The sequence below is a fragment of the Panthera tigris genome, chromosome B4 (genome assembly GCF_018350195.1).
Source record: "Panthera tigris isolate Pti1 chromosome B4, P.tigris_Pti1_mat1.1, whole genome shotgun sequence".
NCBI lineage: Eukaryota > Metazoa > Chordata > Mammalia > Carnivora > Felidae > Panthera > Panthera tigris.
In genome coordinates this window covers 2,835,961-2,976,658 of record NC_056666.1, presented here as the reverse complement: position 1 = coordinate 2,976,658, position 140,698 = coordinate 2,835,961, and the positions used below count along the sequence as shown (strand labels likewise).

Genomic DNA, 140,698 nt, shown 5'->3' with positions numbered 1-140,698 from the left:
TGACTTTTTCACACTTTACTGTGAACCAGTTGACAGATTAAGCTGGAATGTGACGTCCACTCATCTCCACTCCCGGTTTCTTGCCAGCTGTTTGCTTGGCTTCGATCTTTAAGCGTTGATCTGAGTGCATCAGGACAGTCAATCTCCCCCGTGACCTCTGTGTTCCCGCTTGTCACCTCTCCGTCCCTCTCAGTCCTGTGGATGCTGAGACACTCGCTCTGACCCGAAATCATGTTGCAAACATCCAACAACTTAGCTCCTGCTGGACTCTTGACCGCTGACCTGACCTTCACAGCAGAAAGAATCAACAGTCCTTTGCACGGTCAAGGGCGCTCTGCATACTCACCTGCTGCCCACGGCGACCATGCGAGATGAGCAGCTCTGTCTTCAGCCCCTGAAGGTGCAGTCTGCCCTCCCCTCCACTGCCCCCCTCTCTCTCTGCCCCCCCAGCCCATCAGAGAGCCCCAGACAACATGGGGAGCGGGTAGAACGAAGATTCCTCAGCTGCAGCTTCTCAGCTTGAACACGTCTCTTGGGGTGAGCCCACACGTGCCCCGGGGTGAGACCACATGTACCCTGCAGACCCGGGCAGGAGGCTAGGTGCTCCTCTTTCTGGATTCCATGGCCAGAAATTCCATGGAATTTCCTGAGGGCAGCTCCTTTACCGGACGTGAGGAGGTCATCCGTGATGGGCCAGGCGCCGTAAGACGTGAACAAGATGGGGCACCGGGGTGGGGGGTGGGGGGGCTCAGTCAGTTAGGCATCTGGCTTCGGCTCAGGTCATGATCTCACAATCCGGGGTTCAAGCCTCGACTTGCTGTGCTGTGCTGACAGCACTGAGCCTGCTTGGGATTCTCTCTCTCCCTTTCTCCCTGCCCCTCCCCTGATTATGCTTTCTCCCTCTCTCTCAAAAATAAATAAATAAACAAACAAACAAAAAAGAAGTGAACAAGAGGGACCTTGTCCCAACTTCAGGGACATTTCAAGCAGGGCAGGAAACACAGACGAGGCAGCTGGCAGATTTGCAGGCTGTGGTCAGTGTTGATGTGCCAAGGCCAGCACGGGAATCCACTGGAGGCTGGGGCCCGCGGTGGGGGCACCGTGGCGTTTCCCCCCCCGTCCCTGTCTCACGGCAGAGCCCGTGGGAGGCCAGTCGAGGAGCGTTAGTGTCTGCTTGCCTGGGCTCCCGTGTCCTTCCATTATTTAGGACACGAGCCGGGATTCCCTCCTGGGGAGCCACTACCTTCTCGGTGGGGGTCCGTAAGTCCACAGGGGGCCCATGCCACCTGCCAGGACCGCCAGCCATGGAGAAAACAGAAGGTGGGGAGAACCACACAGGGGCAGAGTGGCCGAGATGTGACAAACGGGATAGAGGTGAGCATATTATGAGATTCCCACTGGCTCCTCTTGTCCTGCTATCTCCCTCCACGTCCCCTCCTGTGCAGTCCCCGGGCCCGTCCCCACTCGCACCGACCCCGCTGGCACCCGGGCCCATGGTGGGAGATCCAGGAGAGCAGGAGGACACCCCAGGCACCCGTGTAGCCACCAGAGCTTGTTTCGCTGAGTCACCTCCTTGTGCATAGACATCAGACGGCAGGCTTCTGGAAGGTGGGTGGAGGGGGCTGAAGAAACACTGCTGGAGGCTCGTTATGCCTTTCACGGAGTTTTAGGAACTAAGATAGAAAGTTCGGGTTATTTTCAAATTACTTTGGCTGGACAGAATCCCTTCCGCTGGGCAGAACCCCACTCTAGAACCCAACAGTGGGTCTTACTGACTGTGCCTTGAGCAGGGGCTAACGGAGCCCCTCCCGGATCTCCTGGCCCCTCTGGCCTCATCTCAGCAGCTGCTGTCGGGGTGTGAGTGCCATCCCGCCTGGACAGAGCCCCCCCCTCCCACCGTCACCGCCAACTCCCTTGATTCTGGCCATCACCCCAGTTCAAGCATCTCAGCCGTGGTCTTGTTCTAGAAAACATTTCCCTAAACTTCCGATGAAAATTTGTTTTGAAATGAGTTTACATAAGCTTCCTATTTTTTGCTACCTGTTCTCTCAAGGTGGTTTTATTTCCCGTCACTCAACTTTTCCCAAGTCAAGGCAACATTTCTTTCGGGAAAGCACGAAATATATAGGAAGGGTGCAATATTGATGCCCCCAGATACTATTTTGATAGGCAAATATAGACTAATCAGCAAATGTCTAAGTATGCATAGAACTAGATATAGCACATCGGACAGGACCCTGCAGAGAGTAGAACTCTCCATATGATGGTCAGATTAATATGACCAGGCATCTGACAGATGCCCCTCATTTTGCCCAGGAAATAGGTGGGTACTTCAAACAAAAACAAATACGCTTTTTGAAGCATAGTTGATTCCTGCTTTGAAAAGCGTAAAATCTGCCACCATAGGCACGTTCTGTCTGCGTGTGGAATAGAATTCAGTTTATTCTTTTTTAACGTCTATTTATTTTTTGAGAGAGAGAGAGAGAGAGACAGACAGAGCATGAGCAGGGGAGGGGCAGAGAGAGAGGGAGACACAGAATCCGAAGCAGACTCCAGGCTCCGAGCTGTCAGCACAGAGCCCGACGTGGGGCTCAAACCCACGAACCGCGAGAGCCTGACCTGAGCCGAAGTCGGACACTTAACCGACTGAGCTACCCAGGCGCCCCAAGAATTCAGTTTAGAAATGGGGGTGCACGTAAGTACGTATCCATGCGGATTTGAGCAGAAGGCTGGTATTGTACTACGGGGATGGATTTTTATTTTTAAATATAAAGAAATGCAGCTGAGGGAAAGAGAGACAATAGTCATAACGGGCGGACAAAAATTGAAAAGTGTTGTTAGAGATTCCATTTTCTATTGTAACAGGGATAAAAACTTGGAGATGGAAATTGCCGCAGCGTTTTCATTAATAGGGAATCCTTAAGTACCAAAACGTTAACTCTGTTGAATTGTAATCACCTAATATTCAGTTCTCATTATCATCCTCTAGACCCGACTCCCAGGAGATGCTTTTGCAAGTTTGATTTTGGAAAACAGTTTGCAGTGCACCAAAATATTCAACACAAAGTCCAATCGTATTAATAGAAGTGCCCGGAATGACTCACTGCGACAATGGGGGACATGAACGGAGAAGAGAATTCTGTCCTCCTGACCCAGAAAGCGCGGGCACCAGAGCAGGCCTCCCGCCAGCCCAAGGAGGAGTCGCCACGGGATGCAGGCGGGCATCGCTTCTGTCCGCAGTCACGCAGTTCGACTCACTGCGAACGTTCGATCCCCTTACGATTTCCTGTTGGAATATTTTCTCCCCAAAATAATTGCGATTTGAGGAGCTCTTTATGAAAAGGAAATGTATCTTATGTTAGAAAAGCCAGAAAAAAAAAGAAAAAAAAAAAAGAAAAGCCAGGAGCTTCCTAGGGGAATTTAGGGTTATTTTTAATATTGAGAGAGGGGCTGTGAATCTCCAGATGAAAATGTTCTTTTGTTTTTTAATGTGTATTTATTTTTGAGAGAGAGAGCACAAGTGGGGAAGGGGCAGAAAGAGAGGGAGAGAGAGAAGCCCAAGCAGGCTCCGCACTGTCAGCACAGAGCCCGACTCGGGCTCGAGCTCACAAACCATGAGATCAGGACCTGAGACCGAAACCCAGGGTCAGACAACTAACCGACTGAGCTGCCCGGACACCCGCAGAAGAAGATGTTCGAAGAGATCAACTAATGTTCAGCATTTCTGACAGCAGAATGGCAGAAGGGAAGGCAGGGCAGTCTGATTGTGGGTCAGTGAGGATCACAACGCAGAATGTGTGGGGACATAGGAGTGTCAGCAGGGAGAGCGTGTGAAAAACCCAGGTCTCAGGGCACAACTTCATGTATAAGCATATCTTTAGAAGCAGGTGCATAGGCCTCACGCCAGTCAGAGTGGCCAAAATGAACAAATCGGGAGACTATAGATGCTGGAGAGGATGTGGAGAAACGGGAACCCTCTTGCACTGTTGGTGGGAATGCAAACTGGTGCAGCCGCTCTGGAAAACAGTGTGGAGTTTCCTCAGAAAATTAAAAATAGACCTACCCTATGACCCAGCAATAGCACTGCTAGGAATTTACCCAAGGGATACAGGAGTACTGATGCATAGGGGCACCTGTACCCCAATGTTTATAGCAGCACTCTCAACAATAGCCAAATTATGGAAAGAGCCGAAATGTCCATCAACTGATGAATGGATAAAGAAATTGTGGTTTATATACACAATGGAATACTACTTGGCAATGAGAAAGAATGAAATCTGGCCTTTTGTAGCAACGTGGATGGAACTGGAGAGTGTGATGCTAAGCGAAATAAGCCATACAGAGAAAGACAGATACCATATGTTTTCACTCTTATGTGGATCCTGAGAAACTTAACAGAAACCCATGGGGGAGGGGAAGGAAAAAAAAAAAAGAGGTTAGAGTGGAAGAGAGCCAAAGCATAAGAGACTCTTCAAAACTGAGAACAAACTGAGGGTTGATGGGGGGTGGGAGGGAGGGGAGGGTGGGTGATGGGTATGGAGGAGGGCACCTTTTGGGATGAGCCCCGGGTGTTGTATGGAAACCAATTTGACAATAAATTTCATATATTGAAAAAAAAAAAAAAAGAAGCAGGTGCATAGAGGAAACCTGGAGGTAAAAACACCCAACACTGGCAGGGGAGGAGAAAGCGCTGAGGGCTTAGGGGGTTGGTCAGGGATGCTGCCACAGGCGAGGAACGTCCTGCAGGAAGGGGGCAGGGAGCACGGTGGTCTGGAACAAGCCCCCCCTGGGTGAGGGAAACAGCCAGCATAAAGCCCTGAGTGTCGGCTGCGCTTGGCACAGGACGTTGACCTGCCCGTGGAGTTCCTTTGGAGACCCCGGCTGTTCCCAAGAAGTCACAATGCCGATGGTGGCTTTCGGGCGGTCAGCCAGCCAGCAAAACTTAAGAGCCGTTCCGTAAAGAGATGGGGCCCCAGAAAACCAGGTCCCCACATAGAAAGGACACACCTGAAGTCTCTCCTCCCGTCCCCCTGATCTCCCTCCACCTCCTATGTGATGTTAGGTGCTTAGGCCGGCGTGCAGGATCAGTGCACAGATAAACCTGAGTCAAACCTCCCCCCCGCCCCGGGTTGGAAAGATGGACACGTTTCCGTGAGGGTGATGGAGCCCCGTCCGCGAAGTCTGCTACGAATTCCCAAGCCAACTAGCGGGTGTCTCGTGCTATGACCCACGCCACACCAGGGACCTCAACAATGCAAAATGGGCGAAGGCGGCCGTGGGGAGGGCGGGCGTCTGCAGGAACAAGGCACCTGCCCGAGATTACAGCGAGAAGGCGGCCGGGTCAGGACGGCGGCAGATGAATTCCGACTCTGTATCTCCAGAGGCTGGGGTGTCAGCAAGACACCCTCACTGGCTTAAGACGATAAAGGTGTCAAAACCCCGGAGTAGAGAGAGCCTCGGGCAGCACAAGGGCAGGGGGAAGTGGGGGGCCCGCTCTGCTCTCTGCCGGCTTCATGTGGGGAGCCCGAGCGAAGAGGGCAGCATCTTCACTCTGAGTCCCAATCTGAGATGGCTGTACGTTTGGGTCACTGTCACGAAAGCAACTTCTGTCAAAATAAATAAACCGCACCAAGGATGCATTTGCTCACAAGCAGGAAGAAGTTCAAGGGAAAGGCACCCTCTGGTGGCCGCACTGCCCACACACAGGTTCTCCGACACCTGACCCGAGGGTTTGGGAGCCGCTCTGTGGGGGGAAAATTACCTTATTGGCGAGAGGAAGTAAGGTGTCTGAAGCGTGGACACTATTCTGCGCTTTTATTTTATTTTATTTTTTTAATGTTTATTTAGTAGTTTCATGGCATTTCCTTGCGTCTGTGATCACTTAAACCCTGCTCCTGGTTTACTCCCGGAAGCTCAAGTCTGCAGCACACGACTGGTGCCGTCCACGCGTCCACGACCACCGTATTTCAGTGATACAAGCAGGTGCGGCTTCCTTCACGTTCCTAGGACCCAATACCACCACCACGGGCTTGACTGGCACAGCCACTGAGGTACGTCCTGGTAACATCACAGTAAGTAGAGAGGACAAGCCCCCAAATTATCATTTTATGCTATCATATCATCTCATATGAAAGAAAGAGGGACTCTTAAAAACTGAGAATAAACTGAGGGTTGATGGGGGGGTGGGAGGGAGGGGAGGGTGGGTGATGATCATCGAGGAGGGCACCTGTAGGGATGAGCACTGGGTGTTGTATGGAAACAAATTTGACAATAAATTTCCTATAAAAAAGAAAGAAGAAAGAAAGAAAGAAAGAAAGAAAGAAAGAAAGAAAGAAAGAAGAAAGAAGGAAGGAAGGAAGGAAGAAAGAAAGAAGAAAGAAAGAAAGAAAGAAAGAAGAAAGAAAGAAAGAAAGAAAGAAAGAAAGAAAGAAAGAAACAAGGAAGGAAGGAAGGAAGGAAGGAAGGAAGGAAGGAAGGAAGGAAGGAAGAAAGAAAACAGTTTACAATGGCATACAGGTGTAATACAAATGAATAAAAAGTAAAGCAAGGGTAACATTTTCTTGGGTTGCCTGGGAGGGGATGCTCTCTGGGAACAAAATTGTTCTTGTCACATTTTAAAACATTGCAAACACACAAATGTACGTTGTGACGGGTATTTGTACGAGCGAGTCTATCCATCTAGTCTATTTCTCAGCAGAATTTTTGTCGTGTCTGATGTGAAACCGGGCGTGAGCTGCTTCAGGAGGGATGGAAGGGACACGGGGGACCGAGATCTGTTTTCTGCTGATGTTTGCAGGTTTCCAAGAAGAGAGGGGGGGTCCTTGTGTGTAAGCTGGAGTTCTTCCCAGCATGATCGTTGCTGTCCAACAAATTCCTCGAATAACAGAATGTTAGAGCAGAAAGAGACCTTGGAGGTCTGCTGGAACCTCTTTATTTTGTAGACAATGCAACTGAAGCCCAGAGAAGTTATGTGCTTTTCCCAAAGCCACACAGCTAAGCGGAAACCAGGCCTCAACAACCAGCCCAGAGCTTGTGAAGCACACTTCTCTGCTGCCTCCCAAACACTATTCAAGACCAGAATTATGTCCCGGCCCTTGTTCTGTGTGGCCTTGTTGACATTCAGTTGAAACTTGCAAAATGCCTGCCAAAAGCCTGGGAAAGAACAGTTTATCTGTGAAATCAGAAACAGGACAGACGCTATTTATGGAACAGCTTTATTTTGTCCGGGAACTGAACAGAATTGATGGCACACAGAAAAGTCTTATTTTCCTTATGAAATGTTTCGTTAAATTATTTCCACCCTACGGATCCATTGGCATTAGATCACTTATATTAGAGTTTGATATAAACTTTTTTATTAGCAATCACAAGACAGGGGCTCCTGGGTGGCTCAGTCGGTTAAGTGACCGACTTTGGCTCAGGTTATGATCTCGCAGTCCATGGGTTCGAGCCCCGCGTCGTGCTCTGTGCTGACAGCTCGGAGCCTGGAGCCTGCTTCGGATTCTGTGTCTCCCTCTCTCTCTGCCTTTTCCCCACTCACACTCTGTCTCTCTCTCCTTCAAAAATAAATAAACATTAAAAAAAATTTTTAAAAAACAATCACAAGATATGTTTAAATATTCCTTATTGAACTGTGACAAAAATATCACTTTGGAAAAGAGAAAAAACGGCCTATGATATTCAATATTCATGGAAAATAAAACAAAATGATACCGAACGTGAAGAACCAGGTAATAATATGTGGTCAATCTCGACCCGCCATTTACATTTTAAAACACGTTTTTAAATGCTCACCATTTTGCTTTTAAAGGTACACTAAGGTTTCATCAAGGAGAAAGCGTTAAGGATTTGCATTGCCTAGATTTTGAAAAACTTGCAACTTTCGTTCAGAGTGAAGAGGACATATGCTCTCGTGCCCTTGGCTGACTCAGCCCTGACCTTTGATAATTGGTTCAGCTTGCCTATGTTGATCACAGGGGATAGACGCGCTCAGGCTTGATTATGTAAGGAGGCGTCGGCTTGAGTGCCCGTGAGAGGCAATGAGGAGATTGAATCTCAGAGAAACTTTTAAAAAATCATAAGAGTCCCAGCTTGTATGGAGGTAACTGCATTATCACCCAAGGCCACACCAAGATCCCACAAGGAGGGACCCTGGGACCCCACTCCTCATTAATTCAACTACTCGGTATTCTACACCTCCCTTCCCTTCCTACTGGCTTGGCCTTTCTTTGGTTTCCAATATAATCATTAGGAGAAGGCTTCAGTAGACTCAGGTAATAACATTGATTCATCACATCTGAGTGGAGCCTTGGGCACTGAGTCGTATCACAGACCCGCAGGCAGCCTGTGAACAGGCCGTCACTGGCTGAGGGGCCCAGCCTGGGCTGAAGGATCTGGTGGTGGGACTCATTGTAGCTGACAAACACTGGCCGCCCCAGAAATGGTGGCCGTTTTCTTGAGGGGCTGTGGATACACCAGGCCCTGTGACTGGGTTGTCTCACATGTGTGTTAATTTAAGGAAGTACATTGTGCGTTCCCTGTGGAAATGCGAGAATAAGCCTTGGGGAGCAACGTTTCGTAAGGGGCATCGCTCATCTGGCCTCTTGGGGAGCATTGGTCTGGTACCTGTGTGGTTCAACTAGTATCTCTTAAGTTCAAAAGTACTTTTGTAGCAATACGTTGAAGTATATACAGTAAAGAACTAGCCATACCCAGAGAGGGCTGGCCTTTGTCCTGGGCTCCTGGAAGATCGCTTCTAAGCCCCTGGAATGTTCTTCCTGATAGGACTATCTCTGTTTACCTGAGGCCTCAGGCCACACTGATAGTCTAAGCCTGATTTAAGGTGGTGGCTGTGGGCCATGTGGTATCAGTCAAGTTCAAAAGGGTCTGGAGACTAAACGTCAGACAGGCAGACAGTCAATTATGATGGAATCCTCATAAAAATTTCCAAATACAAAGGCTCCAGAAGACTCCCTGTTTGGCAAAACTCCATGGGTATTGTCACTTGTCATTGCCAGGAGAAGGCAGCCCCTGCCACAGTTCCAGGGGACAGAACACTGCCCCAGGGCCCCTCTTCCCTTGGCTGACTTTGATCTCTATTCCTCTGTCGTAATAAAACACAACTATGAGCAAAACAGCTTTCTGCGATTCTGTGAGTCCTTCCAGGGCATGGTCAAGTCTGAGAGTGTCTCGGGAACTCCCAAACTCCGCGAAGCCTTGTTGTCTTTTATTGAACTTCTATCATTTCAACGACTAAGTCAAATGTGTGTGCAATTTAGCCGAATGACAAACATACACGCAAGCAGGATAAGCCGAGCATCACATCTCTGGCATCATCATCCAACCTTGCTGGGGAAGCGCCTTCATCCGAGGCGGCCAGGGGCTAAGAGAAACATCCCTGGCCCTGCCGACTTTTCTCCGTGCTCTTGTTCTGGCTCATTGGAAGTCCTTTTCTGAGATCCATGCCATTCTGTGTGGACATTGTTACTTTCTTGTATTCATCCCTCTGCAGTTGCCGGGATATTTAGTGTGGCTCAGGGGTGCACTGGAGCTGGCTCAGGCAGGGTCCTGTGGAGTCACCCATGATGACACCCAGGGGAGTCTCCAGAAGCTGCAGATAGGGCTTTCCCTCCCTTACCCCCCAAGGCAGTTGTCCAACATTGACCTGCAAATCACAGTCTCCAACAACTCATTTCCACCTCCTTTTGTGGCCTTAACCACTGACTATAAACCAGCAGCTACGGCTCCCTTCTAGACTAGAATCCCACCTCTGCCCAGCACACCCTGACCTGGGTGCTTGTATGTCTCTGTTCCAAGCTGCCTCTCTTATGTCACACTGTAGGGAAGGAGGTATGTAGACCCTGTCTTTTTCAGGAGATAAGTCACCTGCAGGTGGCTGGGAGACCCGTGAATGAGTGTTTCCCATTGTGCTCACATGTCAGTATTTCCCAAACTACCCTCGACATGGGACCGGTTCTGTGTTTCTTTGATTTCCAGTTCTGGTGGATTGAATTTTTTCTAAAATTAAAAAAAAAAAAAATCTTAGATAAAAAATAGGAACCCTACATTTTCATCTTATGTATTATTTATTTATTTATTTACTTATTTATTTATGTATTTATTTATTGAGAGAGAGAAAACATCAGAAGGGAAGGGGCAGAGAGAGGGAGTGAAAATCCCAAGGAGGCTTCACGCTCAGCGCAGAGCCTGACGCGGGGCTCGATCTCATGACCGTGAGATCACGAGCTGAGCTGAAATCAAGAGTCGGATGCTTAACCAGCTGAGCCACACAAGCATCCCAGGAACCCTACATTTTTAATATGCAATTCAAAGAAATAACATTTCTGTTAGAATGTCATAAAAGTTTCTAAACTTCCTAACCCAATTTCTACACTCAACTTTTGGAAACGTTTTGGTTTCCAAACTCTTGATTTCAATGGTTGACCCTCTGCACGCTCTGGTTTTGGACTGAACTTGCTATAGGCCAGAAACAGACTGTTGGTGGACCACACTGAGCAGCCCAGAACACACTTCATCGTGATGATGTACGAATGCGGCCAGAGCAGAGGACCGCTCAGCCGTTACCACTGCTGTGCTCCCATTCAGGAAGGCTCCACGTTCATATCTCCCGTCATCAGAGACCAGGCCTACTGAATGAAAGTAAATCACAATTTGAAATTTGGTTTCACTTCACATAATACCTGATCACGGACAAGCGACTGAATCCCAACCAGGTTTTCCAATTAAGTACATCTGTCTGTACACCCACCGCGTCCTGACCTGGAGGCTGGCTGTACAAGGCAATGTACGAACGAGCTCTATTGGAATTCACAGAGATAATTACAAGGCAATTGATCAGATCGCCAATTAGTTGGCCCAAATCACTTAAAATGACAACCAAGACAGCTCAACGGGTCCCCTGGTTACATCTACACTGTCTCTGAAGTTTAGCTTGATGTTCCTCTTATAATATTCTAAGCATATGAATATTCAAAAGGTCTCCTAAAAGCCAGAATCTGTGTTGAAAAGGTTTATCCATAACTTATGTTGCAAAAAGAAAGCCCCAGGTGGAATATATTCATTCGGTGGTTAGATGATCTAATACAAATGAATGCATCCATGTACGACAGTGAGCACGAGACGGCATTTAACGGAAATTAGTGGAGACTGTTACAATGGGCTGCACCTTTATTCCTAGTGGGAAAAATTTCGTTAAATCGGGTAATTTCTAACTACACCCTTCTGTAGTCTGATACAGTTCGTGTTAACATCATAACCAAAGTGTCAGAAAATCCTTTGGAAGCCTTGCTAAATGCACTTCCTGAGTGGACACCCTCTGGCGTGGCCGAACCCCTGGAAGAAGGGTGCAAACAAGGACTCCCAACGGCATTCTCCTCAGGGGACAAATACAGTACAACTACAGGAGTGATTTGTGGGACAATTTGATTAGCACTTCAGATACATCATCTCCTTAAATTTCCGCAAAATTGCATGGCGTGAGTTCTAGTGCGATTAGACCCATTTTATTTTTCAAAGGAGGGTCGTTTTATGGAATGTAGTTTCAAGGGCTACTCACATGTCTGGAAAAGTCTATTGTAATCTGTTCCTTTGGGTTAACGACAACTATCTCTAGAATATCGAGTTCAATGTAAGTATTTCCAAGAGAAGGAAGATCTTCAGCATTTGTCAAAATTGTGAAGGAACAAAGAATCGCAAGCAGTTGTGCTCTGTTTATGTGGATTTTAAAGAGGCATTTCTTAACTAAGGAGTAGACCCTGTAAGAAATCTGTTTGGGATCATTTAGATTATGGGGAGGCCAATTATCATTATAGCAGTATCAATGGGTGAGCAGCTCTAAAGCTGTTGAAGTACCATTTAGCCTTCCCGGTAAGAGAAATAGGCTGAATATTTTATATTTTCTGTGAGATAGGTAACAGGAAACCAAAATGTTACGAATTCAGGTGATGAGAAAAAAAGGAATTTAGGTGATGTGCTGAAGGTCAAATCGTTCCTAAGTGGTGGAACTTTTCTGACTATGAAACTGTATTCAATAATCCTAAGAAATTGGTGGGAATCATATTTTATGCATTCTGCTCAAAAGCAGTAGAGTCCGATGAAGAAATGTTACATGAATAGAGGCAATGAAGCAACGTGGGCACAGAGGCACGGGGCATCCAATAGCGTCTTCCCGGTCTCAACGGAAACAAGACAGGATGGGGAGGACGGGGAGGACGAGGAAGAGAAAGGAAAGAGAGAGAAGGAGAAGGAAAGAGAGAGAGAAGGAGAGGTGAGAGAGAGAGACAGAGAGACGGAGAGAAGTGCAAAGGGCATAGAGTTGGGGAATCGCTCTAGGCTTCCCTCGGTGTTTTCAGGGATTAGCAAAACCCCCAACGACAAAAACACCAAGCCCTCTGTACATGCTAGAAACGGCCCTGGGAACAGATGGCACGAATACAAATTAGACCCAGTCCCTGCCTTCAAGGAGACCCAGACAAGTGGAGGAATACAGTTCTTTCCCAGGAAAATTAACACAGAAAAGCAAAAGGTGTGTGCAGCATACTTTAAAGTCACACGAGAAAGGAGCTGCATGAAAGCCGGAGGCTTTTCTGTTTCATGGTTCCCATGAATCTGTTGGGGAGCGTGTCTATAGAAATAGTACGCACTTACTTGATGTAACTGTTGTAGTATATACACATGGAAAAAAGTTTTAGAAACGTGTAAAGTGAAAGATAAATCTTCTCTATCCCTCACATTCTTTCTACCCCTACAGATAACCATTCTTTTCTAAAAAAATTTTTTTTTAATGTTTATTTATTTTTGAGAGAGAGAGAGAGAGAGAGAGAGCATGAGCAGGGGAGGGGCAGAGAGAGGGAGACACAGAATCTGAAGCAGGCTCCAGGCTCCGCGCTGTCAGCACAGAACCCGACTCGGGGCTCGAACTCACAGACTGTGAAGTCATGACCTGAGCTGAAGTCAGATGCTTAACCCACTGAGCCACCCAGGCGCCCCTCCCATTTTTATTTTAATTTTTGTTTCTTTAGTCATATCTTTGAGGGTCTTTCATTTTTTTATTGGTCACTTGTAATTCTATTTTTGAAATAACTCTGCCAGTTTTTTTTATTGTTTGCAGTTTTCTTAGAGATTTGTAGAATTTATTTGTGTACTAAGGACTTCTCTGCCATGTGATTTGCAATTACTTTTTTTTGGTTTGTTGGGGTTTTTTTTATTTTATTTTGTAATGATACTTTTGTTGTACACATATTTTTAAATTGTATGTTGACAAATGGACCAGTTTTTTTTTTTTTTTTTCCGGGATCCTGGATCTTTATATCATACTTATACACAATTCCTAAATTGCGTTTTAAAGTTACCCATTTTCTTTTATGTTTTTATGAGCTCATTTTATACTAAACTCATTGACCTATCTGGAATCTCTTTAGCTGTAAAAGATGGGTTGATTTGAACTGACTTATTGCAACATCATTTCTTAAATAATCTTGACTGACTTGTATGATTTAAAAACTTTTTTTAATGTTTATTTATTTATTTATAGAGAGAGACACAGCACGAGGCGGGGAGGGGCAGAGAGAGAGAGAGGGAGGGAGAGAGAGAGAGAGACAGAATCCGAAGCAGGCTCCAGGCTCTGAGCTGTCAGCACAGAGCTCGACACAGGGCTGGAGCCCATGAACCTTGAGATCATGACCTGAGCCGAAGTTGGACGGTTAACCAACCAGCTGAGCCACCCAGGCGCCCCATTACTTGTGTGATTTAAAATGCTTCCTCGGGGTGCCTGGGTGGCTCGGTCGGTTGAGCGTCCGACTTCAGCTCAGTTCATGATCTCACAGTTCGTGGGTTTGAGCCCAGCGTCGGGTTCTGTGCTGACAGCTCGGAGCCTGGAGCCTGCTTCTGCTTCTGTGTGTCCCTCTCTCTCTGCCCCTAACCCACTCACATTCTGTCTCTGTCTCTCTCAAAAATAAATAAACATTAAAAAAAAATTTTTTTAAACGCTTCCTTTATCATAGATGAAAGCTCCATAGGTTCTGTTGTCTTTTTCTGGGCAACTATCTGGGGTCCCTGAGATCAATCTGTCTGTTCCCTCTTAAGCAGTAGCCATCTGTGCTGGGTTTCTGGGGCCACCCAGAACAAGGGGCTCAGACAGCAGACTTTATTGTCTCCCCGTCCTGGAGGCTGGGAGTCTGAGATCCAGGCGTGGGCAGGGCTGGTTTCTCCCGGGGACTCTCTCCTGGGCGTGTAGACGCCGTCCCCTTCCCGTGTCCTGAGGTGCTCTTTCGTCTGTGGGAGTCTGTGTCCCAATCTCCTCCTCTTAAAAAGGCACCAGTCAGATTGGATTAGAGTCCACCCCAGTGACCTCATTTCACCTCAGTCACCTCCACGGAAACCCCATCTCCAAATATGGTCATATTCCGGAGTCCTGGGGGTCCTGGGGGTCCAGCATACGAGGCTGGCTGGCAGCTCGTAACACCATCTTATAACCAGAGACAAAAGATAGTCCCAGTGGAAAGATAAAATCAGTAAGAACATAAACGCCCGTCTGTGTGAACCATGACGACCCAGCTTACCCGCCGTCTGCCATCAGAGCTTTGCCAACGACCACAAATGTATAGCCCAACCTTTGATTTCTCTAGACATATATCAGACAGCAACACAAAGTCATTAAGGGGTCTGTGAGTCAGAGGGTCCAGCACACCGGACATCTGCCTCCAGCTCGTCTGAAAGGCCGAACGTCTGTAGCCATGCCACCTGCAAGCTGGGGCTGGGGCATGATGAAGAGGAGACTGAGTACTCACTTGTGATGTGCAGAAGTCCCCCAGGGGCCCACGCCTGGTTTCTGGCTTGTTTCTCTCATCCAGTTCCTGATTCTTAGTTCTCTCCCCGCTGGCATTTGGACTTAATATTTGAGTTGAGACCTTCCCACCTTTGTGTTTTCAAACTCAGGCCCCCTAAAGACGCGTTCGTTAGAAATGGGGTCATCCTGCAAGGCCAGATCCTACCCGTCGTGATCCACCTCTGGCACAAATGTATTTGGCTCTTGACCCAAAAGATCTTCACGGGTTCCCCAAGAAGGGTATGTCGGCAAGGAAATGACCCCCTCGTTGTCAATATTATCAATAAAGGAGTGATTAATTACAATGATGGGGAGGTTGAGAGATGTGTTGAAATGAACCTACTTTAATGATGATATGTTTTCGGAGTTAAAAAAAGAACCAATTCAGAAGTAACAAAAACACCTTTTCCCCCATGAGCTTTATGTTGTATAAATATGCTCTTGCCTCTGGCTTGTTTCCACTAAAAAGACATTTCGCTAATGAATATTTATTCCACTGCCACGGATAATAATGCACAAAAATGCTAAATAAATGCTGTCGTGGGCATTCTTTCCCCTCCCCCCTCCTCTGATATGTGCCTATTTGTTCTTTCTCTAACTGACAGGTATTTGTCTCAAAGCTCCAAAAAGTGATGTCTGGAAATTCAATTACAATATTCATTTCCTTCTATTTCTGGCATGTCAAAACTCTCCCTTCAAACAAATAAGCTAGACTATTGTAGAATGTTCTGCTGAAAAGACCAACAAGTCTGCAACAAAACTTGAGACTTGTGCTGTGAAATCATGATTCTGACCAGTAAGTGAAACTCAAGAAAGAGGTCAGGGGAAAAGCCCTGGGGGGGAGGGGGGGAAGCCCTGGGGGGTACTGAATGGGTAGCCATCGACGTCCTCTCTTTAGGATACAAACCTGACAATTATATTCTAATACAACAACAACAGATTAGCAAGATACTAATCTTAATGATAGAACATAAACATCAGTATTGTAAAGATTCTTCTAGTATTTCTAGTATTTAGTCAATACATCAATTTATTTTAACCTTGTGGGAGGCAACGTAATGGTCTCCAGGTGTGTCCACATCCTAATCCCGGGAATCTGTCAACACCAGGATCCATGGCCAAGAGGATTTAAGGTATCGGGTGGAATTAAGGTTGCCAATCAGATGATCTGAAAATAAAGAGACTACCTTGGATTATCTGGATGGGCCCATCAGTAATCACAAGGGACCTTAAATAGGGAAGCAGAAGGCAGAAGCATCAAATACAGAGAAATGGCATTGGGAGAAAGACCGGACCAGCCATTGCTGGCGTAGAAGATGGAGGAAAGGGCCACGGGCCAAGGAATGTGGGTGGCCTCTCCAAACTGGAAAAGGCAAGGAAACATTCTCCCCGGAGCCTCCAGAGGAAGTGCCCCTTTGGGCTTCTTGATTTTAGCCCCACGAGACCCGTGCCACGTCTGGCCTCCAGAACTGGAAGAGAATTAACTCGCGTTGTTTTAAGCCAGAAAACGTGTGGTCATTTGTTACAGCATCTGTAGGAAATAAAGATGAACACGTTACACTGTGATTAACTCACCCTTTGGGGAAAGTCCAATGTGTCCCCTTCTCGAGGAGGGCTTCTCTGAGCCATCATTTGCTGATAGAATCTTCACCTTGGCCGTCCCAGAGGCCACTGCACCGGATGACACAGTAATTTTCCATTTATTTTTCTGTAACCTGTGCTAGACCAAGGGTTCCGTAAAAGTGGGGACTGTCTTTAATCTCTGCTTGAAGAGCTAGTTTCTAAACCTTTATCCAAAATTTAGCAGCAGCTAAGTAAGTAGCCTGTCCTAGGAGGTCAATAAATATCCAACCAAAGTGATGATGGACCCATTGCACTCCTACCTGGAAACCAGTTACAAACATAAAGTGTTAAACGTTTTATGAAATGACTTGTCATATGAAAGCTGTAACTCATGACCACAGAGCAGATGAAAGGTCAAACACAGAGCCTGGACCTGAATAGTTCTGTGTTGTAACCACCTGACAGCTGTGGGTTAGTAACACCAGGGACGAAGTCATTCACCTGGCAACAGTAGCATTTGAGTTGCAGTTAAAACATCAGAAATATACAAAGTGATTAGAATGTGAAAAAAGGCCAGCCTTGGAAAAGAAACATTTGCAGGAAATAATCGTGGCTTTGGAACTTCCCAGGGTTTCACTTGCCCTCTTCGTTTTATCGTTTCTACCTGGTGAAATCCTGCCATACTTACTTACCACCTCTTTTCCTTTTCAGTAGTTTCTTCCCGCCCACCGCTCAACAGAGGTCATTCGGTCTCAGTATGAATTTAGGGGAATGAGCATTTGCACTTCAAGCATCTTGCCGATTTGGAACTTGAGTCTGTCTCCTACTAAAGTGTTTCTGGCACCGGTAAATTACATGCTAAGGACGAGATGGGGTGTGGGTATCTTTTCTGCCTGGGTTCCACCTCTAAGACCTTGGGGGGTCCAGTCTAATGACTCATTCTGTAGTCATTTTATTTATTTATTTATTTATTTATTTATTTATTTATTTATACATTTTTTTTTCTTTATTGAGAGACAGAGACAGGGCATGAGCAGGGGAGGGGCAGAGAGAGAGGGCATCACAGATTCCGAAGCAGGCTCCAGGCTCCAAGGTGTCAGCACAGAGCCCCACACGGGGCTCAAACTCCCAAACTGTGACATGATGACCTCAGTGGAAGTCGGAGGCTTCACCCACTGAGCCCCCCAGGCGCCCTACAGTCATTTTCATCTTGAGGATTTCTTTATTACAGGAAGCAGAAACAAAACTCAAATCGTGTGTATTAAAAGCATAGGTGAGAAAAGTAAAACTTCAAAGCCCTTTGAAGAGACACAGTATCACTATTGCCTTGGGGTAGGTACAGAGTGACTTTAACCAGAAGTTCGGTTTTTCTCAGATAAACTACAAGACTTATTGAATCTGTTCTCCACTGACCTACTTCTAGGTGTCTATTCCCGGCTTTCGTTATAGTCCTTTAGCCTCCCTGCCCTTCTCTGTGCTAATATTAACACACTGTCTTATTTGCTACAGCTTTTTATAGACTTAGTAAGTCTAAAAGTCCTTGCTGGTAAGATTTGTCTCAATAGCTGCTAAAATAATTTCCCCACATTGTCCCTCTTCAAAATTGCTATGCAGGGTGCCTGGGTGGCTCAGTGGGTTGAGCGCTTGACTTCAGCACAGGTCACGAGCTCATGGTTCATGGGTTTGAGCCCCGCGTCGGGCCCTGTGCTGACAGCTAGGAGCCTGGAGCCTGCTTCAGATTCTGTGTCTCCCTCTCTCTCTGCCCCTCCCCTGTTTGTGATGTCTCTCTCTCTCTCTCTGAAAATAAATAAACACTAAAAAAAAGAATTTTAATTGCTTTTCCTGTTCTTGAATCTTTTCTCCTTCATCTGTATTTTAGGATCATTTTGTGCTCCTGATCTGTTGGGATTTTTATTGGAATTGCATTGCATTTTTTTTTTTTTGCAAAGAAATGTATCTTTATCATACTGTGTTTCCTGTCTATGAACATAGACTGTCTTGCCATTTATTAATTCTTCATAAATTTCTTTTATTAAAGTGTTATGTTAAGCATAATCAAATCATTACTAAAATCTCCTTTTGACTTGTTCCCCTCAAATGGGAGTATATTTTTCTCACTCAGTGAGAGCTTCACCCCCATCTAGCTTTTTGTGGTATATATGTGAAAAGTAACGTATATCACTGTTTTTAGTATCTGTGCAGTATTTAATTATATGGATGTGTTATATTTTATTTAAGAAAACTTTTCTTGGTAGACTTTTTTCAATATTTGCTAAAGTTAAAAATGCTGCAGAGAACATCTTTACTTATACATCGTGCTCTTGTGAGGATACAGCTGTAGGATAATTTTCATTAAGTGAAATTTCTGCTGAAAGAGTACACTCGCTTAAAATGTGTATAAATAGTGCCAAAGTGCTTTCCGAAAGGTAAATATATATATATAGAGAGAGAGTACCACATAGTACCCAGAGCATAAAGTACCAGATCTTGGGGCACCTGGGTGGCTCAGTTGGTTGGGCGTCCGACTTCAGCTCAGGTCATGATCTCACGGTTTGTGAGTTCGAGCCCCGCATCGGGCTCTGTGCTGACAGCTCGAAACCTGAAGCCTGCTTCGGATTCTGTCTCCCTCTCTCTCTGCCCCTCCCCTGTTCACAGACTGTCTCTCTCTGTCTCTCAATAATAAATAAATGTTTAAAAATTTTTAAATAAACTAAATAAATAAATTAAAAAGTACCAGATCCCCAGAACTTCACAAGCCTCCCTTAGGTTTTATCAACTTGTTTTACCTGATAGATAAAATAATATCCCGTTTTATGTCAATGTACCTTTTCTTTAATTATGATCAATCCTGGACTTTTTTCACATCTATATAGATAAATGTGTAAAATCTCTAAAAATTATTAAGATTCTTAAAGGCACTAGCCAAGGGGCGCCTGGGTGGCTCAGTCGGTTAAGCGTCCAACTTCAGCTCAGGTCATGATCTCACGGTCTGTGAGTTTGAGCCCCGAGTCGGGCTCTGTGCTGACGGCTCAGAGCCTGGAGCCTGCTTCAGATTCTGTGTCTCCCTCTCTCTCTGCCCCTCCCCTGCTCATGCTCTGTCTCTCTCTGTCTCAAAAGTAAAAATAAAAACATTTAAAAAGAATGTTGTATAAAGGCCCTAGCCAAGAGGAAATCTCAACAACATCTGAGGTTTTCTGAGACAATGGTTCAAAACACCTGAAATCAAACTCCATTCAAGGGGACAGCTTATCTCCCTCAAAGGTGGATATCGGACAGCATACCTAGGAGCAGAAATGAAACTAAAATCTGCCAAATTCATCTGAATTTCTTCCTTCGCTTCGTTTTAAACACGCAGAAAAAAATGAAGCTGAAGGCTGGAGTCCATGCCGTACCGACGTCACAATAACCTGAAGTAACAAAACCTTGGAAACGTAGGGTTGAGAGGAAACGAGCAGAAAATCGCCGCCCGGTTGTGCAAGTTCAGCAGGAAGATGAAAAAGGCTTTATTCAAAGTCATTGTGGCAAAGCTCGGGCTGGCAGATAGATGACACTCAATAACAACCTGCTGAATGGCACAAACGAGTCCTGGCACTGAGGGCTCGCTGGTTTTTGGACGGGGTTTGTCGCCTTACTCCGTGCTGTTAGCATTGTTTGCTGACATTGTATACATTTCTATAATTTTAAAGTTGGAGGCGCTGAGCTGATCTCTTATCTCGCATTTCCAAAACCTGCCACTCGTGGTTTATGACAGACTCAGCAACAAAGGATTTCCGAAAAGCATGCCTTCTATTGAGGACATGCCATCCTGGAAGACAACATATGCAGCCAAAGTACTTTGTGTCCTTCTTCGGGGGGGTGAAGGAACCTTGACTTCTCTGTCTTAGCTTGCTGGGGCTGACATCCCGAGGTCCCGTAAACTGGATGGCCTAGAACAGCAGAAATGTCTTGTCTCATAGCTCTGGAGGCCAGAAGTCTGAGGTCGAGGTGTCGGCAGATAGGCTTGTGCTGAGGCCGTGTCCGGGAATCAGTTCTCTCCTGGCTTCTGGGGCGCCCAGCCATCGTTGGTGCTCTTTGGCTTGTAGAAGTATGACCTTGATCTTTGCCGTCCCCTCCACGTGACCTCCTCCTGTGTGTCAGGGTCTCCAGGTTTCCCCTTTTTATAAGGACACTGGTCACATTGGATCAGGGCCCTACCTAACAACTTCATTCTAATTTGATTACTTCTGCAAAGACCCTCTTTTCTTTCCTGTTTTAATCTTTTTTATGTTTATTTATTTTTGAGAGACAGAGAGAGAGAGAGCATGAGCAGGGGAGGGGCAGAGAGAGAGGGAGACACAGAATCTGAAGCAGGCTCCAGGCTCCCAGCTGTCAGCATAGAGCCTGACAGCGGGCTCGAACCCACGGACAGCGAGATCATGACCTGAGCCGAAGTGGGACGCTCAGCTGACTGAGCCCCCCAGGCGCCCCAAGACCCTATTTTCAAACGAGGTCACAACATCTTTCTGGGGAGATACAGTCCAATCTGTCACACTCAAACATTCCCTTGATTGCCTTTCTGCATCCCAGACACCACCTATTCTGATCATTGCTCCTCTGATTAAAACAGTGAATTTCATTGGGGCTTTGGAGGTGGTTTCGAAACATAGGATATTGCATAGACAATTATTTATTTTTAATTTCTACATTGTAGTGATTTTGAACATATATGGAGATTACATGTGACTTAAAATTATATCGGGCACTGTTCAAAATAATTATCTACAAATTCTTAGTGTGTGTGTGGGTTGTATCCTGTGGGAATATACCAGTAAGTGACAATTACTGGATGGATGTGGCATATCCATTCTTCAGAGAGACCAAAATACTGTAACTTCCCAGTGCTCATTTTCCTAAACACTCACAGAGGGGCTAATAACACCCCACCGCCCCCGCAGGGTCACAGAGGTGCCGTGGTGGCCCAGTAACCTTTATCACCCAGCTTCTCCATGCAGTAAAGGGACATGCACAGAGTTGCTTCCAACCATCACCTGTTTGCTCTGGTTCAGCTGGTTTCTCCTCTGGTTAAAGAGGTACTGGGTTACTTGCAGAATCCACAGCACCGTGAAGAGCTTTGGGGAGACTTTTGGTGGATTTTCAATGCAATGTTACCCTCCCCATCATTGCCAGAGCATTTATATATTCAAACAGATGGCACCTGTCTACTTAGGAGTCTTTCTTCAGAGCCCAGAAGCAGGGTCAGGGAGATTTGAGTCCATTTGCACGGGGTCAGGGGAAGGAATGAGGGAGGAAAAGAACAGAGAAGACCAGGGCCCTGTCAATCGATGCAGAAAAAGCATCTGACAAAATCCAGCATCCTTTCTTAATAAAAACCCTCAAGAAAGTCGGGATAGAAGGAACATACTTAAACATCATCAAAGCCATTTATGAAAAGCCCACAGCTAATATCATTCTCAATGGAGAAAAATTGAGAGCTTTCCCCTGAGATCAGGAACACAACAGGGATGTCCACTCTCACCACTGTCATTTAACATACTGTTGGAAGTGCTAGCATCAGTAATCAGACAACAAAAGGAAATCAAAGGCATCAAAATTGGCAAAGATGAAGTCAAGCTTTCATTTTTTGCAGATGACATGATATTATACATGGAAAATCCAAGAGACTCCACCAAAAGTCTGCTAGAACTGATACATGAATTCAGCAAAGTCGCAGGATACAAAATCAATGTACAGAAATCAGTTGCATTCTCATACACTAATAATCAAGCAACAGAAAGACAAATAAAGAAACTGATCCCATTCACAATTGCACCAAGAAGCATAAAATACCTAGGAATAAACCTAACCAAAGATGTAAAAGATCTGTATGCTGAAAACTATAGAAAGTTTATGAAGGAAATTGAAGAAGATATAATGAAACGGAAAAACATTTCGTGCTCATGAATTGGAAGAATAAATATTGTTAAAATGTCAGTACTACTCAAAGCTATCTACACATTCAATGCAATCCCAATCAAAATTGCACCAGCATTCTTCTCGAAGGTAGAACAAGCAATCCTAAAGTTTGTATGGAACCACAAAATACCCTGAATAGCCAAAGTAATATTGAAGAAAAAGACCAAGGCAGGAGGCATCACAATCCCAGACTTTAGCCTCTACTACAAAGCTGTCATCATTAAGACAACACGGTTTGGGCACAAAAACAGACAGACCAATGGGATAGAGATTCCAGAATTGGAGCCACAAATGTATGGCCAACTAATCTTTGACAAAGCAGGAAAGACTATCCGATGGAAAAAAGACAGTCTCTTTAACAAATGGTGCTGGGAGAACTGGACGGCAACATGCAGAAGAATGAAACTAAACCACTTTCTTACACCGTTCACAAAGATAAACTCAAAATGGATGAAGGAGCTGAATGTGAAACATGAAACCATCAAAATCCTAGAGGAGAAAGCAGGAAAAAAAAAAAACTTCTCTGACCTCAGCCGCAGCAATTTCTTACTCGACACATCTCCAAAGGCAAGGGAATTAAAAGCAAAAATGTACAATTGGGACCTCATCAAGATAAAAAGCTTCTGCACTGCAAAGAAAACAATCAACAAAACTAAAAGGCAACCGATGGAATGGGAAAAGATATTTGCAAATGACATATCGGACAAAGGGCTAGTATCCAAAGTCTGTACAGAACTCACCAAACTCCACACCCGAGAAACAAATAATCCAGTGAAGAAATGGGCAGAAGAACAAATAGACACTTTTCCAAAGAAGACATCCAAATGGCCAACAGGCACATGAAAAGATGCTCAACATCACTCCTCATCAGGGAAATACAAATCAAAACCACACTGAGATACCACCTCACGCCGGTCAGAATGGCTAAAATGAACAAATCGGGAGACTGGAGATGCTGGCGAGGATGTGGAGAAACAGGAACCCTCTTGCACTGTTGGTGGGAATGCAAACTGGTGCAGCTGCTCTGGAAAACAGTGTGCAGGTTCCTCAAAAAATTAAAAATAGACCTACCCTATGACCCAGCAATAGCACTGCTAGGAATTTACCCAAGGGATACAGGAGTGCTGATGCACAGGGCCACTTGTACCCCAATGTTTATAGCAGCACTTTCAACAACAGCCAAATTATGGAAAGAGCCGAAATGTCCATTAACTGAGGAATGGATAAAGATGTGGTTTACATATACAATGGAGTACTACTTGGCAATGAGAAACAATGAAATCCTGCCATTTGTAGCAATGTGGATGAACTGGAGGGCGTTATGCTAAGCGAAATCAGTGAGGCAGAGAAAGACAGATACCATATGTTTTCACTCATATGTGGATCCTGAGAAACTTAACAGAAGACCAGGGGGGAGGGGAAGGGGGGGAAGTTACAGAGAGGGAGGAAGGCAAACCATAAGAGACTCTTGAATACTGAGAACAAACAGGGTGGACAGGGGGTGGGGGGGGGGTGGGTGATGGGCATGGAGGAGGACACCTGTGGGGATGAGCATTGGGTGTTGTATGGAAACCAATTTGACAATAAATTGCATATTAAAAACAAAACAAAACAAAACAAGACCAGGGCCCTGAGGATCTACGGAAGGAGGCGGGGCCTCTCCCCACCCCTGCAGGGCCCAGATGGGGTTCATCCCAAAGGCCTTCCACCTCCACAGCCACAGTGCACAGATCTGCATGATCTGCACTCCTGTTCCGGAAGAGCCCGTGGGTACTTTGGACCCTTAGAAGTGTAGAGTCTTGGGGCGTCTGGGTGGCTCAGTCAGGTGAGGGTCAGACTCTTGATTCCAGCTCAGGTCTTGATCCCACCAGAGTTGTGGGATCGAGTCCCTTGTGAGGCTCTGCGCTGACAGCATGGAGCCTGCTGGGGATTTTCTCTGTCTCCCTCTCCCCCGCTTGCTCTTACCTCTTTCTAAAATAATTAAAAAAAAAATAAAATAAATAAGTGCGGAGTCTTCCCAGACACGAAATGCAGGTAGGGAAAGCGGTGAGTCTAAGCACCCTTGCAGGCGCTTTGTTGGGGGGGGGGGGGGGGGGACGGTGGTCCTGGGGTTCCCTGGGGACATCCTGTACCAGACCAGTCTTGAGGACGATGATGTCATGGTACCCCGGCCCTGGAAATCGTCTTGCGCAGGCCTCGGGCCCTTTCCACAAAGCCAGGTAGCAAGGGGGTTAAGGCGCCTGGAGGCCCTACTCTCACTGAACCGCTCCAGTTAGACCTGTGAGTGCCCACAGCGCAGGCGCACAACCTTCTCCAGGAGACGACGCCCACACGGAGGCGTGAGGAACCGGCCCCTCACCCGGCCAGCGTGAGCCCGCCCCTCCCCTGCAAGGCCCACCCCTCGACTTTGCAGTGTACGCCCGCCCCTCCCGGCCCAGCCCCAGCCCCAGCCCCAGCCCCAGCCCCAGCCCCAGCCCCTGCCGTGCAAGGCCCGCCCCTCAACAGTACAGTCCCCTCCCCTTCGTAGCGCAGTCCCCTCCTGTTCCACGCAGTCTCCGCCCCTCGACACCATTGTCCCCGCTCGTCCCCCTCAAGCCCCGCCCCTCCCCGGCATAGTCCCCGCCTCCCCCGGCCCAGCCCCCGCCCCCCCGGAACGGTTCCCTGCTCCTCCCGGCCCAGCCCCCGCCCCTCCCCGGCACAGTCCCCGCCCCCTACCCTGCATGTTCCTCCTCAAGTCCCGGACTCCGCGCCCAGCTGCCGCCCTCCCTCCCGCCGGACTCCACCCCTCTCCCGCCGGACTCCACCCCTCTCCCGCCCAGGACTCCTCACGCGGGCCCCGCCCCCGCCGCGCTCCGACGCTCCGACGTCGTTCCGCCCCCTACCGCCTTGGCCCACTCCGTGCCCACCGCCCTCGAGTCCCGCCCCGCCGCATCAGGAGCCCGCCCCTTTCCTCGGCAGCCTATTGGAGAGAACGTCGCCGTGCCCGTTGACCAATGGCAGTCGCGGCGGGTGCGTCTCGCCCCCGCGTCCTGCGTCGGGATAAATCAAGCTGCGTCCGGCCCCGAGTGCTAGTCACAAGCCATGTGGCGCGGCGGCGTGCGGACGCGCAGCTTGCTGGAGCGGCTGAGGGGCGGGTGAGAGCAGGCGGGTGGGAGAGAGGGAGGAAGGGGCGGTCCCGACAGCGGGGAGACTCCGGGAGGCTCTGTGGTGTCGTCCGAGCCTTGAAGGGCCGCACCACCGCTTCCTGCTCTGGGAGCCCGGGCCCCGACCGAGACCCTTCCCCTTGGGGAGCCTTGACCCCAGGGCCTATCGTCAGGGAGCCCGACCCGAAACCCTTCGTCCGGGAAGCCCGGACCCGGAGACCCTTCACCTGGGGAGCCCGGAGCCCGACCCTGAGGCCCATCGCCCGGGGAGCCGGGAGCCCGGGAGACCTTTCTCCCGGGGAACCCGGTGACCGACCCTGAGACCCCACTCTCGGGGAGCCCGGACCCGGAGACCTTTCTCCCGGGGAACCCGGAGACCGACCCTGAGACCCCACTCTCGGGGAGCCCGGACCCGGAGACCTTTCTCCCGGGGAGCCCGGAGCCCTACTCTGAGGCCCATAGCCCCGGGATCCCGAAGCCCGACCCAGGAGTCTTGCAGAGCCTGGATGAGGGACGGCACAGGCATCCTCCCATCGCTTCTCCCTAGCAAAGGAAAGAGGTTCCTGTCCAGTTGCCAGGGTTGGGACCTGCAGCCTGAAGTCTGGGCAAAGCGGGTCCTGGCCCAAGGAGGCCTTACCCCTGGGACCTTGGGCGATCCCAGAGTGGGTGGCCCTGTGTGCGGTTGTCGGGGCTTTTGAAGTGAAAATGGGCATTGATGTGGATTTTAATAGGCGTGATTAAAGTAATTGGAGGCTTGCGGTTCTCATTAACCTGGCTGCCCCCATGTCACCAGTTCTTGTGGGCAGGGAGTCCTCGAGACACCTGAGGCTTCCACACGGAGTTCTTATTTAAGCTGCGGTGTTCTTTTTTTTTTCTTTTTAATTTTTTTTAACGTTTATTTGCTATTGAGAGACACAGTGTGAGCAGGGGAGGGTCAGAGAGAGAGGGAGACACGGAATCCGAAGCAGGCTCCAGGCTCCGAGCTGTCAGCACAGAGCCCGACGCGGGGCTCGAACTCACGAACCCGTGAGACCATGACCTGAGCCGAAGTCAGATGCTTAATTAACCGCTTGAGTCACCCGGGGGCCCCTGAGCTGCGGTGTTCTTAATACAGCGGTAGCTGCCAGAAATGGACTCGGTTCATGGAGAAAAGATCCACTCCAACCTTGAGTGATGGTGGTGCGCCAGGAGGGTGTAGATGAGATCCCTGCTGATTCGCAGAACCCTGTGTGAAGGGTGGTGCGGTTTAGAAGCATGGGGGTGTCCTGGTGCCTCGTGTGCGTATGGCGGCAGGGGCCTCACATGAGTCGCCGGGGACCAGAGGGTACGGGCGGGAGAGCCCGAGGTGCTGGGCTGCTTCTGCGCGCCCGGCGCCAGCATTTGCTCTTTGTGGCTGTGCTCTTGATGGTAAAGAACACCTGCAAATCCTCTCCTGTGATCGTGGAATCGGCTGAGTCAGGAAGGTGACGGCTCATCTTGGTGGTGTTGCCTGATGGCGACCGACTCAGCGTTGTTGTTGTTGTTTTCCTTTTCTGCGCGTATCTCAAAGGAAATAACTTGTGTCAGACAATGCTAACGTAGAAAACTCTATAAAGCAAGCATACGGTGCGGTCGTGTCACCGTTACCCAGATCGCCTCCAAACGACCGACTCTCCCGCCCTCTTAGGTGCGATTGCTCTCTGGTCTGTTCCTGCTCCTCTTCATACGTCTACGTGTGTGTGTGCAGATACAAAATTAAGTTCCAGTCACACGGTAGCTACGTGGCAGCCGCTGTTTTGTTTCACTCACCCCCACCCCCTCCCCTCTGGCCACCATCAGTTCTTGGCTTTTTTTTTTTTTCCAAGTGCGTTATTTTGAAAGATTATGTATTTATTTTGAGACAGAGAGCAGGGGAGGGGCGGGGAGAGGGAGAGGGAGAGTCCCGAGCAGGCTGTGCGCAGTCAGCGAAGAGCCCGACCATCCCACCAACGTGAGACCATGACCTGAGCGCACGTCAAGTCACATGCTCAACCGACGGAACCACCCAGGCGCCCCAGTGATTCTCATTTAAATGATGCCAAATGTTATTCCAGGATTGTTCCCATTTGCACACCTAATTGCAGTGTAGGAGCTCCCCGTGAAGCGAGACTTCTTGCTTTTTACGAGTTCAGTAGATGTGTAATAGGAGTTTGAGGCCACATCGTGTACCTACATGGGAAATGTCGTGTCATGTGAGAATGGTTTTTGGTGCAGGTGAGGGAAATTGGTATCGTAATCATGTTACAGTTACTTACGAGCGTTGACGTATAAAAGGCTTGCAACATGCATTTATTAGCTTGATATAGTGAAGCTTCAGCTGAGTTGAGACAAAGGTCTTCAAACTGAAACAACTTTACTAAAAACTGCAGAAGTTCGTTTTCTGAGATGTTTGGAAAATGTAAGGCTTACTTTTTCTTTGAAATGTCTTTGTCCGTACAAATGCCCTCATGATGTTGCAGAATTACGTTAGCCACACGGCGTCCTGCAGAAGCGTCTAACCTCGATTGCTTTCCTTCCACGGGGCAGTGCCAGCCTGGGAGCCCGGAGGAGGAGGGGCACCGCAGCCTGTGAGCGCGCCTTGCAGCACGAGGTGGGGGAGCGGATCCACGGCTTCACCGTCAGCCAGGTGCGCGGGCCCGCCTTGCTGCGCCACCCACACACCCTTGGGGTCTCTGTCCCAGGCCCTGGCTCGCCCAAATCACAGTGGGCTCGACCGAGTGGAGTTTGCCAGCGAAGGGATTTCCCGACGCTTCGATAAGTGCAGTTCCCCGGCCCTTCCCTGATCCCAACCCCTCCAACCCAATGCCTCTTTAGGTTTTAGAAAGTGAGTCCAGCCCATTGATGTTTCTGCACCCAGACACCTGACTGTTCTCTGCGCCGAGTGAAGACGGCCCACGTCTGTCCCACGTGTACGTGGGGCTGCGTGTTCCTAGCACGAGTTTGTTCCGCACTTACGCAAAAACTTTGGTTTCGAGCCATTGGGGTTTCAGAATTATAGAAGATGGATTGTGGTCCTGCATTTATTTAATTTTGTGTTCACATTCGTTTTTTTTTTTCTTTTACACAGTGATCGAAAACTATGTATTTCACATCATTGACTGGCCGTCGGCCTCATGCCGTGGGTAGCACTTAGCGCAGGGAAGGGCGGGCAGCTCGCAGCCCAGGGGGACACAGGTGCAGCTGTGATACAAGGAGAACTGGCTGGGCATCCTGGTGGGAGTGCGGGAGCAAAAGGATGGGGGGCGGGAGGGGGGCAGGTTCCGGGAGAAGGGAGCGGTGTGTAAGGACAGCTGCCTCCCCGTAGGCTGGACACGCAGGGACAGCAGTTCCCCGCAGGGCTCGGGAACGGGCAGTGGTGCAGCTTGGGTGAGGGGCTCCTGACGCGGGCGAGGGAGGGCCTTCGTGCGGTCCAAGTAGTTACTGTTCTTGAGGACCTCATTCAGAGTTCTTTCCTCTATTTTTCAAGTTTTATAGAGATTTATGATAAAATATGATCCTTGTTTGAGAAGCAGTCACCATGAAAGCTGTTAGGGGGCAGACAGTTCACATAGTGACTGATTGTAAACACATTGATCATCTCTTACAAAGTAAGATATAAATAATTTAATGGTTGTAAACTCAGCAGGTAGTACAGGCCTCTTTAAGCAACGTCATTTGCGTGGGCGGTCCCCAGAACACACTCAGGACACCCGGGTTCTAATCTCTGTCCTGCTGGCAGCTTGCTGTAAGCACAGACAGCCCCTGGAAAGTGGGGGTGATAAACAGTGTGGTTGTCATAGTGATGCTCTATTGTGATTGGGGGGGAGGAGCCCCTGGCACGGTGGGGACGATACAGCCGTTTCTGAAGTGCCTTTGTGCAGGCTTTCGTAGATAGGAGACTACCATCTTGGGGGTGAGGATGCGTTTGTTTTTTTCCCTTAAAATTTTTTAATGTTTTATTTATTTTAGAGAGAGAGAGAGAGAGAGAGAGACAGTGTGAGCGGGGGAGGGGTAGAGAGAGAGGGAGACAGAATCCGAAGCAGGCTCTGAGCTGTCGGCACACAGCCCGACGCGGGGCTCGAACTCATGGACCGCAAGATCATGACGTGAGCCGAAGTCAAAGTCGGATGCTTAACTGACTGAGACACCCAGGAGCTCGAAAATACGCGCAAGTTTAAAAAGGAAGAGCCTGTTTTTAGCCTGTCAGGGGAGGAGGCAGGCATGGTCTGGTCTTCTAGAACTGCAGATGCTTGGAGGGAAAATTATCTAGAAGTGTTTTTATGTAAGAACTTATTCTTTTGTTATTATTAAAAAAATGGTTATCCATTTTGAGAGAGAGAGAGAGAGAGAGAGAGAGAGAGAGAATCCCAAGGAGGCTCCATGCTGTCAGTGCAGAGCCTGACATGGGGCTTCATCTCATGAACCTGTGAGATCATGACCTGAGCCAAGATCAAGAGTCAGTTGCTTAACCAACTGAGCCACCCACCCAGGTGTCCCAGGATGCGTTTGTTTTTATCGGAGGTGATTTGTACCCTCCTGGACCCTCCTGCTAGGAGCAGGTAACTGGTCCTTAGAACTCTGTGAACCAGACACAGCAAAGTTCTGTCCCAGGCCGAGGGCGCTCCAGCACTGAGCTCCCAGCAGGGCCATTGTGCGCTTTCCCGAGCTGGTGTGTGTAAAAGGAAGCCACACAGTGGGCATTGCCAGTGGGAGTAGGACTCCTCCAGGGCGGCCTGGTGTGATGGATGGAGTTGGACTACCGCTCTATGGCCACAGCGCTGTGCCTCAATGTTTTCGTCTGTAGATGGGGCTGAAGATCCCTCTCTCACAGGATGACCCGTAAACTCTTGGGAAAATGTCTCGCAAACAGTAAGCGTTCAGAAAGAAGAGATGCATAGGATTGTCAGCCCTTGGTTTGTTCATAAGGTTTAGGGTCGGAACGAGGTGGTTTGTGATGTGCCCCCAGCCCCACCGTGCCAGCCTCCTGGTGCTGCCTGATTAAAGGCAGTCAGGCCAGGCCCCGCAGTGCAGTGAACGTAACTGCCCTGAGCGCTTTTCCATCTGAGTCTAGCTGTTTGCGTATTTATTCATTCAGGTAACGGACATCCCTGAACTGTCCCTGACCGCGGTGAAGCTTAGCCATGACAGCACAGGAGCCAAATACTTGCACTTGGCCCGGGAAGACACAAACAACTTGTTCAGGTGTGTGGTGCATCTTGGGAGCACGTTCTCGAGCGTCCCCACCGAGAACGTCTGCCCTCCGTTAACATGGTTAAAGGTCCCGGTTCACGAATGTTTTAGTTTTGTTGGCTGCATCCTGAAAACATGGGGAGAAGGTGAGTGGATTTGTGTCTAGAGCCACAGCTCGTGCAAGTTTGCAGCCTGAATTAGCGATTTCGTACGCTGTGGTCGAGACTGTTTTTGCGAAGGCTTACGATGTTACGGTGACCAGATCTGGTGGCCGCGGGTGTCACAGGCTTGGAAAGTGTGCCGTGCCACCCGCCTGACCTTCCCGCCTGCCGTCTGGTCTTTGCCGCAGCGTGCAGTTCCGCACCACCCCCCTGGACAGCACCGGCGTCCCGCACGTCCTGGAGCACACGGTCCTGTGCGGCTCTCAGAAGTACCCGTGCAGAGACCCCTTCTTCAAGATGCTGAATAGGTCCCTGTCCACTTTCATGAACGCCTTCACAGGTCAGCTGGCGTCTGGGACCGGGGCCACGCTGGGCCTGGCTGCCGCACCCACCGGGATCCTCGCTGGCGAGAGGGGAGCCGGCAGCTGTGGACCGGCACGGATTTGCCGTTCCCTAGCCTGCTGGAAGTTTAGTCTTCCAGGAAAGCCGCATGGGGGTCGGTTTATACAAACTGGAGTCTTCGGGGAGGGGCAGCTGAGAGGTTTCTGGGAAGTTTGCTACAAAATTTGACATCTGTAGCGTCACGTTAATGCCCTGGTGGCGGGGCTTGGAAACAGGGCAGCCAATAGACCGATGGTGTGCGGGGAAGTGCGCTGAGGGCTGCGGCGAACGCACTTGGCATCGGCTCTCTGTGGATGAGGTCGTCTTTCTAGGCGCGTGAGGTGTGGCCTCTGCGCCCTGGGCAGCGAGGGGTCCCTGTTGGCGGGGGGCGGGGGGGGGGAGGCTGCAAGTGGCCAATGCCCCGGGCATCTGGCGAGTTTTAAAATCTTTTCATTTGTACCCAGCTAGCGATTATACTCTGTACCCGTTCTCCACACAAAATCCCAAGGACTTCCAGAATCTCCTGTCTGTGTACTTGGATGCAACCTTTTTTCCCTGCTTGCGGGAACTAGATTTCTGGTGAGTGAGGACAGATGGATTTGGACTTCAGTGTTAAGAGTCCCTGTCACTGTGTAATCATTGATTGTTATTTAGGCAGGAAGGATGGCGACTGGAACACGAGAATCCGAGGGACCCCCAGACACCCCTGACCTTCAAAGGAGTCGTCTTTAATGAGATGAAGGGAGCATTTGTGAGTTTTTTCCTTTTGTAAAATGGTGTAGAAATGATATTTCCGTCTAAAATATCGGAACATAAAAGGGTCTGGGGGAGAGTCGACGTTCTCTCATGTCATTTAATGTGCTTACGGCGCGGGCCCTGTTGAACTAGCCAGGGGACTGTGCAGTGAGCACCGCCCATAAGACGAGATGGCCAAGCTCCCGATTTTCTAGGACCCGGTGTTCCAGACCAGCAGCTCCCCCACTGCGGTCTCGGGCCCTGGCATCTGGTCTGCGGGAGTCTGGGAGATAAAAGTGCGCACGGCAGTGCTAGGACATGGCCATTTTTGCTCGTTCTTGCCCAAGTGCAGTTCCCGAGCCTGTGTTACGTATTGTGTGATGGCATTTATCGGATCTGGAAGCAGATGGGAAAATCCAGCGGTCTCCTGTTAAGCCAGACATTAAGAAGATTTATTTGCAGAATGTGCAGAAACAGTGCTATTCTTCTCAGTGATATTTCTGCTTTGTTAAAAAATGTTTGCTGACGTGTAGTGATGGGTTAAGATCATGAGTGAACAGGTAACTTTTTTAAGAGGTCTCAGCTTTAATTTGTAACAGAAAGACTATGTGTACACACACTCCTATGTAATCAGGAAACCCACCTCATGGAAAGCTCTTTGGGGGCCTCCCTGAGTTTTAGGATACGAGGCTCTGGAGACCAGGTGGCGTGAGAGCCTCTCTCCGGGCCCCGTCCTCACAGCCTTCCAGCACTTTGGAGTTCTGCCCTGACGCGGGCTGCTTTCCTGCCCCGTGCTGCTTCCTTAGCCATTAATACTTGGTTCGGGCCCCGTGCCTTCCAGCACCTTCTGGAAATTCAAGTTAGAGTGACAGCCTTTGCTCAGGAAGCCCACGGACCCCCCCCCCCCCCCCCCCCCCACTGTAGCTCGCGGCAGGGACTCTTGAGCACTGTTGTGCACACCGCTGCCCGGGGCTCCGCTGTGCACTTGCTGTGGGCCGTGCACACTGCAGAGTGAGTTTTCTTTTCTGAGACACGTCATCCCTGGGTCCTGTGCAGAAACCCTGGGTGGACTTTGTTAGACAGTGTCTGCACCCACGGCCTTGTTTCCGTCGTCACAGTTTGAATCACCAGGTGTTACAGGTGTATCGCCCAGAGGGTTAGTAATTTGCTGTGTTGTAATGTAACAGTGTGCGTTATTTTACACTTCTGTGTATAATTTTTTTCATTTGAAGACAGATAACGAGAGGATATTCTCGCAGCACCTTCAGAACCGACTCCTGCCTGACCACACGTACTCGGTCATCTCCGGGGGCCATCCGTTGTGCATCCCAGACCTCACGTGGGAGCAGCTTAAACAGTTCCACGCCACCCATTATCACCCTAGTAATGCTAGGTAATGTTTCAGTTTTAAAGCTGAGTTAATGGTGGGTTGATTCAGAGTTGTTTGCGTACAGTAAAGGACACGGCTTCTCTCACGTGTGGCCAAGAACTGTTTGCTCAAGAACTCTGTAAGGTTAGATGATTCTTAATGGATTGCCCCACTCATGTACATGGACGCTCATTCTGAAAGTCTGTGGCAAGAACTTTTTATCGTTATCTTTTTTTAAAGTTTTGTGTTTTTTTAATTTTTGGGAAAGAGAGCGTGAAAGCAGGGGAGGGGCAGAGAGAGAGGGAGACTCCCAAGCAGGCTCCGTGCTGTCAGTGCAGACCCCGACGCGGGGCTCAGTCCCACCAACCGTGAGATCATGGCCTGAGCTGAAATCGGACGCTTTAACCGACTGAGCCACCCAGGGGTCCTGGTGGTTTACTTTTAATAGTGAAGTTTGTGTCCCTGGAGCACAAGGATGTGCCCTGCTGAAGTACCGAATCCACGTTAGCTGATGCTTGCCTGAAAGCACCGAGTACTTCCTTCCGGATTTTCAGGTGGTCGCCAGAATGGTCGTCCGGCCCAGACGAGGCCCGCGTATTTTGTACAGCTGGTTTTCTCCGTGTAGACACATCTGGCGGGTTGGTGTTGTGGGATCCTGTGAATATTCTGTTCCTTGTCTGTGCGTTTATTTACTTATGGACTGACCCATGTTTATTGCCTGGAGCACTTCCTTTCGTAGAGTTGGCAAAGTTTTCCGAAGAACTCTCTAATTTCTTTTACGTTTAGCAGCTGGACCTCGTGAGGAGGCACTTCCCTCCTCAGTAGGGGCCGCCGGGTCACCCTGAAGTACAGTCTGAGGGCAAGGGCGGGTGCCTGCTGCTTCCTCGGCTGTTCTAGGGGGAGATGGTGACGTAGCTCCTCCAGGGATGACGGAAGAGGCTTTGTTTTTATAAATGTTGGCCTGTTTTGTTGTAATACCACGATGACCTCATAGAAATATTTTTGTATATGTGTATAGTTGAGATTATATCATCAAATGAGATCTGTTGTCTTTTTTTTTTCCCCTTATGCTCAAATTGTTTCAACTGTGGCCCGAGGAAAGTCATTTAATTGTCTTCTCTTTCTTACGGCTTCTTTGGTCTTCAGTACTAGCTTCTGTCCCCCTGCCCTGATCCAGGCGCGTCCTGCTCCAGATCTGTGGTCATTTCTTCGTGTAAGGAGCCCTGCGGCTGCATGGAGGCAGCCATGGCCTTTAGGGCCCGGGGTCTCCATGGACGCCAAGGTTGCTGCTGCTTACTGGTTGTCACTCTGGAAACCACGAGTGGAGAGTTCCAAAGGATCTTTCAGATATTAGTTCTCAAAATCTGATTTATTTATCTCATTGGGATATAGCTGACAGATGGCATTGCATTAGGTTTAGGTGTGCAGCAAGGCGGTTTGGGTCACGCGGGTCACACGCAGTCCACTGTGGTGACCTGTGGTCACCATGCTGTCCTTTATATCCCGGGGACTCACTCGCCTTACAACTGCAACTTTGGACCCCTTTGACCCGTTTCGCCCACCCCCTCCTTCTGGCAGCCACCACTCTGATTTCCGTATCTGTGAATCTTCGCTTGGAGAACAATGTACTAAAAAAAAAAAAAAAAACAGATCAACTCTGTCTTTGTGCCCTTTGCCCCCTGGATGAATGTGGTGTCTTAAAAACATGTAATCTGGAATTTGTAGGCTCGGTCTAAACTTTGTGAACTTCTTCAGTTGTCAGCGTGACGGAGGACTGCATTCCTGTAGCTAAGGCCGTGAAACGTTTTAGCGTGCAACTTACTTCGTTGTTGGAACACCTTTATATAGTATGTTTAAAATAAACTTTTGGCAGGTTTTCATTTAACTACATCTTTCTGCATGATTTATGTTGTGTTTGAGCCACGTATCTTATAACAAGATCAAAAGCCTGTACTTGGTCTTTGTAGTTATAAAGTAAGTGAAAGAAATGTGTTTTTATACAGACTTCATCTCAGTATGGGACACATTCGTCATTAGCCGCTCTCGGTGCATAACTTCCATTTTTACATTTCATTTTAGTTCTACTCTGGTCAACGTCTCGTTGTAGGAGTTTCAGGCAGTTCCACACATCAGTCGGTGCCCATCGGGGCTCCTGTCACCCCTTTCACGCCCAGCCACCTCCCCTCTGGCTACCGTCTGTTCCTTTTCTGCCGTTAAGACTTGTTCTGGTTTGGGGGTGCCTGGGGGGCTCAGTCGGTTAAGTGCCGGACTCTTGATTTTGGCTCAGGTCGTGATCTTGTGGTTTGTGCATTCGAGCCCCACGTTGGGCTCTTTGCTGACTGTGTGAGGTCTGTTTGGGATTCTCTCTCTTTCTCTCTCTCTGCCCCTTCCCTGCTCACATGCAAGCGAGCTCACCCTTTCCCTCTCCCTCTCTCAAAAGAAACTTAAAACTAAAAAAAAATAAAGACCGTTGTTTTGGTTTGTCTCCTTTTTTTTTTTCCCCCTTTGTTCATTTGTTTTCTTTCTTAAGTTCTACAAATGAATGAAGTCACATGGTGTTTGTCTTTCTCTGACTGGGGTATTTTCCTTCGCATTATCTTCTCTAGCTCCATCCGTGTCGTTGCAAATGGCGAAATGTCATTCTTTGTTATCATTCCATCCTGTGTATATGTGTGTATTAATATGCACACTGCGTTTTCCTTATCCATCTGTCGGTGGACACTTTGGGACTTCCATAAATAATTATGCTGCAATAAACACAGGGGTACCTACCTATATCCCTTTGAATCTGTTTTTGTATTTTGGGGGAAATACTCAATAGTGTTATTACTGGATAATGTATGGGGTTCTTTTGTGGTTCAATACAAATTTTAGGATTATTGTAGTTCTCTGAAAAATATTGGTGTTTTGATAGGGATTGCATTAAATCTGTAATGGCTTTGAGTGGTGTGGACATCTTAACAGTGTTCTTCCAATCCCTGAGCATGGGCTGTCTTTCCATTTGTTTGTGTCGTCTTCAATTTGTTTCATCAGTTTTTTATATTGTCTTTGGAGTACATATCTTCCACTCCTTGGTTAAGTTTTTTCCTAGGTATTTTATTATTTTTGGTGCAATTGTAAATGGGATTTTCTTAAACAAAATTTCTTTTTCTGCTATTTCGTTATTAGCGTGTAGAAACGCAACAGACTTCTGTATGTTGATTTTGTGTCCTGTAATTTTGCTGAATTCACGTATCAGTTCTCGCAGGTTTTGGTGGGGTCTTTAGGGTCTTGTATTGCATAATGTGTCATCTGCAAACACTGAAAGTTTTGGTTCTTCCTTCGCAGTTTGGACGCCTTTTATCCCTTTTGCTTGTCTGAGTGCTGTGGCTTGGACTTCCAGTGCCGTGTTGAATAAATGTGTGGTGACCAGGGTGGACATTCTCATCCTGACTTTGGGGAAAAAGCTCATTCAGTATGACGTTAGCTGGTGGTTTTTCATATATGGCCTCTGTTATGTTGAGGGGTTTCCCTGAAACCTGTTCTGTCGAGGGTTTTTATCATTAATGGATGTTGTTCTTTGTCGGATGATCTTATGGTGTTTAATCTTTTTTTTTTTTTTTTAAGTTTATTTTGAAAGTGAGAGAGAGTGAGCACATGCGTGAGTGGGGGAGGGGCTGAGAGGGAGAATCCCAAGCAGGCTCCACACTGGCAGCGTGGAGCCTGCTGCGGGGCTTGACCTCATGAACCATGAGATCACGACCTGAGCTGAAACCGAGAGTCAGACGTTTAACTGACTGAGCCACCCAGGTGCCCCTTTTATCGTTTCTCTTACTGGTGTGTGATGTAGCACAGTGATTGATTTGTGAATATTGAACCGTCTTTGCATCCTGAGAATAAATCCCACTTGATCACGGGGAAGAATTTTTTAAACACATTGTTAGATTTGGATTGCTAATACTTTGTTAAGCATTTTTGTGTCTGTGTACATCAGAGATAATGGCTGTAGTTCTCTTTTTTTGTGTGTGATATTTTTTTCTGGTTTTGGTATTGGGTAATGCTGGCCTCATAGAATGAATTTGGAAGTTTTCCTTCTTCATCTATTTTTGGGAAAAGTTTGAGAAGAATATTTATTAACCCTGCTTTAAATGTTTGGTAGAATTCGCTTATGATGCCATCTGGTCTCAGACTTTTGTTTATAGGGGGTTTTCAGTTACTGACTCAGTTTCTTTCCTGGTTATTGGTGTGTTCAAATTTTCTGTTCTGTTTTTGGTAGTTTATATGTTTCCAGGAATTTATCCATTTTTTCTAGGTTGTCCAATTTGTTGGCATATAGTTTTTCATAATGTTCTCTTATAATCCTTTGAATTTCTGTGGTGCTGGTTGTTACTTCTGTCTCGTTTCTGATTTTGTTTGAGTCCTCCCTTTTTTGATGAGTCCATCTAAAGGTTTATCAGTTTTGTTGATCTTTTGAAAGAACCAGCCCTTGGTTCCATTGATGTATTCTATTTTTTTAGTTTTGTGTATCATTTATTTCTGCTCTAATCTATTATTTCCTTTAATCTGCTGGTTTGGCGTTTTCTTTGTTATTTTTCTAGCTCCTTCGGGTGTAAGGTTAGGTTGTCTGTTTGAGGTTTTTCTTGCTTTTTGAGGTAGGCCTGTATTGCTATAGACTTCCCTCTTAGAACTGCTTTTGGTTTATACCAACCAAAGGATTGGACCATTGTGTTTTCATTTTCATTTGTTTCCCTGTCTTTTTTGATATCCTCTTTGATTTCTTGGTTGACTCATTCATTTTTTAGTAGCACATTATTTAGCATCCATATATTTGTGCTCTTTCTGGTTTTTTTCTTGTGATTGATTTCTAGTTTCATAGTGTTATGGTCAGAAAAGATGTATGGTATGACTTCAGTCTTTTTGAGTTTGTTGAGACTTGTTTTGTGCCATAATATGTGATCTATTCTGGAGAATATTCCATGTGCACTTGAAAATAATGTGTATCCTGCTGTTTTAGGATGGAATGTTCTGAATATATGTTATATCCATCTGGTCCAGCATAATATCCAAAACCACAGTTTCTTTTTGATTTTCTGTTTAGATGATTTGTCCATTGATGTAAGTGGGGTGTTAAAGTTCCCTACTATTACTGTGTTACTATCGATTACTTCCATTATGTTTGTTATTAGCTGCTTTATGTATTGGGTGCTTCTGTGTTGAGTGCATTAATATTATAGTTGTTATATCTTCTTTAAAAAAAATTTTTTTTAACATTTATTTTAGAAAGACTGCAAGTGGGGGAGGGACACAGAGAGAGGGAGACACAGAATTGGAAGCAGGCTTTAGGCTCTGAGCTATCAGCACAGAGCCCGATGTGGGGCTCGAACCCATGAACCGTTAAGTTCATGATCTGAACCAAAGTCAGACACTTAACTGACTGAGCCACCCAGGTGCCCCTATAATTGTTCTGACTTCTTGTTGGGTTGTTCCCTTTATGATTATATAGTGCCCTTCTTTGTTTCTTGTTACAGACTTTGTTTTCAAGTTTATTTCATCCAATGTAAGTATTGCTACCATGGCTTTCTTTTCACTTCCATTTGTATGATAGATGTTTCTCCTTCCCCTCACTTTCAGTCTGCAGGTGTTCTTAAGTCTGAAATGAGTCTCATGTAGGCAGCATATAGATGGTTTTTGGTTTTTTATGCATTCCATCACCCTGTATCTTTCGATTGGAGTATTTGGTTATGTATATTCAATTATTGATAGGTATGTACTTACTGCCAGTTTGTTACTTGTTTTATGATTATTTTTCTAGTTCTTCTCTCACTCTAAGTTGGTTTTCTTTAGTGATATACTTGGATTCTTTTTTGTTTGTTCTTTTCACATCTGTTACTGGATTTTGATAAACAGTTACCATTAGGTTTGTATATGTCCTCTTTAGCACATAGCAGTCTATATTAAGTTGATGGTTGCTTAAGTTTGAACCCATTTTTTATCCCTCCCCCATATTTTGGATATATCGTGTCATATGTTACATCCTTTTATGTTGTGAGTCCCTTGACTGATTTTTACAGATATACTTGTTTTTACTGCTGTTGTGTTTCTTAATTTTCCTACTGTCATTAATGGTCTTTCCTTTCCACTCAGAGTCCCCTTTAACATCTTGTAGGGTTAGTTTAGTAGTCATGAACTTCTTTAATTTTTGTTTATCTGAGAAACTCTTTATCTCTCATTCTGTTATGAATGATAGCCTTTCTGGACAGATTATCATTGGCTGCAGATTTTTTCCTTTCAGCACTGTTGAATACATCATGAACCTCCCTTCAGGCCTGCAAAGTTTCTGCTGAAAAATCCACTAATGGCCTAATGGGGTTTCCTTTGTATGTAACTTTATTTCGTGACTTTTAAAATTTCCTCTTTATCACTTTTTTTTTTCTATTTTAATTACTAGGTGTCCTGGTGTGGACCTCCTTGGGTTGATTATGTTCGGGGCTCTCTGGGCCTCCTTGATCTGGATTTCTTCCCCCAGATTAAGGAAGTTTTCAGCTGTTATTTCTTCAGATAACCTTTATGCCCCCTTTTCTCTCTTCTTCCTCTGGAATCCCTAAAATGCAGATGTTAACTACAGTTGATGATGTCACTGAGTTCCCTAAGTCTGTTGTCGTTTACAGAATTCTTTTCTCTCACCCGCTCAGATTGATTGATGACTTTCCATTGCTCTGTCCTCCAGGTTGCTGATTCCTTCTTCTGCTTCCTCCAGTCTGCTATTTCTTCCACCTAGAATATTTCAGTTTCACCTGTTGTGCTCTTCATCTCTGATTGGTCCTTTCTGATCTGTGCTGGGGCCTCACTGAGGTCTTCCTCTCCTTTCTCAAGTCCAGGGAGTGTCTTTATGACCATTACCTTCAATTCTCTAGCAGGCACGTTGCTTTTCTCCATTTTGCTTAGGTTTCTTGCTGTCATTTTGTCTCATTCTTTCAGTTGGGACACATTCCTGTGTGTCCTCATTGTCTCGCTCTCAGTATCCGTTCTGTGTGAAAGTCCCCCGCTCTTGAAAGTAGTGGGCAGGTGCACACTTTTAACAAGGCGACACTGGTCCTCTGCCAGAGGGGATGTGCTGCCGTGCGGGAGACCGGGGTCAGTTGGGGAGATCTGCAAAGTGCGCGTGTGCGGGGCATGCAGTCTTACCAAGGTGTGTGTCCTCCGCTGGAGGTGATCGGCTGCTGTGGCTGCCACCCCTGTAAAGCATGCATTTAGGAGACACGGTGTTGGGAAGGTGTGCCCTGGGCTCCTGTGGGAGGGGATCCCCAGCACTGGGGCTGAGGTGGGCAGGGGGATCGGGGGGCACAGTGTAAGCAGGTCTTTGCTCCTGGGGGAGTCTCCCGTCATCTCTGTCCCTCGGGACACGCTCTGACACCCTCCTGCATGCCCCTCTGTTTTTCAAGCTGCTGCTTCTTTGCATTATCTCCACTGGCTGTTTGTTACGCCCTCTCTTCAGGGGCAGGGACTCCGCTTCCTATCACCTCCAGGTTCTCCCAGAAAGAGCCTGCCAATTTTTAAAGTTCCAGGTTTAGGTCTCGCTAGTTGTAAGAACTCGTGAGATCCGGCCCCTCTCACTTTCAAAGCCAAATATTACGGGGATTCATCTTTCCATGTGCTCTCCCCGGAGTGACAGTCTGTTTCTGTCCCCTCTCCCCGCCCATGGGCCCTTCCTCCAGCAGACGGTCTGCTGGTCCATTTAGCTCCCACAGCGACTCTGCCCCTCCTTCCCTCTTCAGTGTGTACTCTTCTCTGTGTTTAGTTGTGGCGTTTGTTCTGGCAGTGTGCGCGTGGTTTCCTGGGTTATTTACCTAGATGGGACTGGATCTGGTTGTGTCTGTGGGATGAGGTGAGCTGAGGGTTTTCCTACTCTGTGTACCTTCCATTTTATACGGAAAGACATCTGTGTAGATTCCCAATCGTGTAAACTGACCTAGACTGATATATTCTCTCAACATTTCAGGTTCTTCACTTATGGCAATTTCCCGTTAGAACAGCATCTGAGACAAATTCACGAAGAAGCACTGAGTAAATTTGAGAAAATTAAGCCAAATACTGCAGTGCCCACTCAGAAGCCTTGGGATAAGCCAGTAAGTGCCCCATCCAGAGAATAGACACTCAGTACATTGAAATGGAGAACCAAACTGCATACTAATCACAGGATTTTCAAATGTTGAGGGCTCTGCCTTGAACGTAAGAGCTTCTTGAGCCTAAGGAACAGTTATGTGTCTGAAAAGAAAGTTAATTTAGTGAAAAGCATCTCCTGGGCCACGTTATACACACACAGGGAACTTACTAGATTAAACCTAGCCTTTCCTACTCTGTCCCTACTTAAAGCATCGTGTCGCTTTACAGAGGGAGTTCCAGATAACATGTGGCCCAGACGCACTGGCTGCAGATTCCTCTAAACAGACAACCGTCGGGGTCGGCTTCCTCTTACCAGAGTAAGTGTCCGCTGTGAACTGGGGAAAGTGCAGGTTAGCAGCTTTGGAGGTGAGTTCTCCAAGTGTAAATGGGTCGGTGGTTGGGATTTCCAAGTCCAGCAGCCGGTGGATGTCAGGGAGGGCTTTAGCAGCATCTGGGATGGTTTGGGGAAATCACTTTCACTAGCTATCCAGAAAAATGTAACTTCTCTTCTCGCTGCATTGTAAAGCTTATTTCTGTGGAGAAAGGTGGCTCGGACAGCGGTTAACATTTGTGGGGTGGGATCCCCGGTGCCATTGAGCGGGAGAGGAGCACAGCGAACGCTGGCTTGACAAAAACGTACGACACACACAATTCTGTGGTTGTGGAGACGTGGACACGTGGGGCACGCGGGCAGGAAGGGGTCCTCCGCCGTGCCGCTCCTGTCGAGGTGTAGACAGTGCAGTTGTAATTGGGATGATGCAGGTCGGAGTGCTTGGCACACTGCAGTATGATAGCATTCGATACGCGGCTAAATCAGCTTCATGTTTTGGGACCCCAAAATAATGCGGTTTACTAGAACTTTGCAAACCAAAAAATAATTATTCTCTCTTATCCATGTAAGTTAAAAATAGAGGTTAAAATGTAAGAATTCGTATTAGGTCAGCTTTGGAAATGAAAGTTGATTTATTGGTGATTTTAATGATTTTGAAAACATTAATGAGGGCCAGCGGTTTCCCTTTTTCTCCCCTGCCCTTTGCATTAAGCATCACTGATACATTTGAAGCCTTCACGTTAAACCTTCTGTCGTCACTCTTGATCAGTGGACCTAACTCCCCCTTCTACAAAGCATTAATTGAATCTGGGCTTGGCACAGACTTCTCTCCTGATGTCGGGTAAGTTTCACGATCGGGTCAGTAGTCACAGTCGGGGCCAGTTTTGACATTTGACGGTGTCTGGACACGTTTTTGGTCGACACGACTAGGGAGGGGTGTCGGCACCTGGTGGGTGGGGTTAAGGATGTAGGATGCCTGACACCTCACAGTCGCGGGACGGTTCCGTTCCCGCCCCAAGCACAGAACTGTGCCTTAGATTGTGGGTCCAGTACAGATAATTCCGTCTCCTGGAGGGGACGTTTGGAAAAAGAGAAAAGAAAGATCGCTTGTTCAAGATCTCAGGATGGCATACTGCTGCCCGTTTGAAAAGCCAGGTTGTTGAATACTCTTTCAAATCTTAAAATGTTGTAAAAGCGCAGCAGTCCTGTTTTTAGATTTAATTTTGCCATAACTCTATAAAGTTCAGATTGTATTGGTTTTTAGAAATGTTAAGTGGACACGTGTGTGACAGCGAGCACGTGTGTGTGCGGACCAACTGTCTGAGAGCACCGCCGTCACTGGCTTTTTCTTGGAGGACGCGGGAGCCTCGAGCGTCCGTGGCTGTGCGGTCGAGAGCGCGTGATCTTCTAGCGAGCACACCGCGCGCGGAAGGTGTCCGCGGTCTGCCGCACGGTCTGCCTTTGTGTCGTAGGTACAACGGCTCCACGAGGGAGGCCTACTTCAGCGTGGGCCTGCAGGGGGTCGCCGAGCAGGACGTCCAGGCCGTCCGGGACATCATCGACGGGACCATCGAGGAAGTACTCCGGTGCGTGTGGCTGCCGGCCGCCGCCGGGCCGACCTTCTCCATCCCCCCCTCCCCACCCCAGCCGCATCGTCGGGCTTTTCTCCTCCTAAAACGCGTATTCGTCCACTTACGGCTGTTTAGTGCCTCATTGCAAATCGTCCTCTCCGTTCTCTGTTTTTTAGGAAAGGATTTGAAGATGATCAAATAGAGGCTCTTCTACATAAAATCGAAATACAAATGAAGCATCAGTCTGTCAGCTTTGGACTCACCCTGACGTCTGTGTGTAATTTCTCATCTGCCTCCTTCCTCTCGTGGTCTGTTTGTGGGTTTTGTTCCGCTTTAACTTTCGTGACCAATGGGTATTTGACGGCCGAGGATACAGATATTCACAGTGCCTCTCATCTGAACCTTGAAAGCTGTGCCATTTTGGATCGGATGTGTTTACTTTTAACTTACTTTTATGATATGCGGTGTCTTTTTACCAGTGTAATTGGCTTTTTGATATCTTATGTTTTAAGGCAAGATAAGTTGACACAGAATACTTACGGATAGAGGTTTATAACTGTTGATTGTTGGTAATTATGTTTCTAAAAATTATTTCAAGACCCGTTCTTTATTAAGAAAAAACGGATCTGAAATTTTCCTGACCAAAGAATGACTTAATCTTTGCGTTGGACTGTCATCTGTGGTATTTTTAGACGCAGAAACTGGTGTTTTAGCAAAATGTCCCATTTGCTGTTGACTGAGCAAGCGCAGAGCTCACGGAGTGACGCGCGCCGTGGCTTTGAAATTCTCGGTTGCAGTACATTGCTCCCTGCTGGAACCACGACGGGGACCCGGTGGAGCTCCTGAAGCTGGGAAGTCAGGTGGCTCGATTCAGGCAGTGCCTCCGGGAGAACCCAGGGTTCTTGCAAGAAAAAGCAAAACGGTATTTTAAGGTAAGAAACTTGGAGGATTTACGTGAATGGGGACAGCCTTTCTTAATTACTAATTAATGCTCATAATAACTTAAAAAACGTAGTTTTCCGGATCCTGATGCAAGTTGGCTTTTTACGTGAATACCCGAGTGTGTTTTTTACAGAGGAATACACGTGTGCGTGTGTACTAATTAACAAAACATCTGCGGGCATTTTTTTCTGTTTTGTTGAAAGAAAGATTAGACCATCCACCGCAGTTTTTTGGAAAGTTTTGATAAGAATTAGTGTTCCCTTGTCATTCAGAGTTTGGTGGAGTTCACCGCGAAGAAATACTGTACTGGGATTTTCTTCATTGGGAGTCTTTTGGTTTTTATTTTATTATTTTTCAATTTTTTTTGGTAAACGACCGACCGTGTCCTCAGTAGTTACTGATTTTCTCAGATTTTTCTGTTGCTTCACACTTCGGTCTGGGGGGGTGTGGCTTTAGGAATTCATCCATTTCTTCTAGGTTGTCCAGTTTGGCATGTGATTGTCCGGTGTTCCCTGGCATTCTTATTCCCTGATCTTTCTGATTCTGGTACTGTTGGTGCTAAGGCACCCCCTCCATCTCTGCATTTCCTTGAGCCTCCCTTTTTTCTTGTCCGTCTAAAGGTCCGTCACGTCCAGCAGTCTGTGTGAAGAAGTCTTAGCCGTGATCTAATTTTCATCGTTTCCTTTATCCTGCTAGCTTTGTTTTGGGTGGATCCCACTTTTCTGTTTCCTGAATGTGTAGTGATAGGTTACCCATTGGGCTTTGTGGCCTTTCTTTGTTTTCAGTGTACGCGTTTACTGTGTACACATCACTCTTAACGCGATTTGTGGGAGCCTGTAGTTTTCAGTATGTTCTGCCTGTAGGCTCCCCTGTCTCAGGGTATTTTTTCTTTAACTTATTGGTTGTTTAAGAATGTGTTGTGTAACTCCCTGTATTTGTTGATTTTCCAGTTTTCCTTCTATAAGCAATACCTTAGAGATGCCGTGTGTATGGTTCCAGATCATGGCCGTAAAGTGAATATTGAAATAAAGCGAGTCAGGTGAACTTCTTGGTTTCCCAGTGCATGTAACAGTTATGTTTACTCTACACTGAAGTCTATTAAGTGTGCAGAAGCATTATGTCTAAAAAAACAGCGTACATGTCTTAGTTAAAAACACTTTATTGCTAAAAAATGCCAACCACCTGAGCTTTCAGGGAGTCCTAATCTTTGCTGGTGGAGGGTCCTGTCTCCATGGTGATGGCTGCTGACGGATCAGGGTGGCGGTTGCCGAAGGGATGGCCGTGGCAATTTCTGAAATAAGATAGCTGATGAAGTTTGCCACAGCGACTGACCCTTCCTTTCACGAATGATTTCTCTGTAGCAGGTGATGCTGTTTGATAGCATATGACCCACAGTAGAACTTTCAAAATTGAAGTCAATGCTCTCAAACCTGCTGCTGCTTTACAACTGAGTTTGTGTCATATCCTGAATCCTCTGTTGTCATTTCAACAATCTTCACAGCATCTCAGCAGGAATAGATTCCATCTCAGGAACCCATGGGAAGCAACTCCTCATCCGTTCAGGTTTTATCCTGAGATTGCAGCCATTCAGTCCCATCTCAAGGCCCCACTTCTGATTCTGGTCCTCTCGCTGTTGCCACCTCATCTGCAGTGACTCCCTCCACTGAGGTCGTGAGCCCCTCACAGTCATCCACGAGGGCTGGAACCAACTTCTCCCAACTCTTGTTATCCTGTGAATGTTGATATTTTGACTTCTTCCCACAAATCATGAGTGTTCTTAATAGCATCTGGAATGGAGAATCCTTTCCAGAAGGTTTTCAATTTACTTTGCCCAGATCCATCAGAGGAATGGCAGTGATAGCCTCATGGAATGTATTTCTTAAATAATAAGACTTGACAGTTGAAATGACTCCTTGAGCCATGGGCTACAGCATGGGTGTTGTATTAACAGGCATGAGAACAATAATAATGCCGTTATCCATTTCCATCGGAGCTCTTGGGTGACCAGTGCATTGTCAATGAGCAGTCATATTTTGAGAGGAGTCGTCCTGAGCAGTGGGGCTCAGCAGTGGGCTTAAAATATTCAGGAAACTACGGGGCACCTGGGTGGCTCAGTCAGTTGAGCGACCGACTCTTGGTTTTAGCTCAGGTCATGATCTTGAAGTTGATGAGTTCGAGCCTCACGTCGGGCTCTGTGCTAACATTGCGGAGCCTGCTTGGGATTCTCTCTCTCTTTCTCTCTATGCCCCTCCTCTGCTTGTGCTCTCTCTTCATTTCTGTCTCTCTCAAAATAAATAAATAAACTTAAAAAAATGTTCAGTAAACCATGTTGTAAACAGAAGTGCTGTCATCCAGGCTCTGTCGTTTCATTTCCAGAGCACAGGCAGAACGGATTTAGCATAGTTCTGAAGGGTTCTGGGCGTTTTGGAATGGTCAGTGAGCATTGGCTTCAACCCAAAGTCACCAGCTGCATTAGCCCCTGGCAAAAGTCACCCTGTCCTTCAAAGCTTTAAAACCAGGCGTTGACTCCTGTCTAGCTATGGTAAGTCCTAGGTGGTGTCTTCTTCCCTCCATGGCCATTTCGTCTACATTGATCATCTTTCATTTAGTGTAGCCAACGTTAATAACTTCCTGGTTAATACCTAATATTTATCTGGGTAACTCGCTCCTTCCCCTTGCTCTGCCGTGTTTGGAGACGACTTTTCAAAGCTCTGCCTGCTTCAAGCTCCTGCAGCTTCCCCTCGCCTGTCAGCATTCCTAGAATTGAAGAGAGGTCGGGCCTTGCCCTGGGTGAGACTACGGCTTAAGGGAATGTTAGGACTGGTTTGATCTTCCATCCAGACCCCTCAAACTTGTCTCTGTATCAGTAGTAAGGTGATTTCATTTCTTACTTGTGTGTTCCCTGGACCAGCACTTTTCATCTCCTTCGAGAACTTGTCCTTTGCATTCACAGCGTGGCCAACCGGTGCAAGGGCTGGGCTTGGCTTCTCCCAGCTCTCAACATACCTTCCTCAGTAAGTTAATCATTTCTAGCTTTATTTTGTTTTGAGAGAGAGAGAAAAAAAAGAGAACGAACGCACAAGCAGGGGAGGGCAGAGAAGGCGAGAATCCCAAGCAGAGTCTGCACTGTCAGAGGCCGTGTAGGGCTCCATCTCGTGGACTGAAATCATGACCCGAGCAGAAATCAAGAGTCAGACGCTCAACCAACCAAGCCACCCAGGCACCCCTAATTGTTTTGAGCTTCTTTGTGAGAGATGTGTGACTTTTCACTTGAAGACTCAGAGGCCGTTGTAGGGTTAATGTTTGGCCTAATTTCAATACTGGTGTGTGTTGGGATAGAGAGGCCCGAGGAGAGGGAGAGAGACCAGGGAATGGCGGGTAGAGCAGTCAGAACACACACCTTCATCGATTAAGTTCACCGTCTTGTGTGGGTGTGTTCACGTCTCCCCAAAACGTTACAGTAGTAGCCTCAGCGATCACCGATCACAGATGAGCATAATAAATACAAGGAAACCGTCTCAAACATGGCGAGAATTACCACGATGTGGCGCAGAGACAGGAAGCGAGCAGATGCGGCTCAACGCAGCGCGGAGACCTTCAGTTTGTGCGAAAAATGCAGTATTTGCAAAGCTCGTTAAAACGGAGCACAAGAAAATACGCCTGTGTAGAATACAAAACAGTCCCCAAACTCTGTGAACATTCTGGTTATTTTTATGCAGGTTCTTTTCTTTTCCCCGTAAGTGCAGCTACCATCTGTCACCTGCAGTGCAGTCACAGTATTGACTGTTCCCCATGCTGTTCCTTCCATGCTCGTGACTTGTTCATTGCATAACCGGAAGCCTTGACCTCCCACTCGTCGTCACCCGTTTTGTTCATCCTCACCCCTCCCCCCTCACGGCAAGCATCAGTTCTCTGTATTTATGGCTGCGTTTCTGCTTTTTTTTTTTTTCTTTTTTTAATGTTTATTTACTTATTTTGAGAGAGAAAGAGTCCATGCGAGCAGTGGAGGGGCCGGGGGGTGGACGGGGAGAGAATCCCAAAGAGGCTCCGGCAGAGCCGATCCTGACACGGGGCTGGACCTCATGAACCATGAGATCATGACCTGAGCCGAAATCAAGAGTCGGGCACTCAACCACCTGAGCCGCCAAGGCACCCCTGTTTCCGCTTCTTTTGTTTTTTAGATTCCACATGTAAGTGAAAACACGTCCTTTGTCTTTCTCTGACTTGTTTGATTTAGCATAATGCCTTCTGGGTCCTTCCGCGTTCTTGCAAATGGCAAGATCTCATTCTTCATCGCTGAGTAACATCCCGTTGAATGTATAGCACATCTTCATTGTTTATCAGTGCACATTTAGGCTGCTTTCCTTTCTTGGCTGTTGTAAATGAAGTAAACACAAGGGCTCGCGGGTCTTTTCAAATGAGCGTTTTCGGTTTTTTCTCTTGTAAATCTCCAGTAGTGGAATGACTGGATCATAGGTTATTTCTATCTTTAGTCTTTTAGGGAACCTCCACACTGCCTTCCGCAGTGGCCACCCCAGTTTACGTTCCCCCCAAAAGCGCGCAAAGGCTCATTTTCCTCCACATGCTCGCCGGCACCTGTTATTTCTTTCTTTGGGGTCCGGCTACTCTGACAGGGGTGAGGTGGTACCTCGTTATGGTCCCTGGTGGTGAGTGATGATGTTGAGCATTCGTTGTGTCTTTGGAGAAGTGTCTCCCACTTATTTTTATGCCAGTACCGTAATGTTGCAATTGCGCCTGCTTTTGCAATATGACTTGAAGTCTGCGATGGCGATGCCTCCACTTTCCTTTTTCAAGGTTCCTTTGACTAGTCAAGGTCTTTTGTGGTTCTATATACGGTTTAGTATTGTTTGTTCCAGTTCTCTGAAAAATGCTGTCGGCATTTGAACAGGGGTTGTATTCAATCTGGAGATAGTTTGGGGCGGTATAGACATTGTAACACTATTTCTTTTTCCAACCCATGAGCATGGAATGTCTTTCTGTTTCTTTGCATCGCCTTGAATTTTTTTTATCCGTATTTATAGTTTTCCAAGTGTGGGTTTTTCAACTCTTCAGGTAAGTTTTGTCTTGGATATTTTACTGTTTTTTGTGCAGTTGTAAATGGAATAGTTTTCTTAATTTCAGTTCCTGTTGCTTTATTATTAGTATATAGGAATGCAGTAGATTTCTGTGTGCTGATTTTGTATCCTGTGGCTTTGCTGAATTCATGTATCAGTTCTGGTTTTTTGGTGGAGTCTTTAGGGTTTGCTGTATGGTCACATGTCCTCCATAAATAGTGAGTTTACTTCTCCCTTACCAATTTGGATGTCTTTTATTTCTTTTTGTCGTCTGATTGCTGTTAAGGCCAGGCCTTACAGTACTGTGTTGAATAAAGTGGTGAGAGTGTACATCTCTGTCTTCCTTCTGACCTTAAGGGAAAAGCGCTGAATTTTTCACCATTGACTATGATACTAGCTGTGGGTTTCTCATATAAGGCCTTTATTATGTTAGGTATGTTCCCTCTCAACCTGCTTTGCCGAGGGTTTTATCATGAATGTGTGTTGTGCTTTGTCGAATGCTTTTTCTGCATCTGTTGAAATGGCCACATGTTTTATCCTTTCTCTTGCTGATGTGATGCATCACACTGATTACTTGCAAATATTGAGCCACCCTTGCTTCCCGGAATGTATCCCACTTGATTGTGGTGCATGATTTTTTGTTGTTAACTTGCTGAGACTTGTTTTGTGACCTAATATGTGATTCTGGAGAATGCTCAATGTGCACTTGGAAATAATGTGTATTCTGCTGTTTTAGGATGGAATGTTCTGGGTAATATCTGTTAAATCCTTCTGGCCCAGTGTGTCATTTCAAAGCCACTTTTGCTTGTTGATTTTCTCTTTTGATGATCTGTTCATCCATTGTTATTGTATGATTGTCGAGTAGGTCCTTTATATTTGCTATTAACTATTTTATGTATTTGGGTGCTACCATGTCGGGTGCATAAATATTGACAATTTTGACATCTTCTTGTTAGATTGTCCCCTTTAATATCATATGGTGCCCTTCTTTCTCTCTTGTTAGAGTCCACTCTAAAATCTGTTTTATCCGATGTAAGGATTGCTGCCCCAGCTTCCTTTCACCATCTGTTTGCACGACAGGTGTTTCTCCATTCCTCTTGCTTTCAGTCTGCAGGTGTCTTTCTGTCTGAAATGAGTCTCTTGCAGGCAGCATGTCGATGGGTCTTATTTTTTTTTTTTTTACTCATTCTGTCACCCTGTTTCTTTTGATCGGAGTGTTTAGTCCGTTCACATTCAGAGTAATTATGGGGACACCTGGGTGGTTCAGTCCGTTAAGTGTCCAATTCTTGAGTTCAGCTCATGTCCATGATCTCGTAGTCGTGAGATCGAGCTCTGCATCGGGCAAGCCTGTTTGAGATCTTTCTCTCTTTCTCTCTGCTCGTTCTATACGTGCGCACACATACACACATTCTCAAAAAAAAAAGAAAATCAAAGTAATTATTGATAGGTGATGTGGGAAACAGAGGCAAATGAAAAATGAAATGTCCTTACTGCCTACAGTCCATTGACCATCTTCGACACAGGCAGAGTGACCTCCCTCTGCTGCCTCGACAGTGACACTTTGCTAAAGGGCAAAAGGCAATCTGAGCTTAACATTATCCTGACCTCCAGGATCCTGTAAGTCTACTTTAACATATAAAAATTATTTTGAAAACTTCCTTTATCTCTGCCAAATATATGTTAGCAATCATTCCCCAAGCACATGGCTCACTGATGTACATCTCTAGGGTCTCATGACCAAGGTTTACTAAACAGTAATAAATGATCTTTTCCTAACAGTAGCTAGTCCCCTCAGGGTCCTGGAAACCTTGTTTCCAAAATACCTTGGAGGTTTGTGCTGTCCCTGATCCCCTCCCAACCTGAAGGTAGTCAGTCACCCGTCACAACCCCGGTGGAGCTTTCTGCCCGTGGGTCCCACCCCTGGGCTTTAATAAACCAACTTTTTGCACCAAACACACCTCATGAATTCTTTCTTGGCCATCAGCTTCAAACCCCAACATTGTCTACATCGATAGGTGTGTACTTCTATTTTGTTACTTGTTTTGTGGTCGTTTCCATAGATTTTCTCTGATCCTTTCTTCTCGTGCTTTCATGGTGTGTTGACTTCCTTTAGTGACATACTTGGATTCCTTTTTCTTTGTGTTTGCGTATCTATTACTGGTTTTTGATTTGTGCTTACCATTCAGCTTGTGTATAACATTTTCTGCATTCAGCAGTCTATATTAAGTTTACTTGTCACTTAAATATGAACCCATTCTTTAACATCTCTTTCCCTCACATTTTAAGTATGTGGTGTTGCACCTCTTCTTATTTTATGAATCCCTTGACTGATTTTTGCACAAACACTTGTTTTTACTGCATTTGTGTTTTTTACTTTTCATAATTGCACTTGAGTCCCCTTTAATATTTAATATTTAATATCTCTTTGCAGGGTTGGCTTAGTGGTCATGAACTTTTTTAGTTTTCATTTTCTGAGAAACTCTTGATCTCTCCTTCTGTTCTGAATGATAGCCTTGCTGGATAGAGCATTCTTGGCTGCAGAGTTTTCTTCTTTCAACTGTGAATATATCATTCCACTCCCTTCGGGCCTGTAAACTTTCTGCTGAAAAATCCATTGATAGCCTTGTGGGGATTTCCCTTGTGTGTAATGTCTTTTCTCTTGCTGCTTTTGAGATTTTTTTCTTTATCACTACTTTCTGTCATTTTAATTACTGTGTATCTTGGTGTGGACCTCCTTGGGTTGATTTTGGGTCAGAGGGGCATCTTTGTGCCTCCTGGATCTGTCATCTGTTAACGTCCCCAGATTAGGGAAGTTTTCAGCTACTATTTCTTCAAATAAATGTTCTGCCCCTTTTCTGTCTCTTCTTTTGGGATCCCTATACTCTGTTGGATGGGAGTCACTGAGTTCCCTAAGATTATTCTCAATTTGCATAATTTTTTCCCCTCTCCTGTTTATCTTGGTTACTTTCCGTTACTCTGTCTTCCAGGTCACTAATTCAGTCCTATGCTTCATCTAGTCTGCTGTTTATTCCATCAGTTGTATTTTTCATTTTATCTGTTTCACTTTTGTCTCTTGCTGTGGTTTGGTCCTTTCTTTTCATTTGGGACATATTCCTCTGTCTCCTCATTTCGTCCAACTCTCTGTATCTGTTTCCGTGTGTTTAGAAAGTGAGCTACTTGTCTTGCTCTTAACAGTATTGGCCTTATGAAGATGCCCTGTTGTGCCCGGCAGTGCAGTGTCCCCTGCTCTGCAGGGCCTGGCACTTCAGGGGGTGTCTCCTAGGTGTGTTGTGTGCCCTGCTGTTGGGCCCTGGCCTCTTCTTCCTTCAGTCTGCTTGTCTGCAGAGGCTCTCTCTGCCTTGTGGGCAGTGTTTGTTCTCCAGCAGGTGTGGGGCACGATTTAACAAGATACGCAGTGGTTTGCTTGAAGAATGAGTCCTTCCCCTGCTGCCACTGGAACTGAGGTCCTTCAAAACACGTGGGTCGGAGATGTGGTGTTGGCAGGGTTTGTGCCAGTCCTCTGGGGGAGGAACCCACAGTGCCAGGACTGAGGCGAGTGTGACTAGGAAGAAGAGATCCCTGGAAGCATGGGGGAGGCGTGGCTTGGTGCAAGCCAGTTTCATAAAGAGTGTCAGTGTGCTGCTGATTCCCATAGGTGGCCATTGTTTGTGCTGGGGATGGGAGAGGAAAATGGTACCGGTCACCTCCCTTGTTCCTGGAGAGGTCTCCCTTGATCCCTGTCTCTGGGCCTCGCTGTGAGTCGATCACTCTCCTTCCTGTCTGCCCCTGACATTTCTCAAAGTGCTGTATTTGCAAAGACTTTTTGGTGTGTTGTCTCTTTAAAGGTGGGAACTCCACTTACTAACATCTTCTCATGCTGCTTTTTAGAATTACAGGCTTCGGGCGGTGCCTGGGTGGCTCAGTTGGTTGAGTGTCCCAACTCTTGATTTCAGCTCAGGTCACGATCTCACGGTTCGTGAGATTGAGCTCTGCATCAGGCTCTGTGCTGACAGTATGGAGCCTGCTTGGGATTCTTTCTCTCTCTCCCTGTCTCTCTTCCCCTCCCCTGCTCATGCACTCTCTCTCTCTCTCTCAAAATAAACAAACAAAAAAAAAGAATTACAGGCTTCAGATGCCTGGGTGGCTCAGTCAGTTGAGTGTCCCAACTCTTGAATTTGGCTCAGGTCATGATCCCAGGCTCATGGGATCAAGCCCCATGTTGGGCTCCATGCTGAGCATGGGCCCTGCTTAAGATTCTCTCTCTCCCACTCTCTGCCCCTCCCCTGCTTGCACACACTCTTGCTCTGTCTCTCAAATAAAAAATGTTTAAAAAAAATAAATAAAATTCCAGGCTTTATGCCCCACTAGGTGTAAGAACTGACAATTCTGCCAGAGTCCAGGTCGTTCTCTGGGTTATGTGCACTGATGTGGGTGTTTTTTCCTTGTGTCCCTGGGACCGAGTGACCTTACAGTCCTCCTCCTCCGCCATCTTCCCAGCCGACCTCATGCTGTTTTGATGACTACAGTTTTGGAGTAAATCTTGAGATCTAGGATTCTATGTCCAGCTTTGTTCTTTCTCAAAATTGCTTTGGCTGTTTGGGGTCTTTTGGGTTCCACAAACATTACAGGATTATTCTAGTTCTGTGGAAAATGCTGTCGGTGGTTTGATAGGGATTACACTGAATCTGTAGAGTGCTTTGTAGTGTAGTCACTTAACAGTGTGATTTCTTCCAGTCCGTGAGCATGGTGTGTCTTTTCTGTGTGTGTCGTCTGCAGTTTCCTTCATCAGTGTTTCCAGAGTGTTTCCATCAGTTTGCAGAGCACAGGTCTTTTGACTTTTTGGTTAGGTTTATTTCTGGGTATTATTCTTTTTGGTGCACTTATAAATGGAACTGTTTTCTTAATTTCTCTTTGTACTACCTTTGTATTGGTGTATAAAAACACCCAATATCTATGTATTAACTTTCTGAATTCGTTTATTCTCATAGTGTTTTTGGTGGACTCTTTAGGGTTTTCTTTGTATAGTATCATGTCGTCTACAAACAGTGACAGTTTTACTTCGTCCTGCCTGATTTAGATGCCTTTATATTTCTTGTCTGATGGCTACAGCCAGGACTTCAGGACTATGTTGAATGAAAGTGGTGACAGTGGACATCCTTGTCTTGTTCTTGATCTGAGAGCAGAAGCTCTCGGTTTTTCCCCTTTGAGTGTGATGTTAGCCCTTGGTTTGCCGTACGTGGCCTTCGTCATGCTCAGCTGTGTTCCCTCTAACTCCACTTTGTTGATAGTTTTTATCATGAACATCTGTTGAATTTTGTCAAATGCTTTTTCTGCCTCTATCAGCGAGTCATCATTTTAATGTTAGTGTTGAATGTGGTTTGCTGATAATTTATTGATGATTTTGCATCTGTGTCTATCAGGGATACTGGCCTCCTGTTTTCTTTTATGTAGTGCCTTCTGGAGTAGTTTGAGGAACATGGATGTTAACTCTTTAAACGTTTGGTAGAATTCACCTGGGTGAAGCCTTGACTTGTGTCGAGAATACAACAGTCCCCTAAACGTGTGGGTGTTTTGGTCTTTATGATGGATTCTTTTGATGCTTGCTCATTTGTTTGCATTGCTTCGGGGCATTGTACTTGGTGTGTGTTCCCTGGAAGATGAGCATGAATGTGGTGGGACTTAGAAGGCTCACCATGGGGCTTGGAGTGTTGTGTAGTGAAGGGTCGCTCGCTTGTGCACATATTTTGGGCACATATTTTGGACGTAGGGCATAGGTCGGCCACTCGACCTGCCATCTGTTACTACAGGTTACTTTGTGTAAAGTTTGTATTGTAGCGCGGTTCTCTCTCCTCTCTGTAGTGTTACAGACAGGTGTGCCGTGTGCGTGTGTGTGTGTGTGTGTGTGTGTGTGTGTGTGTGTGTGTGTGTGTTTAGTTGTTGAGTGAGAGACGCACATTAAATAATCTAACATTTTTACATGAGGTGGATATTTATTTTGTCCTCATAATTGACAAAATCCTGAAGAATTTAGTTCTAACCTTTGAGAAGTCTAGATAAACATTACATTAGTTTCTTCAGTTCTTTTTGATTTAGGCTAAAGTCAAAGATTTATAATGTCAAAATGTGCAAGTAAGGTATAAAGAGAATGTTCAACATTGATAGGTTCCTGGTTTAGACATAGTAACCGTAACAGTAAGCACCCAGTAGTGAGAAGAACGGCGTGTGTGAGGGTGACGGCTAGGGTCTCACGCGGCTCGTGCACTTTCCGTAGGACCACCTTTGAGGTGTGTTCTGTCATCATGGCTATTCAAAACGGGTGGTGCGCCTGCCGGCCCATGGAATGGCGCTAGCGGCTCGTCAGCAGGTTGGCCTCCAGTGAAACTTGTTTCAGCTTCTCTTTTTGTTGCTGTGCCTTTTGCAGAAGAATCCGCATAAGCTGACTTTGTCGATGAAACCCGATGACAAGTATTTTGAGAAACAAACACAGAAGGAGACAGAAAAACTGAAGCAAAAGATCGACTCTCTTTCCCTGAAAGACAAGAAGCAGATCTATGAAAAAGGTCAGATGTTGAATTTCGTCCTAATTCTCTAGCCTTCCCCCAACCCCAGTGAACTTTGTAAAACGAGCGGATAGTTGGAGGCAAGTATCATTTGAACTAACACGTATCTATTGGGCACCGACAAAGGTCACAGTTGGAAGCGATGGCTTCAACCCCAGTAGGATCGCCCTGTTCTCAGAAGCTTCATCCTGTGGGTGAGGAAAGGAGGGGTGCTAGAGAAGAAAGGCACTGTGGTCCCCGCCCCCCCCACACACACCCTGTGACCCACGGTCACCCGAGGGCTGGAAGCGATTCTGCTTGTGCGTTGTCAGAGCTGTGTCACGGTGCCTGCATCTGTCATGTCTTTCACCCACAGCACAAGGACGCATTTGGAGAGAGCCAGACGCCGCGTTCACGTAACCTTTCTTTCAGTTTATCGTTGTCACTGCTCTGTGTCGCCATCAGTTGTTGCCACTCTTGCTGTGCCGAGTTTGTGAGTCGAACTTGATCGTGCGTACGTATATACAGGGTTTGGCTCTGCCGATGGTTTCAGGCATCCACTGGGGAGTTCAGAACATACTCCCCCGGGTCGTGACACACGGCGGGGGGCCGGGTGGCGCAGGCCTGGGTGCAGACAGAGACGGGTACCCAATCCCTTCCTGGGCTAAACACACCCTAAGGCCCAGTGGTCTCCTCCACATGATGTGCCCAAAACAAACGACAGCACGTGTCCACACAGACTGGAAACCGCTCACATTTCCATCAGCCCGGTATATCCGTGCAGTGACAATAGTGTTCAGCCACAAAGAGGAGCAAAGTACGACGCACTTCGCAGTGACGAGAGCCTCAAAAGCATTGTGCTAAGTGAAGTTAGCCAGGCCCAAACAGTGCCTGCTGCCCAGTGAGTCATTTACATGAAACTGGAGAAGCGGTGAAACTATACTGACAGAAGGCGAGTGAGCCCGGGGGGTGCCTGCAGGGAGCCAGGAGGGAACTTTTGGGGGGCGGAAGTGATACCGCAGTGTGGTGATTATACAACTTCACGCGTTTGTAGAATTTATTGAATTGTATCTTTAAAACTGTGGGTTTTATCGTAGGTAAATTACACGAATACATAAAGTCTGTCAGAATAGCTCTGCAGTACACAGGGACACGGCCACCCCGCCAGAATAGCAGTTGGCTGGGATCACGTGAGGGATTATCAGGTTTGTCGGGCAGCGGAGTTGGCTTCAGGTAGGAAGTCAGTAATGCTAAGGTTCAGATGATTTAGTCTAGTAAAGGTAATTTGAGCATGTAACTTGTTACTCTTTACCTTGGAGTTCTGGTTTTTGCATACAGCTCTTTTAAGCTCTTCAGGAATGTAGCCAGCTAATTGTGAGTAATATAATAATAATTCCTTCTGTTTTATGAGTGCTGGTCGTCAAGTTCCGTCTTCCTTTTTTAAACTGAGGTATAATTAATTGATTGCTTCTTGGCCTTTTGGCTGAGGTCAGCTGTACTGTCTGTTCTGATACGTTTAATATCTGATATGTTCTCTGTCCGAGGACAGTCTTGTAAATGGATGTATTAAGTTCATAAGGAAGAGATACAGTTGGTGTAGCATTATTTTAGCTTCAGGATATAGCAGTGAGTTGACATTTGTACATCTTGCAAAATGATCACAGGGCAGCTAGTCAGCACCTGTCCCCACACGGTTGCAATTTGTCTTTCGTGGGATGGGAACTCGTGACATCTGTTGTCTTAGCCACTTTCACACATGCAGCACAGCGTTCCCACCTACAGTCCCCGTGCTGTGCGGTCCGTGCCGGGACTTTAGACTGTAAGTTTGTACCTTTTGACCCTTCCACCCATCCCTCACACGCCTCCCACCAACCTCTGGCATCCACCAGTCTGTCGTCACTGCGAGCTTGGCGTTTGCTTTTTCAGATGCCACGTGTGTGTGAGATCGAAAGGTGTTTGTCTTTCTCTGCCTCATTTCACTTAGCATGATGCCCCCTGTATTGTCATAAATGGCAAGATTTCATTCTCTGTTTACAACTGAATATAATCCATTGTACGTATAACCACATCTTCCCCCACCGATGGATACCCAGGTGGTTCCCTTATCTTGGCTGTCGTGGACAACACTAACGGACGTGGGGGTACGGACAACTTTCAAGTCAGAGTTTGTTTTCCTTAGTTAAATGCCAAGGGCAGAATTGCTCGATCCTGTGATGGAATGGGACCTCCGTCTGTTTTCCACGGCGGCTGCCCCGCGCTCCGTCCGCCAGCGGTGCCCGAGGCTCCCCGTTGTCCACACCCTCACCAGCCCGCACTCCTGGTCTTCCTGATTCTGGCCACTCTGACAGGTCGTGGTGGTTTTGATTTGCATTTCCCTGGTGGTTGTGATGTTGAGCATCTTCTGATTTTGGCCTGTCGGCCTTCTGGATGACTCCTCTGGGGAAACGTCTGTTCAAATCCCCTGCCCACTTTTAATCAGGTTATTCAGGCTTTTTTGCGGTTGAATTGTAGAAGTTCTTACATATTTGGCTATTAACCCCTTATCAGATGTAATTTGCAAATATTTTCTCCCATTCCGTACTGCTTTTCATTTTGTTGATAGTTTGCTGTGAAGAAGCCTTTAGTTTGCTGCAGCCCCACCCATTTTCCATTTTTGATTAAAGCCCTTTGTGGCCCAGAGCGTAATTGTAGGCCTAAGCAACAGGACCTGGTACATTCCTTGAGTTGCCAGACTCTTGGCCTGGCCGCAGAGATGTGCTCGGTTCTAAGAAAACCCATGTGCTCTGGTCCACACTCGCGTGTGAGCGGATGGAGGCCCACATTACGGAAACGTGTTTTTCGCTTGCGGATCACTGCGCAGTTCCGTTAAGTGTGACACGGTGCTGGGGCACGTGAGGGGTCTTTCCGGCCAGTACGTCCCGGGTGTGGACTGCGGCTCGAGCGGTCTGTGCGTCCGAGGTTACTCTGTAGAGGAGCGCGGTGGGAGCGGTGGGGCGGGAGACTGACTTGGAACGGTCTTCCAGTTTGGGGTGTCTGCGTCACCGGTCACGTGCCTTGGCCCCGCCGTTGGGAGCCGGGAGCCTGTCGCCTGGCAGAGGACGGGCTGCCGGAGAGTTCTGTGCTGACCCCGGGCACTCTGGGAGAGCAGGTGCTGAGGTGAGGGTGCCGCCCAGGACCAGGGGGCCCTAGACCTGGACGGGGCGGGCTCCTGAGCTCCCGCCTGCAGACCCAGGTGACGTGGAGGGGCAGGGTGGGGGAGTCAGCCCACAGCTGGTGGGGGCCTGGCAGTCTGCGGGAAGCCGCCAAGAGCCCACTCCTTGGCGTCTCCCGGAGCGAGGGCTGTGGGCCAGCCGCGGCAACGGTGCTGTGCCGGGGATGGGCCCCCACGGGACAGTCTGGCAGTCTGCCGTCAGGTGTCGGGACCTCGGAGGTAGATGCGGAGGCCAGGTCCACTCAGCTCCTCGGACGCGTGAGAAATGAAGCTGTTTGTTTGACGGAACTGGAGACCTCGCAGTGTTTTTCCCTCGTGCACCGTTGCAGACTCTGCGCCGAGCCCCTGGGGTTCCTGCCCTGACGGGCTGCGAGGTTCTGTGACTCCGGAAGGAGGGGCCTCTCCCCTGTTTCGGGAGCTGTGAGAGGTCAGGCTGAGAAAATGTCTGCTGGAGCATTTGCAGAACGTGCGAAACCCGTGGTTGCACACGCACCGTGCTGAGGCCGGCACGGCTGGAAGGGGACAAAGCAAGTGCGAAAGTTACGAAATTCCGGTCCAGCAAGGAGTGGGTTGAAAGTCTGAAAGCAGCGGGCGGAGCATTCAGGCTCTAGTACAGTCTGGTGGGGTGGAGAGGAGCCTGAGCAAGCCCGGCCCGCAGCACAGCTCTCCGTTCACGTCGTGGGCAGGAGGGCACTTAGGAAAGCTCGGCCTCCCGGGCGGGCTGTTGTGCCGAGTTGGGTTTGTTCGGCAACGGCAGAGCTGGCAAGCCGCGGTGCCCCGGGTGGCTGCCGTCCGCGTGGGCCGGCCCGAGCGCAGGCGAGCGGGTCGTCAGACCTCCCAGCTCCTGCCCTGATTGCTCGTCACTCTGCGTGGTTTTAGGTCTGGAATTACAGACTCAGCAGAGCAAAGCTCAGGACACGTCTTGCCTGCCAGCGCTCAAGGTGTCGGACATCGAGCCCACCATCCCGCTCACGCACCTGGAGGTGGCCCTGGCAGGTCAGCGGGAGGCTCGGTCTTGTTTCTGTGTCCACGCCGGCACCCTCGTGCCCAGCCAGCCCCGTCCGGGGTAGGTGGCAGGCCGCGTGGGGAGCCGGAGCGCGTGGCCGTGCTGGGAGTGGGGCTGTGGGGGGGCGGCGATGCCCCCTGCCGGCTCCTTCCCGTCTCGCCCACTTTGCCGCTCATGGGCAAATGGGGGCACCTGCCCGAAGAGCCCACACGTGGGCTGTGTCACTCGGGTCATGGGATCACCTTGATCTTGAGAAGCACCCTCGCTTCCTCTTTGTCTTAACGCGGCTCCTTGTGTTTACCACCACCAGGTAGTGTGTGTGCACATAAGTGGACGAGGCCTCTGGGAAGCAGGGTTAAGGTCCCCCATGTCTTCACCGCGGGACGGGGGGCACATGGGATGGGCAAGGGAGCGGGGTCGGGTGTTGCCAGCCCCCCCAAGACCGCGCAGATGGCCGCACGCAGCGGGGGGGGGGGGGGGGGGCGGTGGGCAGGGCAGCCGCAGGGCCCGAGGAACGCCCCTTCTGTCCGGGCCTGGCCGGGGGCGTGGGTGTCCTCGGTGGGGAGCATTTGAGGAGGGCATACCGAAGAGTGAGGAGGTGACTGAGAAGTGGGCTGCTTGTGCCCCCGCAGCCGGCGAGACCCCCGTGCAGTACTGCGCCCAGCCCACCAACGGCGTGGTGTACTTCAGAGCCTTTTGCAGCCTGCACACCCTTCCCGAGGACCTCCGGCCCTACGTGCCCCTCTTCTGCAGTGTCCTCACCAAGTAAGGGCCTGGGGTGGGTCTCTGCACCGACGCGCAGCTGCTGTGCCTCGGTGCGTCAGAGATCAGCTTTTAGCGAGTCGTTTTAGTTTGGAAAACCCCTAGTGCTTTTGCGAAAACAACGGTGTCCTGATCAGAAAACATCCGCACGTCGGCCACGTAGGCGTGGGGTGACCCGGAGAGGCCGTGTGGCCTCCACTGAGCTGTGTGACGCCATGACCCCTGGTAGAGCGGGCGTCCGGGTGGATTTGAGATCACGGCAGGCTGCACCTGGCCCCACGGCCCGCTCCTCTTCTGGGTCTCCGTGGCTGGCCGTGGCGGGGCCACAGCTCCGTGTCCGTGTGCCGGGACACCAGGGGGACGGAACCCTGTAGCAAGTAGGCTGGTGCCCCCGTCACACACGTAGGCTTCACGTCAGAGGACACAGGTCCCGTGCACCCTAGCGGAGGTCATGGGAAGACACCTCTGACCTTCGCTGCGTTCTTGCCCTCGCTTGAACACAGCCCCCCCACTTGTCCTTCACGGCACAGCCGTTTCTGGGGGGCCTCACGGGTGTCACCGTGGCCTCTGTCCTCTCTTACCTTGGGAGCTAGAGTTAGGCTGTTTCTTCCAAAAGCATCACCCGTGCCGAGAGGACTTCTTTTCTTAAAAGCTCACAGAGGCCGGTTCTCCAGATCTCCTTTCTGAGACCGAACACTTGAGCAGATGAAATCTGGGCCAGAACGTTTTAGAAGCAGAGAGAACAGGAAGCATTAAGAACGCGGGGAAGCTCGGCCTCGCAAAGCAGGGCTTAGGGTTCCGTGCTTAGCGCCAGGCAGTGGCCGCCTGTGGGCTGGGCGGGCGGGATGCCGCTGACTGGAGTCCCCGCACACGTCGTGTCCGCCTGGAACGGGGCGCGAGTGGTGGGCAGGTGTGGTTAGGGGTGTGGACGCGGGTCGCTAGAGGCTGTGGCCACGGTCGTGCCAGGGGCTCACGGCGGAGGGTGGCACGGCCCAGACCACACTGGTGGTGGGGGAACCCTTCTTTGCTCTGACAGGCTGGGCTGCGGCCTTCTGGACTACAGACAGCAGGCTCAGCAGATCGAGCTGAAAACGGGGGGCATGGCCGCGTCGCCCCACGTGATCCCTGATGGCACGCACCTGGACGTGTACGAGCAGGTAGCGGTTCCCTCTGTGTCACTGGGTGCTCCACGGCGTTGCTCCAGCATGTTCTTTGTCCCTGAAATTAAGTCATCATTTCTTCCTTTTTGCATGGTTTAGGGTGTGCTGTTTTCATCCTTCTGCCTTGATAGAAACCTGCCGGACATGATGCATCTGTGGAGTGAGATATTCCACAGGTAACTACCTGTAAAGACCTTCCTCCTGAGGCTTGATCAGAGGGCTGAGTCTCCAGTGTTGTGAAAGTAGGAGTTTTTACTCATTTGTCGTCTGTGGTTTCTGCCTGCCTCTTAGTCGTCATTCCTGTGGACGTGTAAAATTTCCGACGGTGTTCGCATCGTCTGGAAACCAACATTTAATGAACTTTCCAGATCCCGAAAGGGGTGTGGCCGGGTCTCCAGGAACTGAATACGTTTTTATTTTCCCCGAAGCCCATGCTTTGAAGAAGAAGAATATTTCCGAGTGTTGGTTACGATGTGTGCTCAAGAGCTGTCCAACGGAGTGCCTGACTCGGGGCATCTGTACGCGATGGTCCGAGCCGGCAGGACCCTGACGCCGGCGGGGGACCTGCAGGAGACCTTCAGCGGGATGGACCAGGTGACTCACCGGCCAGGGCCTCCAGCGCTGGCGCCAGACTGTTGTGTCCCAGGAGAGCTAAGTCCAGCCGATCGCATTTTACGGGGAAAAATTCCTGTAATTCACCTTCTTCCCCCCACCCACCACCCCCAAGCCTGGCCGGCGAGTCCCACACACGGCACGGCCAGATTCTCGAGTCGGGGTTTGGCTTCCGGACGGGCAGGGGTGCCTGGGGGCCCTCGTGCAGGTGTGGCTTTCTCTGGCTCAGGTGAAGCTGATGAAGAGGATGGTGGGCATGAGCGACGTCAGGCAGGTCCTGAGGAAGCTGCCTCGCATCACGAAGCACGTGCTGAACCGTGACAACATGAGGTGGGGCTCCCGCCGGCTTCTTGGCAGCCCTCCTCCCGCTCTCCCCGTTCCCCAAAGTGCGACCGTCAGACGTGTCTCCCTCGAGGCGGCAGCACAAACCTGCCTTCCGCTCGGCCGTCGCGTTCTTAGCCCTCACGCCCTCTGATAACCAAGAACGCGTTCTTCACGGGAGAAACGTACTTGAGAATAGTAACAGCTGTGGAGGGTGGGGAGGAAGCAAGCTAATTTAACCCTGCAACTGCAAAGTAGAGTTCTTGCACACGTTTAGTTACAGTGGTTCCAGAAGTAAAACCGCAGATGCTCCATAAGCAAGCAGTCGGTGAGCCCGAGGGAAGGTCCGCTCGCTCGAGACCAGAGTAAACACGCAGCGTCTCTCGTGAGAACAGGTGCCTGACGGGATGAGTGAAGCCGTGGCACCGGTGACTGTCAGTCGGCCCTGAGCATGAAGGGAATTTTAAAATGACTGACACGGTGTATTTTTGGCATCTCACTGTCAAGGACACAGATCTAGATTAGCCTCTAGTTCTTTCTAGAGCTCCCCAGTGTCTTCCCCTTTGGTCCTCAGGAATCACGGCAGGTTCTCCCCGACCACTGGGAAGACAGTTGTCCTCAAAAAAAATTGTCTTCATGTTTATTTACCTTTGAGAGAGAAAGAGCACAAGCAAGGGAGGGGCAGAGAGAGAGAGGGAGACACAGAATCCGAAGCATCTCCAGGCTCTGAGCTGTCAGCACAGTGCCCGATGCGGGGCTCGAACTCGAGGACCGTGAGATCATGACCTGAGCCGAAGTCGGACACTTAAACCGACTGAGCCACCCAGGCATCCCTGGGAGGGCAGGTGTCTTAAGCACTGTGACCACTGGGACCTTCTGTTTCCTTCTCCATAAAACACTGCTTTGCGTATTCATGGCAGGGAATGAACGACTGTGTGCGAAGCAACTGGTGTAGCGTCTGGGACAGTTAGCGCCGATCCGGGTGTCCCTACTGTTAGTGACAGTAGCTCAGGGGCTAGGGTCCAAAGGAAAAGAGGGACAGCGTCTGTGGTCTGGACCTTTCAAGCGACCGGTACGTGATAGCAGGGTTTGTGATGCCGTGGAATTGAGACTTGTGTGAGAATCGTTTGGGAGAGCATGGTAATTCCTTGGCAACTTAAACTTCTCCGCTTTAATGACCGGTTCATGTTTTCAAATTGATTTTCCTCCTAGACAGTAATTTAGGTTTTCCACTTTCAGATAATGTTAGCCCTTGGCAGATGGCGATACGTTGTGTGTTCTCCTTAAGGGACGAGGACACAGTTCAGTCAGTGTCAGGCGTGCGGTCACTATGTCCTGACAGCTGGTCCCCACCTGCAGCACTGAAATAACGGGGGAGCCTTTTTGGAGAAGACGGCTCTATTACTTCTGTATTTGGCTACTGTTTCTCTTTAACAGTTGAAACATTATTTGATACAAAAAGTAAATACGTAGTATTCACTCCTTTGTGTTATTCATACAAAACGTGATGAATTAGTGAAAGTGTTGTATTTTTTCAGTAAAGCTTTCCTACGTATATATGGCTTTTTGAACAGATGCTCCGTGAATGCTACGCCTCAGCAGATGTCTCTGGCAGAAAAAGAGGTCGAAAAGTTTGTTCGAAATGTTGGTCGGAGTAAGGCAGAGTGGAAGCCGGGGCACCTGTCCGTGGTCGAGGTGAGCCCTCGCTGGGTGTGGGCCCCGGTGCTTACATCTGCAGCTGCCCCCGTCCTGAGTGTGGACACCATGTCCCGTTGAGGGGAGGGAGCAGAGGACAGCAGGGTTAAGTAGCTTGCCCAGTGTCAACCCAGGTGAGAGCTTAATTCAAACCCCACAGTCTGGTCTTCCATCCTGCGTTCCCTTCTTGTCACTTGGGCCTTTGCAGTGGGCGCTTTCCTGATGCGGAAAAGCAGTGGGTTTGAGAGCCTCCGTGCTAGCGGGAGAGCAGCCAGAAACCCTCCCGCTCAGACGGGTCTCCCGGCTGCTGGCAAGGCCCCTCAAGGGGACTCTGTATCGCGCGGACGTTTGTCCCGGCCTCCCAGGCAGAGGCCAGTCTGCTCTGTTAGCTTGCAGAGTGCATCTTCGTGCAGGGAAGGGTGACCATCCACAGGCTTTGCAGACAGGACTCTTCGCCGTGTCCCTGTGTCCCCCTTCGCTGTGTCCCTGTGCCCGTTCCCCGGTCAGGACTGGTCGGCCTGTCTTCCAGCAACAGCCTTGCCTCTCCCTGAGGCTCTGAGAACCTGCAGACATTACGCTGGTTTAAAACACTTAGCATGTGTGCCCTCACGCCTGTCACTGGCTCTGAATTTTCGTGACCAGACCTGAAGTGTATCAGGTGAGTTTGGGGGCTTTCTCACTTCTCTTGGAAACTCTGTATTTTCAGAAACCCGCCCCCAGTGGGTCCAGTGGAAGCACGCACATTAGCGGCCCCCGAGTCCTAAGGAAGCTGATCACGGTAAGTTCACACGGCCCCGGTCACCTGGGAGGGGCAGTGCGGCTTGTGCGTGCCCTGCTGGTGTGGGGGACACGTCCCGGGGGCCTTGCGCTCCTGTGGCGTCCCGGCCGGCCGCCTTCACCGCGAACTGTGCAGCCGGCGCTGCGGCCCCTCCCACGCTGCCTCAGGGGCTGTGACGGTGGTGTGGGTCATCACAGATACGAAGACTTAACGTGTTTCTGGGGACGAATGCAAAGACGGGGTCACGCAGCGGGCTGGGTGGAGACCACGTAGGAGGGAATGCTCCTAGTTGAGGAACTACGTGTTCCTTGGGTCGGGGTTGGGACATTTCATCGTAAAGCAAGAGGCTGTGAGGAGTGACGGGGGTCAGCACGCGCCCTTGGCCGTGAGCCTGCGAGTGGGAGCCAGCACGGCCACGCCTGTCTCCTCAGGACCCCACCTTCAAACCACACCAGATGAAGACACACTTCCTGCTCCCCTTCCCCGTGAACCACGTGGGCGAATGCGTGAGGACCGCCCCCTACACGGACCCGGACCACGCCAGGTGCGGCGCCCGGGAGGGCGGGGAGGGCGGGGAGGGCCCAGGAGGGCGCAGGGCTGCTGCTGGGCTCGAGGGAGAGGGGGGTCTACGTTCGTAGGAACTGAACTTGCGCTCTGTACACTAAGCCACGCAGACCAGGCCACGCACTTCTACTCTTAAGTACATTTAAAGCACGACCATGTTGTAAGCACTCTTGGGGAGGAGGAGTATCGTTTTTCCCCTTTCCTTTGTATTTTACAGTTTTCCAACTGTGAACTGTTATATAAGGTTCCTTATATAACACAGAATATTTGACAACACATGGGGGTGAACCCCCGGTCCCTGCTGGGATGCGGGGAGCCCGTCTGCCCAGGTCTGGCCCGGAACGCCCACGAGGCGAGCACCTCCCCCACCGCTGTCCGGGCGGGGCACCCGTTCACTTCTCCAGTTAACGTGTGGAGGGCCAGGGGCTCCGGGCTTGGCTGCTCTCTGTCCTGTGAGGATGCCTGCTGGAAGCTTCCAGCTCGCTCTCCCAGGACGTGAGCCCCCAACAGGAATGTGGGACCCACTGGTAGAACTCGCTCTGTTGGAGTGTTTTCTCAGGGAGGGTCCCCGTAGAAATGTACTGAAGAGCTCCCCGTGTTTCGGGAGAGAGCGAGAGAGATGGCAGGTGGGGGTTTAGATGAACGAGGGTCTGTACGTGTGCCCGAGCGATGAGGTTCGTGACCTCACCTGATGAGACCTTCAGTGCCCCCTGTGCGCTGTTCCAAGTCGAGAGGGATGCCCCCACCCCTCTCCCCACCTCTCCCCGCAGCCCCCGTTTGAGAATTCATGTCAGATTTTTCTCCCCGTGTGTGTTCTCGGCCTTAGAGAAGGGGAAGGCGTAGCGTGTGTCACTGTCTGTTAAGTGAGAGCCTTCTGGCGGGAAGGGTACGGTTGTAACACGCGGTCTTCAATCCGTCTCAGCCTCAAGGTCCTCGCGCGTCTCATGACGGCCAAGTTCTTGCACACAGAAATCCGAGAGAAGGGCGGCGCTTACGGCGCAGGCGCTAGACTCGGCCGCGACGGGATGTTCACGTTTTACTCCTACCGGTGAGTGGGCCCCGCGCTCCCCGCCACCGGCCCCGCTCACCACCCGAGGGCTGCGCGTACGCGGCGGGCGAGCCTCTGAAAGAGAAGCGTTTCCCCTTGTTTCTCGCTTCTTGGATGCAAAACCACACCCGGCAGTGTCCTCTGGGTTGTTCGTGTCTAGGAGACGCAGTACTGACGGGAAACCTTTTGGCTTAAATACTGCGGTTACCCGAGATCAAGATTTAGTTACCGAGGACTGGAGCTGAGAGCTTTCCGGGCTCCCAGCGATCTCAGAGGCCCGGTGTGGGTGCCGGGCGTGGAGCTGTCGTGCCCTGACTGCTCCCGCCCTTTCCTTAGAGCAGTTCCTGAGTTTCTGCGGACCCGAGTTAGAAATCTGCTGGAAGGAGGAGTTTGCCGCCCCCGCCTCCCCCAGGTCCCGCGGGGCCTCAAGGACTTGTGCGCAGAGCGGGGAGGGCTCCCCGGCTGTCCTTGCAGACTGGCCCGCTTACGGCTGCTTATGAGACATTCTGGGTGCTCCTTAAGGAACTGAGGGCTTTATCCAAGCATCCTCAGCGTGTCTGGTCTGCGTGAGCCTTCTTCCCCGTCCACGTGGTTTCCTGTTTGTGAATTCGGGGGGTAAGGGTGAAGGGGCGAACGCATGAGTCTCTCTGGCCTCCTAGGGACCCGCATTCGACAGAAACGCTCCAGTCTTTTGCGAAGGCCGTCGACTGGGCTAAGGCTGGGCGATTCACACAGCAGGACATCGACGAGGCCAAGCTCTCCGTCTTCGCCTCCGTGGACGCCCCTGTGCCTCCTTCAGACAGAGGTATTTGCCGTTCCTGACGGACACGGTCTGAGCTCTGCCAGGTCCCCGCCTCCTCGGTGACACACACACTCGGGCGGGGGCCGGGGGCTCCATCACTCCAGGGCTTGAGTGGTCTGAGGCCCAGGGGTGCCGGGGGAGGTGCCAGAGGGGCACCCCCCCTCAGCGTGGCTTCCGCCCCTGGCGGGGGGAGAGGCTTTGCGGGAAGGGGCCACGCAACAGCTTGACCTTTGCTGGAAGAGTGTCTGCCGGGTGCCCTTGGAGCAGGTCAGCGCGGGAACTGGCTTTTCTGATGCCCGCAGGGCTGGAGCACTTCCTGTACGGCGTCTCGGACGAGCTGAAGCAGGTGCACCGGGAGCGGCTGTTTGCCGTCAGCCACGACAGTCTCGTCGCCGTGAGTGACAAGTAAGTGCCGCGTGACGAGTGTCCAGAGCCTGCGGCCCGCGAAGGCTCACGTGTGGGCATGGCCCTGACCCTGACCTACCCCACCCCTACCCCCCCTCCAGGTACCTCAGCGTCGGGAAGGGCACGCGTGGCCTGGCCCTGCTCGGACCGGAGAACGCAAAAATCGCTAAGGACCCGTCATGGATAGTCAGATAACACATCCGTGCTCGGGAGTGGGACGGGACGACAGGCAGGCACGGCCCTTGAAGGGAAGCCTGAGCTAATTTAACTTGAAAGGTGGGAAAGTTACTGTCCCTCCCTCCCCTATCTTGGTCATGTGTCACTCTTGTGTGGCCGGTCAGACCAAACTCCTCTCTTAGAAGGAAAGACCTGATCATGATGGTGTATTCAGTGCTAGAGACACACAGATTATAACTCAGAATTTCTCCTCGTCTAAGTGCTTATTTCATCTACAAATCATGGAGTATTTATTTTAAAAATTTAAAAATAAAGGGCAACTCTGATTCACCCGTACTTTCTTTAGTCATTATTTTAAATGACCTTTTGCTACAGGAACTCCTGGGGCCCTTATTAAAAAATGAGTAAGTGAACAGAGGTATCCGACGTGCATTGATGTGTGAACCAGTGTGGTCACAGCCGGGCCCCGTGGAAAAGTCTGGAACAGATGGGTGATACCCAGGGCGGCCTGGTAAGCATTACCCTTCTCCCACCGTCTCCCGTGTTGCTCACTGTGCATATTTCAGACAGAAAGCGCACTGGGTGCTGGTCCCCGTCTGCCTCTCCGCCCCTCAGCAGATCTCCGGACGATGCCTTTCCTGCATTCGGGTCTGTAGCCTGGGTCATTTCGCGTCTCTAGACGACTGAACACAGATGTGAGGTGACCATCTTACTGCCCTCAGGGAAGCAGGGCCGTCCCTCTGCCTGTGACTGCCCACGGCCCCGAGCGTGGGTCCCACCGGACACTGACTTGCTTCTTCGGTAGGAGAACCTTGGCGTCAGCGTGCGGCTGGGAATGAAGTCCGCTGTGTGAGCTCACCTCGTTCTGAAGACACATTCCCAGTTTCTATCACTTACTCCACGTGTGGAGTCACTTTGGGACTTGGGCCACCTCCACGCACCTGGCAAGTGTACCGTGTGTCAAAGCGGCATCTCTGTTGCCCGCGATGACTTGGAACGTGCACTGATCCCTGTCAAAACACTCCGTCAATACCTGCCCATAAAACTGCCGACAAAACCTTTATCCTGAGGATTTAAGTGCCTACCTAAAAAACTCAATTGAGTCCCATGGTTGGAGTTTTAGCCAAACGTTTAATTCTACTGGATACACGTTTGAAAGCGGGAAACAGTAGGGGACGCAGCAGACAAGTCGTGCTGGAGCTTTGGGGTCCGCGGGGAGAGGGAGACAGGACGGGGGGCTCTGTGACCGGGTGTTAATGTCAGCAGAACTCACGCGAAGTGCCGATAAATAACTTAAGTGTTACAAAAACGGGCGGTAAATGGGAAGTCGGAAGCCGCGCCAGCCGGGCGGTGCGGGCCGGCGGCGTCTAGATGGCGGCAGGCTCTTCGTGGCCTCGGTGGTGCACGTGCTCCAGCTGGCCGGGGTCGGACACCTCGTAGCTGGCCTTGTACTTGGCCAGGATCTTCATGAGCGGCCGCAGCTTCAGCCACCACTGCTCCTTGGGGATCCGGTGCCTGCGGACGGGAGGAAGCGGCCGTGAGGACTGCCCGCGCCAGCCGAGGCGGCCCAGGGAGGCGTGGACGGTCGAGCGGTTTCATGAGGTCCGCGAAACCGTTCCATACGCTCCTAGAAATCCTGCCGCTTCTACGTCTCGTGTTAATTCCGAGTCACTTACGATCACGAGTTGTTGACCTTGACCCCAGCAGCGGTGTCCCTCTGTCGCTCACGCTTCTAAGGGCAGTAAGGTTTACGCGCGCGGTTTTATTTACTTACTCAAAGTCCGTTTCCTTCTTCAGTTGTGCCACAGGTTGGAAAAGAAGGTTTCTTTTGCTTATTCCCAGCACGCAAATGGAATCATCGGTCACAAACCTTCTTCCTGTAAAATAAGTGGTGTCAGAGCAAACGATCCGTCACATCGAGGACAGAAGGAGCAGCGAGGGAGGAGGGGTGCGGGGCAGAGAACTGATGCCTGGTGCCCCTACCCCACCCCACCTCTGAGCAGGAGGCGAGGCCCCCGATCTCTCGCAGGGCTTCTGACGAGGTGGGACAAGTCCTGGGGGACCACTGCACACGACCGTGCCAGGGGCGGAGGGTGGAGATGAGAAAGTGTGTGGGGGCGTGGCCTCCTCTCGCACACTCAACCCAAGCGGTGCCGTTACCTGCACTTAGCGATCGCCCTCAGAGTGCAGAACCCGGAAGGGAGCGCCCTAAGAGTTGGGGCTGAGTGTCTCCCTAAGTGCTGGACTCAGAACACTGGCATCAACTGCAGAAAGTTGTTTCACCCACGGCCTGGGTGAAATGTTACCGGGAGGTGGAGGCTCACGAGGGCACCTACGAGACCAGCTGGAAGTTGAGGGCATGAGCGTCCTCAGGGGACTGGGAAAAGAAGACCCCAGACAAGAAATGTACGAAACCGACGGTCGTGGAAAGAACCAAAACCGGAGTCGGTTCTTTGAGACTAAAACCAGGCTGGATGTATTTGCATTACTGGTTCTTAAACGTTGGTAATAAACGCAGAGATCTAGTCAGCCTGGTCAGGAAGACGGGGTGAGGACAGGCACCCACACAAGGAACCAGCATCTGCAGTGAAAGGGGGTTATGAGCGCCACAGGCACCAGAAAATTCCTAGACTAGAGCTTCCAGAACAGATTAAAGACAGCAGGAGCAGCTCTGTAAACTTCAGGGAAACCGTGCTCCACTCTCCCTACGACGGAAGCAGGAGGCTTGAGGGGGTGGGGTCTCAGCCCTCCAGAAAGCAGGGCAAAACTCCCGTCTCTGATTTCTGCAGGGAGCCCCCACAGCCTCCTACGACAGAGCAGGCTGGCACCCCGCACCTGCCGGGGACAGGACAGCGGGGACATCACCAAAGGGGAAGGCCATCACAGGATATTGCACACCGGCCTGTGCAGGGCCAGGGAGCAGGAAATCAGGTGCAGAAAAGGCACGCGACGACCTCGGTCTACACAAAATTGTGTGCAGCTACCCTGCTTTTACGAAAGACCGCGTTGGTACCTGTTTCCGTTAACTAAAAACCAAAGATTTTTTCTTTTACAAAAAAAATGACAAAAAGTGCAAAGAGCGTTGAACTTTGTTTTGCAGGGAGTGGGCAGGGGCAGCGAGACTGGTGCCACCGGGCGCCTTCCCTGGGACACGCACACGACACCCGCACACCAGCCATGCGAGCCTTGAGCTGTGTGTCCTCTGGGCTTCACCTCAATTTCTTTCGTGCACCCTTAGCAGCGTGTGTGTCCTAAGTGGTCGGGGGTGGGGGTGGGTCTAGGGATGCTCAGGAATTTTCTGGCATAAATGAATCGCTTCTTCACTTTATACCATTTTGGCTTACGAGATGGTTTCCTAAGATACGAAAAAGGCAGAGTATCCTTTTGTGACCAAACGAACACGTAGTGAACACCAGTAGCCTCAAGTATCAGAAGTTTACCAAAGACCAACAGCAAACGTTAACTGCAGAGAGACCTCAGAGGACAGTGATGCTTCGTCAAGGAGCACTGACAGTGTCCCCTGTTCTCACTGGGGCCGAAGCCTTGGCAGGAATCCCGCCATCACAGCAGCTCTTCAGAGTTCTCTGGAGTAAAACGCACACCCGCGAATGTAAGTTTGTATGCACACGGAAAGATGTCCATGGATGTGAAAAACAGACCTACGATCTAAGAGTGTGAAAAACATTACTGATCATATGCTCCGTTTACAACCGTATTTCTGTATGTCAGCAATTCGTAAAACAAAAAAAAACAAAACCTTACATTTTTTTAAAATATCAAGAAGTTAGGAGTAAACTTAGCAGAAGATATGCAAGATCTTTATGCTTTAATAAGAGATAAGGGGCGCCTGAGGGGCTCCGTCGGTTGGGCGTCTGACTGTGGCCCAGGTCATGATCTCACGGCTCGTGAGTTCGAGCCCCACATCGGGCTCTGTGCTGACAGCTCGGAGCCCGGAGCCTGCTTCGCATTCTGTGTCTCCCTCTCTCTCTGACCCTCCCCCGTTCATGCTCTGTCTCAAAAATAAACGTTAAAAAAAATTTTTTTAATGTCAATTCTACCTGCAAATTCTTGATTAAATGTAATTCTCTCAAAAAACCCCACAGAGTTTTTGGTGGGCCCTAACAATCGGATTCTATTTCTGTGCCAGCTCACAAGGCCAAGAATGGCTGGAAAGTGGAAGGAGGACCGGCTTATCCGTAATTGTCCATAAACCTGAACGCTGCAGGGGTCAGTTACCGAGCACCCCAGGGTGACTCCAGTAACCCAGATGGTCCCGGTAAGTTTACACATAGCTGGTCTGTGATGGAGACTAGACCCTTCTCACATGGCACCCACGTGACTCTCCACACGAAAATGAACTCAGACCTGACGCTTCCTATCAACTCCACTGGATCAAACACATTGACATAGAAGGAGGCTTTAGAAAAAAAAGCTCAGATCGTAAAGGAAAAAGTATACCGGCTGCGTAAAGATTCGGAGGACTTCGTTAAGAGACGAAAGTACTGAAAGCCCACGGAACAGCAAGACCTTGAGGTAAACATGAGGGAACCGGGCATTTCCTTCATCGCTTTGGAAGGTCGCCTCGACGCCACAGCAAAGCTGCCTCGTACCCACAGCACAGCAGTCGTCCGAAAGTGACGGGGAAATCGCACACCCCGAGGGTGAGCCTGTGGCTGGCGAGCACGTCTACCCTGCCGGACCGTGCATGCCAGCGGGACCCGGGGGCGGGGGCGGGGTTCCAGCGCCAGAACCCCAGACACGCGCACGCCCACGCGGCAAATCTGCAAACCCCAACGCGACATCAGCGGGCCACGCACGCTGTGGGCTTATATGCGCCAAACTACGAGAGCCTTTGAAGGTTTCGTGCCAGGTGGCGGGACTCCAGGAAACAATGGTTCTGCGATCCTGAGGCCTCCCCCTGGTGGGAGGGAGTGGACCGTGCGGGAAGGACACACTCCGGCTTTGAAGGCGCAAACGGCCCAGGCACCTGCCACTTCCTGGTTTTCGCCGAAAAGAACGGTCACGACTGAATCCAAGTCTCAGGTGTGCTAAGTACAAGCCGGATCAGTGTCGGAGACACAAGGGAGGGTCAGGTGCTGGGGCCTGCCACCGCAGCCCAGCGTGTGCGCGGCTCTCCGTGGCTGTGGCGGAGGGAGGCCCCACGGCCACTTGAGCGCCTCCGCCACTCCCCGGCAGGGGACAGCATGGATTCGGACACCCCTGGTCACGACCCCGACGCCAGATGGCTAGCGGGGAGTGTCGTGCGCGGCTCGAGGCGGGACGAACCGAAGCAGGAGAGGCGCCCCCCTCCCCGGCCCGGGGTTCCGCTCTCCCGCCGACACTCGGTACCTTTCCCCTGAGCCTCCTTTAGCTTTGTGCTGAGCCACTGCATGGCTCTGGCGGAGATCTTGGTTCCAAAGTTTCTGTCAAACGGTGAAGGCGCTCCACCCTGTCGATCAGAGTCACAGGAAACGTCATTTTAAAACCGCCGTGAGAGCCGCGAGTATTGAGCAAAACTGACATCGTATTTTCAGGAGACTGTGTAAGCAGCAGTTCTGGGGGTTTCTGTTTTGCTTTTGCAAGTTCTTATCTCCTTGTGTGTAGCCGGAGCCCAGCCTGTGAGGCGGCACCCCAGTACTTGCCCCCACCCCAGCCTGGGCTGCGCAACCCGGGCTTCATTATTAGAATCTTCTTTCAGGATTTCTTAATCGTATTTGGGGATGGGGAGCGGGTCACGGTTTCCTTTAAGAATGTGATCCCCTCTGTGGGCCAGTAGCGTCCACGAAAATACACAGATGGGCACCAGGTCGCCACGTAAGTTGAGGACGGTGACGGGCCCTTTGGAGGAATGAGGAGACCCGAAGTTAAAACCCCTAAGAGGGGGGCCTGGGTGGCTCAGTTAAGCATCTGACTTCGGCTCAGGTCATGATCTCACAGTCCGTGAGTTCTAGCCCCGCGTCGGGCTCTGTGCTGACAGCTCAGAGCCTGGAGCCTGCTTCAGATTCTGTGTCTCCCTCTCTCTGACCCTCCCCCACTCACGCTCTTTCTCTCTGTCTCAAAAATAAACATTAAAAAAAAGAAAAAAAAATTAAAAAAACAAAACCCTAAGATGCCGGTGGGGGTTTGGGGGGTGGGGGGTGGGGGGTGTCGGGACCAGGACAGGCATGCTGCCCTTGGTCCACACCCGCCTCCAGCTTTGACCTCTGGGGCACGCCTGCAAATCAGAGCCACCCCAAGACTCCTCGAAGATCATTCTGACTTCGTGCAAACCTCAAGGATCGGTTGATCCATGAATAGGAAGGCCCGGTGTTGAGGGAAGCACTTGACTGTATGAAAATTGATAGCTTTCCCTACAGCACCCTTCCCCCCGTACCCGACAGAATTCCTAAAGCTGGTGGTGTTTAGTACAGCTTTTCAACAGAACATCGCTTAGTGAAGGAAGCGCCAACAGGATTAAAACCACCTTCCGAGCACACGTTCCCCACCGCGGCTCAAACAAGGCCTCCCCGTACAGAGCCTCCGGGGCCGCGGCCACATGTCGCCGTGTGTCCCGGCCCCACCTGCTGCATGTGGCCCAGCACGTTCTTCCTGCAGTCGAACACGCCCTTGCCCTCCTCTGAGTAGAGGTGGTAGATGAAGTCCGTGGTGTAGTGCTCGCTGCAGCTCTCGTTCCTGCAAGGGTGTGGGGGGAGGGGCTCCTCAGCGGGAGGGCGTGAGGGGGTGGGTGTGGGGTGAGGGTGCGGGGTGTTCAGAGTACACGGGTGGGGGTGGGGGGGTGTTCAGAGCACACGGGTGGGGGTGCACAGCGGTGGGTGGGTGGGGTGAGGGTGGGGGGTGTTCAGAGCATGGGGTGGGGGTGGGGAGTGTTCAGAGCACGTGGGTGGGGGAGGGGGTGCTCAGCGGCAGGGGGTGGGGTGAGGGTGCGGGGTGTTCAGAGCAGGTGGGGGGGAGGGGGTGCTCAGCGGTGGGTGGGTGGGGTGAGGTTGGGGGGTGCTCGGGGGGAGGGGTGCTCAGCAGCGGGGGTGGGGTGGGGTAATGGTGTGGGGTGTTCAGAGCACGCGGGTGGGGGAGGGGGTGCTCAGCGGCAGGGGGGAGGGGGGTGGGGTGAGGGTGTGGGGTGTTCAGAGCACGCGGGTAGGGGAGGGGGTGCTCAGCGGCAGGGGGGGAAGAGGGGGTGGGGTGAGGGTGGGGGTGTTCAGAGCACGCGGGTGGGGGAGGGGTGCTTAGCGGTGGGGGTGGGGGGGTGAGGGTGGGGGGTATCCAGGGGAAAGGGGTAGGGGAGGGGGTGGCTTGGCTTGGAGGAAGGGGTGGGGGAGGGACTGCTCAGCGGCAGGGCATGAGGGGTTGGGTGTGGGGTGAGGGTGCGGGGTGTTCAGAGCATGCGGGTGGGGGAGGGAGTGCTCAGCGGCGGGGGTGGGTGGGGGGTGTTTAGAGCATGCGGGGGGTGGGTGGGGGGTGTTTAGAGCATGCGGGTGGGGGAAGGGGTGCTCAACGGCGGGGGGGGTGTGGAGTGACGGGAGGTGTTCAGAACACGCGGGGGGGGGCGGTGGGGTGAGGGGGGGTGTTCAGAGCACGCGGGTGGGGGTGGGGGGTGTTCAGCGCGGGGGGGGGGGGCGGTGACCGTGCGGGGTGTTCAGAGCACAGGGGTGGGGGGGGCTCAGAACACGGCAGCGGGTGGGTCAGGGCTCAGGGTGTGACCCTGCAACGGCAGCCGGTCCCGTTGCGCTCCACGCGCCCTTCCCTGCAGATGCCAGGGACTTAAGCACATACTTGACTTGGTGAGATCGTAAACAACACAAAGCAAACTACAAAGCAAAAGTGAATTTTTAAAACGTGCCCTTCAGTGACTTTAACGCAACGCGCAATTACTACCGCGTTTCTTCGGGACCGTGGCAGAGACCGGACTGCTGCCCCTGCGCGCTCAGACCGTGAACCTGGATGGTTCTGAGAAGCCGGGGCGGGGGGCGGGGGCGAGGAGGCGGCGTCCGTACCTGAGCACGAGTCCCCTCTGGATGGTGGTCTTCATTTTCTCGGTCAGGTGCTCCACGTTGGCCTAGGGAAGAGTGTTCCGTTCGTCAGGCGCCCTCCCTGTCGCCCGCGGCGGCCCCGTGGCACGGACGCACCTGCAGGTCGCGGATGTCGAAGGGCTCTTCGAAGATGTAGGCGGCGTCGGCTCCGGCGGCGAGCGCCCCCATGTTGGCCAGGTAGCCGCAGTAGCCCCCCATGGTCTCGATGATGAACACGCGGCGCTTGGTCCCGCTGGCCGACTGCTTGATGCGGTCACACGTCTGGCCACAGAGGAGGACGCGGGTCATCCCACCCACCCCCGGGCCCTGCCGCTGCCCACCGCGGGGAGGGGGGGAGGGGGCGCCTGGGACCGGCTCACCCCCGCTGCCCACGTGGCCCCACGGGACGCGGGCGCCCTGACATCTGAGGGGCTCAGTGGGAATTTCTGTTCGGTTGGGTTCTTCCGAAAAGCTCCCCGTGACATTTGGGTTTTGGGCATCGTCACTCTGTCTGTGAACCGCACGTCACGCGAGGGCACCTGTGTTCTGGGTCAGATAGCAGCTCCCCGACCGAGGTCCTGAGGACCCTTACAGACCCTCGGCCTACAGGTCTCTCTCCCACGGGCCCTCCTCGAGACACTGGCTCAGGGACCCCTGTCCACCGCCTTCCCACTGCCCCACCAGTCCGGACCACCACGCACACTCCGGGGGCCACAGCGCCGCTCACCGGGCCCGCCCGGGACGACCGCTCCGATCCAGCGCTAGCCTTGCCGGGCCCCAAAACGGCACCTTTGAGTACCGGTCAGAGCCCCTCTCCGGGCTCCCCAGGCCGGCCCTGCTCCCGGGGTGTGCAGTCTGGAGGACAGGAGCCCCCAGCGTCACCGGGTCCCGACCCCGCTATTTCAGCCAGCCGCCCCCTCCCGGGTTCCTAAACCAGCATGGACAGCAGCCCTGTCCCGGGCTGGTGGTACACGCGGGGGGCGCTCTGCCTTGTGTGGGGAGCAGGAGGAATCCAGGGGTGCTGATACACCCCCTGGCCTGCTCACGGTGGGAACGTCCCCTCCCAACCGTGGGCGCCCCGCAGGGGCAGCCGGAAGATTCTCCCAGCACGATCCCTGGGCTGGCCCCGCTGGCTAACATTTCGCCTCACCGGGGCTTCAAGACCACACATCACGTGGAAACAAGGTGGAGCCGAGAGCACAGTGAAGACGGAAAAGGGCCCGTGGACCTGGGTGTGAGGACGTGGTCCTGCCCGGCCCAAGAGCTAGGAGGTTAGACAGCCCCCAGGACGAGGTGTCTGCTGAGCGGGGCTTGGGGGGGACCAGACCCGGCGGGGCAGGGGCGTGGTGGGTCCCACCCAGCACAGACCCCTGGCGGAGCCACGTGAGCACCAGAGGCCCGACCCCCGGAGCCTCGCCGCGCTCCGTGGCCGGTGGCCGCTTCGTGGCCTGCCCGAGGGCCTACCGTACCCGCGGAGAAACAGAACTCCAAGCAGGTCACGGGTGGGAGCCGCCAGCCTGGGAACGAGCCTCTCGGGGGCCGTGGCCCTACTCAGAAGCAGAAGGAGCTCCCCTCCCAGCAGCAAATTCGGTGAGCAAAGGAGCACGACACTACGGTGCACGTGTCACGAGCTAAAGGCTGCGGCACAGCGCGTTGGGGACGGAGGCCCGGAGACAGCCGCCCCCGTCCCCTCACCGTGATCCAGCTCCGAACCGCCAGCCGGGACCCAAGCTGCCGTGTGCCCGGGGCCTCCGGCAGACAGGGGGCTCTGTGTGGCAAGCGCGGGAGCCCGGGCCACACGAACGTCAAGGACGCGGCCGACCCCGGGCCACCGCCCCACACCAGCCCGCCACTGGGCGACAAGTCCTCGGCGAGCACGGACCACATGGACCAGACGGGGCCAGGGCAGAGCCCGCCGGACCCTCCGGCACGGGACACCCTCCCTGGGAGCAGCGCCCCCCACTGCACAACCACGGGCCACGGGTGGTTCCACGCCGTGGCCGTGCCCCGCTGCCCCCGCAGCGCTCACCCTCGCAGTCCCCTGACCCCCGTGGCGTGCCCCCGGACTCCCGCCAGGCCCTCCCCGGACACCACGTCCGGGCCGGCTGTCGTCCTGAGCACGAGCACAAACCCGCGCAACAGCAGGGCCTCCGGGGACTAGGGGTGCAGACCCCACCCAGGACACGGGAAGAGGCTCCCTGTTTAGCCGATGAAGGTCAGCCCTCCCCACCACAGGGAGGGTCACGCAGCCGTGGAAGGTGTGACGTGAACTCCGGCCCGCGGGAAGTAATGGGAACTGTGGCTCGTTACTCCTGCAGGCCCGGGGGGGTTCCTCCCCTTGCCCCGCGTGTCCAGGCAGGAAGAGGAAGTCCCTAGAATCCGGCCTGACCGGCAGTGTCGCCAGAGGGGCGACAGGGCCCTCTTACCTCTACCAACACATTGAGGCCAGTGTCAGAACCCATGGAGATGTCTGAGCCTGGGACGTTGTTGCTAATGGTGGCCGGCACGATGCAAATGGGGACGCAAAACTCCTGGTGGCTGTCATGTGCCTGGGCCAATAGGACCGAGCCCTCGAACGCCTGAAGCAGTGGGGTGGGCAGTCAGCGGGGTGTCCCCGGCACCTCCCTGACGCCACCGGGCAGGGCCGCGTCCTCGTGGGCCAGGGGGATGTCCTCACGGGCCAGGGGGCGGCAGCTCGGGGGCCTCAGTGGGGTGAGATGTGGGAGCGGGGACACCCACGGGGTGTGGGGCGTAGGGTGGGGGGCCTCCCGGAGGAGGGGACGCAGGCAGGTGGCAGCAAAGCAGGGGCCGGCGTGTCAGTGGAGGACAAACAGCCAGTCCCTTCTTGGTGTCTCGGAGGAGGCGAGGGAGGCCGATTGGGAGGGGGCTTAATTCAGGGCCGGCCTGGCAGCTTTGTGCAGCGGGTGGGGGTGCAGGGCCCTGCCAGGAGGCCTCCACGATGACCCAGGTCACTGGAGCGGGCCGCCCCTGCCCCGAAGGTGGCCGGAGGGCTTGGGCGCACCTCTGCTGGTCCCCGGGCCCTTGTCACAGGGGCGGGGAGCCCCAGCGCTGCTCTGGAACCACAAGGTGAAAACGTTTGCATCTGATGTCACAAAAGGGAGAGGTTCTCAAGCAGGGGGCAGGCGCTTGCGGTCTATGCCCTGGAGCGTTAACCGGAATGTTCGTTAGCGGCCACGGGCCCACCGCCCACCGTCCCCGAGGCCCCCAGGCTCGCTGAGCGGCTGGACACTCTGGCAGACCACCTGCGGGCGAATGGACCCCCGGACGGTCTTTCCTCGTCCCGCCTGCAAGGCCCCTGTGCACCTGCTACAGGGACGTGCACGTCTGAGGGCGGCGGAGGGGGACCCACGCCTCCTGGAAAGGCGTGTGCTCTCTGCTGCCTCGTGTCTCCCCCGAACACATAGGGTTCTAGGGCGGCTGTGGCCCGAGGACACGTGGATGGTGGGCCCGTGGCAGGTTAGTTCGGGGAGCGGCCCCAGTCCACCTCAGACCACGTAAGTCACACGGGGCACCGGCAGGGGTCACGGGGAGTCACGAGGGGCAGCCCCCGAGGCCGGGAGGGCTCTCAGCAGCAATAAATGGGGTGTCCATAACCGGAAGCACCTTCCACGTCCTGGTTCCTGTTGCTCCTTTTTCCCTCATGTCCCGAGAAAAGGAGGGGGACCCTCCAGCGGGGACGGGGGGACGGGCCAGCGGGGAAAGCGAGCGCGCAACTCTGGGGACGGACGTCCCGCCCGAGGTCCTGGGGGCAGGGACACGGACGTCCACTCTGGGCGCGTCTCACAGCACAGCACCGCCAACCCAACCCGGGCGCTCGGAGGAAAGGCAGGACGTTCTGGGGGCGAATAACACTGCAGCCGCCTTCTCGGCGTCCGCGGCCACACGGGGCTCAGCCGCCCTCAGCTGTGGCTCTGCCCACGTAGGAACAGCGTTCAAACCCCTGCTCACACGGGGTGCTGCGACGCATGACACACAGAGATCCGTCGGGACAAAGACGAAACAGCCAAAGGACAGGACCGTCACAGTAGTAAGATGGCCTCTGGGACCCCCGCGGCGGCTGGATGGCCAGACCCGTCCCTGGGCACTGCCGACATCCCCTGGGGGCAGAATCTCAACTAAAGGGGGGGCTGGCACTAGAGATGCCCCCGGGGCATCTGGACACGAGGCTTCAGGCCCACGGGCGGCCCGTCCGGGAAAGAGGTGTCCTGAGTGCGGGGGACGGGCCCACACGGAGCCCACTCTGGTCCCGGATCCCCCGAGGCGGGTCAGGAGGGACGTGGGGCGCCTGTGACTCGTCACGTCGGCCCCTCAGCGGGCTTCCGGCCCAAACCCAGACCTCCCCCAGACCACACCACTTCCTTCTGGCTCTCACGACCACAAGCGGCAAGAAACCAAGCGACGCGCGCACTCCAGACGGAGTCCCTACACCTCCAGGACACGGCGAGCGGGGCGGGAGCGGGCGTCACCCCGAGCGCCCGGCTCACCACCCGTCACAAGCCAGGCCCGGCGCCGTGGTGCCACCAAAGCCACCTGCGGATCTGGAGCTCGACGCACACGCACACGGGCTCGCCCGCTGCGGCCCCGACCGCGAGCCGGTGCCTTTGTCACCGGTTAACTGGCTTTGAGAGACTCCGCGAGAGACCAGCTCCAAACGGGCATACGCCAAACTTCCGCATCCCGGGGAAGCAAGCGGGTAACCTGGGGTCCCCCCGCCTATTCTGGTTTTCGGATTGTCAGCAACACACGAGAATCAAATCTCTCTAGGCTGTAAGCAGTTTCTCGTAAGCAGAGGGAGCCTGGACGGATGAGTGAGAGATTTCGTGCCTCGAGGCGCACATCAAATGTCACGGGGAGATACACCCCACCCGGGGCCCAGACGTGCGGGTGACAACCTCCGGAGCCCCCACCCCCACCCACCCCGAAGAGGGGCTCCAGTCGGGTGACCGTTAGGAAACACGAGCTCCCAGCTGCTTCCACAGAGCATAAGCAGGCGCAACCTCCAGCCAGGGCAGGAAAAGAGCGGGAAGACAGTGACGAAGGTCACGGCCAGCGGCCCTTCAGTGCACACGTGAAGCCTGATCAGGAGCTGAATCGGGTCACAGCAGCAAAAGCAGGGCGGCTTGGGTGACGGCCCGGCGGGGTGCTCCAGCGAGGGGACGCCGGACACACGGGTGGGGCTTTTTAGTAAAGAAAGCACACAAGGTTTAAGAAGCTCAGGAAAGAGAAGCAGAAATGCAGTGCTAAGCGTTACTTACTTACCACGTGTATTTTATTTGAAAAGCGTTTCTTTTATTTGCCAGCACTAGAAACAAATTTTTGACGCCGTGAGTTTAAGAAAAAAAAAAACCCTAGGAAAACATTGATGGGATGGGTGTCTCACAAGGAAAATAAAGACTCGTGAATTTGCTGAAAAATCTTAGACGCCAGATGAAAAAGAAGAAACGTATTCTGTCGGTGGCTGTGCTTTAAGCTCCCACGCCGTTTCCCAAGTGTGGTTTTCACACATGGTAACACGGGCATGTTTCTGTTGCGTTACTGCCTTTTGGCAGATGAACTAACGTAGTATCGGTGTTGTTTTCAGATGCGACTGAACGTGGCCAGGGTACAACGGGGAAGAATGATGCTAATGGCGATAGCCAGAAGCAGGACGGATGTACCGGCGGACTCAGGGGGGTGAAAAAAATGACACAAAACGGAGCTCGGGATCCGTCCCCAAACATCCACGCAGGGGCCACCGGACCCAGGATCCATCATACTAAGTTACGTTACGGGAGCGAAGTAAATTTGGCCCGGTCAGAAAAACGAACGGTCGCGATCATCCAAATCACGAAACCGTAACCCGCAACGACGGGAGTGCCACACGCTCCCCGTCAGTGCGCCCAGCAGGGACACGTCGTCCTGGCCGAGGCACAGGAAAAGGGGCGCTGGATTAGAGATCGCCAGACTTCAAAACAAAAACACACACAAAATACTGCTGTTCCGGAAACAAACCCGGGTCTGGTTTCCGTCTCTAGTGCACTGGCAGATAAAAGCGGGCCAGGAGGCGCCCTCCCGCTCAGCGTCCGCGGCACCCGCTTTGCTGGCCACGCAGACTCACGTCGGTGATGGTGTTCAGGGCGGTGTCCGCGCCGATGCTGAAATCGGAGCCCGGCACGTTGTTGGACACGGTGGCGGGGACCATGACCATGGGGACACAGAGCTCCTCGAACTTCTCCCGGGCAGCTGACAGTTCCAGCAGTCCCAGGTAGGCCTGTCAGGCGTGCGGTTGTGGGGAAGGAGGGCGGGGAGCAGAGGGGCCGTTAAAAAACACCAGAAGGCGTTCGCGTCACCGGGGACCAGCAATTCTGTGAGCGCGAAGGAGCCCAGAGGTCAGCGTCACGCAGAAGAGACACCGAGTCTCCTGTTCGCAAGGGTCTCGTTACTCGAGGCCCTCACGTTTTCTTTAAGGCAAACGGAAAGCTCATCGGTCGAACGAAAGAAACATGAAGGTCTGCGGTCCGACGCGCCATCAGAAATGACGCGGCCACGTGACTGCCCTGCTCCCTGACGGCCATCAGGCCTCGGATTCGAGAGACGCCGTCACTTCTGCAGACTGCAGATGCGTGAGGCTCACCGACAAGGTGCCCCCCCCGTGGGGAGCCCAGTTCCGGCTCCCCGATGCAGCTGCTCCGTGGGAGCCGGGGAAGCGTCCCACGGCAGCACGACGACTACCCAGTGGCAGCTGGGCCCGGGGGACCACCCCCCACCCTGCCCTGTGCTTGCCGCAAGCCTCCCCCCTCCAACTGACGGCCCTGACGAGCCCACGGGTGCACAGAGACAAGGACGTACCTCAAATCCACCAATGATCAACAGCGCGTTGATGCTGTGGGTCCGCATCTGCTCGGCGATCGCCTCCAGGGACTTCCCGGGCAGCGTCCTACAAACAGTGCAGTCACACGTGAGGCCAGACGGACCTCGCGCAGCGGACGGACCCCGCCGGCACCCCCACCCCGCTCCCCGGGCCGGGCCCCGCGGCTGGACGGCAGAGCCGGGAAATCAAGTCTCCCGGGAGCGTTGTTTAAAAAAGGAGGAGGGGCGCCTGGGTGGCTCAGTCGGTTGGGCGTCCGACTTCGGCTCAGGTCGTGATCTCGCGGTCCGTGAGTTCGAGCCCCGCGTCGGGCTCTGTGCTGACAGCTCGGAGCCTGGAGCTGCTTCGGATGCCGTGTCTCCCTCTCTCTCTGCCCCTCCCCTGTCACTCTCTGTCTCTGTCTCTTTCTCTGTCTCTGTCTCTCTGTCTCAAAAATAACCATTAAAGGGGCGCCTGGGTGGCTCAGTCGGTTAAGCGTCCGACTTGGGCTGAGGTCATGATCTCGCGGTCTGTGGGTTCGAGCCCCGCGTCGGGCTCTGTGCTGACGGCTCGAGCCTGGAGCCTGTTTCGGATTCTCTGTCTCCCTCTCTCTGACCCTCCCCTGTTCATGCTCTCTCTCAGTCTCAAAAATAAATAAATGTTAAAAAAAAAATTTAAAAAGAAAAGGAGGAAAAAAGGAAAGAAACGCTCATTGTCCAGTAGTTGGGCCTCAAAAGAACCCCAGTGCCTCATCAGAAAACAACGCGCCCCAAAAGCTCATGAGCGTTCACGGGAATTGTTTGAACAGAAGCTTCCTGTTTCCGAGTCCCGTGCGCACAGCTCGCCCAACCTGATCTCAGCTCACGTCCACACGCGTCCACACCTGCTGGTCTTCTCCTGTCCTACCTCCTGGTTCGAGCCCCACGGCCCACGCGTGGAACCAGACAAAGCACCGCCGGCCACCCTGCGCCCCTCTCTTCCCTTTGTGCCGACTTCGCACAACATTCACCCTTCCGGGACGCTTACGGGGACCCTCAGGGCAAACCCTCGTGATGTCAGCGACAAGGTCGCCCCGTGTCTACAGTGAGCTCAGCCCAGAGCCATGGCTGGGGCTGGAGAAGCAGACACGAGTGGGTGTCGCAGGAGCTCGGGAGGGGCTCAGGGCTGGGGGGGCAGGCGCCCGCCTCCGAACGGAACTTTGCCGCCCAGATGGCTCGACGGCCAGCAAGCCGCTTCAGAGAAGCAGTGAGCTCGCGAGCGGCTGGGTACGTGGGCACCCGCCACGCTGGGGAGGCTCACTGGAGGCAAAACCGCTCCCAAGTCATCTGCCGCGGCTCTGGTCTGGGGCCCAGCCGTGGGCTCCCCAAAACGTGACCCGGGTCCCTCGTGGGGTGGGCTGGGGCATGGATTCCTTCACAGCAAGGGCAAAGCAGCAGCTTCTGGGGTGTCGGCTGAGCGTCTGACTCTCGATTTCAGCTCAGGTCGTGATCCCAGGGTCGTGGGATCGAGCCCCGTGTCGGGGTCAGTGCCCAGCGAGGATTCCGCTTGGGATTCTCTCTCTCTCCCTCTGCCCCTCCCCCGCTCACGCGCTCTCACCCTCTCTCTCAAAACAAATAAGTAAACTAAAAAAAAAAAACCAAAAAAACCAAAAGCAGTAGGTTCTGCACCAGCTGCTCTGGCAGAATGTGAGCTTTCTCCTCCCAAAGAGCAGGTCAGAGTCCAGACGGAGAAATTACCGTTTGGTCCCAAGAATGGAGCCTCCTTGGCCGGTCCAGCCTCCGACATCCGCCCAGCCGATCTCCTTTATCTGATGCGCAAACACAGAGTCAGACGGCAGAAGGGACAGAGGACGGGGTAGCTTTGAGGCCGGCTCCCAGGCCTGGAGCCTCCAGCGGGCCGCTGGTCCCGAAGGGCCCGCGCACCCCTCGGAAGCCGCTCCCGTCGCGACACCGAGCAAGTCACGTGCGTCCTGGGGTGAACCTGGAACCCAGGCCGCCAGGGCCCCGCCCTCCCACCGCGGGCTCCAGAGCCACACTCCGCGGGCCACACTCTACCCATGGGAACTAAGGAGCGATGGATATAGTTGTTTTTCTAAATTGATGTAACTTCTTTAACTAAAAACCGAGAGGCATCTAAGGAACCCAGCTGAGGCCCGCCGGGCACGGCCTCCCTGGCCAGCTCTCCCCTCCCTCCCTCAGAGGGGAGCCCGTCACGCCCACGTCCTCAAAGACCCCAGCACACAGCCGTCTGCTCCCTGGACGCCTCCCCAGGGCGTCCGGTAGACACACGCCTCCCACGAAACCACTTGCCACTCGGGCCACAAATGGAGTCATTCTGGCTTCCTTCTCTCGTACCTGTGTCCATTCCGGGGGTGAAGCCCACTGGCCCTGCCTTCAAAACGCAGCCGGTGCTGCAGACGGCTCGCCCACTCCACCCCTGCCAGACGGGACAACCGCCCTGGCTCGGCACCTCCCCCTGCATCATCTCCCCCTGCCTCAGCACCTCCCCCTGCAGGATCATCTCTCCCTGCCTCACCATCTCCCCCTACCTCAGCACCTCCCCCTGCCTCAGCACCTCCCCCTGCATCATCTCCCCGTGGCTCAGCACCTCCCCCTGCCTCACCACCTCCCCCTGCATCATCTCCCCCTGCCTCAGCACCTCCCCCTGCAGGATCATCTCTCCCTGCCTCACCATCTCCCCCTACCTCAGCACCTCCCCCTGCCTCAGCACCTTCCCCTGCATCACTTTCCCCTGCCTCAGGACCTCCCCCTGCATCATCTCCCCCTACCTCAGCATCTCCCCCTGCAGGACCATCTCCCCCTGGCTCATAGCAGAAGCCCCAGCTCATCTCCCTGGTTCTGCGCCTGCAGAACCCTCAGAGGGTCAGAGACCCTCAGCACGCGCTCACACAACCCTGCTCAAAGCCCTGTCTGCTCCCGGCACAAGCCCAACTCTATAATCACCTACGAGCCACCTGCCCCCCGGCCGCCTGCACCTCCCGACTCTGCTGCTGCGGCCGCGTCCTCTGTCTGTGGTCTGAGTCCCCGAGGCTGACCCCTCCTCTGTGGGTCTGGGCAGCGACCACGCCCTGTGAACCATCTGTTCCCTCAACGTCCTCTCCCTCCTGAAGGCGCAACCCTGCCGAGCGAGGCTGTGCCTTGTCCCTAGCTGGATGCCCCCCGGAAGAACTCCGCGCACTGTTATCATTAAATAACGGGGGGAACAGACGCTGCCCTGCAGGACGCGCTGGGTTACGGGGTGGGGGGGGCCTGCAGCCTCCCCGCTATCTGAGCTCCTGAGTCGTGTGACCTCGATCAAGTGAGCAAAATGGGGCTGACATGGCCGCTTTGCTGCGAGATTTAAGTGGGTTAACGTGCGGATCCCGTAGGATCGGGGAGTGTATACAGCAAGCACTCAAGAGGTGCCCGCTCTCTCCGGCAAGGCTCTCGTTCGGGTGCTTGCCGTTCTTGAGCACTGGGCCTGCAGCATCCCCCACGTGGACAGCCTCAGGCCAGCGTCCACAGGCCCCACGGGCGTCACTGCCGACTGTCCCCTGAGAAAACCGGGCAGTGCGTTCCTTGCCGAGCGCCACGTGGCCTCGGACGTGCGCCTCAGGGCGGATCTGGGCCCCGCGTTCGTCACATGACACAGCCCCAGGTTTCAAGCCTTGGAAGGGAGGCCCCGTTCCCCACGATGCCCCCCGGGGACTCACCTGGCCCTTGGCGAAGCCCTCGAAGCCGTCGTAGATGGCAAACATCTTGTGCCCTTCGGAGATGCCCACGCGCACGGCCGAGCGCACGGCCGCGTTCATCCCGGCGGCGGGGGCGCCCACGTTGATGACTGCCACGTTGCAGTTGCTCTGCAAGACAGCGGAGGGCTCGCACGCGGGGGGCTCACAGCGGGCACGCCGCCCGGGAGCCCAGGACGCCAGGGTCCGCGGGGGACACGGGGGGGCCTCACGGGAGCGAGCCGCGGCGGCACCCACCTTGGGGATCTGGTCATCTGGCATCTTGATGGCGAGCCGCTTGTAGGTGTTCAGATTGCTCTCGAAGCTCCTGGAAGGAGAGGCCGCCGTCGGGGCCAAGGTGAGGGCGCGAGGGGCCGGTCCCCCCACCTCCCGGGCCCTGGCGCGTCCAGTTACGCAGGAGGCACGTCGTGTCCGCGGCCAAGGAACCAGGCCTCTCACACGCTCGGGTTTCTTTCTCAAGATGCCAGCCCCGTGCCACGTCCCGTCCTAACCTCGCCAAGTCCTCAGCAACCCCACCAGCCGGGACAGCAAACTGCTCCCGCCGCTCCCCATCAAGGCCTGCAGGCGGCAGAACGCTGCCCGAGGCCGGGCTCGGCCTGACTTCCTCGGCTGGGAAGGAGCACCGCCCTGGAGCACGGCTGAGCACCGCTGAGGAGCGAGGGCCCCAGGAGAGCAGCGCCCTCGGGAGAGTCACCTTCCGCGGAGTCGCACGGCGTCCTTAAATCTCCTCTCGTCCATGGCCTTCTGCACGTCCTGGGTCTTCAAACCAGTCAGGAAAGGAAGAAGGAACACGTCAAGACCCCGACACCGGGTCCTTCCCTCCCCGCCCTGCGCTCCGTCCGACCTTCCAGGCCGGCAGCCCGGGGTCAGCGAGGCTGCACCTGCGCCTGCCCGGCTGCGAGGGCCGAGCCCAGGCTGCCGTGACAAAGCAATGCCGGGGCCACAGACCCTGGGGCCCCGGGGACAGCAGCACAGCCGGGGCGAGGTGGAGTTCGCACACGGCCTTGTGGGCAACCCCCGGTTCGGGAGGGGGGCCACCCGGGGAGGGAGCAGGGGCGGGCGGCCCGGGGAGCACCACTCACACCGCCTCGGCCCTTTCAGCCCGAGGACCTCAGGCAAGTTATTCACGCCTCTGAACTCCATTCCCTCATCTGTTCCCTGAGAAAAATAGCCCAACTTCCAAAATTATCTGGGTTGTAGGAACGTGCGGGACCCTGGGGACAGTGCCTGACAGACACCGGGTGCACACACACACACACGTGCAGCCAGGCACTCGTATACACACGTGCACACACACGCAGCCATCCACACTCACACACACAGGAACACGCACACGCAGTCGTGCCCACTTGCACACACAGAAACGTGCACACACAGCTGTGTATACTTGCACACATAGACACATACACACACGTGAACACACGCAGCCACACACACTTGCACATACAGAAACATGCACAAGCAGCCACGCACACTTACGCAGAAACATGCACACATAGCCACGCACAGGTGCACTAGCAGAAGCATGCACACACATGCACACATGTAGCCGCGCACACTTGCACAGAAACATGCATACACGTACACACGTAGCCATGCACACTTGCACACACACAGCCATGCACACACAAACACGCACACATACACAGTCGTGCCCACTTGCACACCCAGAAACACGCACACACGTGAACACACACGCAGCCGCACACACTTGCATACAGAAACATGCACAAGCAGCCATGCACACTTACACAGAAACATGCACACGCATGCACACACGTAGCCGCGCACACTTTCACAGAAACATGCATACACGTACACACGTAGCCATGCACACTTGCACACACACAGCCATGCACACACAAACGCACACATACACACACAGTCGTGCCCACTTGCACACCCAGAAACATGCACACACAGCTGTGCATACTTGCACACACAGAAACACGCACACACGTGAACACACACGCAGCCGCACACACTTGCATACAGAAACATGCACAAGCAGCCATGCACACTTACACAGAAACATGCACACGCATGCACACACGTAGCCGCGCACACTTTCACAGAAACATGCATACACGTACACACGTAGCCATGCACACTTGCACACACACAGCCATGCACACACAAACGCACACATACACACACAGTCGTGCCCACTTGCACACCCAGAAACATGCACACACAGCTGTGCATACTTGCACACACAGAAACACGCACACGTGAACACACACGCAGCCGCACACACTTGCATACAGAAACATGCACAAGCAGCCATGCACACTTACACAGAAACATGCACACGCATGCACACACGTAGCCGCGCACACTTTCACAGAAACATGCATACACGTACACACATGTAGCCATGCACACTTGCACACACACAGCCATGCACACACAGAAACACACACATACACAGCCATGCGCACTTACAAACAGAAACATGCACACGCAGTCGTGACCACTTGCACACACAGAAACGTGCGTACACAGAAACACGCACACACGTGAACACACGCAGCCGCACACACTTGCACATACAGAAACATGCACACTTACACAGAAACATGCACACGTAGCCACGCACAGGTGCACAGCCAGAAACATGCACACAATATACACGTGTAGCCGTGCACAAACACGCAGCTGTGCACACACACACATACATGCACGCACACACTGCCATGCACACTTGCACACACAGAAACATGCACACACGTAGCCATGCACACTTGCACACACATTTATTCACTCCAAAGCCTTCTGGCAATTACGTTTCTACGGCCACTTGCAACAAGTCCAAGACTGAATTGCTTCATCACTTCTCTGCACAGGTTATAAAGTACAAACGCTTCAGAGCCACCGGGAAGGCCAGATAAAAGGACAGTAACAAACAGGCCTCGGAAAAGACAAGACACTGACAACGTCTGATGCAGCTCGCTGCCACCTCGCGTAGTGCCCAATGGCCTCGAAAACCCCAGCCCGCTTTGCTGCGTGCAGGGGCCCCACCCCCGGGGCCCGAAGGAGGCCGGTGCACCCCAGGATGTCACCCCAGCTAGCCATTCCAGCGCCACGTCTCAGATGGGAATGTCCTCGGGGACCGAGGGCAGGGGCAGCTGCCATCGGAGAGGCTCCGCCCCGTCCACCGCACCCCGTGAAGCCCCCCCCCGGATGCCTCACGGACCCGTGTCCCGACACATCTCGTCTTGTTGGCAGAAACGGGTGATGTGCACACGCTCCTTCCCGACAGACGGAGCTCGTCTTTGGGGAGGTTCCGCTGCGCGCTGCCTCCGTCCTGGTGTCACCGAGCCCCTGCCTCCCCCACGGCAGCGGCCGGCGTCCCGGGCGAACTCACCATATGCACACACTCCACCAGGGGCAGGCGGACGGCCTGGTTCCCGCTCAGCGACACCACGCAGGCCGGGGTCTCTGGGGTGGCCTGGAGAAGGGCGACCACGGCCTCCACCCCCATGCGACTGGCCTGTGACAATCGCGAAGGTCAAAGGCAAGGTCACGGGTCCAGGCAGCACGTCCACCAGCTCCGGGGAGGCACGACCGTGAGCAGACGCACCCGTGAGCGGAGGCCTGGCCCGTGTTCAGCCGGACCCAGCGTGCCCCCGTCCCCCCGTCCCCCTGGCATGGGTCCTGATGAGCTCCTTACGGTCTATCCTATCACGTTTAACCCACCGCCAATGGGGAGATTTCGACGAGATTTCGACCCCACTAGGAGGTGGCTGGCGGGGGGCCCTGAAGGGGGCTCCGAGGTGCAAAAAGCAACCAGACCAATACCCACGAGTCTGGACTGGCCTCTGCTGACCCTGGGGCCTGCGTCTAGAAACCTGCATGCGTCCCCCTCCCCCTCAGCACCCCCTGTTTGGGGGTCCCCCAGCGTCTGGGTGACGGGGGGCCGAGCGGGCCTCCAGGACGAGCCACGGGCTCTGCAGGCAGGGACGCTCTTCACCGGATGGCCACCGGATGGCTCTGTGAGCGTCGGACTTCCCGGTAACACGTTCCTTCTCGCTCGTGGGTGGAGGCGCCCCACGACGTCTATCCTCACTCACCAAAATCCTGTCAAAGGCCGAAGGAGTCCCGCCTCTCTGCACGTGTCCAAGGATGGTCACCCGCGTGTCGTACCCCAGCTGCGTGACCACAAGCTGTGGGAAACAGAGCGACACAGGACGTCATCTCGTGCTCTGTGCCGGGGCTGGGGACTCGGGAGTCCCTTCCTCGGACCTACGCGGGGGAGACTTCCAGTGTCTAAAGTTCGCTTCCTAGAGGAACGTTTAGGTGAATGGTGAGCTGAGATCAGGGCACATCGTTACTAATACCTTCTGGAAATGCAGACATTTCCCCCCCCCAGTCACCGTAAGTCTGCACAGCTGTAAATGAAAAGCACAGCGTGGATGCGTGGTCAGCCACGGGGTGCCCCCAGGGCGGCCCCACGTGAGCGTCGCCGGGCCGGGCTGCCATCCACACTCACCCCACTTACTCCTGTACCAGCAACGGGCCAGGCCAGGTGGCGCCTGTGGTCCTTCCTGCTCTCGTATCCCATGATTCAATCTCAACTTTGATTAAGCGGGAAAAGGAAAGTCCCTGATCTTATTACTTCTTGTCGATAATGGCAGATAACTTTCCCAGACAGACCCCCCTGTTCTAATACTCAGCTGCACGGCTGGTCTGGGAAGGAACGAAAGGCAGGACAGAGAAACCAGTTCGCGAAGGCAGCCGGTAACGTCCTTTGCCCTGATGGACAGCTTCAACCGGAGGCTGCCTGCCCGTCTGTCTGTCTCCCCCGCGTTCTGTCCAGACATGAGCCATCGCCGGCCTAACGGGAGAGCCGGCCCATCCCTCCCGTCCGGGGTCCTTGTGACAAGCCAGCGCCCTCGGGCGAGCCCTGCTGCAACAAGGCTGCCCTGGAGGCCGGACGCAGCACGGGCGTGAACCCAACAAGGCAATCTTGTTTGTGAGAACACTGGGGCCCGACCCCTGTCGCTGGTGGGCAGCTGGCGCCCGGAGCCGGGACCCCCCGTCCCTGTCCCTCCCCTGCTGCGTTTCAACTGTCAGGGCGGCTCCCAGGCCTCTGGGGATATTGAGGACAGTACGCGGGAGCCGCGGAGTCTCCTGCCGTTAAAAGTTATGAGTCATTACCAAAACATTTTTAAACATCAGGAAGAACAAAAAATGTTTTCATGATAATAACACAACGTTCCAAACGCGAACCCCACCAGCCTTGTTAAAATCCCCCACTTCTAGGCTGGCGCCTGAGAATTACGAAACCAGACACACTCACCTCCTTGATTTGCTCAGAGGTAATGGGTTTATTTTGGGTGTCGATGGCGCCTTCCGCCACAATGATGATATTCAGTCTTTTCTTCCGGGCACGGTTCTAGGAAAACAGGACACCAAAATCGTTTTTAACAAGAGACAAACCCAGGGTCCTTTGCCCCAAACGCACTGGCCTCTTTCCAGGTAGAGATCTTCACCCAAGTTTGCACACGGGTCACCAACTACTGCGGGCGGGTGAAGGCGCTCTGGGCAAGTGGGGTCGGGGTGGGGGAAGGCTGGTCACCCTGGACACAGGCCAGCATCCAGGTGACCCCAGGCTGGGGACCACGCTCGTTTGCCATCTGGTCCCAGAAGGCGGTGTGCTCAGCCATGGGCCCCAGCGACGCGTCTATACCGCAAACCAGGCTTCTGATCTCCTCCTGAAGCCAGAGCCTCCCACCCACTCACTGTGAACCTGGCAGGGAATTCCTGCCCCTGCAAAGGGAGCACGGAGCCCCAGGCCTGGGCGGGCAGGGGGAGCACAGAGCCCCAGTCTTGTGCAGGGGTGGGGGGAGGGGAGCACGGAGCCCCAGGCCTGTGCAGAAGGCGGGCGGGGGGGCGGGTCGCACAGAGAGCACGCACGTGGGAAAGCCGCACCTGTGCGGGACCGGCCAGCCTGGCACTGAGCCCACACCTGCTGTCCCCGCAGCCCCCTGGGGGGGGAGGGGGGTGTCACCCAGCGATGTGCTGAAACCACGGTCAGCAAGGACACTGTCTACCGAGTCCCAAGTTAAGGACCCTCCCGGGGAGGCCGGGAGACGTCACACAGGTGGGCAGTCCCTCCGGGGCGGGGGGGGGGGGGGGGTCACAAGGACACAGGCTGTTTGCTGCGGGGTGGTCTAAGCGTGCGAAGACGTGGTCGCAAGTGATTACGATGTGTCCACGAATACGGGATCGGCCACGTGGCCACACGCCACCCACACTCACGTGGGGAGGGAGGCCCCGAGCCCGGAACAGGGCACGGCAGGAGCCCTGGCTCCCCACTGGGACCCGTGCACCCACGAATCCCCCCGGGTCACTAGGGGCCGAAGCATCTCCCCGCGGCACAGCGGAGGATCCGGGGGCCGGGGCCCGAGCCCGGGTCTTGCCTTGGGGCGGCCTTTCTGATCTCAAACCCAAGTAGCCAGAATCTGGCGGACGCCGTGAGGTGTGCTTCCCGGGCCCGTTTATCGGACGGGACATTTGGGGAAATGCTCCCAGCGCCACGTTCACGCCCGACAAAACTTCCTCGCGGACAGAACGATCAGTGTTTCGCCCTCAGTCTCCCGACACCTAACGCGGGGACCCCACCACGTTCTCGTCCTCGTCCCAGCTCGCAGTGCCGTTTACAAAGTCTGAAACCCAAGGACGTTTGCAGAGAAGACCACGCGGTTACGGAAACGACGGGCAAAGCTAAACACGAGCGCCCACCCCCCAGGTAACAGCCTCACCGCTGCCCCTCTGACCCGCTGTGCGTGGCCCCAGAGCAGGCCCGCGTCTCCTCGTCCCGAAGGCCAGAACGTGGCCCGAGATGGCGTGGTCCTGAGCCAGGCCGGGGGCAGGGGGACCGGCGGCGGGCAGGGACGGGTACGGCCCCCGGGGGTGGGGGGGGGGGGGTGAGCCACACAGAAGCACTGTGCTTCTCACGCAGCCAGCCACGTGTGGCCCCACGCCAACGGGCCGGTGGGGGTGCATCCCACGTCCCCGGGTCAGAGGCGAGAAACACCGAGCACGTCTGCTACGTCACTGGTAACGCCCGTACCCGGGACGTCGGTGGCTTCACCGGTCCCCTGCCTAAGCTTCATCTTCCTACGTGCGGGGCTCTTCCCGGCAAGGGCGCGGCGTCCGTCAGGAGTTTCTTACGCTGTTTTTAGGTCAGAGTGTACTCGGTCTGTTGCCCAGAGTCCTTTCTCGGAACCCATCACGTTGAAGGTGACGGCAATGTCTTAGCGCACACGTGTCCCTGGTGCACCCTCGGCCCAAGTGTCTGCTAAGTATGACCATCAGTGGCCTACGCCATACGCTTAAAGACATCCCCGCAGGGCAGCCGTGACACGGCAGGGAAATTCACCAGGCACAGGGACTCTGTCCTGAGACCTGACCTCGTGGGCCTCCCCGGGGCTAGTAACGCACGGCAGGAGCCACAGACGTCAGACACGAGGACGGGAAAAGCCTGGTTCTGGGCGACCGGTAAACGATCCAACCGGAGGCACGCCCAGAGGGGCGGGGGCCACACGGGGCAGCTGGGGGGCTGTGACCCGGGCCGCACGGCGTGTGCGGAAACGGTCAGAGCGCAGGTCTGTTCACGCTGGTAAGCGCAGGAGGAACAGGAAGCAGATTTCCTCCCCGGGTTCGACTTCTTTTACGGCCACGGCCTCTACCACCTCAAGCATCAGCGGCCGCCGTGCAGGGAGAACAGCGTTCTGGGCGTTTCTCTCCCGCACTCTGCATCGCTGGGGAGCAGACGGGGCCACGAGGAGCCAGCAGACCCTATGTCCTGAGCTCAACCTCGCTTCAGAGCCCCACACTTCCCACGTGTCTCCAAGTCCGTCCCAGCCGGAAATCCCACGGCTGTCACCCGTCACGGTTAGAGCGGTGTGGCCGGAGCCACCGCGAGGCACGGGAAACAGGACGCACGTTACCTCCGAGAGCTTGATGCACATGTTCTCCTGCCAGCCTTCTTCCGGGGGAGACTCTGGAAGGAACACCCAGTCTGCCCCGCAGGCCAGGGCGCTCACCAGGGCTAGGTACCTATTTGGAAAGAGCGGTGGCTTCGTAAGGCAGCGGCGGGCTCCCGCGTGGATCGGCCAAGGAGGCCAGGCTGAGCGTCCTCGCCATGCAGACGGCACCGCACATACGTACCCGCAGTGTCTCCCCATGACCTCAAGCACAAAGGTCCTCTGGTGGCTGCAAAAGAGACAGAGGAAACATCGACTTACCACCCCTGGGAACAGCATGAAAAGCACAAAGAGAGGCACTGCGACAGCCAAGTTAGAAGCAAAGCCTGCTTCGTGCCGATGGCAGTTCAGAGAGCACCCACTTTCTATAAAATGCTACACCACAGCACAGAACGCCCACCAGGGGACCTCCCGGGGTTGGGACTGAGGTCCACACTGCAGCCCAGAACACCCACCAGGGGACCTCCCGGGGTCGGGACTGAGGTCCACACCGCAGCCCAGAACGCCCACCAGGGGACCTCCTGGGGTCGGGACTGAGGTCCACACCGCAGCAAAGGACGCCCACCAGGGGACCTCCCGGGGTTGGGACTGAGGTCCACACCGCAGCCCAGAACACCCACCAGGGGACCTCCCGGGGTCGGGACTGAGGTCCACACCGCAGCACAGAAAACCCATCTTGGGACCTCCCGGGGTCGGGACTGAGGTCCACACCGCAGCACAGAACGCCCACCAGGGGACCTCCCGGGGTCGGGACTGAGGTCCACACCACAGCCCAGAACGCCCATCTCGGGACCTCCCGGGGTCGGGACTGAGGTCCACACCGCAGCACAAAACGCCCACCAGGGGACCTCCCGGGGTCGGGACTGAGGTCCACACCGCAGCACAGAACGCCCACCAGGGGACCTCCCGGGGTCGGGACTGAGGTCCACACCGCAGCACAGGACGCCCACCAGGGGACCTCCCGGGGTCGGGACTGAGATCCACACCGCAGCACAGGACGCCCACCAGGGGACCTCCCGGGGTTGGGACTGAGGTCCACACCGCAGCCCAGAACGCCCATCTCGGGACCTCCCGGGGTCGGGACTGAGGTCCACACCGCAGCACAGGACGCCCACCAGGGGACCTCCCGGGGTCGGGACTGAGGTCCACACCGCAGCACAGAACGCCCACCAGGGGACCTCCCGGGGTCGGGACTGAGGTCCACACCGCAGCACAGGACACCCACCAGGGGACCTCCAGGGGCTGGCAGCCCGTCCCAGCCGAGCGCCCGCTCCCCAGCTCACCTCTGGGCGGTGGTCATGATGGCGTCCACGACCTCGATAATCCTGTGCAAGGCGGAGTCAGTGCCGATGGTCATGTCAGTGCCGCAGAAGTCGTTGTCGATGGAGCCAACCATGCCCACGACGTTGAGGTAGGCGTGCTTCTGCACCTCCTCCCTGTCGATGTCGCCTGCGTGGGACACAGACCGCAGGCCCTGAACACGGCCAGCGAGAAGCGGGGCGTCCCGGGGAGACAAAGCCGCCACTCCGCCCCGGTTTCCCACATGTCGTTGTGTTTTCTGAACAAGCTCAGTCTGCGCGCTGAGGGCACGGCAGCCAGCCTGCGGCCGGGAGATGTCACCAGCCGGGCACAGGGGCTCAGCGCAGATAGGGAAGGGGGAGCACGCTGCGTCCGGCTTTAGTAAAACCCGACCTCTCTCCGTCGGCGGCCTCGGGCAGGCGTCCCTCCGTGTGAGGGGGGGTCACTCGCAGAGACCCGGGAGCTTAGGGACGCTGCGCGTGCTCCCGCGGATTTCTCACCGACGTGGGGGGCGGTGGTGGGGACCCGCTTCCGGGTCTCGGGAGAGAGCTGCCGAGGGGGGCGCGGGCAGGGACTCGGCGGTGACCCCCCTGTGCCACCAGAGCCTGCTGTGGGCCCAAGTGCAGCGGGCGGCAGGTGCCGCGGGACCTGACGGCCGCCCTCCCATCCACGGACAGACGGCGCAGACTTGGGGCCCCTGCTCCTGCCAGCTTCCCACCCGTCAGAAGGGGCTGCCCCTTGAGGCCATGAGCTGCCGCGGGCCGTGTCGGATGCCAAGCCTCACCTCCGCATCAGCACCCTTCCCAGGTACGGGCCGCGGAACACAGAAGGTCCTCCACTACAAGTCACCTCAAGTCTCGCAACAAGGCAGACACCGGGGGGCCCCCGGCAGAGCCGGACGCACGGGGTGGTGGACACCCGCACCCTCACCTCCAAACGCCCCGCGACAGTCAGCCGGGCGGACGCCTGAGTTCAGAGCGCTCCGACGGGAACGGCAAATGAACGGAGGGCACAGAAAACCCCCCGGGGGACAGGCGGGCGCACAGACGTACCATTTTCGGCCAGCTCTTTGAGCAGCCCGCTCCACTCCTTCCGGAAGATGTTGGCCCCGGTGAGACTTCCGTCCCCGCCGATCACACACAGGTTGGTGATGCCCCGCTGAACCAGGTTCCCGGCGGCTTTCAGCCGACCCTCCCGGGTGCGGAAGGCCTTGCAGCGAGCACTGCCTATGATGGTGCCTCCCTGGAAAGAAACCAGACCACGTGTCCGTGCCTTCTCCCCGCAGGAGCTGACACGGGGCGCTACCAGCGCGTCAGTGAACACGCAGAGAACGCAGGAGCCCGCAAGATACCCCAGCCGTCCCCAGGCCGGGGCTGAAGCAGGACGGCGGGGGCGGCCACGCCCCCCACCCACCGAGCCTCCCACGGGCGGGCGCGGGCCAGCAGCTGTGACCGGAGAATGGGCACGGCCAGCCGCCCGGGCACCAAGGCCCCCGTTCTCCTGGAGCTCCCCATGCGGGCAGAATAGAAACCTGTGAGCCAAAGACATTTGTGCCTTAACATCTCCCCCCGCTCCCCCCGCCCTTTTTTAAAGGCTAAGTCGTCAGAAAACTTCAGTTGGACCACCCACATTTCCAGGAGAGACAAGTCAGGGCTTTTCACACTTGGTCTCTCAAAACTGAAAGACCCCTAGTCACGAGTTAAAAGAAAGCAGGGGCGCCTGGGGGGGTTCAGTCTGTGAAGCGTCCGACTTCGGCTCAGGGCATGATCTCACGGTTCGTGAGTTCGAGCCCCGCGTCGGGTTCTGTGCTGACAGCTCGGAGCCTGGAGCCTGCCTTGGATTCTGTGTCTCCCTCTCTCTCTGCCCCACCCCTGCTCATGCTCTGTCTCTGTCTCTCAAAAATAAACATTAAAAAAAAATTAAAGAAGTAAAAAATAAATAAAAGAAAGCAGGATTTCTTTACATACATCTTGAATTCACTCATAACACCTCCATTTGCACACAATCCTTCACGTACGGGCTCAGTTCATAAGGCACAGTGCTCTGCACCCCAAGGAGCCCGTGCGACTGACAGGAAGTATGGCGGAGACAGCGGCACGGTGTGGCCCAGCAAAGGTGAGCCGGGGCGGAAGGTGCTGGGCAAGGACAAAGAGGGACTGGTCACTCTGATGTGACCGAGAGCGACTCGGTCCTGGGATTGCTGACAACTGGAGGTCAAGCGGGCACAGCCCATAAACACCGAGGGGCTCGCGGGGCCTCAGGAGCTAAGCCACGACTGAGGATCGCCAACGAGTCGCTCTCCGCGCCCCGCACAGCCCCGCCTGGGTTCCTATCTCCCTGGGCGGTCGCGGCACCAGACCGGAAATGGTCCTGTCACACGTGGGTTTGCTGCCTGGAATTCAGAAGACGCGTCCTCATTTTTTGCAAATAGCATTCTAAGTGCTGACGGCTGTAAAAGTCCCTCCGGCCTATTTCCGGGGAGGGCAGAGGATAGGACCTACAAGTGTGTAACCAGCCTTACAACGTACACCCGGCGATCCTCTCCCCACCGGGGGCCACGGAGATGTAACGCACCTAGAGCGTGATGTAAGTTGGGGCGCACAACGTGCTGATTTGATACATGCACGTGTTGCGAAGGGATCGCCACGAGAAGGCTCACTGACCTGCTTATCCGTTCACGTTCGCTTTCTTTTGTGGTGAGAGCGTTTAATATCTACTCTTGGCAACTTTCAGTATCATATCATACAGCGTTGTTAAGAGTTTTTAAGGCCTAGGACACGATGATTCAACATACATCTACACCGTGAAATGATCGCCATAACCAAGTTCATTAACACCTCCATCACCTCCGTAACCTCTGTGCGTGCGCGTGTGTGTTGAGGACGAAGATTTACTCCCTTAGCAACTCTCGAGTGTACAAAACAGAATTATTAAGCATAGCCACCACGCTGTACGTTAGGTCTGGAGGTTACTCACCCCCAACCTGGGAGTCTGTGCCCTTGGACCAGCGACTCCCCGTTTCCCCCACCCCCAGCCCTGGGCGGCCACTGCTCTGCTCTGTTTCTGCAGGTTCAGCTTTTCTAGATCTCACCTGCACGTGAGACCGTACGGACGTTGTCTGGGTCTGACTCATCCCCCCTCAGCACAACACCCCGAGGTCCGCCCGTGCTGTCCCGAGTTGCGGGACTTCCTTCCTCCCTTACGGTGAATACGTTCCGCTCACAGTCAGACACCATCTACTCCGTCCGTCCTTCTGTCGCACGAGCACCCTCAGCGAGAGTCTATCAGTCTGGTTTCTTTCTACTGAAAAACGCTCAACGTGAGCGACACGTTAACGTGTCCATTTCAACAGGCCGGAACCACCAGTAAAGACCCATGTTGTGAAACCCATTCTTTCCCTGCCATCCATTTTCCACCGGTTCGGGCCTTCACGGAGCTACGGTGTTTGGGGAATTCATCAGGCACGAGACATCCGGGCAGGCTCCTTTTACGTTCTGGGTCGGCACCTGTCTTGCCTACAGCAGCACGGTCCCACGGCTGTGCACAACCGAAGCCAGCAGCCACATCTGGCTCAGCCCGGCACAGGGAGCTGTGTTCCCACTGAATCCCGCAGCCCTCGGAGGCCGCCAGCGGGGATCGTTCCCAGGCCCGGTGACTCTCGAAAAGCCAGCAGGCGCCAACAAGCTGAAGCTGCCTCAACATTAATCCGGCCTTAAAAAACCAGGAACAGGGGTGCCTGGGTGGCTCAGTCGGTTGAGTGGCCGACTTCGGCTCAGGTCACAATCTCTCGGTCCGTGAGTTCGAGCCCCACGTTGGGCTCTGTGCTGACCGCTCAGAGCCTGGAGCCTGTTTCAGATTCTGTGTCTCCCTCTCTCTGACCCTCCCCCATTCATGCCCTGTCTCTCCCTGTCTCAAAAATAAATAAAATGTTAAAAAAAAAATTAAAAAAAAAAAAAAACAGAAACAAACCCGAAATCCACGACAAGGTCCACAAGTGAACCCCTGCTGTCACGCGTGACTCTCCAGTGCAAGAATAATCCTCTGCTGGCACGATGCAAAGCATGTTAAAAAGTTCAATTAAGCCACCCATTGAGGATGTGTCCCTACCACAGAAGTGGACCAGGATGGTAATGCCAGCCAGCACGTTAACGCGCCTCCAGCATCACCGGAGCCGAAGGACCAAAGCTTTCCCACTACAAGAGTGACTTACTTTGGAGACACAGGGAGCATGGGAAGTGAGCACATACCACTTGCAGAATGCTGGAGACGCTTTCCCAGTTGGCTTCCACAATGTTACTGCCGCCATCAACCATGCCTTGGTAACCCTGCGGAAAGAGGGTGGACATCCTCGTAAAAAAAAAAAAAAAAAAAAACAACACTGGGTTCAACTCTACTGAGACAGCAGATCCACCTGTACATCCTGTGAAAAAGTAAGGCGAGGAGTGAGGAAGGACTCTGAGCCCCTAGGACCCCGGCGGCTCCGAGCAGGGCGCCACCCGTGCTGCTTCTAGGCGGCAAATGTGCACAAAAACTTCCTCAGTCTAACCCCCAACAAATGGGAACTTCTTGCCAGACTCATCCGGGGCCCTACGGGGACTAAGCCAGTTTGCCTGTCACCTGACAGGTCCACGCAGGCTGAAAGGGGAGATACTTCCCCTAACACTGATCGTAACGTGACAAACTGACGTGCAAACAGTGATGTCAATCGCTGCGCGTGCAAGAAAGCATTCCTGTCTGGGCCTCGGTTTCCCCGGGCCGCTATCCATGCCGCTCTCGACACACACGCCGTCCCGTGTTCGGCTTCCGAAAAGCACGGCTGAGGATCACCGCAGCCATCGGTCCGCCTCACCCTGTGCTTAGCTGCATCTGACTCGCAGGAGGGGGCGGTGAGCCAGCGGGGGTCAAGGCGCCCGAGGACCAGGACCTTCCGGCTCTAAGGGCATCTCGCTTTTCCCCGAAGACCGCACAAGATCGAGGAAGACAGACACACCCGTTTACATCTTTACCGCCCAGACTCTCTCCCCAGGACACTTAACCTTAAAAAGGAACAGGCACTAAGCACTTTGAAAGTTGATCATAATAGATGGTTATGGTGGATTCGTATCTCCTACCTTCGTGGAGGTCAAGAGGAAGGAAAAAAATAAGGATTTTTTCAAAGTGAAATGGCCCACCAAGTAGGGGCCGTGTGTGAAAGTTAATCAACAGGGCAGGAGCCTTTACGGGCAATCACGGCGTGAACCTGTGCTTACGAGTACAGATTCCCGTCAAAAATATGTTCCCGTATGATGTAACGTACAGTGTTAATACACTGTATCGTAATAATATATGATACACGTTAACGTATTATATCGTACACCATGGCATACGATACATTACTGTTATCTTTACATCCTGAAACATCGTATTATAGAACTTATTATTTCTGTGTTACACAGCGAGAATACATTCATGATGTATGTCTATAAATTATACAGAATGAACCTGCCTTCAACCTCTCTGTTCTATTTCACTCCAGACCACCTCTCTCTTTCCTGTTTGTCACACACATAACACCAGGCTATCAACACACACCTGTGTCTGTGTATATATTTTTATAGGCTATATAGATACACATTGTACGTAACACGTAATATGTTGTGTACAATATACAAGCATATATATTTACAAAATAGCAATATAACTACAATCATAAATATAGCAAATACATACTTTATATGTCACACAGAACATACGTTGTATATAATCTATTATAGTCACATAGTGTTTTACACCATATAGTATACGAACATCTAAATACACATACACCCATGCATGTGTCACAGTCTGGTGTTCTGTGTGACAAACAGCAGAGGGACAAATGGAATGGACTAAAGTGGGGCAGAGGAGCCGTGAGCAGATTCGCCTTGGAGCTGGCGGGCCTCCCCCACGCCTCCTGTACTGAGGACGTGACCCCCGGGCTCAGGCTCCCCACAGCCCCCCAGAATAGGCCGTCTTCATGGGGCAGCGACAAAGCCTACCGGGTGTGCGTTTTTAGCCCTGTCCATATAACGTATGGGGCCGCCGAGGATGTCTGTGCAGGGTGACGTGGGCCAGGCCCGGCCCCCGGAAGGGGGGCTCCTGAGAGGTGTGAGTTGTGCTGTGCCAGCTGTGAGTCACCAGCCACACACGCTGCCCCGGGACCAATGCAAAGGCAGGCCCTCCCTGCTTCTAAGGGACTCCCAGGGACAGTGAGCAGTGTGTTACAAACAGGTAGAGAGACGGGCAGCTAGACGGTAGACAGACAGACGACAGACAGAGAGCAGGGAGCGGACGCAGAGGGAGGGAGCCCCCGGCCTCAGGACTGCCTGTCACCGAGCCCTGCCAACTAACTCCCCAGTTTCTGCTAAGAACTACCCCCCCACCCCCCGTCATCCTGCACGCACCACACGCCATGCCATTCCTCAGATATGGGAACAGCATTCAACGTCCGTGGCGGTGCCGGCTTTCCGAGCTCCGTTCTCTGAAGCCTGGGATGCAGGGACACAGCACGTGTCACAGGACACAGGCCTGCGCTGAACTGGACCCAGTGCACAGCACGATGCTTCAGCCCCAAACCCGCGCGGGCCTGACGACGAGAGAAAACATCTTCAACGAGGCCAGAACGGCACGTGTAAACCAGGGCCGTCCCGCGCACGGCAGGGTGACATGCGCTAACCCCTCGGGAACACCCAGAAAGCCAACACCCCGCTCCCCCGCTCCGACGGCCGCCAGAGTCATGCCGGCACCCTCCATCCTGAGGTCACCAAGGACACCCAGGGGAAGGGGCCGCCCCGGGCGCCCCAGTGCCGGCGAGGACGCGGAGGCCGGGGCAGTGTTCCCAGCTTGTCGAGGGCTGTCTCCGCTGCACCTGGCTGGCGGCACGGACCCCTGGACAGTTCGGGCAACTCGTGTGCCCCGCACGGCGCCTCTGTGGGGAATGCAAAAGTTCCCTCTGCTGTATTGTCACCGCTCAGCCTTAAACACTGACTCAACAAAAACATTTCCGAATCCCTTTGCTCCTGGGGTAGGAATGTGGGAAATCCTCCTAGAAAACATGACACACATTTGGAAAGGCAGAATATCCTCCCAAGACGGTTTATTTCGCGCGGCACGGCTGTCTATGGGAAAGGAAGCACCCGTGGGCTGGGCCGGAGGAAGTGACTGGCAGGGGCGGGGGGCTCGGGCACATCTGACCGCAGTTTTAAGCCGTCCTTCGCTTCCCAGGAAGACGTGACTAAACCAAGAAGGCCGGTTTTACACAAACGTACCATAATTTGCAAGCTCAGACGAGCTATTTTCTACTGAAGCCTCTTTGGAGGTTTGCATGCCTATTCCAATACAGCCAAGAGCCCAAAATATGTTCTGCCATCCTCTTTGGAGTCTGACTTCAGAGCGAGTTCCATGACTCACACGGGAGTAAAGGCACGCAAAAGCTGGAACAACCGCACTGAGTTTTTACCCAGAGTAACGCTCCCCGCCTGGCTGGCCCTCGTTTGCACGGTGTTGAGCCAGAGAGAGAGCCTTCGCGGCTGCACCAAGTGTGGCGACCTGTGGAGGCTTCAAGCAACACCTCTTGGTGACGTCTCCAAACGTGCCCCAGACTCTGAGGTCAGTTTGACCCCCTTGGAACCGTCCTGAGCAATGTCCAGGGAGGCCTGGGGGCCCAGTCTGTCCCCAGGACCCCGTGCTGCCTTCAGAGGTCACTCTGACCTGCATTTTTAGGCACCTGTTAAATCGGCTCTGAGAAGAGTCGGAACCAGTCCACGGTGGGTGGCTTCCTCTCACAAGAGACCTCATACTGCGTAATTTCTTTTAAATAAAGGCCCAGAAGGAAACGGAGTCCCGTGCTATGGGAAAGATGCTTTGTGATTTAGAAGGCTCATGTTGGAGGCGTCCACCCTTCTCCTCAGCCGGACGACCTCCTTCCGGATCCCGTTTCTGGCATTTTTCGCCCAGCATCTCGCCGTCTGAGTGGCACACGTTCCAGCTACCAGCAGAAACACTGTAGCCAAGATCGCGACCGCGAAGCGTTTTCTAGATGTGACCACCGACACCAGAGACCTCTCCCGGGCTTCTGCCGCTTTGCGTAGATACGTGTTTTGGTTTCCCGCTTTAGTCCTTGACAAACGAGAGCACGTCACCGACAGGACTTAACGGCAAGCACACAGAGGTGCGCTCTCGACCGCTGGAGGCTTTGGAGTCAGGAGATGCCATCCTGCTAAACCAGGTGGGCGTGAGACAGCGGCGGGCACGGGTCCTTCACGGTGGTGCCTTCGAAGTCCAGGAACGTCGGCTGTTTTGCTACAGGAGATCCTGGGCGGACCCCCCGGTTAAACAGCAGGCCCTCCCAGACCCAGCGCCCAGTTCACCGCCCCACCCCCCCCCTCCCCCCGCCCCAACCCCAGGGCTCTTTGGGGCCCGGATGCTCTAGCCTAGCGGGCTTGAGAGCGCTCAGGGCGCCGGGACCTCGGGGACGATGCCCCAGAGCCACCTCCACACGTGTCCCGCCGAGCTGCAGTCAGACTCTCGAATTCTAAAATTGGTTAGAACAGGACGGGCCCCAGCGGAGCCCCACACAGTGTGCCTGTGGAGACCGGCCGGTCCACCATCGTGCTGCGTTAGCCCCCTGGCGTTATCGGATGTCTCCACACCGAAGCGGGTAACACAGAGTCCCAGGCCGGTCACAAAACCCACGGCCACAGCGGGTCACGGCAAATCAGCATGACACGGCCCCGCGGTGATAACGCAGGGCAGGGCAAAGGCCCGGAAGGAGATTATATTTCCGAGATTAAAACACTAAACTGGGAACCAGGGCAAGGTCGTGTCAAGCAGGACCAGCGTGTGGACGGTCCGAGGACGGGTCACGGAGCGGGCCCTCAGCGGGAGAGACGCTCAGCCCTATGCCCGTTACCTCTGTCATCCGGCTGCATGGGGCCACAGGACCTTTGTGAACCCAGTAACCATGCGGACGGGCCTGCTGGAGCCGGGCAGCCAACCCCGCAAGTCAGCTGCAAGGGACACACACTTGACTGCTCGTTCGGGCCATCCTACTACTGTTTTTAGACAGATGCTTTGTGGGTTAGTAGTTCTGACTCTAAGGAAGTTAAAATGTAGAAACAGTTAAGTGTCAAACCTGTAGGAGAAGAGAGTGTGGTTCTGGTCACCTGGCCTTCCCAGCCCTCGGGGTGGAGAGTGGGGGGAGGCAGAGGCAGGGGTGGGGCGGGTCCGAGCAGGCCAGCACGCCCCCCAGAAGTCACCCCGGGCATCCTGGCCTGCTCGCCCCCCGTCAGGAGCACGGGGGGCACCCACGTCCCATCACACCCGGACGTCCCACACCCAGCAGAAGAGGGCGGGTCAAGAGGGGACCGCTGCTGTCCCACCCGGCCTGGCTGGAAAGTGAGGGGTTGGGTGGTCACTGTCTTTCTGCCCCGAGCATGACATTTCTTGCTTAAAGACGGTGAACGCAGGCAGCCCGTCAGAAGTCACGTGCCCCGTGGCAAACAGGGTTTCTGTTCGGAAGGGGAAAATGACACCACTCTGTGAACAGACAGATTAAAGCTGGTTTATCCGGGTATTAAGTCAGCTCTGACGAGCAGGGTCTCCGCCTGCAGCCCAAGCCGGCCAGGCCAGGGTCACGGCTCTGACCTGGCCGAGGCCCCTCTCTCCAGGAAGTCTGACTACCCCGTCGACATCTTTTAACAAGAAGGTTGGCTGCTGAATGTGCCGGGAATCATTCCTGCCTTTATTCAGTGTTCGGAAGACCAGAGATGGGCCTGTGGGTATTTCCAGGTCTGTGTGCCCATGCCCAACTGGTAAGCATTATCTCAGAGAGGAGAGACACCGGGCGCCTGGGGTGGGGGCTCAGTCCACTGAGCGTCCACCTCTTGGTTTCGGCTCCGGTCATGATCCCAGGGTCATGGGATCGAGCCCCGCGTCGGGCTGTGTGATGAGCAAGGAGCCTGCCTGGGATTCTGTCTCCCTCTGCCCCTCCCCAGCTCCCCGCCTCTCTCCGTAAAATAAAAAAATAAACACACGAAAAAGAGGAAAGACTTTTAAGTGAGTCATGTTTAAAGAGCTATAATTTCTGTAAATCTGCAGAAAAACCTTCTGCTAATAGGATTTTGAGTCTGCAGATTATATGAGACAGAACTGGCCTCCTGTTTCTAGCAACCAAAGACAGGAGGAACAGAGGACTTAACGGCCCTCCTCAACCCCGGGACCGCGTCCTGGGCACAGTCCTGTGAAACCATGTGACGTGCTCGTCATCGCCGTCCCCGAACAGCTAGAGACACCTGTAGGTCTCTAAGGAAAAACCCGAGCCCGAAAGGAAAAGGAGAAAAAGCGACAACTGACTCACCAGGTGGAAAGAACGGGTTAATCGGCCACCCGCCCCCTCCTCCCCAGACGGTGCCCAAGGGCTCAGCACAACAGCACGTGGTCCTGGCCCGGATTTACAGCAGTCCCGGCCGCAGCCAGACAGAACAATCCGGGTGCCAGACCTGGAGCAGGACTGCCAGCGTTTTCCCATCAATACACTTCCCACAAACTTTCTGCTGAGGGAAAAAACCCAAAAACCCTTCCTTTATGTAACACTAACCCGTTTAACTCTTTAGGCACGTGGGGAACCTCGAAAGCTCCAGTCAAGCTCCGGGGGGGTGGGGGTGGGGGGCGATACACACCGACAGGCAGCTGGATAGACCGCTGAGTGAGGTTTTGGAGAAAGAAAACCAAACGTCTTGTAAATCTGAGCCCCAAGAGGTCTCGGACGGCCGTCCCCAACGGGGTGACTGTGCCCACCAGCACCACTGCCCACGTCTGGAGACACTTCTGTCACGACTGTGGGGAAGGGGGTGGTTCCGGCCGGTGCCCCCTGCCCGTCCCAGGGACGGTCACACTAGGTGGGCGGGTAAAGGATGAGCATTCTGCTGCCCAAATGAATTAGGAAAAAAACCAGCAGATTTCAGAGTCGGTTGGATTTCAAAGACAGGGTCCTTTACGTGGTGACAAAGAGCTGATGGTACCTGAACGGATTCACTTCGATGACATGCTATCGGTTCCCAGTGCCAAGTCTGAGGGGGGGAGGCGACAGAGTTTTGAGTGAGCCCAGGACGGCCCCCCATGGGGACAGAAAGGACAGGCTGTTCCCTAGAATTCCTCTTTTGAGGGTGGGCGGGAGGGGTGTCACGAGAAGCAAGGTGTCTTCTCCAGACAGATGCCTTCGGTTCAAGGGAGCCCCTCTCCAGGCTGCCCCCGTTAGCTCCCCATCGCTGGGACTCACGGGCCGCCGTTCCTGGGGCCGAGCCACAGACACTGCCCTCTGCTCTTGTCCCCGGCACCTTCTTCCCGAGGTGCCAGTCACCAGTAAAGCAGTTATTACACCACCCTGCACACAGACCCTCCCTGAAAGAAATGGGATCTGTTCAGACTCAGGACTCCGCCTGCCCATCTGCGGGGAGGGGCGGGATGCCAGGCTCGCCCAGCCGACAGGACCCCCACCCACCCCACCCCTTCAGGGAGGGCACCAAGAATACGGCCCAAAAAGTGGTCGGGACGAAAGCGGGCAGCGGAGCCCATGATGGGGAGAAGAAGTCTGGTTCCCTGTGTCAAGACTCTTCCAGAGAAAACCCAAGATGCTCTTCTCCCAAGGAACCCACGTTCCTGGGGGCGGGCATAGCTGATGTGCCCCAAGGCGATTCCTGAACTGGGGACACCGTGAAGTCTGGTGATAGAGATCTCATCTGACTATCCCATCTCAATACCCCCAGGACACAGGGCCAGTGACGACAAACAAAACCACAACAGAACTCTTAAACCGGACAAGGATTAATGCTGACAGTTACTAGGTCGGATTCAACACCCAAAGGTTTGGCATGCACGCGGCCACCAGGCCCACCCCACGCCCTCCGCCTGTTGACCTCGGCGGCGTGGACATTCGGGGCCAGGTAACTAACTCCCTGTTGTGGCCGCTGTTCTGGGCACCGCAGGGAGCTGAGGGGCGTCCCTGGTCCCCAGGCACCACATGCCTGGAGCCCTAATAACGTCACAGCCACAAAATGTCTGCAGACATCAGCGTCCCCGGGGGTAGTAGGTCCCATCCCCGTCACCGGCCGGATGGGGGACTGGGGCTTTCTCCCCAGCTCTGCCCGTGACGAAAAGACACAGCAAAAGCAAAGTCTCTTTTTTTGAAAGACACACACCAGTCAGTTTCTTCAACCATGAAATAACGGAAATGACTTCCTTCCCCTCCCTCCAGCACCCGCAGTCACCCTCCAGACCCAGTGGCCGCTGGTGACAGAGCTGGAGCCTGGAGAACCCCCACAGCGTCCCCAGGGAGGGGGACAAACACTGTGGGGCCCGCGTGCTGCACGCCCAGAGTCCAGGCAGAATCGTCTGCACCAAATCGAAAACACGCTGTCGGTCACAAGAGCCCCCAGCAGGCAGGGGAGGGGGGGTGGGGTCCTGGCTGGAGCTCCAAGGCAGAGGGAGCCCCTCCCCAGGGTGAAATGGAACCAAATGGAAAGGCAGAGGGCATCTGTGCGCGTGCACGCGGTCCCCTGCAGCGGCAGGAACACACGCGGGCAGCTGTAGCAAGCTAAACATCCATCGGGGGGCGGGGTCTGTCCACACCAGCGCCCCGGCCCAGGGCCAACGCCCACGGGGGTGACGTGACCCCGAAGGCACCCCAGACAACAGTCTGGAAATGCTTGGATTGGGCCCATCCTTTTCACAGCGCCCAAATCGGAGAGACGCAAACCCCAGAGCCACAGAGCCGCAGCTCGGAAGAGCAAAGCCAAGAACGGGGCAAAAAAAACACCTTTCTAGCAAACAATACACAAACTGTTATCCAGCCCGACGAGCAAAGGCTTGTGACCCGCCCCTTCCCAGAAGGAGGAGAGCCCGGGCCAGCTCTGGGGGGCCAGGGCAGGGTGGGGGGGAGGTCAGGGCCTGGAGCCGGTTTCAGGAACCACTGTGGCAAAATACCGACCCCCCCCGCCACCGTCCCTGCCGCACGGGCCATCCCGTCGGCGCCCTGTGCTGGGATCGCGGTAATCACACAGAACACCTAATGGCTTCACACACCATCACGGGTCTCCTGTGTCAGGACATTTGAAAAGTGGGGTGTGACCTGACTGGTTCAGTCGCACGGGACAGGACATTTGAAAAGTGGGGTGTCACCGGTCGCACGGGAGAGGAATGATCCCGCAAACGAGGGGTCACGTAAATGGGAGTCCCCAGTGGTGGGATATCGCAGAAGTGTGGAGAGGGATCGTGGCGGAAAACACTGCACAAAATATATTTGCTGTAGTTTTTTTTTAATTTTAAATGTTTATTTTTGAGAGAAAGAGAGAGAGCGTGAGCAGGAGAGGGGCAGAGAGAGAGGGAGACACAGAATCGAAAGCAGGTTCCAGGCTCTGAGCTGTCAGCATCGAGCCTGACATGGGGTTCGAACCTATGAGCTGTGAGATCATGACCCGAGGCGAAGTTGGACGCTTCACCGATGGAGCCCCACCAGGCGCCCCCTATTTGCTGTAGTTTTTATAACATTCAGATCCCCTTCTAGACTTTCACATACGGTCTTGGGGAGGATCAGAATAAAAGACGAATGTGCTCTCCTCTTTCCGTGTTTTCCGCTTTGTTAGGTTTCATAAATTTAAAACCTAAATAGAGATTATTTTTCCCTCATAGTTTTTGACGTAAACGCCCTGGTCCAAACTACACGGGTGCCTCCCCTCCAAACCTCGCCTACCGCTAAGTGGTCAGCCCCTGGAAAGTGGGACATCACAGCCCATGGCCCCCGGCTCACCTCAGACTCTTCATTTGAAGTTGGTACGTAAAGGGTTGTCGGGGAGGTGGTCTGGGTTTCCCGGTGATGACACAAAGCTCAAAGTGGCCTCTTTCTCCCAGTTACCTCAATGTTTATTTGCGTTCAGCCCCATAATGAGTGACAGATCACTTCCGTAAGGAAGGAGGGCTGCAGACAAATACGGTCATCCCACAGGGCCAGCAGGTAGACACGAAGCAGCATTTTGCGCCCCGTGTCCTCTCCCCCAGCCCCTCACCCCTGGCACAAACCTCACAGACCTGTACCCAGACCAGGAGTGTGACCTCCCCACTCCCTGCCCCCCCCCCCCCCTCCCGCACACAGGGCCTGCTCTGGCCTGAGGGGCGTGCCCACCACCTGTCATCTCGTGTTGGGTCAACAGCATCCGGGCAAGCGTGAGGCACGGGTCCCCGAGTCAGAGAAAGCGGGAGGGAGACGCAACACTGACCTCATAGATAAAGTACACCTTGGCCCCCACGTATATTCCCATGCGCACCACAGCACGGACAGCAGCATTCATACCTGCGGAAGGAACGGGGACAGAGTCAGTGACCAGACTGTGGCGATCCGGGTGCTGCCATTTAACGCTCTGTGACCACGGGGGAACCATGAGCCTGCGCGGCGGGCTCCTCACACGGACGACGGGCCTGGCGTGCACGTCCGGGGTCAGGGCCAGGCGGCCGGGGCGCGTCACTGTCCGAGAGCCCGGGGCACCCTGACGGTCACCGCAGACAGAGGCGGGACGCCGGCCCGGAGGAGTTGGTAGGCAACACAGCTCATTGGCGAGACACCAGAGAGACCAGGGCTTATCTGTAGTTAAACGGACTCAACTTGACACGGACGAGGACTGCCTCTGCGACCGGAGGAGGAAAATCGTTATTTCGTTAGCAGCTGGCGGTGTAAAGAATGTCTCCGTGAAGGGCCTTAAATTCAAACTAAGTCACGCCGTTTATTAAAAGAAAAGCCAGCCCCATACGGTATGAATAAATACCTACTTAAGATAAATCTCGGACATGCTCCACACTTGCCCAGAGGACACTACCTAAAGGGGATTAAAGCGGTTTTGTGCGACACGGCCTCGTGCTCTCACGACACCCCGACTCGCTCTCCACGGGAGCCCCACTTTTGAGCGGCACACCTGGGCCGGGTAAGCCCTGGGGAGAGCGGAAGGAACAGGAAACTGCAAACCCTGTGTCATCACTAAGAGGGCGGCCCGCGAGGCCAGGATTCGGGAGGGGACGGTCGGTCCCAGGCCTCGAACAGGCAGCTCCCGGCTCCCAGCCGACGTGCGGGACACCGGGTCGTTCCCCTGCCTCCCCCGCTAAATCACGTTTCAGACACAAATGTCAGGACTGCAGAGGCTGGAGAACACGGGCCACGAAGGAAAGGCCACCCCTGGTAATACACGGAAGGCACCTGGCCCCCAGGAGCGTTACAGACACGGACATGAAATTCGTACGTACTGGGAGGGCAAAGCCACTCAGAAGACAGGCAGAGATGGTCACAGCTGAGCCACGTCTGAGACCCGAGAACACGGCTGTTGGCTCTCAAAGGCTACAGTAGTCACGTGGCTGGACGAGCTTGGGGCCCAGACCTTAGAAATAAGTCCATGTTTAACACACACGTAAAACATACATGTCCGTGGACACGTGCACATCTGAGAGCCATCACTTCCCGGTCGAACCCCGTTTGAGGACCTACAAATTAACAGCTGCTCGGTCCTCCAGACCCTCAGACTCTGCACATCAGGGCACAGCCTCCGCGCCCCCCACGTGCTGCCTTTCCCGTACGTGCTCTCCGTGCTGCTGCCCACGCTGGACCCACACACCGCGACAGCCTCTGCCCTCGAAACTGGCATTTCTCCCCACGTTTGCCCCACATCCCGCCGTGTGCCTCTAACCTTATCTACACCACGGCCAGAGGACTGAAACGGCTTTTTGTCTTTGGTTAGTTACGACACAAGTAATTTATAAATACGTTCTTCTTCTTAAAAAACTACGGGGCGCCTGGGTGGCTCGGTCAGTTAAGCAGCCGACTTCGGCTGAGGTCACGATCTCGCGGTCTGTGGGTTCGAGCCCACGATCTCGCAGTCCACGCTGACAGCTCGGAGCCTGGAGCCTGGAGCCTGCTTCGGATTCTGTGTCTCCCTCTCTCTGCCCCTTCCCCTGCTCACACTCTGTCTCTCGCTCTCTCAAAAACAAATAAACATTAAAAAAATTTTTTTTAAATATTACAGGGCGCCTGGGTGGCTCAGCCAGTTAAGCGTCTGACTCTTGATCTCGGCTCAGGTCTTCATCATGGCTCATGAGATTTTGGCTCTGCGGGGTCAGCAAAGATTCTCCCTCTCTCTCTGTCCCTTCCTACCCCCCTCCCTCTTGCTCTCTCTCTCAAAATAAATTAATAAGTTCATTTATCCATTTAAAATGTTTATTTTGAGAGACAGAGCATGTGCACACGTGCACACACACACACACACACGTGCACACACCGGTGGGGGAGGGGCAGAGAGTGAGAATCTCAAGCAGGCTCATGCTTGGCACAGATCAGTGACATCATAACCTGAGCTGGAAATCAAAAATCAGATGCTTAACCGACGGAGCCCCCCAGGCGCCCCGGGGTCTCCTGCGTCGGCACCCACAAACTCGGATATGCCCATGTCCCTGCCCTCGATTCGACAGGGCCTGCACGCGTCGAGCCAAACTCCTCAGGGACAGGTTGTCCAGCACGGGGACTCTATCTACCTGCTCGGCCCCACCTGGATACTCGACCTTGAATCTCACGGTCGGTCGTCTCCACAGCACAAGCCCACAGCTCCCCCCGAAATGTCACCGCGTCCCGGTCAGACACGCTGGATGCCCTCCCTCGACCTGCAGATGGGGCTCCAGACCCCCAGAGACTCCCTGCGAGCCCCCACCCACCCCTCGTCCCTGGAGGAGTGGCACAGTGTGGGCTCTCACACCTGTGCGGGCGGCCTGTGCGTCCCCCGCGGCCGTGTCAGGTGGGCGGCTGGGGGGACAACACAGCTGCTTAGCGTCCCCCCCAACAGGCTCCAGGATTCCGGGGCTTACGCTGCAGCCACCGTCACAAGGAAACTGACCCCGAGCCCTTCAACGGCACCATCACCGGGTGGGAAGTATGATAAACACCGACTTCCGGGCCGTCACCCTCCTGAACGCCCCTCCTTTACGAGGCGTCATTCCCAAGGGGCCCCTCACACCGGCATGATAAATGGGGCTTTTACGCCATGTAAGTGGCTGAAGGAAGGAACTGTGACAAGTAGACATGATCCAGAGGGGACCCCCCCGAGTCCCTGTGGGATAAAAGCCTGCCCCGACTGTAACCTGTCATGGGAGGCCCCCTGCCTGCATCCCACCCCTGCCTCCCACCCCTACAGTCACCCCTGCATCCCACCCCTGCCTCCCACCCCTGCAGTCACCTCTGCAGTCACCCCTGCCTCCCACCCCTGCACTCACCTCTGTGGTCACCCCTGTATCCTACCCCTGCAGTCACCCCTGCCTCCCACCCCTGCACTCACCTCTGCGGTCACCCCTGCATCCTACCCCTGCAGTCACCCCTGCCTCCCACCCCTGCACTCACTTCTGCAGTCACCCCTGCATCCTACCCCTGCATCCCACCCCTGCCTCCCACCCCTGCACTCACCTCTGCAATCATCCCTACATCCCCCCCTGCATCCTCCCTCTGCAGTCACCCCTGCACCCCACCCACCCCTGCAGTCACCCCTGCCTCCCACCCCTGTACTCACCTCTGCAGTCACCCCTGCATCCTACCCCTGCAGTCACCCCTGCCTCCCACCCCTGCACTCACCTCTGCGGTCACCCTGCATCCCACCCCTGCAGTCACCCCTGCATCCCACCTCTGCATCCCACCCCTGCACTCCCCTCTGCACCCCACCCACCCCTGCAGTCACCCCTGCCTCCCACCCCTGCACTCACCTCTGCAGTCACCCCTGCATCCTACCCCTGCACTCACCTCTGCACCCCACCCCTGCATCCTACCCCTGCAGTCACCCCTGCCTCCCACCCCTGCACTCACCTCTGCAGTCATCCCTGCATCCCACCCCTGCATCCTCCCTCTGCACTCACCCCTGCACTCACTTCTGCACCCCACCCCTGCATCCCACTCCTACACTCACATCACTCAGTGCCCACCTAGCACTGGGTATCCCCCTGGGCCCTGGCAGAGTCCCTGGGGGATTCTGGGGGAGGGAGGAGCCTGAGCATTTCCACCAAGTTCCCGGGAGGGGGAGACGGAGAACAGTCCAGCCAGTACATCCTGAAAACCCCCTCCAAGACTCACTGGGCTTTAACTCACTTACTTGCAAGTGAGTCATCTAGTGAAGCCAGCCGGCCTCTTGCCACAGCTCGGAGCTCCGCCTGGGGCCTGGGGAGGGGCCATGCCTGTGGCTAATAACGAGCTGGGGTGGACGCTCACAGGAAGCCTGTGGGGTCCGGAGCCCCCCTGGGCAGATGAGGAAGTCAGGCTCCGGGCACAGAAACTGAGAAGCCAAGGGAACAAAATTAATAAAGGGCACAGCCGGCGGGTAAGCCTTGGCCTCCAGTCAGACTTAGAGCAGCAGGAAGTCTGTGCTGGAATCCCCAAAGCCAACCGCGAGGGATCCAGATGCCCCCTGGGCCCCAATTCCTGTCTAAGTGCTCGGGGCGGGGCCTGTGGGTTAGTCAGCCCTCGTGGGTCCTCCTCCCACCGGGCGGGGTTGGGCCTGGCAGGTGGCCGCCTTCCAGGGAGGGGACCCAGGAGGACAAAAGCCAGGGAAACGGGAAGACACCCCTGCTCCCCAACAGCCTGCATCACAGGGTTCCTTCCTCGTGCTTTCGCTTTTGCTTCGGTGGCCACATCGGGGAATTAAAGCAACTCGCCTAATTGTTATCATGGGGAAATGTTATCTTGCTGCCGAGTCAGAATCTTAGTGCTTCGAGAGCAGTCGCCTCGTCGTTCGCAGAAATGTAAACCCGGCCTTCAGGGAATGTGGAGTCTGGTTACGGGCACCCAAAATGACGAAACCTTGGGAAAACGAGGGGGCAGCGAGGTGGGAAATGTGTGCCGGTGACTTGAGACGCAGCAGAACGATCGGACCCTTAAGTTGTTCTGATCTTACGTATTCGCTGCTTCTCACCAAACTAGGGTGCAGGTAAGAGCGTCTGGTCAGATCTTCCCTCCCTGGAGGTCAGGGAGCGCCGTGGACCTGTTTCCAAATGCTTCCTGAGGTCTGTTCTGATGACGTTTAAACTCTAAGGAATCTTGGGGCGCCTGGGTGGCTCAGTCGGCCAAGCGTCTGACTCTCGGTTTCAGCTCGGGTCCTGATCTCAGGGTTTGTGGGATCGAGCCCTGTGTCGGGCTCTGTGCTGACAGTGCAGAGTCTGCTTGGGAGTCTCTGTCTCCCTCCGTCTCTGCCCCTCCCCTCCCCCTCCCTCTCAAAAATAAATAACAAGTAAACTTTAAAAAAAAAAAAAGAAAAGAAACTTCAAGTCATCTGTAAAAAGTAAGGGATATGCTGATTCTAATAAAACGAGTGGGGCTCGGCTTGTGTTTCCCACGTGATCAGAAGAGTATAATCAACCTCCTGACTTAACCCTCTTAACGGTATGGAGCGATTTTCCCCACTCGTCACCTTCCCTTCACTAATTAGTCCCTACTTAAATTCCTTTTGGAAAAATAAAGCCCAGCTGTTCGGCCCTCTCACCGGCCTCTATCTGAATTCACGCGCCTCTTTGTACCGAAGCAGCCGTCAGCGTGTGTCAGAACAAGCTAAAGCATGGTTATCTTCCTCCTGCTCCTAAGATTCTCCACTAAGCCTCCCCGTTTAATAATGTAGGTAGGAGGGGCGAGGGGGGGAGGTCACAAGGAGAGCTGTGTCCAGGGGCTGGCTCCCCTGGGATCAGTTGGCAAGCTGGGAGCTTCCCCGCATCCTGTGCTATCCACATCACTGAGTCCCGTGTGAAAAGTCGGGGAAAACGTGGGCACGCGTTCACTCGTCCAGCCGTCCGGTGCACACGGATGGGGCATCGTCTCCTCGCCAGGCACTGGTGCCCTACATCACTGGCCAAACAGGACGGTTCCCGGGCCCGAGAAACCAATACACTGCCAAGGAGGAGAGCGCGGGCAGAGCGGGGCTGGGGGACTGGGTGCGGGGTCCGGTGGGGGGTGGAGCAGAGCCGACGTGCCCGCCCCGGGGAAGCCTGGGTGACAGGGAGCGGGAGAGGCCAGGCACTCCGAGCCTGCCACACGCCGCGTCCCAGTGCCCACCACGGACACCGAGACCACAGCCAGCAGTCCCCTGCACGCCATCCGAGCTTCCACACAAAGGCTCAGGGGGACCCTTTATATCCAAGCGGCCACGGCCACCGCAGGGGCTGAAGCCCCACTGTCCCTGGGGTGGCCCCGGACTGTGCCAAGATGCACTGTGGCAGATAACAGAGCGCATGTCAAGGCTCAGCACGGAAACAAAAAAGTGAAACGTCCTATTAATGGTCTTTATATTAATGATGGACTGAAATACTAGATTGAATAAAATACACATTTACAATTAACGTCTCCTGTTTCTTTTCCCTTTTTAAAATTTGCTTATGTTTATTTAGATTTTAGAGGGAGGGAGAGAGAGAGAGAGAGAAAGAGAGAGAGCAAGCATGAGCAGGAGAGGAGCACAGAGAGGGAGACACAGAATCCAAAACAGGCTCCAGGCTCCGAGCTGTCAGCACAGAGCCCGATGTGGGGCCCGAACCCACGAACCGTGAGATCGTGACCTGGGCCGAAGTCGGACGCTCAACCGACCGAGCCCCCCAGGAGCCCCTGTTTTCCCTTCTGTAATGTGGTGGCTACATAGTGACATCCATAATGGGCCTCATGTGGGAGCCTGGTTTCTATCACACGGCAGTGGAATCTACTTCTGACTCCACACCGTAACAGTGGTGTGGTCTCTTGCCGGGAGCATCAGAGCAAAGCTCCTTGGAAAGGCGGAGAATATTCCAGGCACCTAACAGCTCATCCCCTGCTGATGGGTTTTCCCTGGACCTCCCATTGTTCACTAGTTTAAGCAAGGCCATCAAGAACATTCTACCAACCTGCCTGCCTCCACCGCTGCTCCCGGCTCTGCCTTTCTTCCTGCCCTACTGTGAGCTCCTACCTGAGGCCAAACCCTCCACCTGCAAAGTCACCCGACCCTCCTGGGTCCCCGCCATAGGGGCGTCTTGCCAGGGGCCCAGCTCCAGTCCTGCAACCCTCCAGCTATGGCCCAATCCTGCTCCCCATGAGACCCTAAACTTGGGCTTTGCACCCGCACCTCAGGTGGCTTCCCTGAACCCACAAGGCAAATCCAAAGTCCTCACTGCCTGCCCCTCCCTGGAACCTCACCCACCTGGCCCTGACCTCTTCCCCCAGCTCCTGCACGCCCCCCCCCCCCGTCCCCATGCCAGGGTACTGTGCGCTGGTTCATCCCTCAGCCCCCCATGGGGCGTGTGGAGAGTCTCTGCGCACAGGTGTCCCGGGCCTTCCAGAAACAGGCTGTCCGCCGGGTCCGGCTCCCTGACAGAGGGCATCCGCCGTCTGCCCCGGGCATCACTCTGCACCCAGGCAGCCTCGCTCATTGATGGGAGGAGGACACAGGAAGGGGTATCAAACCCCAGGAATATTAATCCAGAGCTGAGCCGAGGAGGAAGGGCCGCGGGCGGCCACCGCACCTGCTCTGCCAACCGTTTCCCAGTCGAAGACACGTCCAGCCACATCACTTGTTTACACGCTCTATGCAAGGAGTCCTATGCGTAACCCTCCCAGTCAAGGTCCTCGTCCTGATGGGCCGAGCTGCCCCGTGGACCCCGACTCCAGCGTGGCCCTGAGCCGACCAGAGGGACCAGAGGTGCGGTGCCCAGACCCGCGACACCAGAACGCTCCTCAGCAAGACCCCTGGGTGGCTTCTTGGAAACCAGGGGGACAAAGCTCCAGAGCCCCCAGGGGCAGGAGGGCGGGGCAGCGTCCCTGGATGGAAGACCCTCACTGGGGAGGAGGGGAGAGGAAAGGGGAGCAAGAAGGGAGTTGGGGAGAGGACAGCAGGAGAGCGATTCTGTGGCTTTGTTATGCAAATGAGCACTGGAGGCCCCGCCCAGGGGAGAGTGGGACCCTGGCAGGACCCTGGTGGAGAGCAGGAACCAGGCTATTCACCCCCAACAGCCCCAGGGTTCTGGGAGGCCTGGGGCTCCACACTCTCGTCCTGACAGGCACAACGTGTGTAATTCCAGGCACGCTAAGTACATGGCGGCAAAGACGTCTGGGATAAAGGGGTGGGGGGGCGGACACCAGGGCCCCCGGGCAGGTGCACCAAATACAGACAGAGCGCCCCGCTGAGCTTGCTGAGAAGAGGGAGGTGGACACACAGCACCCGACCATTTTTAACGTAAAGCCCCCTGCCCTTTGTCCAGATACACCCTCCTGACCTAATTACAACCGCAGTAAGCATACAGTTTTGGGTCCCCACGTTTGCTGTCACCCCGTCCCGGCCCGTCTCTGTGTTTCTAACGGTGATGGCTCCCGGTGGCCCCTCTGGTGGGCAGAGCGGCCCCCGGGGGCCCCCGGCTCCCCCTGATGAAACGTTTCAGTTCCGAGCCAAAGCTGTTTGCTTCCCGTAACCGGGTTTGAGTTTTTCTGAAAGGCGACCAAGTGTCCAGCGTCTAAGTCACCTGGGTGTGCCACACGGTGCGTGTGCCACAGTTCCAGAAAACGGTGCGATGGCTGATTGCTCACGGGGTTACCGCTGTGATTCTAACACACCGCTGCCAGGACGCAACAGTTTTTGCTAAATTAATTATTACATCTTAAGTGGAAAATAAACCCCGTTACAGAACGTATGCGGACAGAGTTCCAGGGCAGTGAGGGGCCCCAGAGCCCTCGGAGACAAGATGCCCACCGGCCCCCGCTTCCCTCTGCATCGAGCTGGGCTCCTGGCGCGCACAGAAGGAACCCACCCGAGCAGGGCCCAGTGCGCTGTTGCGGCTTCGCGTGTTCAACGGCAGGACTACCCTCGTGCCCGAGGCCCCGAGACCAGAGCCTCACATTCCCGACTACGGTGCTCAAGTTCGAATCTTCGAGGCCTTGGCGTTCCCAGGCACCGCTCTGCAGAAGGACTGCTTTTGATTAGTGAAGCTCAGTCATCGAAATGACTTCATGAGAAAAGGAAGGAGCCAGAACTCCAGTCGCCTGGCATTTTGCGACAGGGAGTGGCCCACAGGCCTCAGTGAGAGTCAGGGGAGCCGTGCAGCAAACACTTGAGAGCCTGCCCCGTGCCGCGTCCTGTGCTGGACCCCAGAAATGCACTTGGGGAGAGACACTGGGGTCCCCCTCCTCCCGTGCCCTCTGCACCGCCGCGGCCCGGCCCTGTCTACCACTTAGAGCTGAAGGCAGGCAGCTCCCCACAAAGCCCGCTTGCCCCCGTGTGCACTAAATTAGCACAGAGTAGTGCCTGCACGGCCCAGAAGGTAGGTACTCATCCTGCAAGTTATTCTTGCTGATGCTGGAAAGGCTGACCCAGACTCCGTTCATGTGAGCTCCCCGAATACTGTACTCGTGCCTGCTTTGCCTCAGGTGAAAGAGGGACTCAGCCTTCCTAGCCTCGCTGCCCTGGGTTCCTGCACCTTCTCAGCTGCACCCGGCCTTCCGGAGCCCACACTCTGAATCATGTTTGGTGAGTGACACAATCTTGCTGGAGGGTGGCTGCTTAGTCATGGAAAGGCTGTCCATCCAGCAAGGTGGAAAATCAGTTTAAACTTGCAGACGTCCTTGCGACAACAGAAGAAACCCAAAGAATGAGAAGAACAATAAGGTCTAGAAATAGCCTTCCTTAAGGGGTGGGGTGGGGGGCTGTGGGAATACAGATGAGGGGATTTTTTTTTTTCTTTCTTCTTCTTATTTTTTAAATAATTACACGAAACTCGAGTGGAAAACAAAAGCACTCCATCGCTCTGGTATCGACGTGGGACTGCTTCGGCTACCCCAGTGCTATCACTGTTAACAGGCGTTTTCTGCTCCCCTCACAGAGCTGTGGAAACATCATCCGTATAATGTTGAGCAAGCTGGGCTTTGCCCACTTTGGAGCGTTAACTTGGACCTGAACTTTACAGCCTCACCGAAGAAAGGCCCCCGGAGAGCACGGCCTGCTGGGAAGTACTGGGGATTGAGGGCTCACAGGGCTTTGCCTAAATCCTGCCAACTGCCACATATGAGCCACGTGACCTGAGCGAAGTCACTCGCGAGTCTGTAGGACCTTCTCCCCACCTCGAAAATGAAGACATACGCACCGTGGAGTAACGTAATGAGGCCTGGAGACGGGAAGCGTAGCGCTCCCGGCCCCCCAAATAGTAGCCATGGTCATCTCCACGTGGAATCCGACCATCGTTCCACACCGTATTAGGAAACTACCTTGTGGGGCATCTGGGTGGCTCAGCTGGTTAACCGTCCGACTTCGGCTCAGGTCATGATCTCTCAGTCCGTGAGTTCCAGACCCGCGTCGGGCTCTGTGCTGACAGCTCAGAGGCTGGAGCCTGCTTCGGATTCTGTGTCTCCCTCTCTCTCTGCCCCTCCTCCGCTCATGCGCTCATGCTCTCTTTCTCTCTCTCTCTCTCTCTCTCTCTCAAAAATAAATAAAAAGATTTCTAAAAATTAAAGAAAAAAGAAAACTACCTTGAAATTAAGGCTTGCACATGCTCTCCTGGATCTTTAGCTATGGGCAAAATTCTCCTATCTTGGCTGATAGAATCTGGAATCAAGATAAAATGGGGGAAAGAACAGAGCGTCTTAGACAGCATCTCTAGGAACAACCTTCTCTAGGGGTCTGTAAATCTGCTGCTGCTGAGACTGACCGAGCACACGCCAGGAGGAGCTTTCTCAGACAGAAGCGGATCGCGACCCTCAGTCAGAGCTCAAAATACCAAAGCAGGAGATGCTGCTTCCCATGGAGTTCCAGACAACACGGAGTCGAAGGCCTCAGCTCCGCCGGATAAATGCCCAGACCACAGGAGGCTCTCCCAGGGGCAGCCCGATGCCCACCTGAGAGTGTCAGGCATTTCCCATTAATCTGACACCGCCGGAGCGGCCTTCTCATGTCTGGGTCTCAATGTTTCCTCTCCCAGTGACCAGCTGTGTGGACTCACTGGCCTCTTGTTACTTACAACTACTCACAGGTGGCTGAGCCAGGAGAAGTGACAGAAAATGCTGACTCTCCTGTGCCATCACCTCGAGTCCGTGCACGTCACCTACCAGGTAGCTGAGCAAGCTTTTGGAAAGGGGTTCAAAAGAATGACCCGTCCATGTATTTTCACCAGACACAGAGCCTTAATTGTAAAACCACCTTGAAACTCTGACCCTGAAGCCCTGTGGTTTAAAAGCCAGTTCGTCTTCCTGCCCAACGGTGCATCCCCCTGTCGAGGCCCAGATTAAGATTCACCCAGGATGCTTCCCAACGTGTGCCAGCCCACGTCTCCACACGCACGTGCTTTTCAAGCCGCCGGGTGACGGGGAAGCCACTCTGAGCCCCACGGCGACCCCACCCGGACTCCACGTGGCACACCTTGGGTGTTTACTTAAGCGACAATACAGTGTTCCCCCCTGTTTCCAGGCCGGGCCAGTGCCCGGTCACAACACTTCGTGCCTTCGGAATGTTTACTCCCGGGATCACTTTACTAGGATACTAGGTCACCGGGGGAACTGCTCGATCAGCCGGGGGTCCCCCCTCCGGAAGGGAAGGCGGGCCTGTGTGGGTGGGGGGAAGGGGGGCGGTGAGCAGCACGGCTGCCTCCCAGGGTGGAAGAGGCGGCTCCCGCCCGGGACTCCCGCCGGGACTCCCGCTCCGCGGTGCGGGCAGCACGCAGTCCCCGCGCCGGGTGCCCAGGGCCAAGGGCGCAGGGCGCGAGGGTGGCGACTGGCCCGGCATCACGTAGACGCGCGAAGGGCGGGGCTGAGGCCACAGCGCCCCAACCTGCCGCCCCCGCGCCAGCCACGCCCGGCTCAAGGGCAACGGGAAGGTCACGGGCGCGGTGGGCGGTGGGGGTGGAGGGGGAGGGGAAGTGCCAGGCAGCGCGCTCCAGCATCCTTCCGCCTCGTATGGCCCAGAAACGCGCCCGCGTCAGGCTGGAGCAGGAGGGGGGGAGAAAACACCAGCAGACCCAGCTGGATGGGCGCCTGCAGCCCCGGCCATCTCTAGGCTGCGAGGACGCCTCGGGTCCACTTCCCAGCGGTCGGCGTGCCCCACCCATCGATGCACCTGGGCCAGGAAACCCCACCGTCCGAGAGCTCCGGTGGCCCCACGTGCACCCAGCGCCAGAGGCCGGGCGTGGCCGGGTCACCCCTCCCTTAACTATAAACATCTCTTGGGTGTCCGCGGCCCCGGGCTTGCGTCCCCCCTCTCCCCAAGGCGGCCTCCACATGGTGGGGGTGGCGGGGAGGGCTGGAGTCCGCGCCCCGGGGCTGGCGACGCCCCGGAGTCCGCGGCTTCCTGGTCCTTCCCCCCCCCCCCAAAGGAGGCCGGCGGGGCGGGCCTAGTGACCCATTCCCGTCTTCGGTTTTGTCAGCGGAGCGGCGGAAACCGGGCCCGGGGCCCCCCGCGGGTCCCCTCGCGCTCCCCCGCCGCGCCCCGCAATGCAACAGCGGGGAGCCCGCCCGCGCCGCGCGGGGACGCGAATCCGCAGGACGCGCGGCGGGGACCGGCCGTTCTTCCCGCAAGGGGAGGGGGGTCGAGGGGGAGGGAGCCGCGGCATCCGGGGGGCCGCGCTCTCCCCAAGCCTCGGAGGGGCATCGCCCCGCCGTACGACTCCGAGGAGAAATGACCTCGGGAGACCCCGTCCCCAGCCCCAATTTAAAACATAAACGTGGGGGTGGGAAATTAAACCGATCTTCCTGATAAAGCGTCCCCGGGCCACAACCCCCCTCCTCCTGACCCCCCCCCCCCGCAGCCACCCCTTCCGAGGCCGCTCCGCCCACTCGTGCCCCGGAAGGCCCCCCTGCGGCTCCCGGGCGCCGGGGCGGGCCCCCACCCTCGTCTCATCCGCGCACCCCCTCCTCCTCGCCTCTTCGGGGCTCCCATCGCCGCTCCCCGCTCGCCCCGGGCACCCCGTCCCCGCTTCCCGGGCCCTCCTCCCATCACCCCTCCCCGGCCGGCCGGGCGGCCGCGCACCTTGGGCATCCCCGCCGCTGGTCAGCACGCCGATGGCCTTGCCGGCCCCGGAGAGGTGCTCCAGGAACTTTCGGAAGGAGCCCTTGCGGGCGGAGACGTCGTCGTCGTCCATGGCGAGCAGGCCGAGCAGTGCCGGGGCGGGCGCGCAGCAGCCTGGACCCCGCCCGCGCCGCCGCCACTCGGAACCGTCCGCCCCGGCCGCGCCGCGCGCGCCAATGGGCGGCCTAGGGCGGGCTCCGGGGCGCGGGGCGGGGCCGGGGCGAGCCAGCCGCCGGTGGGGGAGCGCGGCAGGTGGGGGCAATCCGGGGGGGTGGGGGCTGGCGGAGCGAGAGTGGCAGGTGGGCGGGGGCAAGGCGGGGCGGGGGGGCCCCAGGTGGCACGGGGTGGGGGACGAGCTGCAGGTGGCGGGCGCACCGCTGGTGGGCGGGGCGTCCCGGTGGGCGGGATCGCAGCGGCTGGGGGAGCCTGGCAGGTGGCCGCGAGCGCCGCAGGTGGCGGGTGTATCCCGGTGGGCGGAGCATCGCAGGGGGCGGGCGTAGCGGGCGCTGGCGGGGGCGGGGGGAAGGGAGAGGGCGGGAGAGAGCGCGGGGTGGGTAGGGGGCCCCGCAGGTGGCGGGACTGGCACCGCGGGTGGGCGGAGCGTCCTAGGTGGGCGGGATCGTAGCCTTTGAAGGGAGCGCACCACTTGCGGGGCCGGAACCCCGACCGCGGCGCTCCCCGCAGGATTCCTCCCGGGCGGCGCTGCGGGCGCCCCCGCTTTCTCTCGGCCTCTCCCTGCTTTCACCTGCGGCCCGGGGCGGGGGGACGTGCCGCGATCCTCCAGTCGGTGGGCAAAAATGGGCACCGCTGGCTGGCGGTGTCCGAGCCCTGGGCCCGCCCCCGGCTGGAGAAGGAAGTGACCCCGCGAGGTGGCCTTAGCGACATCCTGGCGCCAGACCTGGATGTCCAGAAGCCAGTGGGGCTGGGGCGGGGGGCAGGAAAGGCTTGGGGTGGGGGGATCTAAGACCTAAGTTCTTACCAAAGGACCCCGACTAGCTCCTGCGTCGTCAGCCAGAAGCTCCCACACTCTGTTGGGAATGTCCAAACCTAAAACATTACTATGCAGCGCGTCGGTGACGGATGGACCGGCCGACTTTTTACAGAGCTCAGCTCACTGCCAGTTACCTGCTTCGGATGTGGAGCCCGTCCGTCTTAGAGGCCTGTGTGACCGGGCGCATGGCCCTGTGCTGGGTCACAGTTACCCCAAAGAAAACCGCTCACAGACGCCCATGGACCGTGCAGGGTGGGGATAGCACACGCCTGAGCCTGCAGCCGCTCAGGAAATGTTTGTCCAGTGGGTTCAAGGTGGAAAAAGAGCCCCCGGACTCGTGGAGATAACCCAGAGAACTCTGTGGTAGCAACACGAACAACCATTTCTGTAGGCGCCCCCCCCAGCCAAATGATGGGGGTACACACCTTTATGGGGTGCCTGCCTCGCCCCAGCTCCACCCCAGCCCCTAGCTTACCAATCTGAGCATCAACACTGTATTGTAAAAGAGACGAGGCTGGAGGTCAGAATTACTGGTGAGTCCCTAAACCGCGGTCATCAGAGCCACCGGGCCTGGTTTCCCCTCCCCCAGCACAGCCCCTGAGGCCCACCTTTGGAGTGCCGCCGGAGTATGTATTTTTAACAAGCCCTAGGAGTGTTCTGATGATTGCCAAGTCTGAGTGACTGCCCGTGAGCCTGAGCAGGGTAGGGGCTGCAGAAAAGGAAGGCTGGGCCTTTGGGGAGGGGCGGGTAGATGGCTGGTGGGTGCCCTTCACTCTCCCAGGGCAGAGGAGGAAGCCAGGCTGCACCCACAGGCCGTGAACCTCCAGCCTCAGGTGTGTGTGTTCTAGAATCACCCACCCCTTCCTAGAGCATCCTACGCTTCAGAAAGTTGGTGCACACTGAATTTTATTTTAGGCAAAAGCCCTTTATAGCTTCTTGTACAATTGATACTTTTTAAATTTGAAGTTAGAGATTGGTCATTGTCATTGAATTGTCTGCAACAGACAAAACAATAGAAATAAACTGAGTCCGGGGCGCCTGGGTGGCTCAGTCGGTTGAGCGGCCGACTTCGGCTCAGGTCATGATCTCACAGCTGGTGAGTTCGAGCCCACATTGGGCTCTGTGCTGACAGCTTGGAGCCTGGAGCCTGCTTTCGATTCTGTGCCTCCCTCTCTGTCTCTCTGCTCCTCCCCCACTCATGCTCTCTCTCTCTCTCTCTCTCTCTCTCAAAAATAAATAAACATTAAAAAAATTAAAAAAAAAAGAAAGAAACTGAGTCCAAACATGACAATAGGTTAAGTAAATTATTGTAAAAATATACACCTGAGGGGCGCCTGGGGGTTCAGTCATTAAGCATCAGACTCTTAGGTCATCATCTCACAGTACATGAGTTCCAGCCCCACTTCGGGCTCTGTGCTGACAGCCCACAGCCCACGTGGGATTCTCTCTCTTCCTTTCTCTCCCTCAGTCTCTCTGTCCCTCCTGCGTGTGCTCTCTCAAAATAAATAAATAAACATTAAAAAAAAAAAAGCCACATGCCTCAAAAAAATACACACTGGAAGTTTTCAATTATTGTTATGTAAGGGTTAAATTGTAGTGTAGGGCTAATGCTTAGCTTGAAAAATAACAGCTTTGTGTTGACACTGAAGGTTAAGAGATAACAGCCTTGCTTTACTCTTATAAATTACGCCTCATACTCTTGTAAATTAGGCTTCACCAATTAAGGAAGCAAAAGTTCAAAGAAAAGAGCATCAGAGGCAGGGTCAAGGAGATCCACTGGTTGCAACTTAGAGGCAGAAAGTCTAAAGTAAACACCTCATTAGGCAACTGTTAACTCATCTGGAACCTGTTTCTTTGTTTTGTTCCCAGGTGATGATAAAACGATGTGATTGGTTATAAAAACTCTGTCCCCCGGCTGTTCGGGGCCGCACTCTTATCAAGAGTGTTGGTCCCGATCGGTCGGCCTTGCCTCTCATTGTAATAAACTTTGTTGTGACTGTCACTGGTGCCCGTAGCATTCTGTTTCAGGAGTCGTGTGGATGCAACAGTTACTATTATGAAGATAAATATCTATTGACATGGAAATATGCTCAGGGTATGTCATGAGAGACAAAAACCACAAGCCTGTGTGTGTGCGTGCACACGTGCGTGCATCTACATGTAAGCAGATCGAGATATTTTTATTTCCTTTTGCTTTATTGTGAGAATTCTCTTTTCCTGCAATGAGCAAGTGTGGTTTGGGAATAAACATGTGAGAGTGAATTAAAAAAGAGATAAGGCCGAGACTTGTCAGATCCCCCAAGGTTTTGTCTGTTTTGCACAAGCTGAGGTCTATGTGTGCAGAGTTGTGGTTCATGTGGGTGAACATTTCTCTTCCCCACCTGTGCTGGAGCTCAGACCCACCACTCGGAGGGTCAGATCTCCAGCTAAGGTGGAAAGACAGAACCGCGTCTCCTTTCTTATTCTTTTGCAACACATGTATCTCAAGAGTTTTTTTCAAACCTTCGACTGATTTTTTTTTTATTTTATAGCTTTGGCCTTAAGATAGAATCCCTGCTAGGAGAGGGGAGATTGCAGGCTGTGGGGACCTCCAGAAGCACATGACCTGAGAGCTAGTTCCCCATCGCTGCCTAAAAGGAGCCCCAAACTTTTGTGGCATACCAGCACATGCTCACGTCACAGGAATAACTGTCCAGGGGTCAGGGATTCAGGCAGCTCTGTTAGCCGCTGCCCAAAGTCTGTCACAGGCTGCAGCAAGGTGTCGCCCGGGGTCTCAAGGCTCATCTGAGGCTCCGCAGGGAAGGGTCTGCCTTCTGCACACACACCCCTAGGCTGCTGGCAGGATTGTTTTCCTTCCGGGCTGTTGGTCGAAGGGCCTCAGCCCTGCCCAGGCAGCAGGCTCTAACTCCGTCCCTCATCTTGGCAATTTCCTTCCTTTCCGACCATGGGGACAGCTTGGAGCTAATCTGCAAGAACACTACATAGCCATCACCCTTTTCCGCATGCCTCACATCGCTTCTCCTTCTCCCAGAATTTGGAAAGTCCGCGAACCAGTGCTCAGTCATCTGCTAGACTAGGGAATGCCTCGGCAGCCCCTTCCTCCCCCGGCCTGCTGTCTTTCTGTGTCCTTGTCCACGTTTAAAAATAATTCTGCTCTGAGTCTAACGGCCAAACTTTAAATTATATATAGAGCAGTTGGATGCTTTCCAGGACCTCGATGCAGAATCACGTTGCCCTGAGCCACTTAGAATATCTAGACGCTGGGGAAACCGTGGAAAAGAAGACGGTCTCCTTATGTCTGCCAGGTACAGAGTTTTGGCAGTGTTTTGGCTGTTCCGAGTTTTGACCCTTGAGGTAACTCCGTCAGGGAACTGGAGCCTCTCGCAGAATAACGTTTTCCTTCTTGCGACCTTGGTGCAGGTTGATTAGTGGAGACTTCCTTGTGCTTCTAACACATCAAAGTAACAGGAGGCCACAGTCCTGTGTGAGAGGGACGTGGTGACCGGGTGGAGGGTTTGACCCGTTCTTTCAGAGGCACATTGTCTTTGCACATCCGCGGTACCGGTGCGTGGATGAGGAGGGAGAGAGACAGCTTGAAACATGAGTCATAGCGGAACTTCCCAGCTGGAAAAGGAAACTCCAAGTGCGGTTACGGCCTCATGGGTAACTTTACGTGTCCCTTGAGTGGGTCATAGGCTGCCCAGATGTCTGGTTAAATATGACTCTGGGCGTGTCTCCGAGGCTGTTTCTGGATCCCGTTAGCATTTGAGTGCAGGGACTCAGTAAAGCAGATTTCCCTCCCGCTGTGGGTGGGCCTCCCCCAACCCGCTGAAGGCACGGATAGACTAAAAAGGAGGAGAAAGGGGCATTGGTGCCCTCTGCGTGCTGCGTGAGCTGGGACATCCGCCTTCTCCTGCGCTCGCGGTTCTCGGCCTGTGGGTTTGGACTGGCTGTCCCGGATCCCCAGTCCGCGCACGGGACAGGGGGACATCTCAGCCTCCAGAGCTGCCTGATGACACAGCTCTTCGTGTGTGTATAAGTATATCCCGCTGCTCCCGTCTCTCCGGACAGCCGTGACTAGTACACACACCAGGTCAGATACGTGACCTGTGGTCGCTGCGCGTTGCTAACCTGAATGCACGTTGGCATGTTGCCTACGCACACCTGTGTCCTCTGCGGACGTCTGAAAGTTTGAATTTATAACGACTGGTCTCTAGGGCTCCTTACTATCGGAATGGAAGTGATTCGTGGCTGAGCCGGTGGAGGGCGAACACCGAAGTACCCGAGGCCAAAGCCATAAACAGTAACCGTTTTTCAGTTTGCAAACGGGCGCACAGACCATACGTGCGTCCCTGGCAGGTGCCAGCATCCAGCGGGAGGTTTTAACATTTGGGGGGTAAACTTTCTGAGGGTCTGACGCAAGCCACAGACCTCTTCCTCTGCCCCCAAGTGCGTACATGCACACGTAGCTGGCCCCCGCTGCAGACCCTCGAGGGGACTCATGGGCCGGGGCAGTGGGCGTGGCCGGGCCCGGGATGCAGCTGGAGGGCACAGCCCTGGTCACCAGCCCCGGGGGGGGGGCGCAGACATCTCTGAGTCCTGAGTCGTGGACGGCCTCTCTCCAGCTGCCCACCTGCAAGCACTCTTATATTAGGAGGCTGAGCTCAGCTGGAGATGTTTGAGCCCAGACCGAACGGGGACTAAGGGGTCTGGGAGGAAGCTGGCGGTCTTGGGCCTGAGTCTGTTGTGCTCAGACGGCGCCTCCTGCCCCCCCCCCCCACCGCAGCCCAGCAGCCCCCAGAGCCACCTCGGAGCTCCCGGGTCTCCCACCGAGAGGGGACATGTGGACGCCCTTGGACTGACTAGTCTTCTGTTGGTGACCCCTTCCAGCCCTGAGCCATTCCCTCGGGCCGTGTTTCCTCAGTTCAAGCACGCGTCCAGCAGAGCAAGGCTGAGCACCTCTGCACAGGCCGCGTCCCTGGGACCTGCCTGTCCCCCTCACGGCGGTCCCGAGAGGCGGCAGGCCCCGGGGGTCACTCCCCTGTTTCCCTGGCGCCCCACTGACCGGGGTCACTTAGGCCCTCTGCTGTCAGGGCCCCTGTGAAGGGCGCATTCTGGGGCCATTCGCTCGTCATGGGGACAGGTCAGCTTGCTTAGCAGAGGCGTCTGGAGGACGGACACAGACAGACAGACAGACACACGGGCGGGAAGGGGGGACTGAAGCTCACCATCTCTGGTTCCCTGCAGCCCAGGCTGGTGCCTCCATCACCACCAAACCTGCTCCGCCTTCTCCCACACTGCCCCTCCTCCCGTCATGCCCAGCCCCCCTCCCCTCCCCACCTCCACCTCCCGTCCCCTCCTCCCGACCCCTCCCACACCGCCCGCCCACCACCCCTCCCGACCCCTCCCACACCAACCCCTCCTCCCCTCGTGCCCAGGCCCAGCCCCTCCCCACCTCCCCCTCCCGACCCCTCCCACACCAACCCCTCCTCCCCTCGTGCCCAGCCCCAGCCCCTCCCCACCTCCCCCTCCCGACCCCTCCCACACCGCCCCTCCTCCCGACCCCTCCCACGCCGCACGCCCACCTCCCCCTCCCGACCCCTCCCACACCAACCCCTCCTCCCCTCGTGCCCAGGCCCCGCCCCTCCCCACCTCCCCCTCCCGACCCCTCCCACACCAACCCCTCCTCCCCTCGTGCCCAGGCCCCGCCCCTCCCCACCTCCCCCTCCCGACCCCTCCCACGCCGCCCCTCCCCACCTCCCCCTCCCGACCCCTCCCACACCAACCCCTCCTCCTCTCGTGCCCAGCCCCTCCCCACCTCCCCCTCCCGACCCCTCCCACGCCGCCCCTCCCCACCTCCCCCTCCCGACCCCTCCCACACCAACCCCTCCTCCCCTCGTGCCCAGCCCCTCCCCACCTCCCCCTCCCGACCCCTCCCACACCAACCCCTCCTCCCCTCGTGCCCAGCCCCAGCCCCTCCCCACCTCCCCCTCCCGACCCCTCCCACACCGCCCCTCCTCCCGACCCCTCCCACGCCGCACGCCCACCTCCCCCTCCCGACCCCTCCCACACCAACCCCTCCTCCCCTCGTGCCCAGGCCCCGCCCCTCCCCACCTCCCCCTCCCGACCCCTCCCACACCAACCCCTCCTCCCCTCGTGCCCAGGCCCAGCCCCTCCCCACCTCCCCCTCCCGACCCCTCCCACACCAACCCCTCCTCCCCTCGTGCCCAGCCCCTCCCCACCTCCCCCTCCCGACCCCTCCCACGCCGCCCCTCCCCACCTCCCCCTCCCGACCCCTCCCACACCAACCCCTCCTCCCCTCGTGCCCAGCCCCTCCCCACCTCCCCCTCCCGACCCCTCCCACGCCGCCCCTCCCCACCTCCCCCTCCCGACCCCTCCCACACCAACCCCTCCTCCCCTCGTGCCCAGCCCCTCCCCACCTCCCCCTCCCGACCCCTCCCACGCCGCCCCTCCCCACCTCCCCCTCCCGACCCCTCCCACACCAACCCCTCCTCCCCTCGTGCCCAGCCCCTCCCCACCTCCCCCTCCCGACCCCTCCCACGCCGCCCCTCCCCACCTCCCCCTCCCGACCCCTCCCACACCAACCCCTCCTCCCCTCGAGCCCAGCCCCGCCCCTCCCCACCTCCACCGCCTGACCCCTCCAGACACCCAGCAGCTGGCTGTCCAAACAACCAAGAAATAAAGGAGCTTTGGAACGTACTGACCCCACTTCTTTTTTCTCGGTTGTTGGAAACCATGTGGGGTCATGTGGTACCCCCCCCCCCCCCCGTCCGCCCCCCTGCCCCCCACCCCCCGACCCTCAAAACCTTCTCTGTTGCCGGGTTCTGTCCCTGTTGCTCTGGTACATGAATTAACGTGAAGATAGAACACCTCCAGGCACCTGGGGGCTCAGTCGGTTGGTTAAGCGACCGACTCTTGATTTCAGCTCAGGTGGTGATCTCAGAGCTGTGAGTTCGAGCCCCGCGTCAGGCCAGAGCCTGCTGGCAGCGTGTAGCCTGCTTGGGACTCTCTCACTCTCTCTCTCTCTCTCTCTCTCTCTCTCCCCTGCTCTCTCTTTCAAAAAATTCAAAAAATAAATAAATAAACTAAAAAAAAAAGTCTTTGTTAAAAAAACAACACATGGGGTGCCTGGGTGACTCAAGTCGGTTAAGCGTCAGACTTCGGGTCAGGTCACGATCTCACGGTTTGTGGGTTCAAGCCCCGCATCGGGCTCTGTGCTGACAGCTCGGAGCCTGGAGCCTGCTTCGGATTCCATGTCTCCCTCTCTCTCTGCCTCTCCCTCTCTCTCAAAAATAAACATTAAAAAAATTTTTAGGGCCGCCTGGGTGGTTCAGTCGGTTGAGCATCCAACTTCGGCTTGGGTCATGATCTCACGGTTCGCGAGTTCGAGCCCCGCATCGGGCTCTGGGCTGACAGCTCGGAGCCTGGAGCCTGCTTCGGATTCTGTGTCTCCCTCTCTCTCTGCCCCTCCCCCACTCATGCTCTGTCTCCCTCTCTCTCAAAAGTAAATAAAAATTAAAAAAAAGAATGACACAAAATGTTCTGGTGATGATACAATAAGGGAAGATCAAACCATCTCAGGAACGTTCTATTATTCGTCACAGATGTGGTGGGACTGATTTCTTTTTATGGGCTCCTGGGATAAGCAACTGTGAGAAGCCTGGAATTTAGTTCTTACTTTGTGGCACATACAATGCCAGACAGTAGGCACGAATGTCACGGCATCTCCTTCCATCCCAATGTTGGGTCCACGTTTTATTTTCATTCCCCTGGGTTAGTGCTGCCTGCTTCCTGTGTCCCAGAAATTTCTGGAAGGAATAGCATTCGGGAAGCCCCGATTAGTCCCGGGCCGTCTGTCAGACAGAAGTTCCTCATCGACATCAAGAAGGTGGCTCTTTCCCACAAGGAGGGTGTTAATGACTCAGCCCAGCTCCTGACAAGCCCTGGAAAAGCTTTCCGGGTGCAGAGGTCCCCTGAATAGCACAGCTTTCAAACTCCAGGCCCCAGAAAACAGCCTCGAGAGCACAGAAGAGTCGGCCCTGATTCCTGCCACCTTGCCGAAAACTTCCCTCTCAGTCCCCCCTCCACCTGGGCTCAGGCCTCTTCCCAGCTCCCTCCTAACTCGCTTTGGAATGACCCCCAAGAAACAAATGTCTAATGATTAGAGTTGACGTACAAATTCAGGAAAAAGAAGAAAACACTCACAGGCATGGGAGTTTTCAGGCAGAGGAGGGCAAATTCTTAGGACCCCACACATCGATCCCATGAGTCTCTGTCTCGGGTCCGTGCTCATGATATTCTCCCTGAGCATCTATGGATTTCCAGCCCGTCCCTCAAGATGCGACTCAAAGCGGAGGCAGCTAATTCAGTCCCCCTTCCTCTCTTCTAACGAACCACACAGACTGAGCCAAAGACTGCCCTTCCCAGGCTTCTTTGTAGATCGGCCTGGCCACCCTGGGACTCTGTTCTGGCCCAGGAGGTGACAGTGGGATTGTTGAGGAGGACTTTCAGAAAGACTGCTTAAAAAAGAGTCAAACTACCAGCCTTTTCCCTCTTCTTGTTGCTTGGAATGCAGATGTGATGGCATGATCCAAGTCACCGCAGTGGAGCATGAGGCACTCTCAAAGATCATCAACAGGGACAGCAGAGGGTGCTGCAGAAGAGTCTGGGCTCTGAGATCTCTGTGCAGCAGATGCACGGGGTGGAGGGGTGGGGTTCGTGGAGCATCGCCTGTCTTCAGATCCTCTTGATGGGCCAGGATAGACCTTTATATGTATGAGCTGCTCTGAGCTGGAATTTTCTGTTACATGAGCTGAACCAGACCCTGAATGACACATGCCTCCTGCTTATATTCTAGGACACTTTCTGATCTGTCGGGGGAACCGTGTTCTCCCAGAAACTCCTACACAGTGGAAGGGGCTTGCTCATTGGATGCGTGAGGACCTGAAGGCAGGGAGGGGTGGAGAAAATGGAATTGTGTGGCTTACACATCCCTTACCTCTTACTTCTTAGCGAGCGCTGAAATTGAACATCACCCCTGGCGGTTCGGGGTGTTCTTAGCAGAGAAAACACCTCGGTTAAGAGGGCTTACCTGCAGACACAGTTCAGTCCTGGGTCCTTGCTCCTGGGAGGCGTTCTTCCCCGCCCAAGTCCCGTGTGACGGTTTTAGGGGGCAGCACTCTGCCTTCTCGGAGCCCCTAACCACTCTGTGTCTGCTGTTTCATGGTTTATCACATTGTGACTCGGAACTACTGGTTCCTGGGACTTAGCGGCCTCTCCAGCCCGGCTGCGCCTGCCTAGTTCTGATCTGCTCAGAACACCTGCGGGTGCGGCACCGGCTGATACGGGGAGAGCCTAACGGAACGAGTTCCGCGGCTCCCGCCCCCTGTCTTACACAGGAAAGAACATACAGAAGGCCTCCCTTCCTCTGCTCTTATTAAGTAGAATTGTTTGCATTCTTTTTGCAATGTTTGCCCTTAAACTGAGCTCTACAGGCCCGCTGCCGGCTGCTTTTGATGCCAACGGAAGCAATTCCAGAGCCTCTTCTTTTGAAGAAAAGGTCTCGATTGAACTATGTTATCATATAGCATTTTAATTCTTTATTTTCTTGCCTCCTTGTTTACAGCGCCTTGGGAGGAGGAGACGTCCCTGCCACCCTGCAGCTACAGACAGGGAGAGAGAAGGTTCTTCCTACAGTCCAGTGCACCTGTTGAGCAGAGCCAGCCAGGGTCAAGTCCGCGGCTGCTGGCCCTGGCCTCCGAGAGCGGTGTGGAAGCCGGGCTGCGACCCCAGTGCCCGGATGGACACCCCTCTGCTTCCCTTTCCTCTGCATGCAAACCTGCCCCCGTTTATTTTTAACTTGTCAAATTGTCCGGCAGGAGTAGGAAAGGAACCTGCTTTTGTTAACACCCCCCCAAAAGCAATTGCATAAGTGACGGGGCACAGAAAAGGCCTACTTTTGCTAGTCCGACTGTGACCACGATTTCTCTCTGCCACGTCCCCTCCTTTCTGTTGCCCCCCCTTATCGTGCCCAGACTTCCTTTACTCTGCGGATGAGCTCAGCAGTGTCGCGGCTGTCTGCCGGGCTTCCTGCACCCACCCTGGCATCCATCCTGGAAATAGCGGAGGTTGGACCCAGTAAGAAGGGCGGGAAACCGGAGAAGAATCGTCGTCAGCAAGGAAGACCAAATTATCCCCACGAGTGGGGACCACCGGGGTTCCAGGTAAATGCCAGGGCTCGGTGTGGTCGGGACGGTGAGACGCGGGCCCTCACGGTGGCCCCGGTCCCCGGCGACGTGGGAGGAAGGTCTTCTCGGCATCAGAGTCTCCGTTCTCCTGGAGGAGAATCCCGTGGGCCTCAACCCCGCTCCGAGGCCATTCTGTGTCATCGCCTTGCTCGACCTCTGCCTCTCTGGCCAGAATACACTCCCTTCCGCTGGGGCCGGTGGAGCTGCACACAGAAACCTTTGTGTCCCCGCCGGCCGCCCGGTCCCGGGCCAGGACACTCCGCTCCCCGGCTGCCTGGCCGCGGGTGTTTGTTCTCCTTAGCTCCAAGATTCTGACCTTGTGGAGGGTTCAGAAACTTTCTTTTGAAACTTACTCTCAGGTTTGTTTTTTTGTTTTTGTTTTTTTTTTTTTTTTGAGCCAGGCAAGTAAAGACAACTCAGCTGCAGGTGGGAAGCGTAGAGATTGACATGGAAAATCCACGCACGCTGACGGCTTCTGACCGGGAGGGAAATGTTCCGATTCTGTTTCACCGTAAGGTCTCCACGTTTTTGGATGATGTGTTTTGCAGATTTTTTTCTTCTCTTAACGTCTAGTGATTTGCAAGCACCGAAATAATACAGCAGGACCTTTTACGAGTGGCGTGGGCTTTTTGCGAGTGGGCAAAATAATTGGAAACCAATGTACAGATCAGGGGGCAGTTTGGTATATGGGAATGAGTATAAAGGATGTTGAATTATTTAACTTTTTAAAAAATTTTTTTTAATGTTTATTTATTTTTGAGACGGAGAGAGACAGAACATGAACGGGGGAGGGTCAGAGAGAGAGGGAGACACAGAATCTGAAGCAGGCTCCAGGCTCCGAGCCGTCAGCACAGAGCCCGACGTGGGGCTCGAACCCACGGACCGCGAGATCATGACTTGAGCCGAAGTCGGACGCTCAACTGACTGAGCCACCAGGAGCCCTGGATGTTGGATTATTTCAAGGGAGTTTCCCACCAAAGTGTTAACTTGAGAAAGAGAGACACAGAGGCAGAGAGACAGAGACAGAGAGGAAGAGAAGGACAATTATCACTTTTGCCCAAAGATCAGGGGCGGATCGTCCAGAGCCGTCCCTTGAAGCACTCTGGGTGGGGGGGGATGCCGGTAAAGCCGCTCTTCTTCTGGGACATGACCATTCTCCAGCAGCTCTGTTCTGCTTTTCGTTCTCCACTTAAAAATGAGACTCTTATGGTTAGAGCTTATTTTCATGTCTTGTTAGCTATGTGTTGGTGACATTCCAGAAATGACTTTGATGACAGGAGCAAACAAGTCCTCCGATCACATTTGGTGAGAGGAGCTTCTGGAAATCTTCCCCGGATTTGGCTGACTCCTGATGGTGTTTATGAACGCCTGAGATCTCTCTCAAGTTCTCGTCTTCCCGGCTCGGGGGGGGGGGGGGGGGGAGGCACGACTATGAGCGGGGGTGGGGGATGGGGAGTGGGGGATGGGGGTGCAGGTGTATGTTCACACCCACACGCACCAGGCCAGACTGACAGGCCCTCACCAGGCTGCCAGCAGCACCCAGCATGTGCCCCGGGTCAGTGAGCGCCGGGGTCCCAGCCCCTGAGCAGCCTGGTTTCTGGATCAGGGACATTGTTCAAGGACTCCCGTGTCCCAGCCCCTTCCTGGCCTTGGCCTGCCTCTTCCAAGGATTCACCTGTCCTATCTCTAGTACATTGTTCTTTCCCTGGCTGCTGCCAGGCCAGGCCAGGGCTGGGTCTGACCTGTGCTCAGGGAGGATGACCAAGTCCCTTGGTGGGTGTTTGAGGGTGAGACTCAATCCTAGGAGCTTAACAGGCTTCCAGAAATGATAATGTGACTTGTCACAAGAAGGACAGGGAAGGATGGGGAATATTCTGAGAACAGAGGGGAGAGAGGTGTACAGGGGAGTGCAAGGGGAGGAAGGGGGAGAGCAGAAAGAGAGAGGAGAGCAGGGGGAGAGCAGGGAGAGTGTAGGGGGAGGGTAGGGGGGAGAGCAGGGAGAGTAGTAAGAGAGTAGAGAGGAGAGGGGAGTGCAGGGGGGAGGGAGAGCAGGGGGAGAGCAGAGAGAGGGGAGTGCAAGGGGAGGGCAGGGGGACGGTGGGGGAGAGCAGGGGGAGAGCAGGGGGAGCAGGGGGAGTGCAAGGGGAGGATGAAGGGAGGGCAGGGGGAGGGTGGAGGGAGAGCAGGGGCAGAGCAGGGGGAGCAGAGGGAGTCCTGGCTGACAGTGGCAGGGTGGAGGAGAGGCGGGCCCTGGGAGTTCCGGGTCTGCCCTGGCACTGAGTTCAGCGGGAGGCGATGGCTGAGTTAGAGGTGAAGGCCAGTCCTGGCTGTGCTCTGTGCTGGTGGACGATGGGCTTCTCCTCTGAGGCGGGAGCTGTCCCCTGGCCCCTGTTTGGTGCCCCGGGGGCCCGGGACCCTCCTCCCTCCCAGACCCCGGCCCCCTTGGCTCTTTCTGGGCTGAGAGGAAGGTGGTGGTCACCGGGTGGGGACCTTTGCACCAAGGACACGTGGAAGGAAACCTGGCCTGTGTGTCAGCGAGTCAGCGAGGTCACCCTCCCTCCCTTGTCTGCGAGGCCAGCCCTCCCTCCGGGGGACCAGGGGTGAAGTCATCGGGGCAGAGACTTCCTTGTAAGGCCAAGCCCTGCGGCAGGCGGCCTGGGCAGGGCTGGAGGAGCCAGTGATTCCTGGGGCAGGTTCCAAAGTCCGGGCGGGAGGGGTCGGGAGGGATGAGGAGAGCCAGACGCGGCCACCGGCTCAGGCTCAGGCTGCAGCCCCTGGGTCACTCGGGGGTGGGGGGCCCTACCCCAGCCGGCAGGGGAACTGCAAGACCCCTGAGTCCTGGTGCGGAAGTCAGCTTGGTAGGGGTGACGACGTGCCCTGTCTGATGACAGGAAGAGTAGAAGACATGGGAAGGAGTAGCTGCTGCTTTGGGGGACGTGCTCCTAAGCGTCCCCGGTGGGACCCCGGTCTTCAGATAACAGGCTGAGAGACTCCTGTCTCGGTAAAGCTGTCAAAGAGTCGTGGCAAAGTCCGGGACTGAGAGCCGGGACCAGGCCCCGTAGGGCCCACTGTGTGGGACGGCCACCAGCACAGGCGTGGTCTCTGTTTCACGACGAGTTAGACGCCTGCTCACCGATGAGGCACGTGCTTCACGTGGACTTTACCCCCAGCTCAGCGACAGGCTTTTTGAGGAAGGGGCTGTGTTTCCTTCTTTGCACTACATCCCGTTCCGTGGGTCCCAGCGGCCCCCACGCTGTCCAACCTGGAGAGGCTTTCTCAACTGAGCTGTGTGTGCATTTCTGTTTGTATCATGTGGGGACCGACAGGAATCCAGATACTTTGTCTTTGCTCTCTGCTCTAGCCAGCTAACGTTGGAATTTAGGAAATAATACATATGTAAAAAGCAACTCCAAATAAATAAGCTTTATATGAGTGTTACCATGACTGGGATATTTAGAAAGCAAAATCCGGATCAGGCAGACTCGGGATTTTATTCATTTCTGGGGTGCTGGCAAGCTTTCCGTCTCCTGGCCAGCTAGCTCTGGGCAGGAACACCAGGGGTCCCTATGCTTAGCACTCACCCCCCAGCTGGACGAAGCCAGAGGTTTTCACTACAATCAGGAAAGGGCGGCGTGTGTGTACGTACGTGTGTATGTGTGGGAGTGTGGAATGTGTTTCCACCTGTCCTCACTGCCTTCGGCGCCCCTGTGACGGCCGGTGTGGTCTGTGCTTCTGGGGACTGACATGCCTTCTAGGGGTGCAGAAGTTAAGGCGTCAGTTCAGCAAGATTCTGCGGGGACTTGATGCATGTTAAAATCTGAGAAACACCGTAATCAGTTTGTATCGCTGACCAGGAAACGGAGACACCTGCTTGTTGATAACCGCAGCCTCTGGCAGCCCACGACGGCCCCACGACGGCGCCACGACGGCCCTGGGCGGGCTCATGGACCCGCGCCTACACAGCCCTCCCACCACACTGCGTTAGAGATTCCCTGGAGAGGTTAGAAGGTGACATCCTGGCCCGGCTGGGGGCCGGCGTCAGCCCCAGGGCACAGTGTGACCAAGCAGTCCCCGCCCCGCGCCCCGTACTTCGGGTGGGCAGAACGTCTCGTCTTACGCCTGAAGCTTTGTGCCTGCTGACCGACCTCTCCGTCCATTATACCTACTTGAAAGATGAGAAGACGCGAAATGATTTCCCTAAAGACCAGGTCTGGCTCCCTTCCCAGGAATTTCCCCGTCCACACTCCCGGGGATTTGCAGGTCCCCATTAGTGCCATGGTTTCTCTCTCCATGAGGTGTACCTTCTCATCTGCGGTATGGACTTAATATGCGTCGTAACCGACCACTCCGAGCGTCGACTCCGTTTTCAGGACCCCGAGACCACAGAGCCACCCCTGAGCTCAGGATTTTGGGAAGAATCTGTCGGGCTCTGGGTCCTAAGGTTAAAAGCTTATCGTGCATGTCGAGGCCCGACTAGCACAGACTATGTTTGATTTTTTTTTTTTTCTGTTTTACTAGCACTTTCCCTGGTTTTTTCCCCCCTAGCTTTACTGAGGCATAATGGGCTCACAGTAAATTCACATATTTAAAGCTTATAAATCAGTGACTTCTGACCTATGTTTGCATTGAAGAAACTTAGACCATCGTCAGGAATATTACGTATCTGTCACCCCCAGAGTTTCCCCTGTGCCCCCCCTCCTCACCCCCACCAGCCCCCGCCCCCGCCCCCCAGCAAGCTGCTTTCATTCGCCACGCATTTGTGTGCGCTTTCTAGAATTTTACATGAACAGAATGATATGCTCTGTACTTGCGGCTGTTGTGGCTCATCTTACCGAGCGGTACGATTTGAGATCCAGCCCTTTACGGCACGTGTCACCAGCTCGTTCCAGTTTTCACGGCCGAGAAGCTTTCCATCGTTGGGAAACACACGATGTTTATCCATCCACCTGCGGACGGCCGCTTGGGGTGATTCCCGGCGTCACTCATCACAGACAAAGCCGCAGCGAACACTGCTGTCCGGGTCTCTGGGTGGGGCTAAGCCAGCGTTTCCTTCCGGTACTTGCCTGGGAGGGAGGGAGCGGGTTACATGGGGTCCGAGTTTACTTCTTAAATGAGCTGCCCACGTGTGCTTCACGGGGCTGCACCATCGTGCAATTCCAGCAGAGGGCGTAAGACCACGCGCCGTCCGCGGGCACCGTCCAGGCCGCTGGTGTTAAAACTCCACGCCCTTAGCGGCCAGGGATGTCATCATCTTTTCCTGGGTGTATTTGCCGTGTGCACCTCATCTTGAGTGGAGGCTCTGTTCACATCTTTTGCACACTTTTTTTGTTTTTGTTTTTGTTTTTTTTTAATTCACTTTTGGGAGAGTGCAAACGAGGGAGGGGCAGAGAGAGGGGGACAGAGGATCCAGAGCGGGCTCTGCGCTGACAGGCTGACGGCACGGAGCCCGATGTGGGGGTTGAACTCGTGAACCCCGAGATCACGACCTGAGCTGAAGTTGGCGCTCAACGGATGGAGCCCCCAGGCCCCCCTCTTTTGCACACTCTGTAACAAGTTTCTAACGTGCATCTAGAAAATGCATCTCTGTGTCCAGCGAAACAGGTGCACACATGACCCCTGCGGCCACTTTCACTGTATCTTTTTGTTTCTTGTTTGGTTCTTAGAGATGTTCAGACACTCTTCCGGGTAACGAGTCTGTCGTGTGAAGTGCCTGCTACAGAGCTGTGTGGGTCCTCCTTGGTGCATGGAAGCTGGTGGCACCGTGTGCTCCGACTTTAGGAAAGTCCATTAACCGAGGTGCCCGGGTGGCTCAGTCGGGTGGGTGTCTGACTCTTGATTTCAGCTCAGGTCATGATCTCAAGGTTTGGGTCGTGAGATGTGAGATTGAGCCCTGCGTTGGGCTCTGCACTGGGCTTTGGCTGCTTAGGATTCTCTTTCTCTCTTTCTCTCTCTCTCTCTCTGCCCCTCCCTTGCTCTCTCTCTGTCTCTCAAAATAAATAA

The 140,698-nt window shown here is 54.2% G+C and overlaps 2 protein-coding genes, 1 long non-coding RNA gene and 1 pseudogene across 9 annotated transcripts; 3 read left to right on the top strand and 1 right to left on the bottom strand.

Moving 5' to 3' along the window:
• The first annotated feature begins 25,397 nt into the window (after nt 1-25,397).
• Nucleotides 25,398-68,813, top strand: PITRM1 (pitrilysin metallopeptidase 1). Of its 5 annotated transcripts, XM_042990932.1 has the most exons (27): nt 25,398-25,494; nt 28,048-28,147; nt 30,596-30,702; nt 31,040-31,191; nt 31,697-31,811; nt 31,887-31,983; nt 33,200-33,360; nt 41,315-41,441; nt 41,707-41,795; nt 42,522-42,650; nt 43,282-43,395; nt 43,557-43,653; nt 44,178-44,312; nt 55,819-55,957; nt 60,027-60,143; nt 60,786-60,918; nt 61,952-62,072; nt 62,175-62,251; nt 62,504-62,669; nt 62,917-63,017; nt 64,583-64,703; nt 65,410-65,481; nt 65,913-66,025; nt 66,968-67,093; nt 67,753-67,898; nt 68,198-68,300; nt 68,402-68,813. In XM_042990932.1, exons 1-27 carry the CDS (start codon nt 25,442-25,444, stop codon nt 68,493-68,495), a joined length of 3,105 nt encoding a protein of 1,034 aa, XP_042846866.1. In that variant the 5' UTR covers nt 25,398-25,441; the 3' UTR covers nt 68,496-68,813. The 5 variants fall into 5 exon arrangements, with proteins under 5 accessions (XP_042846866.1, XP_042846870.1, XP_042846867.1 ...); XM_042990933.1 differs by lacking the exons at nt 25,398-25,494; nt 31,040-31,191; XM_042990934.1 differs by lacking the exons at nt 25,398-25,494; nt 28,048-28,147; nt 31,040-31,191 and adding an exon at nt 29,102-29,413.
• LOC122240714 lies at nt 57,400-57,512 on the top strand (annotated as a pseudogene).
• Nucleotides 68,814-69,588: 775 nt separating the features above from the next.
• LOC102967779 (phosphofructokinase, platelet) lies at nt 69,589-123,591 on the bottom strand. 3 transcript variants are annotated; one of them, XM_042990929.1, is made up of 22 exons: nt 123,401-123,591; nt 110,660-110,733; nt 100,619-100,696; nt 97,424-97,613; nt 96,356-96,521; nt 95,257-95,301; nt 95,037-95,145; nt 92,381-92,476; nt 91,152-91,244; nt 90,446-90,571; nt 87,773-87,837; nt 87,316-87,385; nt 87,043-87,189; nt 85,067-85,137; nt 83,333-83,420; nt 78,910-79,062; nt 76,601-76,765; nt 76,469-76,530; nt 75,038-75,149; nt 73,827-73,926; nt 70,252-70,354; nt 69,589-69,992 (listed from the first exon to the last, which is right to left on the bottom strand). In XM_042990929.1, exons 1-22 carry the CDS (start codon nt 123,510-123,512, stop codon nt 69,845-69,847), a joined length of 2,373 nt encoding a protein of 790 aa, XP_042846863.1. In that variant the 5' UTR covers nt 123,513-123,591; the 3' UTR covers nt 69,589-69,844. The 3 variants fall into 3 exon arrangements, with proteins under 3 accessions (XP_042846863.1, XP_042846862.1, XP_042846864.1); XM_042990928.1 differs by lacking the exon at nt 78,910-79,062 and adding an exon at nt 82,602-82,754 and having other exon boundaries at nt 123,401-123,590; XM_042990930.1 differs by lacking the exon at nt 78,910-79,062 and having other exon boundaries at nt 123,401-123,590.
• Nucleotides 123,592-134,073: 10,482 nt separating this feature from the next.
• Nucleotides 134,074-135,310, top strand: LOC122240556. Its single transcript, XR_006220337.1, has 2 exons — nt 134,074-134,674; nt 135,100-135,310. It is a non-coding gene; the product is annotated as an uncharacterized LOC122240556 (long non-coding RNA).
• The last annotated feature ends 5,388 nt before the right edge of the window (nt 135,311-140,698 follow it).

Excerpts from the sequence above, each read along its gene's own strand:
- LOC102967779 (XM_042990929.1), bottom strand. The coding sequence starts at position 123,512 with ATGGACGACGACGACGTCTCCGCCCGCAAGGGCTCCTTCCGAAAGTTC. Across the intron at positions 87,386-87,772 it reads GCCGTGCGACTCCGCGGAAG|GAGCTTCGAGAGCAATCTGA; the intron begins GTGACTCTCCCG and ends CTCTCCTTCCAG. Across the intron at positions 79,063-83,332 it reads TGATCATTGGTGGATTTGAG|GCGTTCGAGGGCTCGGTCCT; the intron begins GTACGTCCTTGT and ends CCACTGCTTCAG.
- PITRM1 (XM_042990932.1), top strand. The coding sequence starts at position 25,442 with ATGTGGCGCGGCGGCGTGCGGACGCGCAGCTTGCTGGAGCGGCTGAGG. Across the intron at positions 30,703-31,039 it reads GACACAAACAACTTGTTCAG|CGTGCAGTTCCGCACCACCC; the intron begins GTGTGTGGTGCA and ends TCTTTGCCGCAG. Across the intron at positions 65,482-65,912 it reads TCCTAAGGAAGCTGATCACG|GACCCCACCTTCAAACCACA; the intron begins GTAAGTTCACAC and ends CTGTCTCCTCAG.